The sequence below is a fragment of the Sorex araneus genome, chromosome 3 (assembly GCF_027595985.1).
Source record: "Sorex araneus isolate mSorAra2 chromosome 3, mSorAra2.pri, whole genome shotgun sequence".
NCBI lineage: Eukaryota > Metazoa > Chordata > Mammalia > Eulipotyphla > Soricidae > Sorex > Sorex araneus.
Genome location: NC_073304.1, coordinates 104,250,833 through 104,395,011, shown reverse-complemented (window position 1 = coordinate 104,395,011; position 144,179 = coordinate 104,250,833). Strand labels below are relative to the sequence as shown.

Sequence of the window (144,179 nt, the reverse complement as noted above, 5' to 3'; positions counted from 1 at the left end):
GTTCTTAAACCCAGTGTCTAATGTTAAGACAATTTTCACTGAGATCTTAGTGTAATCATGTTTTTCCAACAGTGGAATGTCTAAGATTCCCTCCTTAGCCTTCATGAAATGTTATTGACATTTTGTTCTCAAACCTAATGATGTCTACTAAATCATGGCATCATGAAACATATTTGTTAACACTAACCAAAGGCTAAATAAAATTTCATTAGAAAATAAGTCTGCAACATCATTATCTTCATCCAGATTCAAACAGAGTAGAACGTGAATAGTTCTTGTTTGAACATCTTAAGGCATGTTGGTGCTGATCAGATTAAGGTGAAGTTCCAAAGATATAGTTTAAATTTCACAAAACACTGCATATTTTGAAAAACGTCCCACTGAAAATGGGGATAAATAATCTACTCATTACATGTAACTGCTATGAAACACCTTATCATATGTTGTCCCTAAAATACATATAGGGCAAAAATACACCTATAAAAATATTTGTGTAACCACATCCTGAATTCAATTTTATGCATTTCAAAAGAATAGACTTGTCTGTCACCTTCTCACACATCATTCTCAAAGGTATACTTTATTTTTTTTTAAAGAAATATTTTATTGAATCACCGTGAAAAAGAGAAAGAAAAAAATTACAAAGCTTTCAGGTTTAAGTCATAGTCAAATACTGATTAAACCCCCATCCCTTCACCAGTGCACATGTTCCACCACCAAGATCAAAGGTATGCTTTAAAACCAAGTACAGAGGGCTGTTTCTTTCCCTAAAACTACCCTGCAGAAATGCAAGAAGAGCTGATAAGAATCCTTTGGTCTGACTCCAGACGACTTCAATCCGTCACCTTACTTCTCACAGGATCCACTGAAATCAATTACATTCTTGCACAACACTCCAAGTGGTGCTGAGCAGACAGCCTGAATGTCCCTTCACAATGCCCCCAAGATGACAGCATTCTACACTAACATGGCTTTGAAATGGGGCTTGGGGATTGACCATGTAAGTCACAAGGTTTTTGGGGCACTTCAGAGTAGAAGCTGAAAACTGGAAAAAAAATTCTAGTTAGTCTCCCCAGAAAAATTACTGATCTCGTAACTGTCAATAGTGGCTCTTGACAAATTGAAATGAGTGGTCATATTGAGAACCTAACAAAATTAATCTTCATTCTTGAAATATGGAGTGGCATAAAATTACTACTTTGATTGTATCTCATTTAGCCACTGATTCAGCCAATGACTTTCATAATGCGGCCTGCAATTCACTTGTGAAACATAGGAATTAATTTTAAAATAAGATACTGAAGATTATGTGTTCAAATGGGGGAAGATATGGGTCTTAAATCTAGCAGTAAGTTTTTGTTGTTTCTGACACACATGGCAGTGCTTCGGGGATACTCCCAGTACAGTGCTTGGAGTACCATGCAGTGCTTGGAACTGAACTCCCTCATGCAGAGCATATGCTCTTGACTATGCCCTTCTCCCTGGCCCAAGAGAGATGTCACTAATCCAAGAAGTGGATTCTCAGCAGACTAGTAAATTTATCATTACCCTGATGTGCTGTTAGTGCTGAAAAATGTCTATTATTAGTTTATTGGGTTTTAAATCTACCTTGCCTTGCGTGCAGCCCACCTGAATTCAATCCCTGGCAGTCCATATGGTCCCCAAGCACAGCCAGGAGAGATTCCTGAATGCAGAGCCAAGAATAACACCTCAGCAAATCCTGTAGTATTTCCTTAGATCTGACTAGTGAATATTTTTACTTACTTTCATCTTGATAATTTCTCCACTTACCTCCTCACATTCTCAAAGGTCTGATTCCAAGGTTAAAAAAAATATTAATGACATTTAGTTATACATGTAAGTTTTCTGATTAAGTTAACCAGACATTAAGTCTATTAAGATCTGAGTTCTTCCACATAAATTACATTTATGCTTTATTCGCTGTTTTGATACTAGAACTGATCTGATAGAAGTCTCAACAGCTATTACATTTATAAATTTTCTTCTGCATTATGAAGGTCATCAGAATATGCCACCCCAAATCAGGACACTCTGGCATTAAGGATTTAGACCTAAAATTTCAACAGGAGACATTAAAAGCCTCTGTTGCTCTTCCTCTACATGCCTAATGGCATGGTGTTTATCCACTCTGTGACATACCCAATGATCTCCCCAATGGAGGAAGAGACAAAGCTTTTCATTAGAAATGACATCAATTCCACAAGTTTCTTTTTCAGAAGCTTTGCCATTTTTGGGGTACATCTTAAATTACAGCTTTAAAGTGAATTTTAAGAGAACCTAAGCACTGTGCATGATAAGAGAATGAACCAATACTACAGGGTTCTACACTTTATTGGTAAAATATACTTAAAAAAAATCACAAAATTAAATGTTGCTTTGTTAAAAAAATGGCATCAACTTAGAGCTTTACAAATATTAAGGAAATAATTTATCATTGACTTCGTGAGTATTCATCTTGTCATGTAAACTCTAAAATTCAAAACTCTTTATCATTTTCAATAATTCTCCACAAATATACTGTCCTTTTGGAAAAAATGGTATAAAATCTTCACTATCTAAACACCTCTTTGAGGCTTTCATTTTTGGAAGACCCCTTTATAAAGGTGATACAAGCCTTGCCACAGTATTAATGTTTGTTTTTTCAGGGGGTTAGCTAATAAACATATTATAGACAAACAAAAAACCCACTTATTTACTTCATAGGTTTTGATATCTAAAAATTTCCCCACATTAACAGGGTATGCATTCTTCATAAGTTTTCTGACATTTCTAGAGGAGAGAATAGTTGATGAATGTCAAATTCACATTCAATGCACTTATTGTGCTTATTCTCTGAGTGAGTTTTCTGATGCTTTCCAAGTCTTTTCTTCCGACTAAAAGTTTTACCACACTCAGTACATATATGGGTACTTTCCACTGTGTGAATCCTCTGATGAGTTCTCAGGTATGGTAGGTAGATAAAAGCCTGACTACGTTCACTATATTCATAGGGTCTCTCACCTTTGTGAATTCTCTGATGTATTCCAAGATTTGATTTTTGGCTGAACATTTTCCCACATTCATCACATTTATAGGGCTTCTCTCCTGTGTGACTTCTCTGATGTATTCCAAGGATTGATTTCCGCGTGAAAGTTTTTCCACATTCATTACATTCATAGAGATTCTCTCCTGTGTGAAATCTCTGATGCATTCTAAGGTAGGACATGGATGTAAAAGCCATCCCACACTCATTACATTCATAAGGTCTCTCCCCTGTGTGAATTCTTTGATGTATGTTAAAGTTTGACTTTTGCCTGAAAGTTTTCCCACATTCATCACATTTATAGGGTTTCTCCTCTGCATGAGTTGTTTGATGTGTTACAATGCTTGATTTACGGCTGAAAGTTTTACCACATTTATCACATCCATAGGGTTTCTCACCTGTGTGAATTCTCTGATGATCCGTAAGGTTTAATTTCTCTCTGAAAGTTTTCCCACATTCATCACATTTATAGGGTCTCTCTCTTCTGTGAATTCTCTGATGACTTCCAAGACCTGACTTCTGGCTGAAGGCTTTGCCACATTCATTACATTTGTATGGTTTCTCCCCGGTGTGAATTCTCTGATGAATTCTCAGATTTGACTTCAGGCTGAAGGTTTTGCCACATTCATTACATTCATATGGTTTCTCCCCAGTGTGAATTCTCCGATGAGTTCCAAGGCTTGACTTGTGGCTGAAAGTTTTACCACATGCATTACATTCATAAGGTTTTTCCCCTGTGTGTATTTTCTGATGAACAATAAGGCATGACTTTCTACTGAAGGCTTTTTGACATTCACTACATTTATAATATTTTCTTCTTTTGTGAGTTCTCTGATGCACAGTAAAGGCTGACTGAGAAAGGAAAGTTTCCCTACAGGAGACATCTTGATCAGAAGACGGCTTCAGTATGTGAGTTCTGTTTTGTACGGTCATGGCTAAATAGTGGTACAGTGTTTTTCCACCCTCAAGAGATTTCACTCTGATATGAGTTCTTGGGAATTGCTGAAAATGTACATCTTGATTAAAAGTTTCACTTCCTGTTTCAATTCTCTGTAGTTCAGTAACTTCACTGAAATTGTCTCCAATTTTATTACATTCTTCTTTTTTAAATTCAGGGTGGCTTTTCTCCATAAGAATACCTAAAGAGACAGTAAGGATAGATTTACTACACAGGTAATTTCTTTAAAAAAATTTTTATTTTTTAATTGAGGTTCTTTTTTAATTTTGGGGGTCATACCTGGCAGTGTAAGTTCAGGATTTATTCCTGGCTTTTTTTTCAGGGATCAATCCTAGTTAATCTTGGGGGATGTGGTGCCACCAACTGAGCCTGGGTGAGCCTAATGCAAGGCAAGTACCCTACCCGCTGTATTTTCACTCTGGCCCTTAACTGACATTCTTTGGCTTACCCCTTAATTAAGATTCTATGGCTTACAATACTATTAATGGTTTCTTAAACACATAGATTCCAACACCACATCCATCACTAGTGTATCCATCTTTCTTCCTTCCAAGGACCCTAAGCCCCACTCCCTCTCATCCCCTGCCCCACAAACTCAATTCCAAACATGTATTTTCAAATTTCTACTGACATTTGTCAACCATAGAATTAATGAATGAACCCTTACATGGAAAATATTACCATGGAACCTGATCATCACACAGCAATCAGGTATCAATGGAAAGGGGGAAAACAAAGATACAAACCAGCATCCATATACATAAAATATACTTTTAAGTAGTTTTATAATTTTACTAAACAGTGGCACAAAATAACCAATCAAAAGGCACAGAGTAGTCAGATAAATCAGGAAACAAAAACTCAAGCATTTGCTACTTTTAAGAGAGACACTTGAGCTTCTAACATAAACACAGATTCAAAGTAAAAGTTCTGGGGGCCGGAGCGATAGCACAGCGGGTAGGGCGTTTGCCTTGCACGTGGCCGACCCGGGTTCGATCCCCGGCATCCCATATGGTCCCCCAAGCACTGCCAGGAGTAATTCCTGAGTGCAAAGCCAGGAGTAACCCCTGATCATTGCTGGGTGTGACCCAAAAAGCAAAAAAAAAAAAAAAAAAAAAAAAAGTAAAAGTTCTGGAAAAGAATATCTGGGTGTTCACATTATTATCAGAGAAAATACAGAAACTAAAAAGGAATGAAACCTATGAATTTACAGTATATAATAATAAAGGATTCAACATTAAAAGATTTAAAACATGTTAGCATCTACACAGCAAAAGAGTTTAGTAAGTATATATAGCAGCATTTAGAAATTTGCTCAACCAATAGTAGCAGGAAACTTAGAAAAATATTTTTATATTGAAGCACTGTGAGATACACAGTTTCAAAGTTGTTCTTGACCAAGTTTCAGTCATTTAGTGTCCCAACACCCATCACTTCACCAGTAGAAAACTGTAATATAACAATCCCACAAAACAAATTAATCAGTTTTAAATAATCAGCCAGAAAGATATGTTAAATACACACAGGGATATCCATCAATAGAAAGCCAACTACACATTTTTCTCCAATGAACATGGAAAATGCTCCATAGCAGACCACATGCCAGGACACAAAACTAATGTGAATAAAACCATGAACATGGAAATTGAAAAGAAAGTATCTTTTTAGACCAGAATGCCCGTAAGGGCAGAAATGAATCATAAAAAAGTTCTAAGAATCCTGAAGAATCCTAGTAAGTAAGCTGGATGAAAAATATCTGGAGATGAAACATAAATGGAAAATGCCTGGGTCAAAGAGGAAAAGAAAAATAACGAGACCCAGATGTTTTTTCAAAAGAATAAAGAGATATTTAGCTAGATTCACAAAGGAAAAAATAAGACTCTACTAATAAATTATATTGAAATGAAAAAAAAGAAGTTACAAAAGATAACACAGAAATAATATAAATGATTATAAAAGATCTATTATGAATAACTTAATGCCACCAAATTGGAGAATCTAGAATAAATAAAACATTTTCAAAATCCTCCAATCTCCTGAAAATGAATCAGGAGGAAACAGAAACCTGAATAGACAAATAACTTGTACAGAAATTCAATAGACAAATAAATAGACAAAAAACTTGTACAGAAATTCAAAATTCAAAATACTCAAAACTTTCCTCCCAAACAAAATTCTGTTCTGCTAGTGTTCTTTGAAATCTTCAAGAAGGTCCCATGCACTGCTTAATCTTGTCAAGTTTTTTTCAGTAAGAGGAGAAATAGAAATTCATTTTAACAGTTTCTGTTAGGCCAACACTACACACCCAAAGCTGACAGAGGCACTCCTATCAATAAAATAGAAAGCCACAAATCAATACACTTCAACAAAATCTTAGTGAACCAAACTCAACAGCATATTAAAAGAATTATACACCATGACCAAGTGGGATTTATCTCAAGGATAGTTCCATATATGTAAATAAATGTGTGACATCACATTAACAACAACAAAAAGACAAAAAGCTGACCACATCAATAGATGCAGAGAAAGTCTTTGACAAGATTCAGCACAATTTATAATAAAAACTTTCAACAAAATGGGGATAGAAGGAGCTTAGCTGTTAATATAGTAAAGGTAATTTCAACAAATCCACAGTTAGTGTTGCAATTAATGGTGGGAACCGCAAATGCTTGCTCTAAAATTAAGCACATGATGAGGATATCCATATTTTATATTATTCAATATGGTATTATTGGCATCCAAGGCAGTCAGGACACAGGTGTAGGAAGGGAAAGAAAACAGAACTATTACAATTTCAGATGATATTACATACAAAAAACCAGATTCCATCAAATAACTTTATTTAAATTTTAAAATGTATTTTCTATCGAAGCACTGTGAATTAAAAAGTCACAAAAACATGTGTGGTTGAGTTTCAGGCATATAATTTTCCAACGCCAATCTTTTCACCAGTGTCCACTACCCTCCACCAATGCCCCCAGTTTGCCACCCACTCCCAGCCTCTGATATCTATCATTTTTAGAATACAATAACCTATACAGTAAAGTGGTAGGTTACAAAATCAAAATACATTTTTATATAAAACTGAAGTAAAAGAGACAGAAGAGATTAGAGGGGAGTCGGTAAGACACCCCTGGCTACTCTCACTGTCACTGTCTTCTCATTGCTCATCGATTTGCTCAGCGGGCACCAGTAACATCTCCATTGTGAGACTTGTTGTTACTGTTTTTGGCATATCGAATACGCCACAGGTAGCTTGCTAGGCTCTGCCGTGCGGGCAAGATACTCTAGGTAGCTTGCCCGGCTCTCTGAGAGGGGCGGAGGAATCGAACCCGGGTCAGCCTTGTGCAAGGCAAACGCACTATCGCACTATCGCTGTGCTATTGCTCTAGCACTGGCTACTCTCACAAGAAAACAAACAAACTGATAAGTCAGATCAGAAATGAAAGGGGAGAAATTAGAACACACACTTCAGAAATGTAGGAAGTTACCTGAACAACATTGATCCAATGTTCTTCTGGAGAAACCAGAAGAAATGAAATGCTAGTCCTACAACTTCTGGAGACTGGGTTAGGAGAAAGTAGAAAGTTTGGGTAGACCTATTCTATAAAGAAAGTTGAGATATTTATCAAATATCCACTCAGGGCACTATCTCTCCAGCCCCCCTAGATTTCCTTCCCAGCACCACAAATAATGCTGGTTTCATCGATAGACTGAACGTTAGATTTTTTACATTTTTCTATCTACAAAGACTATTTGCGTGGGCTGGAGCGATAGAATAGTGGGTAGGGCATTTGCCTTGCACGCAGCTGACCCAGGTTCGATTTCTTTGTCCCTCTCGGAGAGCCTGGCAAGCTACCGAGAGTATCTCCCCCACATGGCAAAGCCTGGCAAGCTACCTGTGGTGTATTCGATATGCCAAAAACAGTTAACAACGAGTCTCACGATGGAGACATTACTGGTGTCCGCATGAGCAAAATGATGAGCAACAGGATGACAGTGATAAAGTGATCTTGCCAAGAATTAAAGTTATGGGCAAGATGGGTTCACTAATGAATTTTTCAAAATTTTTGAGAAAAACTTCATAACTATTCTTTCACATTAAAAAATAATTTGGGGCCACATTTAGCTGTGCTCAAGGAACCTGGGCTAGCCTTGTGCAAGACAAGTATCCTACCTGCTATACTCTTGTTGCCCCAGTCTTCATTTTTTATTTTTACTTTTTAAAACTGAATCATCATGAGGTAGTTACAATGGGTTTCAGTCATACAATGTTGAACACCCATCCCTCCACCACTGTACATTTCCCACTACCAAAGTCCTCAGTATTGGGGCTGGAGTGATAACACAGTGGGTAGGGCGTTTGCCTTGCACGCGGCCAACCCGAGGTTCAATTCCCAGCATCCCATATGACCCCCCCCCCCCCCAGCACCGCCGGTAATAATTCCTGAGTGCATGAGCCAGGAGTAACCCCTGTGCATTGCTGGATGTGACCCAAAAAGCAGAAAAAAAAAAGTCCTCTGTATCCCTCCTGCCACACCCTCCCTGCCTCTACAGCAGCCACCCCTCTCTCTCTACCCCCCACACCCCATTCTCTCCCTCTCCCCTCCCCTCTTTTCATCCCAGTTTTTTATCCATTCTTTTCAAATTTGTTCAGAAAGAGACAAAAAAAAAATTTCAAACAGTTTCTATGAGACCACACGTTCGCACAGGCCTCACACATGAAGGTACCTGTAGAGGAACCCATGTGTGTGTAATCCCATCAACGGCCAACATCCAGAGATTTAAAAGCTCCCAGGAGAGAGCGATGCTGAGTCTCTTGCCCGCACGCCTGGCTGTCTTCCCCAGGGCCCCCTGGAGTGGATGTGCTCCAGCTTTCCTCCCCACCCCGAGCAGAGCTTCCGGCAGCCGAAGACCACCGGAACCTAGCTACAGCCATGCTCTCGGTCCCTCTCCACACGTTTGGACAGGCCTCACCCATGAAGGTACTGGCAGAGGAACCCAGGTGTGTGTAATCCTATCAACAGCCAACATCCAGAGACTTAAAAGCAAGCTCCCAGAAACGCTTTGTGGCTGCGCGATATCTTGTAGCCTACTTCTCCCTCTGGGAGAAACTGGCAAGCTTCTGAGAGTTTCCTGCCCACATGGGACATCTTGCAAGCTTCCCATGGTGTATTCATATGCTAAAGCCAGTAACTAGTTGGATCTCATTCCCCTGACCCTGAAAGAGCCTCCAGTGTGACATCATTGGGAGGGCCGAGTCGAGAGAGACTTCTAAGATCTCAGGGAAAGGACGAATGGAGAGGTTACTGAGCCCGCTAGAGAAATCGACGATTAATGGGATTTCGTGATTCGTGATTCTATGAGACCAATATTACCTTAATTCTAAAACCTGAGAGACATACTAAAAGAGGAAACATCAGACCAAAACACCTGATGAAAACGAAGGCAAAGCTCCTCAATAAAATCCAACAATGCATTAAAAGCACTGTGCATCACTACCAAAGATTTATCCCAAGGATGTATTATAGCTCAATATATGTACAATAATTAAAGTAATACTGTAGCACTGTCCTCCTGTTGGTTCACTGATTTGCTCGAGCAGGCACCAATAACGTCTTCATTGTGAGACTTGTTGGTACTATGTTTGGCATATCGAATATGCCAAGAATAGCTTGCCAGGCTCTCTGAGACGAATGGAGGAATCGAACCTGGATTGGCTGCGTGCAAGGCAAACACCCTACCTGCTGTGCTATGGCTGCAGTCATATCAATAAAAAACAAAAGTCAGGAGTTGGAGTGACAGCACAGCGGGTAGGGCGTTTGCCTTGCACGTGGCCGACCCGGGTTCGATCCCCAGCATCCCATATGGTCCCCTGAGCACCGCCAGGAGTAATTCATGAGTACAGAGCCAGGAGTAACCCCTGTGCATCGCCAGGTGTGAGCCAAAAAGCAAAAAAAAAAAAAAAAAGTCAGAGAGACAGTTCATGGTTCTTGTCTTGCACGTGGCTGGCTAATCAAGGTTGGATCCCTGGCACTGTATCGTCCCCCTGGGCTCTAACAGGAGTGTTCCCCGAGCACAGCATGGTGTGGCCCAAAACCAAAACCAAAAGGAAAGACAAAAAGCAAATGATCCTTTGTGACTAGAAACTCTGAGTTCAACGGAACAGGAAACGGTATCCCCTTGTTTCCAGCAACTCAGCAGTCACACCCATAAGCCACCTTTGGCTGGTGCCAGATAATCTCATCATTGGCCAAGATCCAGAGTCACATGTCCTTCTTTCCCCGAAGGGAGCAGAACATGGCATACAGCATAACCATGCTGCCAGACTCTGCACAGGCTGTCTCATTGGGGGTGCCCCAGAGGGGGGCGGGTGAGACCTCTTTTTGCCCCAGGGTACCCAGCCCTAGCAGCCCAAAACCTCCAGAACTTAACTGCTGCCTTGCTGATGGCTGCTCTCCATACTCTCAGCCAAGTCTCACCCACGAGTGAACCTATTCCCCAACTGAGCGGCCGGGAGTCATACCTCACACCACCCACATGCTCCAAGAGTACCGCACCACATATGATGGAGTTTAAAGTAGGAGTCAACCATCTTAGAGGGAAATTTTTTTTTTTTTTTTACAGATATATAAGCACACAGGCTCAACCTTTAATAACATGTTAGTGATCTCTTATCACTATATCACTGTAATCCCGTTGTTCATCGATTTGCTCGAGTGGGCACCAGTAACATCTCCATGTGAGACTTGTTACTGTTTTCAGTGTATCGAATACGCCAAGGGAAGCTTGCCAGGCTCTGCTGTGCAGGCGAGATACTTTCGGTAGCTTGCCGGGCTCTCCTAGAAGGACTTAATGGCCCCCAGGTGAAATAAAACAATCTTCACACTCTTTCTTCTAAGGAAACTTTTTTCGGAGCATTTTCAGCAGTTTTTCATATCAAATAATACAAATTAAATTATCTTGGTTCTGTGGGGCTGGAGCGATAGCACAGCGGAGAGGGCGTTTGCCTTGCACACAGCCGACCCGGGTTCGATCCCCAGCATCCCATATGGTCCCCTGAGCACCGCCAGGAGTAACTCCTGAGTGCAAAGCCAGGAGTAACCCCTGTGCATCGCCCGGTGAGACCCAAAAAGCAAAAAAAAAAAAAAAAAAAAATTATCTTGGTTCTACTTTGGGGCAGGGTTTGGCGTTCAGAGATGGGAACATGTGAAATATGGTGTTGGGAAGGCATAATGTTGGTGGGATTGGTGTTGGAATATTAAATGCAATCAAATATTGTGAACTACTTTTTTTTTAAAAAAAGCAGATGATCATCTCCATAGATGCAGAGAAAGACTGACAAGATCTAACAGCAATTCATGATGAAAACTTTTAACTAAACAGGGATTAAAAGAATTTACCACGATATTGTAAAGGTTATATGTAACAAAAACAGAGTTAACATTATCTTTAATGGGAAAAATGAAGAGCTTTTTGTTTATTGTAGGCACAAGACAAGGGTGTTTACTGAGTTTACCCCTACTGTTCAACATAGCACCAGGAGGCCTTCCTATACCAAGTGGGCAAGAAAAAGAAGTCAAAGGAATTGAGATTAGTAACATATCACTACTTTCTACTACTTAATATTGTATATAGAGTTCACTAAAACAGTCACAGAAATAATAAATTTGTATGCAGCTTATTTGCATCAGGCTACAAAAACACACAGAAGTCTGTTGGAATCTTACATGCTATCAGTGATGTAAAAGAAAAGCTTTTTAAAAAAAGTCCCATTTATGACTGTGTCAAAGAAACTAAAATATCTGGAAATCAATTTAACAAAGGAGGTGAAAGACATTTAGTTAAAATTATAAATTCTCTTGGGGGCTGGAGTGATAGCACAGGGGGTAGGGCGTTTGCCTTGACCCGAGTTCGATTCCCATCACCCCACATGGTCCCCTGAGCACCACCAGGAGTAATTCCTGAGGGCATCGCCAGGAGCAACCCCCTGTGCAGTGCCAGGTGTGACCCCAAAAGCAATACACACACACACACACACACACACACACACACACAAATTCTGAAAGATATAAAAGGTGACACAGGGAAATGGAAACATATTTTGTGTTCATAGACTAACATCCATGAAAGTCATCAGCAATTAAAATGGCCATCTTACCCATTACTCAGATTGATTTATAGGAGCAATGCGGTTCCATCAAAACTTCCAGGGAACGGGGCTGGAGTGATAGTACAGTGGGTAGAGCACTTGCCTTGCATATGGTCAACCCAGAATTGTGCCCAGAGTTCCCCTGACTACTGCCAGGAGCAATTCCTGAGCACAGAGCCAGGAATAAGCCCTGAGTATCACTAGGTATGCCCCCCCAAACCAAAACCAAGAAAAAATAAACAAAACAAAAAACCCAAAACGAACAAAAACCCAGCCCAACCCAAACACAAAAAATTCCCAGGAAATGTTTTAAGGACATAGAACAAATACTTGTAAAATTTGTACATTTAAACCATAAAACTTCCAGAGTAACCAAAGCAACCCTAAGAAACAGGAAACCGAGAGGAATTGTATTCCTAGACCTTCTTCTTCTTCTTCTTTTTTTTTTGGGGGGGGTCACACCCGGCGATGCACAGGGGTTATCCTGGCTCTGCGCTCAGGAATTACTCCTGCGGTGCTCAGGGGACCATATGGGATGCTGGGAATCGAACCCATGTTGTCCGCGTGCAAGGCAAACGCCCTACCCACTGTGCTATCACTCCAGCTCCTAGACCTTACTCTTTACTGTAAATTAAATATGCATGGTATAAATACAAAGTCAGACCTTCATCAATAGAATAGAACTGAAAGTCTGGAGATAAAAGTTATCTCTTAAGAGTATCTCTTAAGTGTATACACTTAAGTGTATGGGCAGTTTATTTTCAACAAAGGTACTAGGTACAGAAAATAGAACAAGGAGAGTCTTTCAAAAAAAAAAATCAAACTGGGAAAACTGGGTAGCTAGAAGCCACAAATAATGTGAAATAGACCCCTACCTCACACTATTCACTAAGGTTAATTACAAGTGGATTTAAGGCTTAGATATCAAGCCTGTTTCTTCTTCTCCATTCTTTCTGGGGTGTGGGGGCAGGAGCACACCCAGGGCTTACTCCTGGCTGAGCTTAGGGATCATTCCTGTCTGGCTCCTAAGACAATATGGGGTACTGGGGATAAAACCTAGTCGGCTGCTTATACAGCAAACATATTACCAGTTGTACTATCACTCTGGCCCCTCAAACCTGTTTCAATAAAATACACTGAGAAAAATACAGGCATGACCCGCTAAAATATTGACCTCAGAGCAGTCTTCAATGATATAGCCCCACTGGCAAAGAAAACAAAAGAAAAACAAATGGCACTTTATCAAACTAAAAATCTTCTGCACTGTGAAAGAAACTAAGATATTCCTATGTTTGGGAGAATATATTCAAACATCAAACAGCTAATATCTAAACCATACGAAGCACTCTCAAAACTCAATTTAAAAAAAATCCCATTTAAAAAACTGGGAGAGTAACAGCTACTTAAAGATGACTTAAAAATGAGCAAGAGGCTTATGAAAAAATTGCTCATTTCCAGTGATTATTACTGAAATGCAACTCAAAATGACAATGAAGTTATTCACCTCACACCAGTGAAAACGTGGCACAAAAAGAACTGTTACCGCTGGTGGGAATGTGGATTACTTCAAGCCTCTCTGAAAAATAGAGACATTTCTAAAAATGGTGGTGGCCAGGGGCTAATCCTGCTCTGAGCTCACAAGTGGCTCCTGCCTGTGCTGACAGGGCAGTTTGTGATGCTAGGAATGGAGCCAAGGGGGAAGGGAAGGCTGCATGCCCGGCAAGCATCCTGTACTATCTCCTGATTTTGCAGTGATAAGATATTTTCTATTAACCATTATTCCTAATAATGGCAATAGTTGTTTCTAATTTTATAATAGTTACACTTATTTATACATTTTGCAAAACTCTTATTTTTCAGTGCTTAGTGATTTATATTTGGTAGCTTCCCAAACACAATCACTGATCAATTTACTACTTCCTGTCTCCCTTTTCCCAACATCAGCCTTCCTTTTTAAATGACTTTATAATCTTTTTTGGTAATAGTTGACAAATTATCTTATTTGGCAGGTAGAAATAATATACTGTTGCCTAGTTTGAAAAATAAGAAAATGAAATTACATAGGATCTCACATATTATAACTCACATATTATAACAATGTTTTATTATATCTGCTTATTTGTAAATTTGCTTCCTAAGGATGCCATTCATTGATCTCATTTTGGATTTAGTTTTCCAATTATTCACCTGGACAACTGCTGTTTAGAAATTCATCTTCCAATAACCATGGGTCTCTTCCATGTTCTAGGTTGAAGATCACTTCTGGTTTTATAAGGCAGTATCCTGTAAATGGAAAGGTCATTTAGGACATAGGATCATGCATGAAATTTGGTATCTGAATTTGGGGAAAAGTACAGCAACCCAGGAGACCCAGTAAAGATACTCAGGTTAGAGGGCTAGAGTGATAGCACAGCGGGTAGGGCATTTGCCTTGCACTCGGCCGACCCGGGTTTGAATCCCAGCGCCCTATATGGTCCCCTGAGCACCGCCAGGAGTGATTCCTGAGTGCATGAGTCAGGAATGACCTCTGCGCATTGCTGTGTGTGACCCAAAAAACAAAACAAAACAAAACAAAAAAAGATAGTTTATCTTTCAGGTGAAAAATAAAATAAAATATGTTACAATCTTAAATCTCCTGAAATTGCTAAATCACTAACCAAAACTAAACTCCAATAAAGATTCACATTTACTGGGTATAAAAAGTCTAAAGTGTATTTCTAATTAGACACAAATCCTCCCACATTAAACATCTCAACATCTTTACTTTTTTAGTTTTACACTGGCATTTTAAGAATTTAATCACCAGTAATCATTTCTAGATTATATAAAAAACTCAAAACTGGTTTGACTGCCGGCACCACATATGGTCTACTGAGCAGAGTCAGGAGAAGACCGTGAACACTGTTGGGTGTGGCATAAAACTCCCAAACCAAAAACTAAGCAAAATAGCACTGTCACTGTCATTCCATTGTTCATCGATTTGCTCGAGCAGGCACCAGTCACCAGTAACGTCTCTATTGTGAGACTTGTTACTGTTTTTGGCATACTGAATATTCCACAGTAGTTTGCCAGGCTATACCATGCGGGCGGGATACTCTTGGTGGCTTGCTGGACTCTCTAAGAGGGACGGAGGAATTGAACCCGGGTCGGCTATCCGCTGTTCTCAATTTGTAAGTATGGCAGTATTGTGTTAAATATCTGAATGAGCTTTATATATATATATATATATATACACACACACGTGTGTGTGTGTGTGTGTATGACTGTATATACATATGTATCACTGTCATCCCATTGCTCATTGATTTGTTTGAGTGGGTACCAGTAACGTCTCTCATTGAGAGACTTATTGTTACTGTTTTTGTCATATCGAATACACATGGGTAGCTTGCCAGGTTCTGCTATGTGGGATCCATACTCTTGGTAGCTTGCCGGGCTCTCCGAGAGGCAGGGAGGAATCGAACACGGTTCGGCAGCATGAAAGGCGAAAGCCGAACCGTATATGTATATATGTGTATATATATATATATATACACATATATGTGCGCTCCTTTTTCTGTAAGCCATCCCCCCAGAAACTTCTGCATATATTGATGCTGCACCATTATTTCTTTTGATCCTGGTGTCAGGCAAGCAGTAATCATAGTTTTCAAAGCAGGTGCTCAACCCTAGTGTCCCACTGAAGCCTTTGCCAGGTGAATAACCAGTGGGAAGTAACTTTTCAGCAAGCAAGACGGTGGGACTCAGCACTGCCAATACCTGCAAACACCCCAGAGGGTACAGGTGGACCCTGAAGGCCACAGATGCGTGGTTCCTCCCAAAGGTCAGACTAGCAGTGGATATGATTTTCCCAGGGAATGTCAAGTTACTTTCCTGCTCCATATTCCATTAAGATCCATTGCCTTCTACACTAAACTCTGACCAGTGCAGCCTAGCTACTCTAACCACATTAAGCCAGTAGTCCATTAGCCCCACTACAATCAACACTTCCCCCAAACCCACAAAAGTAGTGGTGAGTGCAAGAAACACCAGAACCCTAGTCAATGAGCAGCAGTAAGCTGAGGACAAAGAACCCATTACCTGAACCAGCCCAAAAAGCCCCACATAATTACTCAGAAACACCAAACTGGCGGGGGGGGGGGGGGAGGGAGGATATCCTTAACAGGGAAAGAAGAGACTGCCACCTACCAAGTAGAGTCCTCCATGATCATGAGGCGGGTGATGCTGATAGTGTATTGCAAAGAATCACCTCCAGACTACCACAGGCATCATGGGGACAAAGTGCAGAACCCCACCACAAGGGCTGGATGAAGATAGGAGCCCTGAAGCCTCAACAAGAAATAGCCACCTACATAATCTCTCTGATAAAAGAGTTCTGACACAAAACGGTGAGGATGTTTAAAGAGCTCAAACAATGGATCAGACATCCAATAAAGCACAGAAGGATATGAGAGCAGAAATAAGGAAATTACAAGCAGTAGAGTATCATTATTAAAAATTTGGCACGTCAAAGGGTAACCTCAACGGAAGCACTCACAAGTAGAGTAACAGCAGATGAAGACAGAATCAGTGAGCTCAGAGATGCAGAAAACCTTGCAATACTGGCAATACTCCAGTATTGTTGAACAATATTGTCTAGTATTGTTTGAACAACTCTAGATGTTGTTCAAAAATACACAAAATAAATGGTACACAAGAGTACCTGGGATAAATTCAAGAGGAACAATTGGATTCCCAGAGGGACTGGAAGGCACCCCAATGAAGGAAGTTACAGTCAAAGATGTCACTGCTGGAAAGTTCCCAGAGCTGTAGGAAGCACAAAGAGTAGCAGCTAAAAGAAACCCAAATAAAAAAAATTCCAAGACATATCTGAATCAGAATGATAAAAACCATAGATATAATACTGAAAGGAACAAGATGAAAGGAAAGTGCTAAAAAGGAGCATCCCTTAGATTTACAGATTTTATCAAACAAGCCTGAGGTCTGAGGTCAACAGTGGGACATAGTAAAAAACACAATGAAACAAAGGCCTCACCAAGAATACTTTATCCATCCAGGCTCATTCGGATTTGAAGGAGTGATATATAAATTCACAGATAAACCAACAGCTCAGGAACTTCACAGACTCAAAATCAATTTTACAAGAAAAACTGAAGATGCTTTTTAAAATTTTAATCGAATCACCATGAGATACAATCACAAAGCTTTCATGTTTGAGTTTCAGTCATATAATGATCGAACACCCATCCCTTCACCAGTGCACATTTTCCACCACCAATGTCCCCAGTATCTGCCCTCCCGCCCCCCATCCCAACTCTTCCCCTGCCTCTATGACAATTTCCCCCATACTCTCAACTTTTGGCCATTATGGTTTGCAATATAGATACTGAGAAGCTATCCAGTTTGGTCCTTTATCTACTTTCAGCACACATCTCTCATCCTGAATGATCCCTCTAACCGTCATTGACTTAGTGATCCCTTCTCTATCCCAGCTGCCTTTTCCCCTAGCTCATGAGGCAGGCTTCCAACCATGGAGCAATTTTTCTGGCCCTTGTCTCTACTATCCTTGGGTGTCAGTCTCATGTTATGTTATTTTATATTCCACAATGAGTGCAGTCATTATATGTCTGTCCCTCTCTTTCTGACTCATTTCACTAGCATGATACTCTCCATGACCTCTACTTATAAGCAAATTTCATGACTTCATCTTTCCTAAGAGCTGCACAGTGTTCTATTGTGTAGATGTACCAAAGTTTCCTTAACCGATCATCTGTTCTTGGGAACTTAGGCAAGATAAACTACACAAACATAACAAATTTACACAGAAAGAAGACACAAAGCCCCATGACAATAATCTCTCCCAATGATAATGGCCTAAATACACCAATTAAGAGACACAGAGTGGCAAAATAAGATTAAAAAAACTGAATCCAATATTTTGTTGCCTATAAGAAACACATTTGAATAGTCAGATCAAATAGAGACTCAAAACCAAAGTCTGGAAAATAATTCAAGCAGACAAATCTCTCACAAAGGCTGGGATGGCCATACTAGTATAAGGTGCCATTGAATTCAGGCTGAAAAAGGTTGTAAGAGACAGTGAAGATAATTTCTTTCTTCTTCTTTTTTTTTTTTTTTGCTTTTTGGGTCACACCTGGCGATGCACAGGGGTTACTCCTGGCTCTGCACTCAGGAATTACCCCTGGCCGTGCTCAGGGGACCATATGGAATGCTGGGATTTGAACCCGGGTCGGCCTCGTGCAAGGCAAACGCCCTACCCGCTGTGCTATCTCTCCAGCCCCAATAATTTCTTAATAATTAAGAGACATACACATCAGGAAGAGCTCATAATCCTGAACACATATGCACCAAATGAGGGACCAGCAAAATACATAAAATAACTGCTAATAGACTTCAAGGAGCAACACGATAGTAATCAGAGTAATCAGAGACGTCTATACCATTTTGTCACCTCCTAATAGAAGGAGACTAAAACTTAGCAGAGAAATACTGGCTTTGAAGTAGGAAATGGAAGAGTGGGAGCTAGTAGATATTTACAGGGCTTTTCATTCTCCCAAACTGATACATTCTTCTCTAATGCACACAGGACATTTTCTATGACCACATACTGGGCCACAAGACACACCTTCACAAAGTCAAGATGGGAATAGTGTGAATGATCTTTTCAGACTGTGATGCACTGAAAATAGAAGTTAAACACACACAGAAATGACAATCAAATACCTGGAAATTAAACAGGCCACTTACTGAACAAGTGGGTTCAGAGAGAAAAACAGAAAATTCCTGGAAGCAAACAAAAATGAGAACACAAACTACAAGAACTTGTGGGACCCAAAAAAGGCATCTTAAGAGCTGGTCTTTGAAAAAAATAAACAAGATCGATAAACCACCAGAAAGACTCACAGAGAGAACCCTAAAAACCCAAATCAGAAATGAAAGGGGATATCACAATAGAAACCACAAAAATTCAAAGGATCATCAGAGATAACAGATTTTTTCATGCCACAAAATGAGAGTACCTAGAAATGAATAAATTCTTGGATTTCAATAACTTCCCAAGGCTGAACAAAATCTGGATCACCTGAATAGACCTATCACTGTCAAAGAAATTGAAATGCTCCCTGCCCCTCCCCCCCCAAAGGCCAAGCCCAGATCAATTCACTACTGAATTCTTTCATACGTTTATTTATTTTTTTTTGGGGGGGGGTCACAACTGGCATTGCACAGGGGTTACTCCTGGCTCATGCACTCAGGAAATTCTCCTGGCAGTGCTCAGAGGACCACGTGGGTTGCTGGGAATAGAACCTGGTCAGCCATGTGCAAAGCAAATGCCCTACCTGCTGTGCTATCGCTCCAGACCCCTCTTAAATACCTTTAAAGAAGACCTACTGCCAACCCCCCCTCCCCTTTCTGTTTTTGCTTTTTGGGTCACACCTGGTGGTGATGTACAGGGGTTACTCCTGGCTCTGCACTCAGGAATTTCTCCTGGTGGTGCTCAGGGGACCATATGGGATGTTGGGAATAGAACCCGGGTCAGCTGCGTGCAAGGCAAACGCTCTACCCGCTGTATTATCGATTCAGCCTCTGCCAATCCCATTTAAGCTTTTCCAGGAAAGCGAAGAAAAAAACACTCCCGAACAGTTTCTATGAGGCAAACATCACCCTTATACCCAAAGCAGAGACACCCCCCCCACACACACAAAGAATTATAGACTAATTATCACTGATGAATACAGATGCAAATATCCTCAACAAAATACTAGAAATAGGATCCTACAACTCATCAAAAAGATCATACAGGGGCTGGAGTGATAGCATTTGCATTCCTGACTGCAAAGCCAGGAATAACCCTTGAGCATCACCAGGTATGACCCAAAAAGCCAAAAAAAAAGATCATACACCAAGACCAAAGAAGACTTATCCTGGGGATGGAAGGATGGTTTACACTACCAAGTCAATCAACATAATAAACCATATCATAAAAGCGAGAGGCAGGGGGAAGGAGGGAGAAAGGGAGCGAGGGAGAAGAAAAGCGCCTGCCAATAGAGGCAGTCGATAGGGGGTGGCAGGAAGAAAACTGGGGACCTTCGTGGTGAGAAATTATATACTGGTGAAGGGACAGGTGTTAGAAAATTGTATACAGACTGAAACCCAACTATTAACAGCTTTGTAACTGTATCTCATGGTGATTAAATATAAAAGATAAATTAAAAACCCTAAGACCAATGCAGTAAAAACTGGATTAGTGGTTCGTTGATAGATTATTGAGGGGGGAGAAGGGGAAGGGAGGGCCCCCACTGAGAACAGAAATGATTGCAAACAGCTACATAGAAACATCTGCCGTGAGAGAATCATTACATGCCATTATATCAACAACACACATCTTTAACCTACACACATTTCTTAAATTCCCCAAATTATGCAGTAAAAATTCATATTTTCTGTTGAATAAGTAATTTAGAAATTGCCAAAGGAGGAAATCAAAGTGTGTTCCAGAGTCACACGGTCAGGTGTGCTTACCCACAGAGACGAGGTGGCTGTAGGTTTCCAGCATCACATCTCTGTACAGCATCTTCTGAGCAGGACCTACGTACCGCCACTCATCCTGGCTGAACTCCACAGTCACATCCTTGAATGAAACCAAGGCCTGGAACAATACATTTTCTCTTTAGTCTAAAGGTTCAGAAACAAAGAACATAACTTTGCAAATTTATTGTATTTCATGTTTCCTACTATTGAGAGTATTTGTATTCACCTGTAAATCATACATATAGAGAGCCAGTTAACGCATAATGATAAAGTTGAGTGCACACCATTATAGCCTTTCTACAAAGGCTTCCTGTCTCTATTATTCTAAAATGAAACAAATTAAGATCATATAAGAGATCAAGCTGTTGATTGTCAGACTGGTAGTAGGATTGATGGGTGAACTTTTTTTGTTTGTGTTTTGGTTTAATTATTAAAAAAAAAAAAAGACTCTGCAATCTATAAAACGGAGATACTGTCCTTCTCCGGGTTGGTGATGGTATGATTCACGAGAGCCACGGTAACCTTGGTTGTAATTTGTGGTGTGTGTGTGTATGTGTGTGTGTGTGTGTGTGTGTGTGTGTAGGGGGCGACTGGACAGTTACTGTATGTGTAAAGATGATTTCTATGGGGAGGTTTCTGATAGGATCTGGGTCAGAAATTAGGATCTACATTATACATAGGCAAGAAAAGAGAATGAAGAATAAGAAACAATATAACATTTTTAAAGTAAAAAATGTTGGTTTTAATTTTGGTACAGTTATATAAAGAAACTGCATAAACAACTGATAAATGCAGATGCACAGAGAAGGAAAAGATATGTATATTTTTATTTATCTTGGATCTAGGTTCTTAGACGATCTCCCTAAACCTTGAAAAATCCTGTGGTAAGAGCATGAGGAGAACCTTGTCCTAATGAAGGAATTATGGATAAGCCCTGGATGAAGGGTGGTGAACAGAAAGAACAGAAGGTCGGAATTTTTACCTACTGCTCTAGAAGGGAAGAGCAGATGGAAATAAGACTAACTGACCAATCAACTAATGATGAAACCTCCATAAAAATCTGAAGAATGGGATTTTTTTCAGGCTGGTGATGTGCTTACCTGTTAGTGGGGTGATACCCTGCAGTTCAATGGGTATAGAAGCTTCACCACTCTGCACTCTCCAGACCTCACTGTCTCTTCTTCTTGTTATCTATATCCTTTATCACACCCTTCAACCAATAAGTAAAAGTATTTCTTCTGAGTTCTATAAACTAAGCAAAAACCCTTATATAACCCCTCTCTCTCATCCTGGGAGAGGGAGTTAGTGGAACACTTACTCTGTAACTGATTGGTTAGAGAAGCACAAGTGATAACCTGAATTTGTAGCTGTAATCTGAAATGGGGTGGGAAGCAGTCCTGTCAAACAAAATCTTGAACCTGTGGGATTCAGGTTCAGGATTTGCAGCTTCTTAATACAGATTACAGTTAGAGTTGAGTTAAATTATAAGATTCTCAGCTGGTGTTATATATCTCACACTTGTGAGTATTCCATGTGAGTGGTAAAGAAGAAACAGAGGAGCAAATATAGAGATTTTACTAACTCAGTCATAGAACTGAGATTAGAAGAAAAAAGTAGGTAATGCTCAGAGGGTCCATAGTGAGGAAGATGTACTTCCTTTGCATTCAATATACCTGTGAACATGCAGATGGATTTAAACACTGGATGACTCTGGCGATAACTAAATACTTGAGGGAGATCTTGATACAATTTAAAGCACAGAAGTAGACTGAACTTGAAACAAACTGTCAACTGGGAATACACTCATCAACAAAGATCATTTATAGCATCAAACATATAAGCTAATGCTGAAACCATCTTCCAAAGATAACCTTTATTTTTATTTATCCATTTAATGTATGGATTCTTATAAACCTCATAAATCCATACAATACAAAATGGGAAAGGAATAAAGGACTCACCTCAGAGGTGCTCATTCTATAGTTTTTGGGAGAATGGAGAGAACTTAGTTCCTTTGGGAGGCTGGAAGAACCCTGTAGAGGCAGAACCACTGTGTCACACTGGACTCAGGAATGGGAGAATGGTCGTGTGTACTAAACTGATAGATCTGCAAGCACTAAGTACAAGCTTTATGCTTAAACTAATTTAGCTGATTTTCTAAAAAAAAAGTTAACAGAAGCAACACAAGAGGGAACCAGTCACCTTGAAAAACATGATGGATAAAGCTATGTACTTTCACTAAAATGTATACATCAAGGGTCAGAAAGAGAACTGGGTTTCAGGTGCTTCCTTGCATACAGCCAACTCCGGTTCAATTCCCAGAACTGCTGAGCACCACCAGGAGTGACCCCAGAGCACAAAGCTAGGAGTATGTCCTGAGCATCACTGGATACGCTATCCCCACTCCCTGCCAAAAAGAATAACCACAAAAAATGGAGCAGAACCCAAAAAACAACAACTAATCTTTAGCACTTAACTATTTTCCTAGTATAACCTGCTTACCTCCCAAAGGAGAAAAGCTACCGAAGTACAAGTTAAGGAGTCTGGAGTGCTTGATGGCAAAACCAATTAGCTTTAATGGAGTTCATTTCTCATTCATTTTTATGATGAATTTGACGAGACCTGTAAAATGGTCTTTTCCTTGTGGCTCTAGTACCAACTGGGGGTACCCTGATCTGTCACCGAAATGCCCAATTCTAATTTTTTCCCCAGAAGTAGATAACCATGGAAATCCTCGGTGAGCCATTTTCGGGATTCTGCATCGTCACGTGGGCCAGCGCGACCCCACACCGATTTCCCAGAGTGAAATCCTGGCTCTACACCATGTCACGAATATTCCCCCGAGCGACCCCCTGGCCCTATACCCCACCTCACAAATGCTCCCACAACGGCTCTACACTCCACCTCACGGACACTTCCACCCAGGGTCGCCCGGGCTCTCCACCCTGCTCACGAACACTCTCAGTGAGCCCCTGGCTCGAATGCTCTAGCCACAGGGTGAGCCCTAGCTCTATGCCCTACCTCAGGAATGACCCCACTGGCTCCACACTCACCTCACGAGCGCTCCCACAGTGACCTGTGGCTCTACCCCACCTCACGAGGCTCCCAGTGACCCACGGGCTCTGCACCTGCCTCCTGAACGCTCCCAAAGTGACGCCCTGGCCTGACCCCGCCCGCAAGAATATCTCAGTGCCCCCCCCCCCGATTCTACACCCCACCTCACAAGCGTCCCCGAAATTGCCGCCCTGGCTCTCCCCGCCCCCAGCTCGCGAACGCTCCCCCAGCGGCCCGGCCCGGCACCCCGCGGCAAGAGCTCTCCGAGACCCCGCAGTGGGCGCCGCCAGGCGCTCCTTCCTCGGCGCCCCTTCCCCCGCCAGGGGAGAAAGGCCAGCGAGAACGTTCCGAACAGCCGCGTGTGCGGGTGAAAGTCCCGCCCCTGGGCTCCGCTGCTCGCCGCGGCGCGAGCCGTCTGCAGACGAACGCCCTACTCAGAGCATCTCAGACCTGGCAAGCAAAGCCGCTTCGGGACCGCACCGCCCTTGCGGACTCGCCCCCCGCAGGCCCTTCCCGCCCTCTCCCCGCCTCAGGAAGCAGGGCCTGCAGGGGACCGCGCCTCTTCCGTCAGTCCCCGCCCCCCCCGCAGTGCCCGGGCCGTGGGCGTGGCGCTCCCGACCCGGGCAGGCGGACACGCCCCCAGCGGTCAGACTCCGCGGCAGGCTCCTCTTCCACCGGCAAAGCCGCTTCCGCGGCTACTCACCTCTGCCCCCAGGGACGGGCTCCGGTCGGAACCCACGGAAGTCCGCACAGCGAGCCCACCCACGCCCGCCCGCGGGCGCCGTCATCGTCGACTGCGCAGACCCCCGCGCCCCTAGACCACCCGCGGCGGCAGGCGGCGGCCTGGGCCCGGCGGTCGGAAGTCCCGCCTCTCCCATCCGCCCGCGTCCTAGTGCGGGTCAATCTGGGAGTGCCGCGTCCCTCCCCGGATATAGGCCCACTCTTGACGGCGGTCCGCGAGGAACAGCGCTTCCCATCAGTTCACGTCAGCACCGGAAACAAATCTTCAGGAACCGCATCATTCGCGCTGATGTTGTGCAACCCTCTCTAAACCGCTGTTTCCAGTGCAAGGCCAGGGCGTCGCGTTATGGCGCTGAAGCGCCGCTTCCCATGGGACTGCACGGCTGCTCGGTAGGAAGAGACTACATTTCCCATAAGCCCTCAGTAAAAGACTACATTTCCCTCAGGGTCTCGGGAAGAGACCCATTTCCCATAAGGCCGCAGGAAGAGACTACATTTCCCAGAAGGCACTTCTGTTGAATATTGGGAAAATTTCCCCTATTTTAGGCGTTTGTATGAATGAATGGTTCTCATTTTTAAGTTTATAAGTAGCACAGTGGAGACGTTACTGGTGCCCGCTCCAGCAAAATCGATGAACAACGGGACTATAGTGCATATTAGCGTTTGGGATATGCTGTACTTAACCTTTTTTGCCCAGAGCTCATAGACTTCAGGTCCAGGAAGGTCACTTGAAGTCCCCAATAAGATAATATATGAAGTATCCCAAATGTCAATTCAATCTATAGATCTGATGCTTTTTCACTTAAAATATTCACATTGTCTAATGTTTTTACTGCCAACTAAATATATAGATTCCTCTACTTACAAAGCATCTGAAGGAGAATGGAGCCAACCCGGGTTTGATTCCTCCATCCCTCTCAGAGAGCCTGGCAAGCTACTGAGAGTATTCTGCTTACATGGCAGAGCCTGGCAAGGTACCCATGGTGTATTCGATATACCAAAAACAGTAACAAAAAGTCTCACAATGGAGATGTTATTGGTGCCCGCTCAAGGAAATCGATGAACAGGACGACAGTGCTACAGTGCTACACTGAAAATACTGTGTAGTAAAAAAATTACTGATTTTTGTACCAACAGTAGTATGCTTCTGTTACATTCTTTGAAAGAATGTGGTTATTACAATCTTAGAGGGAAATATTTTTACATATACATATGTACATGCACAATAGGTTCAACCTTTAACAACATGTCAGTGATCTCTTATGGGCTTAATGACCCCCGTGGGTGAAATACAACAATCTTCACACTCTTTCCTCTAAGGAAGCTGTTTTGCAGTATTTTCAGCGGCTTTTCATAGCAAACAATACAAAATAAATTATTTCAGTTCTGCTTTGCTGGAGCACAGCGGGTAAGACATTTGCCTTGCGCGCAGCCGGCCGGGTTTGATTCCTCTGTCCCTCTCAGAGAGCCCGGCAAGCTTCCGAGAGTAAGCTCACCCACACAACAGAGCCACCCGTGCCAAAAACAGTAACAAGTCTCACAATGGAGACGTTACTGGTGCCCGCTCGAGCAAATTGATGAGCAATGGGATGACAGTGACAGTGACACTGACTGCTTTGGGGTTGGGGTTCAGGATGGAAACATCCGAAATATGGTGGTGGGAAGGTGCAATGGTGGAGGGAGTGGAGTTCAAATATTAAATGTAATCGAATATTTTTAACTATTTTATACAATGAAAAACATATTCTTAAAAGAATGTGGCTATTGATGAGTTGTCAGCATACACTTCTTCCTTAGGTATCTGGTCTATGATAAGGGGAGTGAAGTGCTGCTCCCTGAAATCAATTCTAGTCTTTCCCCCCTGAAAACTGAGCATGCTAAGGAATGGCTGATTTGGTTTTCCTGAAAAAGGAATAATTTATTCTATTTGAATTAGATTCTTGGTAAGAAAACTGCAACTTTAAACTTTTTCAAGCAGATTGCATCAAATAAATGTTCTATCTTTAATCTGACTCATTACTGTTGTGGTGTTATCATTGTACTTTTATAGCATTATTGTTATTGTATATAATATTAATTATTTTTTATTGTTCAAACAACCTAAGTGCTAGAAAACAGATGACTGGATAAACTATGGTACATATACACAGTGGAATACTATGCAGATGGTAGGGAAAATGAAGTCATGGAATTTGCTTATAATGAATGGATATGGGGAGTTTCATGCACAGTAAAATGAGAGGAACTGCACTCACTTGTGACGTATAAAATAGTCTGAGACTAATACAGAAGGTCAGGTAAAACAGGGACAGGGGGACTGGTCAGGGGTTGGAATCTTTCCACAGGTGTGTTTGGGGATAAAAGGCAGTTAGGAAAGAGAAGGTACCAGCATGAAAATAATAGTTAGAAATGTTCACCCTGGACAGAACTGAGTGCCAAAAATAGGTAAAGGGATATACATGATAACCCTTCAGTATCTTTATTGGAAACCAGAATGCCCAAAAGGAGATATATATATATATATATATAACATATATATATATATATAACATATATATATATATATATATATATAGAGAGAGAGAGAGAGAGAGTGCCACCTGACACGGAGGCAGCTGTTAGGCGAGTGCAGAGAACTGGGAGACTGGGAGTGCTGGGAAATGTACACTGGTGAAAAGATGAGTGTTGGACAATTATATAACTGAAACCCAATCATGAACAACCTTGAAACTGTGTATCTCACTGTGGTTCAATTAAAAATAATAATAATTTTTATTGTTATTGTTAATATTAGGAAGTAATCATCGAGAGGGGTTCAGCAGGGTGATACCATTTCACCAAAACTCTTCAGTGCCACCCTTGAGAATGTCATGTGATGATTGGAATGGGAAGGAATGGGAGAGAAGATAGACGGTTGGCAACTACCACCTCCGCTTCACTGATGACATTGTTTTAATAACACCAAACATTAGCCAAGCAGCACAAATGCGATCTAGAGATGACCACTGGACTAGAGTTGTTACCAACTGGATTCCACGGGATGTCAAAAGACCGCGTGGCCGCCCACCTACGAGATGGTCAGACTTCTTCGTCAAAACCCTGAACGAATGGTTTGAGGCTCTTTGTGTTCCTGGAGTGAGCAGATACCATTGGGCTACACTAGCAGGCGAAAGGGATGAATGGAGATGTTAGAATGGAGTGTTACTAGTGCCCACGGAGCAAATCAAAGATCAATGGGATGACAAGTGGCACAAGTGACACAAGTGAAATATTTTATTGTGTTATTGTTATGATGCTATCATATTATTACATTGTTGTTTTATTAATGTGTTCTTATGGTGTCACTGTTATTCTGTTAGTTACATTATTGTTACATTATTGCTGTTATGAATTTTATTGTATTATGGTTGTACATTCTGTTATTGTTTTATGACTATTGTTCATAGTATTATACTGTTATTACTTTATTGTTGTGTTACTGTGTTGTTGTTACTATGTTCCTGATTCTCACTCTGTCTGCCACTAGTTACTGAATGGAACTAGGAATGTGACCAGTGTGCCTTTCCTAAATTCCTTCCTTTGAGAGGCCTGAATAGTTTTCTTTTCTTTTTTTTTTTAAATTTTATTGATTCATGGTGATAGTTACAAGCTTTCACACAATCACACAATGATCAAACACTCATCCCTCCACCAGTGCACAATCCCCATCACCGGGTATACCCCCCCTTTCCCACCCGCCCCCCTGCCTCCATGGCAGGTAATATTCCCCATAATCTCTCTCTACTTTTAGGCATTATGGCTTGCAACACAGACATTGAGAGGTCATTATGTTTGTTACTTTCGGCATGCATCTCCCATCCCAACTGGTTCCTCCAGCCATCATTTTCTTAGTGATTCCTTCTCTATTCCATCTGCCTTCTCCCCTTCGCTCATGAAGCAGTCTTCCAGCTATGGGGAAATCCTCCTGGCCCTTGTATCTACTGTACTTGGGTGTCAGCCTCATGTGATGTTATTCTCTACTCCACAAATGAGTGCTTCTATGTCTGTCCCTCTCTTTCTGATTCATTTCACTTAGCATGATACTCTGCCTGTCTATCCATTTATAAGCAAATTTCATGACTTCATCTCTTCTAACAGCTGCATAATATTCCATTGTGTAAATGTACCAAAATTTCTCTAACCAGTCATCTGTTCTAGGGCACACGGGTTGTTTCCAGATTTTGGCTATGTGAATAAACAGTGCTGCAATGAATATATACGCACAGATTTCATTTCTACTGTGCTTTTTTGCATCCTTGGGATATATTACCAGAAGTGGTATTGTGGGGTCATATGGAAGCTCAATTTCTAGTTTTTGAAGGACTGTCCATATTGTTTTTCAGAAAGGCTGGACCAGTCGACATTCCCACCAACATTGAAAGAGTGTCCCTTCTTCCCCACATCCACGCCAGCGCCAGCACTGGTTGCTCTTGTTCTTTTGAATGTGTGCCAGTTTCTGTAGTATGAGATTATATCTCATTGTTGTTTTGATTTGCATCTACCTGATGATTAGCAGTGTGGAGCATTTTTTCATGTGCCTTTTGGCCATTTGTATCTTTTATTGAGAAAATTTGTGTTCATTTCTTCTCCACAGTTTTTGATGGGGTTGAAGGTTTTTTCTTATACAATTCCACTAATGTCTTGTATATCCTGGATATGAATACCTTATCAGATGGGTATTGGGTAAATATTCTTTACCATTCTGTGGGCTCTTTCTGTATTTTGGTCACTGTTTCTCTTGAAATGCAGAAGCTTCTTAGTTTGATGTAGTCCCATTTGTTTATGTTTGCTTCCACTTGCATGGTCAGTGGTGTTTCATCCTTAAAGATGCTTTTAGCTTCAATGTCATGGAGAGTTCTGCCTACATTTTCTTCTATGAACCTTATAGATTTATGTCTGATATTGAGGTCTTTAATCCACTTTGATCTGACTTTTGTACCTGGCATTAGACAGAGGTCAGAGTTCATTTTTTTTGCAGGTAGCTATCCAGTTTTCCCAGCACCACTTGTTGAAGAGGCGTTCCTTGTTCCACTTCACATTTCTTGCTCCTTTGTCATAGATTAAGTGGCCATATATTTTGGGGTCTATGACAGGATATTGAACTCTGTTCCATTGGTCTGCAGATCTATTTTTATCCCAATACCATGCTGTTTTAATTATTACGGCTTTGTACTATAGTTTGAATTTGGGGAAGGTGACGCCATCCATCTTCTTTTTTCCAAGGATTGCTTTAGCTATTCGTGGGGGTTTTATTGTTCCATATGAATTTCAGGAGTGTCTTGTCTATTTCTTTGAAAAATGTCATGGGTATCCTGATATGGACCACATTAAATTTTTATAGTGCTTTGGGAAGTATTGCCATTTTGATCATGTTAATTCTCCCTATCCATGAGCAGGGGATGTGTCTCCATTTCCTAGTGTTCTCTTTTATTTCTTGAAGTAGCATACATCAAAAAAATGTAGGGACTATTTGTGTTGGTGGGGTTGTGCTAGCAAGAGAAACTCTCGTCCTTTGCTTTTGGGAATGCTCTCAGGTACAACCCCTGTGGAGGCAGTATAAACAGTATAAACTCAGAATTGAACTGCTCTATGACCCAGCAATTCCACTCTAGGACATCTATCCACAGGACATTGAAACACTCTCGCTAAAGGACATATGCACACCATTCTCCACTGCTGCACTCAGTACAGTAGCTAAGATATGGACTAGCCTAGGTGTCCAACGACAGATGATGGATTATTGGTATACAACATCTCACAATCTCAGGCCTAGCTAGGCTTGAACGTAAAAATTGTTTTTCTGTTACTGTTACTGTAACTGACTATGCTTCCGGTTATGTAACTGACTTTGATAGTTTCTGTTGACTAAGTTAATTTGCATATTCTGCCTATGTGGCTGAAGATCATTAAGCTAGTTAATAAAAGGGGCTGAACAGCATGCTCTGGGTCACAACACCAGAGACAGTTTGTGATCATCTATAAATTATTTCTTTTGCGTGTATATCTCAATGTCTCAGACCGCCTAACCAAACCTTACTGCAATGTATGGCGCTCAACGTGATGCTGGAAGACAAACTCTCAGTACAGAAGAAATAAACAAAGAAAGGGAGAAATAAAGAAAGAAATAAACAGAGGAAGATAGAAAGAAAGGGAATGTAAAAATATAGATAGAGAGAAAGAAAGGAAGGAAGGAAGAAGAAAAAGTAATAAAGGGAATAAAGAAATATAGAAAGGAAGAAGAAAAAGAAAGGGAGATATAAAGAAATATAGATAGAAAGGAAGGAAGAAAGAAGAAAAAGAGAAAGAAAGGGAGGAAGAAATACAGATAGAAAAAGAAAGAAAGAAAGAGAGGAGAAATATAAATAGAAGGAAAGGAAGAAGAAAAAGGGAGAAAGAAATACGATAGAAAGAAAGGAAGAAGAAAAAGAGAAAGGGGATAAAGAAAGATAGGAAGGAAGGAAGGAAGGAAAAGAAAGAAAAGAAAGAAAGAAAGAAAGAAAGAAAGAAAGAAAGAAAGAAAGAAAGGGAAAAAAAGAAGAAATAAAGGGAGAAAGAAATAAAGATAGAAAGAAAAAAGAAAGTGAGAAATAAATATAGATAGAAAGGAAGGAAGAATAAAAAAGAGAAATCAAGGGAAAAAAGAAAGGAAGAAAGAAAGGGAAAAGAAGAAAAAGAAAAAAGAAAGGGAGAAAGAAATAAAGAAATATAGATAGAAAGAAAGAAGCAAAAGAGAAAGAACGGGAATAAAGAAATATAGATAGAAAGAAAGGAAGAAGAAAAAAGGGAATAAGAAAGAAAGGAAGAAGAAAGAGAAAGAGAGGGAATAAGCACAGTTTTTAGGGCATTTGCCTTGCACACAGCCAATCTGGATTCAATTTCCAGCATCCCATATGGTCCCATGAGCACCACCAGAAATAATTCCTAAGTGCAGAGCCAGGAGTGACCCCTATGCATCACCAAATGCGACCCAAAAAGCAAAAAGGAAAAAAACTTAGAAGATTGACAAATAGAACTATCAGAAAATAAATCAATAAGAGTAAATTGTGCTCATGAATTTCACTATGTTTGTAACATTTCTTAATCTAGTAGAGGACACCCATATGTACCAGTACTGAGAGTCATACTCAATGTCACATGATGGGAAGTTTTCCTGTGCTTTAAAGGAACTATTTTAACGCTTCTTGAAAAACTGGTTTCAAGGTTATGGATTCCCTAAGCTGTTGCCAGTCCATAAAATTCTGTTTAGATTCTTAATTCTGAATGATAACCTAACTGGATAGAGTATTATTCTAGCCAGGTATAAATATTTTGAGGTTTTTTCCTTTCATATTTTTCAGGCTTGTAGAGTTTCATTTGATAGATTTGCTGGGTTTTTCTTTGTATATATGTTTCCTTTTGATGTTGCTGCATTAAATAATCCATCTCTGTCTTTGAATTTTGTCATTTTTAGCATATTGTATCTTGAAGTTTTCCTAATTGAGTCATTTTTGACTGGGACACTTTGGACCTCATGGATCTCAGTGCCTATAATCCTCAACTCTGGAAAGTTCTTATCCATGATTTATCTGACTAATCTTTCTTTAGCACATTTGTCATCCTGTTCTTCAGAATCTAATGATTCTTATATTGTTTCTCTTGAATCATCCCATAGTTCTCTGGCATGCTGTTCATTCCTTTCACACTATTTTCCACCTTCTGCTGTTTCCCAGTGATTTCCTCCTTCCCATCTTGGAGCTTCTTGATCTGTTGCTCAGCTTCTGCTATTCTGCTATCCAGAGTTTCTACTGGCTTTATTTATATCACCTACCATGTTCTTAATCTCTGTCATTTCAACTCTCATCTATTCTTGTGCTTTACTGACTACCTGTGCTATCATTTCACAGTGAGTTGTATGAAATGATAGTTTTTTCTTTCATTTCTTTTCTTTCATTTCATTTCATTTCTTTCTTCTCTTTTGAAGAACACACACTATTTCTTTCACCATTCATCTGTTATTGGCACTCGGATTGTTTAATTGGCTATTATAAATAACGCTGCAGTGTACATACATGAAGCAGAAATGTCTCATTTTCTTTGGTTGTTTTGGTTTGGGGGCCCCACCTCATGATGCTCAGGGGTTTCTTCTGACTCTGCACTCAGGAATCACTCCTGGGAGTGCTCAGGAAACCAATGGGATGCCTGGTATTGAACTCAGGTAGACTCCAGCAAGGTGAGCCCCAGGCAGGCTGTGCTATCCCTCTGTCTCCAGTATGCAAATATCTTTTGGAATAATCTTTACGTGTTTGTGCTCAGAAGTGGGATTGCAGGACCAAAGGAAATCTCTATGCTTAGTTTTTTTTATAAGTCTTCAAGCCTTCAAAGAGGCTGAGCTAAGCAACACTCCACTGGGAGGAAGAGTCCTTTCCTCCCACATTCTCACTGGTGTGAGGTGATGCCTCACTTGTCATTGCATTCTCTCATAAGCAGTGAGTGTGACCATTTTTTATGCCTCTTAACCATTTTAAGTTACTTTTAAAGAACTTTCTGTTCATCGTCTCTCCCCATTTTTTATTTTTTTATTTTTTTCTCCCCATTTTTTAAATGGGATATTTTTATACTGAACTTAGAGGGCGCTTTTACATCTTTTAAATATTAGCTTGGATATTAGCTTTGGATATGCCAAAAAACAGTAACAATAAATCTCTCAATGAGAGACGTTACTGGTGCCCGCTCGAACAAATATTAGCTGTTTGATGTGTAATATGTGAATATTTTATCCCAGTCATATGAGTGTCTTGTTTTTTCAGGTCTCATTTCTTACACAGAGCAAATGTTTTTTCAGTTTGATCTCATTCTGCTTGTTTATTTTTTCTTCTGTTTCCTTTTTGCTTTTGGGGACAAATCATTGAAGACTGCTCTGAGGACTACATATTGGAGTACTGCCTGTATTTTTCTCAGTTTATTTTATGTAAACAGGCTTGGGAGGGGCCAGAGCAATAGTGCAGCCAGTAATAGGACAGCTTTTCAGGCAGTTGACTTGGGCTCTATCCCTAGCATACCATATGGCTTCCTGAGCCCAACAGGAGTGATCCCTGAGAGCAGTGCCAGGAGGAAGTCCTGAGCACCACAGGGTGTGCCACCCAAGAGAAGGAGGAAGAGGAGAAGGAGAAAGAGGATTAAGGAAAAAATAGGTTTGATATCAAAACCTTAAATCCATTTGGAATTGACCTTTGTGAATAGTATGAGGTAGGGTCCGTTTCAATCTTGGGCTTGCAGCTACCCAGTTTCCCTATCACATTTTGGGGAGAGACTCTTCTTGTTCCTTTCCCTAGTCTCTTTGTTGTAAATAAACTGCCCATATACCTAAATGTTTATCTCTGGACTCTCAGTTCTCTTCCTTTGGTGTGAGGGTCTTTGTTTTCGTATCAAGCAAATTTAATTTACTATAGATTTGTGGTAAAGATTATAGTCTATAAATACAATGCCGGGGCTGGAGCAATAGCACGGGGGGCAGTGCATTTGCCTTGCATGTGGTCAACCCGGGTTCTGTTCCCAGCATCCCATATGGTCCCCCGAGCACTTTCCAGAGCAATTCCTGAGTAAATGAGCCAGGAGTAACCCCTGTGCATTGCAGGGTGTGACCCCCCCCAAAATAGAAATAAAATGCCGAGGGTCGCAGCGATAGTACAGTGGGGAGAGGGTTTGTTTTGTGTGCAACCACCTCAGTTTGATTGACCTGGCTTCCCACAAGGTCCCTCAGGCACCATCAGGAGTAATTCCTGAGTGCAGAGCCAGGAGTATGCCCTCAGCATCGCTGGGTATGATCCAGAAAGTAAAAAAAAAAAAAAAAAAAGAATAAGGAAATAAAAGAAAGAAGAAAATAAAAAGAAAAAAGAAAGGAAAAGAAAAAGCAGGAACAGAGCAGCAGAAAGAGAGAGACCAAAGAGAGAAGGAAAAATAGAAATACAACGCCTTCAATTTTCTTATTTTAGGATTCCTTGGTTACTCTAGAAGTTCTAGTTTCCATACAGATATTACAAATATTTATTCTATATTCTTGAAAGATTCCCGGGGAATTCTCTGATTGCTCTAATAAATCACTTTGAGTAATGGGTAAACTGGCCATTTTAATGATGGTGATTTCCCTAATCCATGAAACATGTGTTTCATTTCCTTGCGTCTTCTTTGATTTCGTTCAAAAGTGATTTATAATTTCTATCGGTATTTCAGCTCATTTTCAAAATTCATTCGCAAAGACTTTATTTTTTTGACACAATCATAAACAGGATTTTTTTGATTTTTTTTCTGCTCTACATTATTCCTTGTAAGATTGCAACAGATTCCTGTGTGTTGGTGTTGCAGCCTACTGCAACTTGACTTTTTAAATTAATTTATGCAACTGTTTCAGTAGAATATGTGTACAATATTAAGTAATAGTAAATAGTGATAGTTTGTCAATTCAAATTCCTTTGACTTCTTTTTCTTGCCCACTTGCTGTATGAACGCCTTCCAGTGATGTGTTGAACAGTGGTGTTCAATACGATAGGTGTTGGAATATGGCTCTAAATATTTTAGGCCTGACTTTGGTTTGTCCTTTCTCCCTTGCTATAAAGACTTTAGCTTTATCTGGTAATAATCTCTAAACAATTTTAGACAACATTGGTATGTCCTGGTCCCCTTGCCACAAGGAGCTTAGGTTCGTTGCTGGAGTAATAGCACAGGGGATAGGGCGTTTACCTTGCACGTGGTTGACCCGGGTTCGATTCCCAGCATCCCATATGGTCCCCTGAGCACCGCCAGGAGTAATTCCTGAGTGCAGAGCCAGGAGTAACCCCTGTGCATCGCTGGGTGTGACCCAAAAAGGAAAAAAAACTCAAAAACAAACAAGGAGCTTAGGTATATCAGGCCACGCCCATCAAGGTGCTCCTGAGTCACTTCCATTCCTTTGTCTATCTGTAACCACTTCTATGCTCTCTTCCCCAACCAGTTAATCAGCTTTTCTCCTAATCAGACTCTGTTAATTTGTAAGGTCAGACTTTTCTAGGACACTGAATTTGTATTGTAAGTTAATATTGCCTTTCTCCTCTTCTTGTGTCTTTTGAATGGTTTACTTTAAAGCAATGTCCTTTTTGTATGGACAAAGAAAGACAGTTGTTAATATGCTTTTGTAACATGGGATTTAATTGGATTTGAATACTATTAACTCCTGGGCATCTGCTTTCTCGACTTAAGCCTCAGGGCCCTTATTCCTAGCACCCCCCAAAAACAGGGTCCCGATGAGGGATGGGACGGACCCAGGGCAAGTGGTGAGTTATATGCTACCCTGGCATCGAGATGGGCCTGGCCAAAGTGCTTAATGCTTAACTATAAGTTAAGAGCTTGGTCATGGACAAATACTGTCATGATCCAAAAGCAACGACGAGACTAGGACCCTGCTAGGGATAGGAAAGACTGATCTGGCCTGAGCACTGTAGTCTGAAATCGAGATGACCGCAGGAAAGCAATTCTATAATCTTAATGTATCTCTTACTGTGTCCATACAAAATGATTGATATTATGAATGCTTATATGTTAGTTGGACAAGGAGAGGAGAAACACACCCATGGGATTCCGCTCTTGGGTGGGTGTCCTGCTGAAAGAGAATCTGTCCTAGAAAAAGCATCCCCGGAGGGAAAGAACTTTACCCCTGTTGATTGTGACCACACCTATGTGTAAGCCCCAACTCCTAATTCTTGGGGATTTAACTAGGCTGAAAGAGTGGGGTGGGGGGCCAGTGCCAGTGCCAGATCTGGAGAAGCTAGATCCGGATCCAGATCCAGAGAAGAAGGAGAATGAAGTAGCATGGGGGAGGAAGAAGCAGGAGGAGAATCAGAGGAGAATGGAGATGGGAATGGAATAAACTGCAACTGAGACCAACCAGCCTGGCCTTCGTTCCTTCCTTCCCCTGCCTCATCATCGTCATCAACCTCCCCTGGGTGGGGGAAGCAGCTGGAGACTACAAAACACTGGCGACGGAAGAGATAGAGCGCCACTGCCCTGTGCCTGGTGTGGTGCCCCCTCCCTTCCTTTTTTGTGTGTTTACACAGATTGGCATCCTTTTCTTGTACATAACCGTTGAGGAAAGGCTCTTGGCTTTTCCCATTATTATTTTTTAATTTTTTAAAAATTTATTTTATTGAATCACCATGTGGAAAGTTACAAAGTTCTCAGGCTTATGTCTCAGTTATACAATACTTGAATACCCATCCCTTCGACAGTGCCCATATTCCACCACCAAAAACCCCAATATACCTCCCATCCCTCGCCCCCCACCCCTGCCTGCGTAACTGATAAATTTCACTTCATTTTCTCTTTACCTTGATTACATTCCATATTTCAACACAAAACTCACTATTGTTGTTGGAGTCCCCCCCCCAAAAAAAAACAGCCCTACTGACAAGGAAGCATTTGATAATTAGTTTTCCATTGCTGAGAATAAAGAGATATGAAGTCCTGCTGTTCCAAGTACATAACTCTTTTTTTCCCCTCCTTCCCGCACCACCAAGTTTGTGTCTGCTTAATAATCCTCATAATATGGCTGACGTCATGCCACCCGACAAAAAAAAAAAAAACGAGAAAGAGGGATATTTCCGGTCCTTGGCTGGCGTGGGGCTATGGCTTAGTTCACAGTCTAGAGACATGACTGCAAGCAGTTTCTGGAACCAAAAGTAGTCTAGTTGGCCTCCGGATTCTGGTAGATCAGTAGTAAAGTGACCACACTTAAGTGTGTCCACCCGGGTGGAATATCGGCATTGCGTGCGCTGGTATCGGCCTCGGCCCGAGACTGCCCAAGTGTCCTGCTGTTCCAAGTACATAATTTTTCCCCTTTTCTCCCCTTTCCGCGCCACCAAGTTCATGCCTGCTTTATAGACCTCATAACATGGCTGATGCCATGCCGTGTTTCTCCCCCAAAACGGAAAAGAACCGAGAAAGAAGGATATTTCCTCTCCTTGGCCAGCGTGGGGCTATGGCTTAGTTCACAGTCTAGAGAAATGGCTGCTACTTTGATTACCTTCAATATTTCAACAAAAAACTCTATTATTGTTTGGAGTTTTCCCCCAAAGTCAGACCTGCTAAAAAGGAACCGTTTCAAATTGCTGAAAATTAAGAGATATTAGGTTTTGGATTTCTGTATAAAGTCCAGGGAAAATTCTGCCAGAAATTGCATCACTACAAGCTTTTACTTCCCTTTTGTGGTGCTCATAAGATGGAAAAGCCTGGAGAGAGAAACCCTTCCCCGCTGACGCCGCATGGGGCAGAGGCTCAGTTCACAGTCTGGAGGCATTTCTGTGAGCTGCTAGTGTCCAAAGTAGTTCAGTTGGCTTCCAGGATTGTGCTTGTGCAGCAGCAGCAGCGGAAAGCTCGGCTTTTCCCATTAAAGATAATAATATTCACTCTCTGTGTGCTATAAACTGTCCTTATAATATTGAGATAAGTTTTTTTCAATTCTCGTTTTGTTCAGGGTTTCCATCACGAATGGGTATTCGATCTTGTGAAATGCTATTTCTGCATCTGTGGACATGATCATTTGTTTTTTGTCTTTATTTTTGTTTTTGTTTGTTTGTATGATTTTCGCTAATACCCATCTGTGCTCAGGGCTTGTTCCAGGATCTGTACTCAAGGATCACTCCTGGCAGAGTTCAGGAAGCCTAATATAGTGCCAGGAATCGAAACTGGGTCAGCCGCATGTAAGACAAGTGTCTTATTCCTTGTAATCTCGCTCTTATCTTGTCTATCATTGATGTAAACATCTTTAACGACTGTGAATTCATTGAACTATACTTGCATCCCTAGGATAAATCCTTGGTTGCTACAGGTGACGCTTTTAATGCATTGTTGGTTATTACTCAAAAGGATTTTATTTTGCATCTGTTTTCATGAGGGATATTGTCTGATATTTGCTCTTTCAGTATGTATCTGTCAGCTTTTGGTATCAGAGTAAAGTTGGTCTCATAGAAACTTTTTGGTGTATTTTTGTTTTTACTAATTCTGAATGAACTTGAAAAGAATTGATAAGGGGCCAGAGTAATAGTTCAGTGGGTAGGGTGATTGCCTTGCACATTGAATTGCCAGATTCAATCCCTGGACCCCTATATGGTCCACCAAGCACCACCAGGAGTGATCCTGAGCACAGTTGGGTATGATTAAAAACCAAAGGAGAAGGAGGAGGATGAGGAGGAATTGGAGGAGAAAGAGAAGGGGGGATGGATAGGAGAAACAGAGGGAGGAAGTTTTCCTTGAAGGTTTTGAAAATTTTTCTAGTGAACTAACCTGGTCCCTGACTTTTATTCTTGGCAAATATTTGATAAATTTCTTAATTTTCTTTGTAGCAATAGGTCTATCCAAGTCTCTACTTCCACCTAATCCAGTCTCCAAATGTTCTAGGACTTGCAACCAATTCATTGCTTCCTGGTTCTCTAATTTAGTGGGTCAAATATATTCAAATAATTGCCCCTATTTCTGTAATTCTGAGGTGCTTGTTTTAATTTTTCCTCTTTGATTTCTATCTAATTTATCAAAGTTTTCTCTAATTTCTTTTGAGTATAGTCAGAGGTGTATATATCTTATCAACTCTTTCCAAAACAACAGCTTTTGGCTTATTGATCTTCTGTAGTTTTTAAAAAATTTTATATCATTTCTTTATGTTCTAGTTTTTGTTATTTCCCTTCTGTTTATGTTGGGTCCCCATTTTCTGCTCTTCTAGTGTTTCTTTTTTCTGGTTTTGGGCCACACCTGGTAGTACTCAGGGCTTATTCCTGCCTCTGTGCTCAGGATCACTCCTGCTGGTCCTCAGGGACCCATATGGGGTTCTGGGACTTGAACCCGGGTCAACATATGTAAGACCAGCACTAACTTGCCATATTATTAGTCTTTCCCCTCTTCTAGTTTCTTGAGGTGTTTGAGATGAAGTCTTTATTTGCAGCTCTTCTTTCCTGATGATTATGTGTCTCTTCTTTCCTGATGATTATGTGTACTGACATAAACTTATCTCTTTGTATAGCTTTTGCTATGTCCCATGAATTCTGATAGTTTTCATGTTCATTGTTTTTTGTATCAAGAAATCTTCTTATTTGCTATTTCCTTTTTGACACTGTTATTATTCAGCTGTGTGTTGTTCAGCTTCCAGGTGTTTGACCTTTTCAATGTTTATTCTTCCTTGTTTATGTCCAACTTTAGAACACTTTGATCAGAAAGGATTCTTGATATGATTTTATTTTTTCAGTTTTATGGAGACTACTTTTGTGATGCAACATGTAGTCTGTTCTTGAGAATAAATCATGAGCACAAGAGAAGAATGTTTTCGACATTTAGGAGATGGTAAACCCTATATATGTCCGATAAATCCATCTCTTATATTTCCTCCTTTCAGGATGCTGTCTCCTTAGTGATTCTCTGTTCATCTATGTAGTGGTAAGGGTATGGTACTAAAATATCATACTTTTGTGTTACTGTCAGTAGTTTCCTTGAAATATGCAAGTGGCTTCAAGTATTTTTCCATTTGGTGCATATATTTTAATGATTGTAAGTATTTGTTCATTATATAATGTTCATCTCTATCTTTTAACACTTTTTCAGTTAGAAACTAATTTTTTTCTGATTGAAATAAGGCTCAGCCTACTTTTTCTCATCCTGTTTGCTTGTATAATTGTTTTCCAGTCCTTAACTCTGAATAAGTGTAGGTATGTTCCTACTCTTCATTTCTCCTGGATTACAACTGCCTCCGGGGTTTGGGGGACTGGAACAGAGAGGACCTGATGCTGCTGAAAAATTCTGGCTCTTCATCACATCATCTGGGGAAGCTGAGAATGAGGGGGAGGCTGGGCCGCTGGAGCTGCCTGGCCTCCGGGCCATCTTTGGCTGGCAGCAAACTTCTAGAGAATCTGGGCATGTGTTTTCTCCTGGGCCAGGTTCGTTTTCTAGTTAAACATGTTATGGTCATTTTCTTTCAAGAAAATGGCTGAGTAGCTGCTGTCATGTTGTCTGCAGTGACTTGGATATTTACAGTCAAAACAGAAAAGGTTTCTCAACCTCTGTTCTTGAAGATTGAAGTAGCATACTTCAGAACATGAATATCTTGCATATATGTTGGGTTTACATTGGTTTTGATCTATCAAAGGTCAGTGCTATGGTTGAACCATACCTTGTGTATATAAATATGATTGTAAGATATTCTTTAGCACTAATATCAGTAACATTTGGAATAAACAAAGATTACAAGCCCTGTAAATTACCTAGTGCAGTTGAAACCAACTGAGATCATAGGAGAGGTCCAGGAAAGAAAAGGAGGCCAGTATGGGTGCTGGGGAGAAAGAGAGTGAGACAGAAGGGAGAACGCGAAATGAAGGATGACAGGGTGGAAAATCTGTTCATGGCCCCAAGTGAACAATTATCTTAGTTAACCAGGTTCTGTGCAACAAAGGAAAGGAAAAAAGAGGAAGGCATGAAATTTTCATATAAGTGTATCTACATGGAGAGTATCATGTTAAGTGAAATGAGTGAGAAAGAGAGGGACAGACATAGAAAGATTACACTCATTTGTGAAATATATAGAAATAGAATGGGAGACTTACACCCAAGAACAGTAGAGATTAATACCAGGAGGATTGCTCCATGGCTTGGAAGCTGGCTTCACAAGCAGGGGGAAAAGGCCACTCAGAAAGAGAAAGGACCACCAAGTATGGGGTGCTCAGAGGGCCCTCTTGGGATGGGAGATGTGTGCTGAAAATAGACTACAGATCGAATGATGGCAATTAAATACCTCTATTGCAAACCACAACACCCATAAGGAGAGACAGCAAAAGGAAATGCCCTGCCACAGAGGCGGGTGGGGTAGGGGGAATGGAGTGGGAGGGGTGGGAGGGATACCAATTGGTGGTGGAGAATGGGCACTGGTGAAGGGATGGGCACTTGATCATTGTATGACTGAAACATAAGCACGAAAGTTTGTTAAGTCTGTAACTATACCCCATGGTGATTCACTTAAAAAAATTTTTAAAAAAGAAGGGGGAGGCGGTCTGGCTCTTTCAGGCTTGGTCACTAACTGTTCAGCTTATGTAAATCTGTGCCTGGTAATTCCTCAGGTAGCAAAACTAAAATTAGCAAAATATTCACACTATGCTTTAGGATCTTTACGTAAGTATTTAGTTGAATACAATTTGTTTCAAAAGTTTTCTACCACTGTTTTCCTAAAATGAATGCCCTTCTCCAGTAAAAATTCTATTTTCTTACAGTCAACAATCCATGAATGTCTTAAATCTCAGAATCAAATGTAATGTCTGGAGCTCAATCTCAATAACCTCTGCCTCATTGTTTGCATATAGGAAGGCCATGGATTTTTGGGTATTGATTTTATAGCCAGCGACTTTACTGTACAAGTCTATTGTTTCTAAGAGTTTCCTAGTAGAGCTTTTAGGCTTCTATAGATATAGTATCATATCATCTGCGAATAGTGAGAGTTTGATTTCTTCCTTTCCTATCTGAATGCCCTTAATATCTTTTTCTTGCCTTACAGCTTTTGCAAGTACTTCTAGTACTATATTGAAGAGAAGTGGCGAGAGTGGTCATCCTTGTCTTGTCCCTGATCTTAGAGGAAAGGCCCTTAGTTTTTCCCCATTGAGGATAATGCTTGCCATAGGTTTGTGGTAGATGGCTTTGACTATCTTGAGGAAAGTTCCTCCAAACCCATTTTGGTGAGAGTTTTCATCATGAACAGATATTGGATCTTGTCAAATGCTTTCTCTGCATCTATTGATATGATCATATGGTTTTTATCTTTACTTTTGTTGATATGATGGATTATATTGATTGATTTCCGAATGTTAACCCATCCTTGCATCCCCGGGATGAATCCCACTTGGTCATGGTGTATGATCTTTTTGATGAGTTGTTGGATTCTATTTGCTAATATTTTGTTGAGGATCTTTGCATCGGTGTTCATTAAGGATATTGGTCTGTAATTTTCTTTGTTAGTGGTGACTTTGTTTGCTTTAGGTATTAGGGACATATGTGCCTGATAGGAACTGTTTGGGAGGGTTCCTGTTTTTTCAATTTCCTGGAAAAGATTGAGGACAAATGACAACAAGTCTTCTTTAAATGTTTGGAAGAATTCGCCTGTGAATCCTTTAGGTTCTGGGCTTTAGGTTTTGGTGAGACTTTTGATTACAGTTTCAATTTCCTTGATATTAATGGGTCTATTCAGGTATTCCAAGTCTTCTTGGTTCAGTCTTGGGAGATTGTAGGAATATCCCTACACACAAACCCGAATGTATGATCATCTAATCTTTGATAAGGGAGTAAGAGATGTGAAGTGGAGCAAGGAAAGCTTCTTTGAGAAATGGTGCTAGCATAACTGGACAACCACATGCAAAGAATGGGCTTAGACCTCGACCTGACACCACGCACAAAAATAAGATCAAAATGGATCAAAGAGCTCAACATATTTTTTAATCCCATTAATCACCGATTTCTCGGGCAGAGAGCTCAACATTTGACCACAATCCATAAGGTACATCGAAGACAAGGTCGGCAAAACCCTTCATGATATTGAAGCTAAAGATATTTTCAAAGATTACATGCAACTGACCAAGTGGAAACAGAGATAAACAAATGGGACTATATTAAACTAAGAAGCTTCTACACCGCAAAAGATACAGTGACCAGAATACAAAGGCAATCTACAGAATGGGAAAAGATATTCACCCAATACTCATCTGATAAGGGGTTGATATCAAGGGTATATAAAGCACTGGTTGAACTCTACAAGAAGAAAACATCCAACCCCATCAGAAAACGGGCCGAAGAAATGAACAGAAAATTTTCCAAGGAAGAAATACGAATGGCCAAAAGGCACATGTAAAAATGCTCTGCATCACTAATCATCAGGGAGATGCAAATCAAAACAACTATGAGATACCACCTCACACCACAGAGAATGGCAGACATCCAAAAGAACAAAAGCAACTGCTGTTGGAGAGGATGTGGGGAAAAAGGGACCCTTCTACACTGCTGGTGGGAATGCCGAGTGGTCCAGCCCCTTTGGAAAACAAAAAATTAGAAATTGAGCTCCCATTTGACCCAGCAATACCACAGCTGGGAATATATCCTGGAGAAGCAAAAAAGTATAGTCAAAATGACAACTGCACTTATATTTTCGTCGCAGCACTATTTAGCTATTAAGCCAGAATCTGGAAAAAACCCGAGTGCCTGAGAAGAGATGACTGGTTAGAGAAACTTTGGTACATCTATACAATGGAATACTATGCAGCTGATAGAAAAGATGAAGTCATGAACTTTGAATATAAGTGGATCAACATGGAAAGTATCATGCTAAGTGAAATGAGTCAGAAAGAGAGGGACAGACATAGAAAGATTGCACTCATCTGTGAAATATAAAACAACAGAGTAGGAGACTAATACCCAAGAATAGTAGTATATAATATCAGGAGGTTGGCTCCATGGCTTGGAAGCTGGCCTCACATGCTGAAGGAAGGGCAGCCCAGATAGAGAAGTGTAAAGTAAATGTGATTGGAGATCCCGCATGGGAAGGGAGATGCAAGCTGATAGTAGACTAAAGACTGAACACGATGGCCACTTGATACCCCTATTGCAAACCACAACACCCAAAAGGAGAGAGAGAACAAAATGGAAAACCCTGCCACAGGGGCGGGGTGGGGAGTGGGGAAGGGATTGGAGGTGGGAGGGATATTGGCTTCATTGGTTGTGGAGAATGGACACTGATGGACAGATGGGCTCTTGAACCGTGTATGAGGGGAACACAAGCATGAAAATGTGTAAATCTATAACTGTACCCTCACGGTGATGCACTAATTAAAAAATTAATTAATTAAAAAATAAAAATTAAAAACAATATGTGATCTAAAAAAGCACAGAATGAGACTAATTCCCAAAGACAATAAAAACAAGAGCCAGGAGGACTGGTCCAGGGCTGGAAACTTGCCTCAAGTGATAGGTTTATGGCAGGAGGACAGAGAAAGGACCACTATGAAAATGAGGGTTGTAGATGATTACTCTTGACCAGAATGAGTGATGAACTTCACTGTATCACTGTTGTCCTGTTGCTTATTGATTTGCTTGAGCGGGCACCAGTAATGTCTCGATTTGTCCCTGTCATGTTCAGGGTCAGGGGAATAAGGCCCATTATTGTTACCGTTTTTGGTATATCGATCGAATACATCACGGGTAGCTTGCTAGGCTCTGCCATGTGAGATTCTACATTATTAACATTATTATTTAGTCTACTATCAGCTTGCATCTCCCTTCCCATGCGGGACCTCCAATTATTCTACATTATTAGATTCTAGATTATTAACTTAGTAATGAATAAATAATTAAACTATAAATTCCCCAATTTTTGTACACAATATTTTGCTGTTTCCCAGTAAATAATGTCCCATCAGCCAATCTATAAAATATATTCAGCTACTTGTACATTTCCCAACAGTTCATCACATTACCACACAACCCCATCTCATAATCTACCTCTATAATGCATCACAAATATATCACAAATGTATAATCTATGAGTATATAAAATTGATTGAAAAGTCAAAAATGCCACAACTTTATAGCTTTATAATCTCAGTTAGTTTCAGATGCTGTTGTAGATTCATTAGGGAACATTAACAATATAAAATGTGTCAAAGTGAAAGACTGAAGAAGCAAATAAATCAAAGGAACCCAAGCAAAATTTCATATCTAAGCAAAAGTGTCCACATAGCCCAGAGCAGTGTGTGGGATACCAACCTACAAAATAACAGTCAGCATTTTAAAACTAGAATTATTGATGACACTTTCCGTAACCATGCCACCAGACCCTGCACCATGCTGTTTCAGTCGGGGTGCCCCTGAGCGGGGCAGGTAAGATCCCTCTCACCCCAAGGGACCCAGTTCTAGCAGCCAAAAACTTCCACAACTCAGCCGCCACCATGGTCATGGCAGCTCTCCACACGCGTGGGCCAAGCCTCACCCATGAGTGAATGCCTAGAAAAACCCTGGTATGTGGGAATTTATGACTAAGAACACTGGGCTCAATATGATGAGTATGAGGATCCTCCACCCATGCCTCCCAGTCTCCAGTAACTCAGTCATGCCCATAATGCACCTCTGGCTGGCTCCAGATAATCTCGTCATCGGCCACCATTCCACATTGCATGTCCTTCTCTCCCAGAGGGAGCATAACAGGACACTCGCCATAACCATGCCATGAACCCCCGTGCCAGGCTGTTTCAATTGGGGTGCCCCAGAGGGGGGCGGGTGAGACCCCTCCCCATCTCAAGCAGCCAAAAACCTCTGGAACCCAGCTGCTGCCATGCTCATGGCTGCTCTCCTCATGCTCCAGCCGGGCCTCACCCATGAGTGAATCTATTCCTGGACCGTGTGACCACATCTGTGGCTGCACAGTACTTCAAACCACATACTCTACCCACTCTCCAGGATTACTGCACCAAATTTGACAGGGTTCAAAGTAGGAGACAACCAATCTTAGAGGGAAACATACATTTTTTACATATATATATAAATAAAGTTTTTAACAACATGTTAGTGATCTCTTATGGAAGGGCTTAATGGCTCCTGGGCGAAATACAACAATCCTCACACTCTTTCCTCTAAGAATACTTTTTTCTAGCTTTCTCGTCAGTTTTTCATAATAATAAACAATAAAAAATATATTATTTTGGCTCTGCTTTGGGTCAGGACTTGGAATTAAGGATAGAAACATCTGAAATATGGTGGTAGGGAAGGTGTAGTGGTGGTAGGATTGGTGTTTGTATATTAAATGTAATCAAATATTGTGAACTACTTTATAAAATTTAAAAGTTTCAAAAAATAAAAATAAAGCTAAAATTATTCCTCTTCCCAAGATTTGGGTTTGTTTTTCTTTTTTTTGAGTGTATTTGGGGCAGGGGTTGTACCACAACCAAGAGTGCTCTTCTCAGGGGCTACACCTTGATCAGTGCTCACAGGTTGCTCCCGGTTGTGCTCAGGTAATTGTGCAGGATGGGAGTTGCACCCAGGCCTCCTGTGCGAGAGCATGGTCTCCTGCTGCTGAGATATGTGTCTGCTAACCCCCACAGCTTTATTTCTTAAAAACTGTAAAACTCAGAAACCCACTGTATTCTCCCTGGCTGCAATCATTCGTTCAATTCTGGATGGGGCCTTTCCCTACCTCTCAGAGGTTTTTTTTCTCTGCAAACTCTAGATTCTGAGTTACTTCAAAATACAGACTGTTACCAAAACCATGGCCTCTCACACTGTCAACTCACAGTCCTTCGAACAACATTCCTGAGAGGTTTTCCAGTCGGTCCGTCGGTCAGGTTCCTACCTCTCCAGCAGCATGAAGGCGTCAGTGCTGAGGGATGCTCCTTCTACCTATCTGCCTGTCTCTTAAATAACAAGACTCTCTACTTTCATCAGCCAGTCCCTTTTTCCCAAACCCCACTAGAGTAGCAAACTTTGCTTGTATAAATGGCATGTAGTTAATTTCTCTGTTAAAATCCTGACGTAACAGTGAGAAGCAGCCAACAAGCATGACTGTCTCACCTGTTTAGGATGTTTCCATCAAAGAAGTAACCAAAAATGCAAAACCTGCTTTCATCCCTAAAAAGGGTAAGCCAGAGTAAAGACAAGAACCACTCCAGGAACTAATAATCACAAAAGTAGAATAATTTGGGAAGTACAGCTAAAGCCAAGAACATTATTTCAGGAAGGATGTTCTGCTACTAATGACATCAGGCAGCTAAATCCAAGAACAAAGTTCTCCATCACCAATAAATATTTATTTGGTACCTTGAAATGAGAAGAAACATTTCTTTTCCCTGTATGTTTTAGCAACTCTTTTTTTTTTTTTTTTTTTATTGAATCACCAAGTGGAGGGTTACAAAGTTCTCAGGATTATGTCAGTTATACAATATTCAAATACCCCTTCCTTCACCAGTGCCCATCTTACATTCCCAACCCCCCCAGTCTATCTGCCGCCCCCTCCCACCTCCCTAGTCCCCACCCTTATACGTGATAGGTTTCACTTCATTTGCGCTAATCTCGATTACATTCCATGTTTCAACACACAACTCACTACCGTTAGCAACTCTTTTTTTTTGCTTTTTTGGGTCACACCCGGAAATGCACAGGGGTTACTCCTGGCTCTGCACTCAGGAATTACTCCTGGCGGTGCTCAGGGGACCATATGGGATGCTGGGAATCGAACCTGGGTTGGCCGCGAGCAAGGCAAACACCCTACCCGCTGTGCTATCACTCCAGCCCCAGCAACTCATTTTTGACTATCACATACCATATGTTTATTTCAGAAAATTAGGAACCTTCAAAAAGTATAAAGAAGAAAAAATGGGAAAGGGTGGATGAGCTATGCCTGACTGTGTTCAGGGATCAATCCTGCACCACACATTGTCCCTCAAGCACTGTGAGGACTGATTGCTAAGCACAGAGCCAATAGTGATCCTCAAATGGTCCCTAAATTTCCCCAAACTTACTTTTTAAACATGGGCATCAAGCATGATCTAGGCATTCCTTTTTAACTACATTTCCTCACTCAGTATTCTATATTCCACAAGTAACTGAAATGATCCTGAGTTTGTCTTTCTTCTTCTGGTTTACTTCACTCTATATAGTATCTTCCAGTTTCAACTGTATTGCAGCAAATTGCATGATTTCCTGGTTCCTTCAGGCTGTATAGTGTTACACTGTGTATCAGATCGAATCTTCATAATACATTCATCTGTCCTACCTAGTTGATCCCACACTTTAGCTATTGTACTGAGTGCATAAATGAATAACGGTGTTCATATGTCCTTTGAAAGAGTGTTACTGTTCCCACAGGGGTTGGAGCAGTCCACACTCCCACCAGCAGAGGATAAATGATCCCTTTTCACCACATCTCCACCATAGGAGGTGGTGTTCCTACTGTAGGATAACATTGGTTTGTCTTTTCTCCCTTGCTACAGGGAGCTTAGGTTTATCGGGTGTCTATCACAGTGCTCCTGAGTCACTCCCATTCTTTTGTTTATCTGTAACCTTTTCTCTATGGTCTCCTCCCCAACTGGTTAATCAGCTTTTTCTCTAATCAGATTGTGTTAACTTGTAAGGTCAGACTCCTCAGAAATCTATGATTTTATATGTGTGAGTGAAATACTCCCTTTTTTTCTCTCCTTATATATTTTGAATAGTTTACTTTAAAGCAATGTCCTTTTTGGATGGACAAAGAAAGACAGTTAATATTATGCTTTTGTAACTTGGGAGTAAATTGTCTCTGAACAATCTGCACTTAGGGGCATCTGCTTCATTGACTTAAGCCTCATTTGCCCTTAGTTCCTAACACCCCATAAGCAGAGTCCTGACGAGGGACTGAATGGATCCAAGGCAAGCTGTGAGCTATCCTGGCATTGAAATGGATCAAGCCAAAATGCCAGGATTCTCAACTATAAGTTGAAAGCATGGTAATGGACAAATGCTGTTATGACCCAAAAGTAAAAATGAGATAAGGACCCTGCTAGGGATAGGAAAGACTAAATTGGCCTGAACACTGTAGTCTGAGATGGAGATGGCCCCAGGAAAGCAACTCTATAAGCTTAATGTATCTCTTATTGTGTCCATACAAAATTATTAATATTATGATGTTTATTGTTGGAGAAGGAGAGGAGAAACACACCCATGGGATTCTGCTCTTGGGCAGGTCGTCCTGCTGAATGAGAATCTGTCCTAGAAGAAACTTCCCCTCAGGGAAAGATTTTATATCTGTTGACTGTGTGACCACACCTATGTGTAAGACCCTCATGCTTTGGAATTTAACTAGGCAGTAAGAGGGAACTGGGGAATCCATAGCCAGAAGGAGATTGAAGGGTGATTGAGAAGGAGAATGAAGTAGCATCAAGGAGGAAGAAACAGGAGGATAATCAGAGGAGAATGGAGATGCAAATGGAATAAAGTACACCTGACACCAACCAGTATGGCCCTCATTCCTTCCTTTGCCTGCCCATCGCCATCGACCTCCCCAGGGTGGGGGAAGCTGCGGAGACTACCAAACATGTGTGGTAGGAGAGAGAGCGAGCCACCGTGCGTGGCCCTTTTGTAATTTATTTTTAGTGAAAATACATCCTACTATGTTTGGTGTATATCATTCTCCCTGGTGTGAGATGGTATCTCATTGTCATCTTGATGTATTGATGTGAATTTATATGAAAAGTGATGCTGGACATTGTTTCACATACCTACTGGTCTGTCTCCCTCTGAGAAGTGTTTATTCATTTCCTCTCCCCATTTTGGACAGGGTTTTTGAATTTTCTTGGTTGATCTTTGTGAGTAGATGATATATCCTGGACATCAAACATTTATCTGATATGTTGAAGGCAAATATTCCATTCTCATTTATTAATCACCAGTGGACAATTGTGCTACTTCCATTTCTTGATTATTGGAAATAATGCTGTAGTGAAGCTTATTGTATAAAGAGCTCATCATTATCTCATTAATTTGTGCTATAAATGTTGGATTTCTAAGAGCCACAATTTAAAAATAAGCTCACCTTACTGGTGCTAGAGAGTTGGTACAGTGGTAGACCCAGAATCAAGAGTAGAGTGGCAGATCCAGAATCGATCCCCAGCACCTCATAAATTTTACAAGCCCTGCCAGTGTTGTTCCCTGAGTTCAGAGCAGAAGTAAAACCCTGATCATAGTAAACCTAGGTACAAAGCCAATAATCAAACTAGCAAACAAAGAACCTTGGAAACAACCTTTAATATGCCACCTGTTTCTAGAATGATGTAAAATTCAAATGTACTTCTGTTTTTCTTATGAACATTTGGACAACCAGATTTTGTGGACTGTCTGCAGTTGTCACTGTTACTGAGAAACAATGTGTTGGGCCATTTTCAATCTTTCTAATTTAATTGTGCAAAAAAAGTAAAATATATCTTTATAAACAGAGAAAATTATGTTTTATTTCAATGGGTTAACATCAGCTTAAAGACTTTTCTGGACTACTGTTTCCATCTACGAAGTTGTCAAATTACTTTTTTTTCTCATTATTCCTGATGTTTTGTGGGTGCTGAGGGTGGAACTTCACATTCAACTGGCTTGCACAGTGACCCTGTATGCTGTGCACTGAATCAAGCTCTATTCTATTATTCCTCTATGGCTTTCTGGCCACTGCCCTGCCATGTGAGTATTTGGCAGGTGCGAATGGGAGTGAAGGCAGGTTGCAAATTCTTCTGGTGGGGATTGTTGGCGGAGGCTGAGTTCACAGTTGGAGGTTTCGCTTCTGGTGTGGGTGGGGAAGAATCCTTGGTTGCTTGATTTGGGGTGAGGGTGTGGCCTGGCACAAACAGAAGAGGTTGAAGGTAGAGGAGCTGCCAGCCCTCAGGTGAAGGGGAATCAGCATCTGGACCTGAAATGCCTCAAAGCTAAGGGTTGGGATGTGGAGCTCAACATCGATTGAATGAACAGAGAGCTGATGTGAGTATGGATGTGAGTCAAAGAACAAACAAGGGAGTAAATGTCTGCAGATATGTCAGGGATCTGTGTGGGCACTACTGGCTCTCAGAAATAGGGCCATCTGTAAGCCACCATAATGTAATAGTAAAAGCAAAGCTTGATAGAAGTTTAAACTATCGAGTGAATGCCTGTGCTGCTACAAACTGGCAACACTGCAAACCAATCATACTGAACCACTGTCAGGGCAGGGGGCATGGCTCAGTGTGGAGGGCACTTGCCTTGCACACAGCTGACAAGGGTTTGATCCTAGCACTCCATAATGGTGCCCTGAACACAATCAGGAATGATCCCTAAGTGCAAAGGTAGGAATAACCCCCGAGCACCACTGGGTGTACCTCCCCACCTTGAATAATTCTTAGCCATTGCATTATTGGAGTTTGTGTTGCATGTTAAAATCTTTGCATGTGTTGGACTGACTTGTAAAAATGCAAGTTTTCACTTTAGCCACAATTGGTAAATGTTTTCTCACCAAACTTGTTAGAGTTGCTGAAGACCTGCTCTCTATAGGTGAATTAAATGAACATAAATGCTTGGTAATTGTTTCATCAGCCTGATGCAGTTGTGGTCTCCAATGTGTTTGCTTCTTGTGTTTTGCCAATGGGATCAGCAACTACCTTGTAAAAGACAAGAATGGTGGATCTAGACCTGATTTTACTTCAGGATTATGCATTCCAGAAAGAGAATTTGGAGAGGAGGGGGGGAGTAGGGAGAGGAATTCACAGATGAGCCCAGGGCCATTCCCAGGTCCTGGAAGACTGACCAGGGCAAGGGTTCATCATGATTATTTAATGTAAAATACATAGACACAATCTGTGGCAGAAGTGCCCAATATTCTGTGCAGATTGAACTGGCCAACTTCCACCATCAAAAGAGTTATTCATTAAATGTGCCCACATGAGTTCTGGAAAGTATGAGGTTTGATACTTGGCACCCATATTGCCTTCGAGTACCACCAAAAGTGATCCCTGAGCTCAGAACTAGGAGTAAGCCCTGAGAACTACAGCGTGTAGCCCCTCAAAAACAAAACAAAAAGCAAATTCCATAGATTTGTACATTGATATTTTAGCCTACCACCATATTGTAAAAGTTAATTGTTTATTTCCTCATGTCCTCATTTATTTCCTTAAGTAGCATTTTGTAGTTCTCATTTTTACAAGTCCTTTACCTCCTTAGTTAAGCTGAGTCCAAGGTACTTGATTTTTTGAGGCACAATTGTGAACGGGATTGCTTTTATCATGTCGCTTTCTTCTCTCTCATTATTTGCATATAGGAAAGCCATGGACTTTTGGGTATTGATTTTATAGCCTGCAACTATATCCCCTGATCATGGATTGGAAGAATTGATATTATCACAATGGCAATACTCCCCAAAGCATTGTACAAATTCAATGTGATCCCTATAAGGATACCCTTGACATTCTTCAAAGAAATGGAGCAAGCGCTCCTGAAATTCATATGGAACAATAAACCCCCACGAATAGCTAAAGCAATTCTTGGGAAAAAGAAAATGGGAGGAACCAACCTCCCCAACTTCAAACTCTACTACAACGTGGTAGTAATTAAAACAGCATGGTACTGGAACAAAGGCAGAGCCTCAGACCGATGGAACAGGGTTGAATACTCTGACACACACCCTCAAATATATTATCATCTAATTTTTGATAAGGGAGCAATAAATGTGAAGTGAAGCAGGGAAAGCGTGTTTAACAAATTGTGCTGGCAAAACTGGACAACTACATGCAAAAAATGGGCTTAGATCTCCACCTATCACCATGTACAAAAGTCAGATCAAAATGGGTTAAAGACCTCAACATCAGACCAGAATCCCTAAGGTATATTGAAGACAAGGTCTGCAAAACCCTCCACGACATAGTAGCCAATGGTATTTTCAAAGATGACATGACACTGGCCAAGCAAGTGAAAACAGAGATAAATAAATGGGACTATCTCAAACTAAAAAGCTTCTGCATCTCAAAAGAAACAGTGACCAAAATACAATGATAGCCTACAGAATGGGAAAGGATATTTACCCAATATCCATCCAGTAAAGGGTTGATATCAAGGATATACAATGCACTGGGTGAACTCCACAAGAAGAAAACTGCCTACCCGATCAAAAAATGTGGTGATGATATGAACAGAAACTTTCCCAAAGAACAAATACGAATGGCTGAGAGGCACATGAGAAAATGCTCTACATCACTAATTATCAGGGAGATGCAGATCAAAACAACAATGAGATATCATCTCACACCACAGAGACTGGCCCACATCCAAAAAAAAAACAAAAGCAACCAGTGTTGGCGCAGATGTGGGGAGAAAGGGATTCTCCTTCACTGCTGGTGGAATGCCGACTTGTTCAGCCCTTTTGGAAAACAATGTGGACGATTCTCAAAAAATTAGAAATTGAGCTCCCATTTGACCCAACAATACCACTCCTGGGAATATATCCTAGAGAGGCAAAAAGGTATAGTAGAAATGACATCTGCATTTCTATGTTCATTGCAGCACTGTTTACAATAGCCACAATCTGGAAATAACCAGAGTGCCCCAAAACAGACGACTGGTTAAAGAAACTTTGGTACATTTACACAATGGAATACTCTGCAGCTGTTAGAAAAGATGAAGTCATAAAATTTACATATAAGTGGATCAACATGGAAAATATAATGTTGAGTGAAATGAGTCAGAAAGAAAGAGACAGACATAGAAAGATTGCACTCATATGTGGAATATAAAGTAGCAAAGAGGTACGAGCTTGCAATGATGCAATTTCTGGCAGATATTTCTGTGGACTTAGTTACTTAAAAACTAAAATACAGAAATCCAAAATCTTGCGGCCTCTATTGTGGCCAAACAACCTCATATCTCTTCATTCTCAGCAATGGAAAACAAATTATCAAATGCTCCTTTTCCAGCAGGTCAGATTTTGGTGGGGGGGGACTCCAAAGAGTAATAGTGAGTTTTTGTTGAAATATTGAATGTAATCAAAGTAAAGAGAAAGTAAAGTGAAATTTATCATCTACACAGGCAGGGTGGGGGTTGGGGGTGGGGGGGAGGTTAACTGTGGTTCTTGGTGGTGGAATATCTGCACTGGTGAAGGGATGAGTGTTTGAACACTGTATAACTGAGACTTAAGCCTGAAAGCTTTGGAACTTTCCACATGGTGATTCAATTAAAAAAATAATAAAAAAGACATAAAAAAGAATCTTGGAACTGAGCAGCTCACTGCAGAGATCTCTCCAGACCTTAGTTATTAAAATGTTATTGTTTTTTCTCCCATTTTATTGATTCACCATGAGGTACAGTAGCAAAGCTTTCATGTTTGAGCTTCGATCATACAGTCATGAGACACTCATACTTTCACCAGTGCATGGTTTCCATTACCAAAATTTCCAGTATTCCACTCCCCCCCTTTTCATACCTCCCTCTGTGTGACAGACAATTTACACAATATTCTCTCCACTTTGGTTAACTTCGGTGTTTCAAGACCAGTCCCACTACCACTTATACCTGCCGATAAGACAATGCCAGACAATTTGTTTTCTATTGCTTGTTATGGATAAAGTATAATGTCATGTGGCTGCAAGAGTGGCCGCATGCTCTAGGAATTCAAAATTTTAATAATTAGGGTCTGGGGTGTTCACTGTAGCAAGTTGTTCGGGTCCGAGATTCGGGTCTCTGGATCATGGCCGTGTGGGAGCTTAAGTAGACAGTGGCCAGATGTGGCGTCATTTCAGAGTCCCATTGAGGCAGACTTCTCCCCTGTCCTGTGAAGCCTGGTGTTCGCCACTGCTGCCACCCAGTACCTGGAGCTTTCGCTGAGTTCTAGAAGATGGCGGTAGCCGGGATTTCTAGGGGGCTGGTGGAGGGCTGGCACCTACCCCCGTCTGGAGTGGCCTGGTGAAAGTGGCCTATTGCTAAGTCCAGAGCCATCTCTGCAGCAAGTTGCTCAGATCCAAGATTTGTGTGTATGTCCCTAATCATTAAAATTTGGAATTCCAGGAGTGTGCAGTTGCTCTCGGCATCATATGATATTCATAAGAAGCAATACAAAATAAATTGTCTAGCATTGCCTTTTCAGCAGGTTTGTGCGGTGGCAGGAAAATTCCAAATAATTATGGTGGAACTGGTATCGAAATATTGAATGTAATCAAAGTAGAGAGAGAGTATTGTGGAAATTGTCTGACACACAGGTAGGGAAAGGGTTGGAATGGGCAGGGGGTGGGGAGGATGCTGGGGTTTTGGGCGGTGGAAAATGTGCACTGGTGAAGGGTTGGATTTTTGATCACTATATGAATGGAACTCAAACATAAAAACTTTGTAACTGTATCTTATGGAGATTCAATTTAAAAAATTTTAGCTTAGCCAGGGGCATAAACAAGAGAGTATTTACAGTGCTATCAGTTCCCAAACTGCTTTAGATGACACTGAAATAAACACACAAGAGGATTCATAGATATTCACACAAGAAACAGGTACTCATTCAGCTCCTCAGATTAACAACTCTTTGATTCCACACTAGGGGCAGAGACCCCTAGTTTTGTATCACTAAAAGACAATTTTGAACTGAAACTAAACATTGTTAAGGTTGCAAAAAGAAGGGGCACGTGATAATACCCCTCAAGTATTCCAGTATGTGTATACACTTAATACACTCATTTCACAAACTGCTCTGTAAACAGAACTGTGTGAAAATGACCACAGTCAGAGATTCTGACATTATCAGACAAAGACATCTGGTACACAGTTTACAAAGGCAAAAATAAGGTGTGAAGGCAAGGAATGTAGTAAATTAGAGGAAACCTCATTCACTGTTTATTGGAATATCATCTCATATATCATTTGGCCTCTCTAGAAAGCAGTATGGAGATGTTTCAAATAAAGGAAGAATAGAACTCCCACTTTAGCCTGTGATGCTACTTCTTGGTATCTAACAACAACAACAACAAAACAACCAAAAATTATTCAAAACTATGCATCTCTGTGCTCATTGCAGCACTTAGTACTGTAGCCAGAACATGAAAGCAAACCAAATGTCCAACAACAGATGAATGAGGAAATCCTGGTGTACCTAGTGAAATACTATACAAATATAAGAAATGATAAAATCATTCCATCTGCAGTAACATGGATGGAACTTGAGTTTATCATGTTAGAGCAAAATAATTCAGAGACAGGACAAATAAATGATGATCTCACTCATCTGGAAAATATGTTTTTTTTGTTTGTTTTTGGGTCACACCCGGCGATGCACAGGGGTTACTCCTGGCTCTTCACTCAGGAATTACCCCTGGCGGTGCTCAGGGGACCATATGGTAGGCTGGGATTAGAACCGGGGTTGGCCGCGTGCAAGGCAAACGCCCTACCCGCTGTGCTATCGCTCCAGCCCCATCATCTGGGAAATATGGACACACAAAACAAGTGAACAGATAGTATTGAACAACAACAGACCACTGGTCTTGTACTTCAATCAAAACATAAACAAACTGGGGGTAGGAATGGGGGACTGTGACATGGGGGCACCGCGGGAGGGCACACTAGTGGTGTGGGGGTGCAGTACTTTGTATATAGACGTAAGCTCTGACAGTATTGTCTTAATCTAAAATATAGTGATAAAGGTCACTGAGGAAAGCTAATTTGTGCTTTACTCCTTTAAAAAACATGTTGGGAAGCTGGAGATATAGTAAAGCAGTTAAGGCACTTGCACATGCCTAAACTGCACTAGATCCCTTGCATCACTTGTTTTCCTAAGCATCCCCCGGAATATTCCTGAGTGCAGAAACAGAGTAATCAGGAATAACCCTCGAGCATCTCAGAGTGTGAGCCCCCAAACAAATGAACAAATATATATGTATGTATGTATACGTGTGTCATAATATTGTTAATGATTATTAATGCTATTAATAAATACTATTAAGTAAATCAGGAAGAAGCAAATTCAAATGTAAAACAAGAGTAGTGGAGATGTACATGCAGTTATATGAGTTAAAACTTGTTTGTAGAAGATGACTGAACATTCTGAGACTGACATCTCTTAGCACCTATCTAAAACTCAAAGTTTGGTAATTCTACTGATTTGTTTGATGTAATTCAATCTATTAATAAAGTGAGAACTTAAATGTTTTATGTCTCAGGTTAAAATTGAATTAGAGGCTATCGAAAAGGAATTCCTAATGCCTTTAAAAGTATCCTTAAGATTTATTTTTTAAAATTGCCCTTAAAAATAAAATAATCTTGGGTATTATGTGTATTAATACATGGTGAGTATAATATTTGTTAAATTACATAAGGAAAAAAATATCTGAGTTATCATAGTAACAACTTCAAGGAAAAGAACAAAAGTCTTTTTAAAGAACTCTGGTGATTTCTGTGCCATCTGCCATGCCGTTCTGGGTCCCCCAGACCCACGACGCACCACCCAAAGCCCTCTGGATCTCAAAACCTAGTGGACACCTTAACATTCAGTGACAACAGCTCCCCTTCCTACCCCCAATTCAAGGGTTCTTGAGTTTTATGTATCTCCTCAAGTATATCTATTTTTAACACTTCTGTACAAACAGATAGAGATTGAACTGCATGACCAGTAAAGTAACATCTTAAGTGCACATATATTGTTAGACTAATAGATTATAAGGGGTAGTACTTACTGAAAAATAACAAATTAAGTCACACCTCAGACCTCAGATACCTGCCATCTTAAACTCAAATGTTAGTACTCACAAATCTATAGGAACAATGGTGAAAGAAAAGATTTCTCCTGCTCTGTCTTACAGGGACAGAAGTCCTTGCAAAACATGGAGTTCAAATAAACACTCAAACCTCATTGACTAGGAATGCAGGTCTATGATCCAAAAATGGCCACTGAACTAAAAGAATCACTGGAAGAAAAATTGAACAAACTTAAAGAGATTGAAGGAGTTAAAAAATACAAAGCAAGTCACAACAATAGAATTCAACATCCAAAGGAACTTATCAGTGATATTAAAGACCAAATATTAGCTAGCACTAATAATAAAATGAAAAAAGACAAGTAAACAAAAGGAAGAGAATGTAAGGTTCTTGATAGATAAGAGAAATAATCTTTGAATAAGAGAATCATAGGAATGCAGGAAGGAGAAGAAAAAAGTAAAGGGAAGGAATAATTGGTCAGAAAGTAATAACTGAGAACTTTTCTGATACCTTGAGAGAGGTTCCTGCATAGATTCAAGAGGCCTAAAGAGTAACAAACAAAATAGACTCAAAAAGAGAACACCAAGACACATAGTAATCAAAACGGCCATATCAAAAGACAAAGGCAGACTACTTAAGTAACTAAGAGAGAAGAAAACCCTCAATTACAATGGAAACAACATAAGCATCACAAGAAACCTTCCAAATGATATTCTTACAAGACAGGAAACAGTGGAATTAAATATCCAAAATACTGACTTAAAATACTTCCAGAAGAGAATCCACTGTCCCACAATGCTATCATTTAGACTTGAGGAAAGGATAAGAGCCTTTTAAGACAAACAAGAGTTGGCAGCATTTGCAACTTCTAAATCAGTCCTGCAAGAATTACTGAAAAGCCATTTAAAATTTAAAATAAAAAAATTTCCAAAACAACTGGTACATAATCAAACACACATATACACAGATATGTACACACAGCAATAAAACTCTTTTCCCCAATAACATCTTGAATGCCAATGGACTAAACTCTCTTATAGAAAGATATAGAGTAGCTGAATATATCAGGAAAGAAAATCCATCATTTTATTGCCTATAAGAAATACACCTGAACTCTCAGGATAAATACAGCCTTAGAGTGAAAATATTGAAAGCAATCATACAAGCCAATGGAAGGCACATAAAACCTGGGACAGCCATAATTATGTCAGACTAAAGTCCATTCAATATAAAGAAAGTTATTAGGGACAGTATGAACACTACCAATTGGTTAAGGAACAATGGATCAGGAAGTGGTATCATCTGTGCACCAAAGTTCACAATCTTTCTGCTCACAATCCTAAAGAAAAACAGTGGTAGAAACACAATAGAATAGGAAACACAATCAGAGCACCACTTTCTCCACTAGACACATCAACAAGACAGAACATCAGTAAAGCGACAAGAGCCCTAAAAAATGAGCTAAAAGAACTAGTATTTTTGCATATATACAGGGTTCTACATCCCCCAAAAGAAGAATACACACTTGTTTTCTCTAATGCATATGAAACATTCTCTGGGGTAGATCATACATATATGTATATATATGTACATATATATAGCACAACTCAAACATATATAATTTACAAATAGAGAAATTGTAAAAGACTCTCAGACCACAATACAATGAAAGTAGAAATTAATCACAGAAAGAAAATGGGGAAATCTTCTTGAAAGCTGAAAAAAACCACTGTTAATAATTGAGGCAGAATCTTCTGACTCCAAACCAGGCAGTCTTCACTGGGGCACCCTCAGAGAGGGGGCAGGTTTAGCTTCCCTCCCCATCCCAAGCAGAACCCCAGCAGTGGAAAGCCTCCAGAACCCATCCACAGCCATGCTCAAGGCCGCTCCCCACATGTTCGCATGAGCCTCACATATGAGGGAACTGACAGAGGAGCCCAGGCATGCAGGACCCGTGACTGAGATCTCCAAGCCTGCTCAGATCAGGACTGGGCCTCCTCCACCCAGATTCCCAGTTTTCCAGTAGCTTGGCAGTCACACCCACAAACTGCCCCAGCACCATGTAATCTCATCAATGGCAAAGACCCAGAGACTATAAAATAAAGCTCCCAGAAGAGAGCAATGCAGTATTTCCTGGAGCATGCGGCCACAAAAAATCATGGCCATGCATCCTCATATACTCTAGCCCACTGATGTACCTAAAGTAGCACATATGTGTTTGGTTTTAACATACTTGCTTGTATTCTCTTATATATGGGCTTAAATGGCCCCAGAATAAAATACAACAACCTTCACACATTTCCCTCTTTTTGTGGTGGGAAGATGCTTACTGGTGGGGTGGGTGTTTGGATATTATCTGTAATGAACTATTATGAACTACTTTATGAAAATAAAATGTATAAAAATCACAAAAAAGAAAAGAAATAATAATTGATAAGAGGAAATCAAGAAAGAAATAAAAAGATTCCTTGAAACTAATGAGAATGAAGACACAAGTTGCCAATATCTATGGGATACAGCAAAAGCTATAACAAGGGGGAAATTTATAGCAAGGCAGACCTACATTAAGAAAGAAAAAAAGCCCAAATCAAAAACCTGGATACTCACCTCAAAAATCTGGAGAAGGAACAAATCACAAATCCAAAAATTAGCAGAATGAGGGAAATAAAAACTAGAGCAGGAAGCAACAACATAGAAACCAAGAAAGCAATTTAAAGAATCAACTAAACCAGAAACTGTTTCTTTGAAAAAGTAAACAAGAGAATAAACCTTTGTCTAGACTCAGAAGTGGGGGATGGGGGAGAAAAAGTTCAAAGAAATCAGTTCAGAGATGAAAGGGGAATAATTACAACAAATACTTCAGAATTCAAACTATAATGAGAAGTTACTATGAACAACTTTATGCTTTTTTTTTGCTTTTTGAGTCACACCCAGGGACGCACAAGGGACACTCCTGGCTCTGCACTCAGGAATTACCCATGGTGGTGCTTAGGGGACCATATGGGATGCCGGGAATCAAACCTGAGTTGGCTCTGTGCAAGGCAAATGCTCTCCCTACTGTGCTATCACTCCAGCCCCACAACTTTATGCTTTTAAGTTAGAAAACCTAGAAGAAATGGATAGATTCTTGGAGTTGTAATATCTCAAAGTTGTATGAGGAGGAAATAGAAAGCCTAAATAGGCCAATTACAAATAATAAATTGAAACAGTAATTGAGATTGAGATTTAACCTAAGAACAAAAGTCTCAGTTCAGATAGATTCACTGGTAAGTTCTGGTAAGGTTTAATAACCTCAAAGATTAATGGCCTTAAGCTCTTCCAAAATATTGAAGACACAGAAATTTTTCCTAACTTCTATGAATCTAACATTACATTAATAACCAAAGCAGACAAAGAGACTTTCAGAAAAATAATTTTGACAAATCTCTCTGATAAGTATCAATGCAAAAATCCTTAACAAAATCTTAGCTAAATGAATTCAATAATGTATTACAAAAATCATACACTCTGTTTAAGTGAGATTCACCCAGGGATGCAAATATGCAACGTGGAAATCAATTAACATAATTTACCACATTGTTAGAAGGAAATATGAAGATAGTATGGTCATGTAAATTGATGCAGAGGAAGCTTTTGACAAGATCCAACATCCATTCATAATACATGTCCTCCACAAAACAGGGTGGAAGGAACCTTCCTCAAGATAATAATATTGATGATTAAGCTTTGGTCATCTGTAATAAACCTACAGCCAGTATCATACTTAATAGTGAAAGACTGAAAGAATTTCCTCTGAGAACAGGTAGGAGGCAGGAATATCCACTCTCCACTTCTATCCAACATAGTATTAGAAGGCCTGGCAATTAAGCAAGAAAAAAATCGAAGATACCCAAATTGGATACATACATACTCCCTAAGGAGTCCACGTAAGAGCTTCTAGAAATAATAAACGAACACAGCAAAGTGGCTGGGTACTAAGCCAATAAATAAAAATCAACTGCATTCTTATATACAAACAGTGAAGCAGAGGAGAAAGCAATCAAAGTGTATTACTTGTATCACTTGTCATCCTGTTGCTCATCGATTTTATCGAGTGGGCGTCAATAATGTCTCCATTCATAACTGTCACGTGCTAGTGTAGCCCAATTACTGATCAGTTCAGGAACGCAAAGAGCCTCAAATCGTTTGTTCAGGGTCTTGACGAAGAAGTCTGACCATCTTGTTGGCAGGCTGCCATGCGTTCTTTTGACATACTATGGAATCCAGTCGGTAACAGCTCTAGTGCAGCAGTCATCTCCAAATCGCAATACGTGTCTGGCTCATCTGATTTTTGACGTCTTGGCAAACTAGACAGCATCCCTGACTCTCAATCGTCAATGGAGGTTGGAATTCTGGATTCCTTCTCTCACTTGAGTGAAATGTGATACTCCAAGCATAGCTCTGCTGACTCTTCTTTGGGAGACCTGAATAGCGTTCTTATCCTTTTTTCATAGGGCCCAGGTCTCTGAGGCATATGTTAGTACAGAAAGAATGGTGGCGTCGAAAAGTTGTGCCCAGAGCCAGAGGTTCTTCGTCCTCTTAACTTCTTTTACTCTCTTGAAGGCGTTTCATGCTGCTCTCTCCCTCCTGTGAAGCTCATGTGCCAGGTCATATGTCATGTTGAGTTCTCACTTAGGTACACATAACTGCTGCATTTGGAGATGTTCATTCCATTGAGAACAAATGGAACATCAGGAACTAGTCCGTTTCTCATGAACATGGTCTTCATGAGATGCAGCTATAGTCCAACATTTCCACACTCATGGTCGAAGTCAGCCAGCACTAGTGCCATTTGGATAATTTTTGGTGTTATTAAAATGATGTCATCAGCGAAGCAGAGGTGGTGTAGTTTCCAACCATCTATTTTCACTCCCATTCCTTCCCATTCCAGTTGTCGCATGACGTTCTTGAGGGTGGCACAGAAGAGTTTTGGTGAAATGGTGTCGCCCTGCCAAACCACTCTCTTTACGTCAATGATCACTTCCTTGTAGAATGGTGAGATCCTGGTGGTGAATCCGTAACACAACTCACAGAGGATCCTTATGTACTGAGTTTGAATGCTCTGTCTGGCTAAGTCTTTGATGACCACTTCAATATCAACAGGATCAAAGGTCTTCTTTAAATCTATGAATGTTAGACAGAGCAGCATTTTTTTTTTATTAAATCACCGTGAGTAGTTACAAGCTTTCATATTCTGGTTACAATCACACAATGATCAAACACACATCCCTCCACCAGTGCACATTCCCCACCACCAATATCCTCAGTATACTGCCCCCTTTCCCACCCTTCCTCTGCCTCCATGGTAGTTTGAACTCTCACGAGACCTCAATGAGCTTGGTCACTATGTGGATATGGTCGATCATGCTGAATCTTTTTCGGAACCTGGCTTGCTCACATGGCTGACCTCCATCTAGTGTTCTGCCAATCCTATTGAGGATGACTCAAGTGAACAACTTGTAGACAACGGACAACAAGCAAATTGGACGATAGTTGCCGATGTCGTGGAGGTCTCTTTTCTTGTACAACAGGATAGTCCTGCTGGTTTTCCATTGCGACAGAAGCTTGCATTCTGAAAGGTAGCATATGAAGAGCTGAGCCAGTGTACTAATGAGTACTGGCAGCAGAATCTTCAGGTGTTTGGGTCTGACTTTCTCTGGATTGGGTGCTGTATGCTTCTTTACCAACGAAATGGCGTGTCAGATTTCAAAAGAGAGAACATTGGGAACAACATATCCATCCTGCAAAATTTGGTATCTAGGCAGGTGGACATGGCTATCAAAGAGATCCAAGTAGAATTTGTGGAAAACCTTTTCCATTGCCCTTCTGGAAGATGTGATAGATCCATCAGGACGTCGGTGGACAGTCATCTTGGTCTTATAGTTGGTGAAGGACAGGTGAGCGTTGCTAATACTTTTCCCGGATTCTGCCACATGGGCCAACATTATTGCTCTTCTCTCTTTGAGGTTTTCTTTTATTGCTTCTCTACACAGCTTTGCAAGCTCAGACATTAGCTACATGAGGCATATTTGATATGCCAAAAACTAACAAAAATGGGCCTCATTCTCCTGATCCTGGAAGAGATTGGGATATGGCAGTGTTGAGAAGGAAGAGCAAACAGAGGCTCCTTGCTTGAGGCTCACACCAACCCATGTTGGAGAATGAGCTCAAGAGGTTCCAAAGACAGGTGTCTTTTTGTGGTTTTCTCTCTCTCGGCATTCCTTACACAATCATGGAGGTGCTGAACCAGTCGATCGTATTCCTCATCGATGTTGTCAATGAAGGCATCTTCCCATATTGCTACAATAGTGCAAAAGAGCTCCCAGTTGGTGGTCCTTCTGGGAGTTCTCTTCTTAAATTTTGCAGCCTTTTCTTTCTGCTCTGTGAGGTAGAATTTCACACAAAGGAGATGGTGGTCTGGTCCCATTTGGAATTTTGGGACAACAGCAACATGGTCAGGCAGAACCATCAATTGAATATGATGTGGTCAATTTCATTGTAGAACTGTCCACTGAGAAACTCCAATGTCCAACGTTTAGATTCGACCTTGTGGAACTGCGAGTTACCATGGATGGTAGTGGTCAACATGATGAACTCATACAGTCTCTCACCCTGTTTGTTCCATTCTAGGCGATGTGTAGTTCTTTGGGCGACCTTCTCGGTCCTATCTTGGAGTTAAAATCACCAAGAATGACCTTGTAGAGGTGTGGTCTTCTTTATAGAACTTCAGCTCCCTGTAGAACTTTTCAATTTCTTCTTTGTCGTAGTTGGATGTTGGTATGTAGACGATAAAAATAGAAACTGCCAGCAATGAGCCACATCTATTCAAATGTAAGCATCTGATTTGTTTTGTTAGGCATTTGAATGAACCAATGCTTATGGCCAAGTTCGTGCCAATGAGGACACTGACATCACCGATGCCTCTACTGTCGCATGTTCTGAGGAACAGTTCTCCACTGTCAAAAACGGCGTGATATGATCTATGCCTTCTCGTCTTGGTCAATCCAATGACGTCGTACTTAATCTTCTGTGCTTGCACCATCTGGTCCTTGATAGATGCTTCCAATGCCAGTTTTTGTGCGTTAAAAGTGCAGACAGTCATTTTAGGCATTCTTCATTTTGGCAGCCTTGTTTGGCCCTGAGATTTTAGTAGTCTCTGTTTGCTCTTCTTTCTCAATACTGCCATATCCCAATCTCTTCCAGGATCAGGGGAATGAGGCCCATTTTTGTTACTGTTTTTGGCATATTGAATACGCCTCATGTAGCTTGCCAGGCTTCTGCTGTGTAGGTGCCATGTAGGGAGGTGGCCCTCTTTAAAGATATACCTTAAGTATATCTTTAAGTATAACTATAAAGATATACTTGAAGATATGCTTTAAGTCTATCTCACTTAAAATAGTACCCCTAAACATCAAGTATTGAGGAGTCAACTTAACAAAAGATGTGCAAGATCTATACCATAATAACTTAAAATCATTTAAGAAAGATATAGAAGAACATATCAGAAAGTAAAAATATATCCCATGTTCAGAAATTATAAGAATCAATATTATTAAAATGACTTACCTAAACTGTTACATAGATTCAATGCACTCCCCATCATAATTTATGTGCTATTCTTCCAGTCTCTATAAAAGTCAATAATAAAGTTTGTGTGCAATCAGAAAATACTTTAAATAGCCAGAACCATACTGAAAAATAAGAAATTGGGAGTTTTACATCACCTAATTTGTAACTGTGTTATAAAGCTACAGTGATCAAAACAGCATCATACAGGAATAAAATCAGACCCTCTGATCAATGAGTCATAATCATACATCCTATTCAAAACACCATAAATATGGGAAGCTAATTTTCATAAAAGGAGCTGAGATTATGAGACAGAGTAAATATAGCATCTTCAACAAATGGTGTGGGAATATTGGATAATCACATGTCAGATACTAAAGCTGGATTCATATCTTTTTTTTTTTGCTTTTTGGGTCACACCCGGTGATGCACAGGGGTTACTCCTGGCTCTGCACTCAGGAATCACTCCTGGCGGTGCTCAGGGGACCATATGGGATGCTGGGAATCGAACCCGGGTTGGCCGCGTGCAAGGCAAACGCCCTACCCGCTGTGCTATCACTCCAGCCCCTAGATTCATATTGTATACCTCATAGAGAAGTCAATTCAAAGTGAATCACAGACCTTGAGATTTGACCAGTAACTCTAAAGTACACTGAGGAAAATATAGTAATAACACTATGTAAAATATACTAAGATTTGGATTTCATAGATATCTTCAAATATCTGAAACCACAGGCAAAGGCATCAAAATCAAAAATAAGTAAATGGGACTACATAAAGTTAAAGATCTTCTGCATAGCAAAAAATATCCACAGGCTAAAACTAAATGACAGCTAACTGAATGAGAAAAATATTTGCATTAAACACATAAGATGAAGATTTGATACTCAGAATATATAAAGTACTCTCAAAGATCAACAAAAAGAAATGTGAAAGCCTCTCCACAAAAGGGGAGAGGAAATGAATAGACACTTCTCAGAGGAAGAATGGTAGATGGCCAGCAGGCATATGAAACATGCTCAGCATCACTTATCTCTCACCAGTGAGAATGCACATATCAAAAAATTTAGAAACTCTTTCTGTCTTGACAGAGATGTGGTTAAAAAGAGGAACTCTCATTCACTGCTTGTGGGAATGTTGTCAGTTGCAACCCCTGTGGAAATCAGTATGGAGAGTTCTCAGTAAACTTATCATTGAACTGCCATATGACCCAGCAATTTCACCTTGGGGCATCTCTCCTCCAGACGTAAAAACACTCGATCAAAATGTCATATGCATAGCATTATTCACTGCTGCACTCCATACAATAACTAAGATATGAAAGCAACGTACGTGTCCAATGATAGGTGAATGAATTAGGATGGGATATATGTTCAAAATGGAATACTATGCAGCTGCAAAAAACAAGGAAATCATTCAACTTGCTCGGATGTGGTTGGAACAGGAAGGCAATTGAAGTAAGTCAAAAGAGGAAGGACACAGTGTGGCCTCACTTATCTGTGGAATATAGAATCCTGGATGAAGAAATGTAGTGTAGTAGAAGGGATGTGCTTAGATCATCCTTGACCCCAGTGTTTAAACAGGAGACATACAGAAGGAAAGAAACCAAGGGGGAGAAGAAAGCTGAAAGTGATGGGTGAACAGACACCAGGGCTTCAGTTATACCAGTGGTATGAGGGAGGGGTATAGTCAGATATCCAAAACACAGATTAAACAGAACTGAAACATGAGATCTACTTGGGAACCACTAAAACTTTACAATGTGCCTGTCGAGTTGACAGGTAGGGATGGAGTTGGGCTTGGGTTAGAGGGAATTGGGGCACACTGGTGGAGGAAAGTTGCACTGGTCGAAGGATTGCTGTTGAGTTATTGTGTGCCTAAAATGCAACTATCAGTAACTTTTTAAATCATGGTTCTTTGATGAAAAAAGAATTCTGGTAATATTTTCCTATTAGAAGTATTATTTCTGTATTCAGTTACGATGCAGTTCGGTCAAAACATGTAATTTACTTTTAAAATCTGTATCTATGAAACTTCTTGTGAGAACACACAATTAAGTGCAAAGGTGAGCTTGGAAATCCACAGACTGAATTCTATTTGTAGATCAACTTATTTTTTGTTGTACATTTTCCATAATTTCCCCTTCATTTCACCTTCTTTTTTAATGTGCTCTAATCAGTTAGCAAGAGGTTTTTTAATGTGAGACTCATATGGTAGTTGCCTTGTTTTATTGGAGACAAGACTGATGATAACAATTTTGCACTTGAAGGCATAAGAAAACAAATTCCAGAAGATCACTGAAACCTTTTTCTCTAAGATAAGGAATCCTATGATCTAAAACAATGAATCAAAAACAATTTAATTATTAAATTAGGCCTAGTATTAATTCAAGTGTTTCCTTTTGAGATCATGAAAATAATTCCTATGGTTTGTAAATCAGCATTTCTCAAAAGCAATATTTTCTATTACCTATGAGAATTATTAAAAATGCATTACTTTTTTAAAATTGGTGGAGATTTGTTAATGAGTATACCAAGAAGATGAACACATCAAACATCATATCCTCCTGTGGTGATTATTCCTATATGACATCTCAGGTTCTAGGACTCCACTTGGCCCCCATGGGAAAGCCACAGTAGGTATTCCAAACAAAAGAGTCCCATTTACTAACTATATTTCAGAAAGGGCAACCAACCTAACTGAAAATTTCAATCACAAACCAAACCAAACTAAAGTCAAAGTATAACACTAGAATAATGAAACAAACATCTGAGATAGTGACTAGGTGATGACTTGAAACCTGTGAAATGACCTATAATTTATGTTCTTATTATTTTTTAACACCTGCACAATCTGTGAAATATAACACTAATGTTTTCTGAAATTTCAAATGTCATCTATGCCATACTTAGAGGCATAAAATTTATTTTTTTAATTTTTATTTATTTATTTATTTTTGCCTTTTGGGTCACACCTGGCGATGCACAGGGGTTACTCCTGGCTCTGCACTCAGGAGTGACTCCTGGCGGTGCTCAGGGGACCATATGGGATCCTGGGAATCGAACCTGGGTCAGCCGCATGCAAGGCAAACGCCCTACCAGCTGTGCTATTGCTCCAGCCCCAGAGGCATAACATTTAAATAAAGACAAAGGTATTAAACAGCTTTAAATACAAATAATGAGCATTAGGTACAAAACATGAGCTAAAGAATTCACTAAATGGGATCAACATAGAAAGTATCATGTTAGGTGAAATGAGTCAGAAAGAGACAGGCATAGGAAGATCACACTCACTGGTGGAATATAAGATAACAGAACGGGAGACTAACACCCAAGAGTAGTAGAGATAAGGACCAGGAGGTCTGCCCCACAGCTTGGAAACTGGCTTCACATGCTGGGGGAAAGGACAGCTCAGATAGAGAAGGGAACACGAAGTAAACTGTTCGGGATGGGAGATGTGGGCTGAAAGTAGATTACAGACTGAACATGATGGCCACTTAATACCTGCATTGCAGACCCCAACACCCTAAAGGAGAGAGAGAGAGTAAAAGGGAATGTGCTTGCAACAGAGGCAGGGGGAGGGGAATGGAGTGAGGGTGGTGGGAGGGATACTGGGATTATTGGTGGAGGAGAATGGGCACTGGTGGAGGGATGGGTAAACAATCACTGTATGACTGAATTCCAAACATGAAAGTTCATTAAGTTTGTAACTAACCGTACCTCACGGTGATTCACTAATACAAAATTAAACAAAAAAAGAATTCATTCAATGGGGTTAATACTAGACAAGAACTCAATAAAGTCTGTTAACAGGAAAGGATACTAGTGAAACATACCAAACTATAGCCTCCAAAGGGTAGAGAAGAAATGGTGAAATGTCACAGCAGTGTAACAGCCCTATAGGGCTAAAGATCAAAATGATTACAAAGAGATGTAAAGAAAAAATAAGAGGAAAATGTGTAGGAATCCCATTTGAATAATTGGTAATATTGTACTTAAAATGGGAAAGAAGCTAAATGTCTAAATAAAAGAAGCTTAAGGAGTTCTACAGATAATCAGTGAAAAACTCAGAATACAAATATATTAAATGATTCAAAGTAAACATGAAAAATGCAATACTATAGCATTTGTAAAAAATAACAGAAATGGTCTGTATGATTATGCGTGTGGTTTTCCCATAGAAACCATGTTTTAAAGAAGGGTATTGTGCAAGATAGCCCCAATTAAACATTTTTTAATTGAGTATACTCTGTATTGCTAGGGTAATATCCAGCATAAAAATAATGTGACAGAGATTTGGGGAGGCGAAGCAGCAGTTAGGCCAGCCCCAGCAGTCAGGTTTAGTTTTGGCACTGTGTTCAGAAACTGTTCACCTCCTTGAGGTGCTCAGGAGACCATAATTTGTTCCATGTATTGAATCCAGGTCTGCACATACAAGGGTCTCCACAAACACATTGTCTTCTCTCTGCAGCCTCAACAATAAAGACTTTTATAGATAAAAATGAAGACCTTAATGATGATCAAACTGGTTTTACAAGGAAAAACAAAATATACTTTCTGTTTAAATATAAGAGAAGAGAGTATGGAAAAAACAAAAGAACAATGACAAAGGAGGATAATACAGAGAAATGATAATACGAACACTGGGAAACAAAACACTCAGTAAAGAATAACCAGAAACCAACTTATTAAGGATTTCTCGCTGACACATGATCTGGGTTTCAGTAAAAACACTTGCGTACATGTATCTTTGTTTTTCTAGATGTCGTAAGGGTTGGGCTACACCTCATAGGTATCCGGGCCCACTCCTGGTTCTATATCAGGGTCACTCCTTTGGGTGTTACTGGGTCAGTGCTGCAACTGATACAGTTCTACCACCTGCAAGACAAGTGCCGTAACACCTGCACTATTTCTCTGGCCCCAGATGTCCATGTCGGTCTGATGGTGAGTGAGTATAGTACTGGGAAGAGAACTGAAATGGAGAGATGGGTTTTCTACCTTCACTACTTCTATTCAATATTGTATTGGAAGTCACTGCAACTAGGCTATAAAATAGGTATTAATCTGCATTTACGTTGAAAAACAAACTCAAACTATCAATATTTGCAGATGACCTGACAGTTTACTAGGAAAACTCTAGGATGAAAAAATAACATATACTAGAAAAAGCAGATGGACTTGTATAGTGAATTGGCAGGGTGTGAAATCAAAAGTGGTACAAAACTAATCACTTGATCATCTAAAGCCATGGCTTCATGTCCGATAATAGTTTAGTGGATTATAAAATTTAAAAAATATATAAAATAAAAAAAGAAATCTGAGCTTTTAGGGGCTGGAGCAATAGCACAGCGGGTAGGGCATTTGCATAGTACGTGGCCGACCAGGGTTCAATTCCCAGTATCCCATATGGTCCCCCGAGACCCGCCAGGGATGATTTCTGAGTGCAGAGCCAGGAATAGCCTCTGCGCATCCCAGGTATGACCCAAAAAGAAAGGAAAAAAGAAATCTGAGCTTTTTCTTTTAAAAAAAATGGTTTTTATTACAAGGTAAACTAGCTTTCCAGAACAAAGGCTAGAGAAGCATTTAGGGTTTTCAAGGTAAGAGACCTCCCCTGTGGAAAACAGTCCATTGGGCAGTATTGGTAATGTCTGTGAGCACCTGGGACTCTTGGCCCAAATTGGCAGGTACTGACTGTGGGGAGAGTTTTATTTTTAATGTTTTTTAAAATTTTATTGAATCACCATGAGATAGTTACAAGCTCTCATGTTTGGGTTACAATCTCACAATGATCAAGCACCCATCCTTCCACCAGTGCACATTCCCCACCACCAATATCCCCATATACCCCCCCTTTACCACCCTCCCCCTGCTTCTAAGGCAGACAATATTCCCAATACTCTCTCTAATTTTGGGTATTATAGCTTGCAACACAGACACTGAGAGCTCATCATGTTTGGTCCATTATCTACTTTTGGCATGCATCTGCCACCCAATTGGTTCCTCCAGCCATCATTTTCTTAGTGATCCCTTTTCTATTCCATCTGCCTTCTCCCCTCCACTCATGAAGCGGTCTTCCAGCTATGGGGCAATCCTCCTGGCCCTTGTATCTATTATCCTTGGGTGTCAGCCACATGTGATGCTACCCTACACTCCACAAATGAGTGCAGTGCTCCTATGTCTGTCCCTCTCTTTCTGACTCATCTCACTTAGCATGATACTCTCCATGCTTATCCATTTATAAGCAAATTTTATTACTTCATCTCTCCTAACAGCTGCATAGTCTTCCATTGTGTAGATGTACCAAAGTTTCTTTAACCAGTCATCTGTTTTAGGTCACTCAGGTTGTTTCCATATTTTGGCTATTGTGAACAGTGCTGCAATGAATATATAAGTACAGATGTCATTTCTACTGTGCTCTTTTGCATCATCGGGATATATTCCCAGAAGTGGTATTGTGGGGTCATATGGAAGCTCAATTTCTAGTTTTTTTTTTTTTTATTGAATCACCATGTGGAGAATTACAATGCTTTCAGGCTTAAGTCTCAGTTATACAATGCTGAAACAACCATCTCTTCACCAGTGCACATATTCCACCACCAAAAAAACCCCAGTCTACCTCCCATCTCCCCCCCGCCCTCGCCTGTGTAACTGATAAATTTCACCTTACTTTCGCTATACTTTGGTTATATTCAATATTTTAACAAAAAACTCACTATTATTGTTAGGAGTTCCCCACTAGAGTCAGACCTGCTGTGAAGAGATATGAGATAAGAGGCCGCAATCATGGCCACCCGGTTTTGGATTTCTGTATTTTAGCAACTAAGTCCAGGGAAATTTCTTCCAGAAATTGGATCATTGCAAGCTTGTATCTCTCATTAGTGGTCCTTATAATATGGTGGTCTCCATGCCCTTCCCCCCCACCCCCGGCAAGGAAAGAACAAGAGAGAAAAACCTTTCCCCTCCTGGGCAGGCATGGGGCCGCAGCTTAGTTTTCAGTCTGGAGACATTCTGCAAGGAGCTGCCAGTACCAAAAGTAGTTTAGCTGGCCTCTGGAATCATGCTCATGCAGCTGTGGTGAGGCCGCACATGTGCGGCCCCCGGGATATCATCTCAGTGGAGAGCCTCAAGTTTTAGTTTTTGAAGGACTGTCCATATTGTTTTCCAGAAAGGCTGGACCAGTTGGCATTCCCACCAACAGTGAAGGAGCATTCCCTTTTCCCCACATCCACACCAGCACTGGTTGCTTTTGTTCTTTTGAATGTGTGTCAGTCTCTGTGGTGTGAGATGATATCTCATCGTTGTTTTGATTTGCATCTCCCTGATAACTAGTGATGTGGAGCATTTTTTCATGTGCCTTTTGGCCATTTGTATTTCTTTTTTGAGGAAACTTCTGTTAATTTCTTCTCCCCATTTTTTTAATGGGGTTGGAGGTTTTTTTCTTATACAATTCTACAGGTATCTTATTTATCCTGGATATTAATCCCTTATCAGATGGGTATTGGGTAAATATTCTTTCCCATTCTGTGGGCTTTTTCTGTATTTTGGTCACTGTTTCTTTTGAAGGCAGGAACTTCTTAGTTTGATGTAGTCCCATTTGTTTATGTTTGCTTCCACTTGCATGGTCAGTGCTGTTTCGTCCTTAAGGATGCTTTTAGCTTCAATGTCATGGAGAGTTCTGCCTACATTTTCTTCTATGAACCTTATAGATTTATGTCTGATATTGAGGTCTTTAATCCACTTTGATCTGACTTTTGTGCCTGGAATTAGAAAAGAAAAAGATATCAAGGGCATACAGATAGGAAAGGAAGAGATCAAGTTATCACTATTTGCAGATGACAAGATACTTTACTTGGAAACCCTAAAGACTCTACAGAAAAGCTCCTAGAGACAATAAGTTGATATAGTAAAGTGGCAGGCTACAAAATCAACACCCAAAAGTCCATGACTTTCTTGTATACAAATAATGAAAGAGAGTCTTATTAAGGATATGGGATGAATGACATTTCATGCCTATTTTCCCATTCATAGATCTTTTAATGTACTCCAGGTCTCTTACTCATTTCACTTTGGGGGCACCTGCTGTACTAGAAATTGTATTTATCTTGCGTTGAAATCACGCCCGGTGGAAATGTGAAGCCCCATTTGGTGAGGATTGAATTAGTTGTTTGTGCTCTTTAACATGACTGCAGGCTATTTTGTCCTCCAGAATCTGTCCAACACCTGATATGAAGGCCTGAGCCTCAGATATCATCATGCATCATCACACTGCCTTTACGTGCTCCTTGGCACCTTGCAGAGGCTAATGTAGGTTTACGTTTTTGCAGAGGATCCTGGCATTTGCTTTTCTGAGTTTTGAAAACAGCACACAAAAAATACCCTAATCTTGTTAAAAATATTTACTGGAGGAAGCTGCTTTTGGAAGCATTTGCTCTCAGTAGTTAGTTCCTAAGCTCCTGAGTTTCTTAACAGGATCACTTCTAGAAGAATATATTGTAAAGTTTTGGGTCAAACAAAAGTGAAGACAACCATACAAGGTAATCAAATTCATCAGTCCTTTTTGGGTTACAGAAGGTTCAACCTTCACCCAACATGAAAGTTGAATCTTCCCTCTCAGCCCACCTGCGCATCTAGGAATCAGTCAAGAGTCAACTGGACAAAGCTAAGTCCTGCTCTCACTGGAGAGGTCTGTGGTTCTTCAAACCCTTTTGGTTTTCTGGAGCTGGGACTTCTGTACTCTATATCACGTTCAAGTCCGTCATCTTTCTTTGCCTCTTTAAAGAGCCATCATCTGTTAAAATCCTGGAGCTCCTGGGTTCTAGGGTGTCCCTTTGGTCTGTTTTGCAGTCACACAGCACTTTGTGACCTAACAGGCATCCAGTAGGGTTTCTTGAGACGTGGTCATGGGGAACACAAAAAGGCAAGTGCTGTGCACTCAGGAGCACCTGTTGGGGATGGTCTCTGTGCTGATTCTCCGATATGGATTTGAGCACACCTGCAATGCCTCTGTTAAGGCATGGATCTTCTGAATGCTGGAAATTGGCATTTTAGGGAATGGTGGATCTGGACTGGTTCCTGGATATTCATTAGCCCTCTTGGGCAGATATTTAATATGGGGTTTCATCTGAAATCTCAGTTCGAGTGGCTTTAGTCTGTGTTTGAGGAGCAGCCGGCTCCTTGGCCTTGACTCTTTCCATGGTGTCTTTGGCCCTCAAAGTTCCTACCTTCATCTCCACTGTTTGTTCCCTAAGGCAAGGCACCTGTGACACCCAACTGATACTCTCCACTCTTGATCCATTCCTAGAACTTGGACTCAACTCTCTCCTTCCCTTAGTACTTGACACAGATCCACTCTGCCAGCTTCTGGCCCTGAGGCTGGCTGTGAAGGAACAGTTGGCAGCCAGTAGTGGGCCCAGACAGAGATATCCCCATGGAGCCATGGTTCTCACCAAAGGAGATCTCTACATACATCTTCTGGACATTCTCAGACACAGGAGAGGGTGCCTGTGATGGGGTGTAAAGTTGTATATTTTTTAGCTTCTCTCCTATATGGTACTGAGGAAATTCTCACTGAAACTTCACAAACTTGACTCTTGACTGGGTCCCAGGTGTCAGAGTGGGGAGAAACAAACTTCAGGCTGGGTGAAGGCTGAAGTTTTGTACCTAAAAAGGATTGATTGATGGTGTTGATTACATTGCATGGTAGTCCCACCTGTGTTGGACCCAGAACTTAACAATATGTTCTTCTAGGAGAGATCCTGTTAGGGAACTCAGGAACTTAGGAACTCAGGAATGCAGTTCTCCCAGAAGTATTCCCAGAGTTTTCTCGTTGTTTTAAGATTTGGGGATTTTTCTTTTTCATGTGTTTGCCAGGACTCCAGTCAGCATGACTGACTGCAAGCCAGAACTGAGCCACACTCACAGGGATGAGATCCTCATGGATCTTGACAAACTTCCTGCCCAGATGGTTTCTCGGGGTTTGCTTTATATTTTGATTTAAGGTCCTTAATAATGAAGGGGAAGGAGGGCAAAGAAGATGCTGATTAAAAGTAACATGGGAACCTAGATGGAAAGTCCCAAGAACCAGGATGATGCTAAGAGAGGCAACAGTTTGCACCTAAACCATCACTGTCAATCAATCAATAAGGGACAAGGCAGGGAAGCAATATTGAAACACAGGTGATGGGGGAAGAGGTGCATGGGCACTCAATGTCAGAGACATGCATTATTGTTGATATGTCATTATCAGAATCATGAACACCATTATAATTCTCTTAACTAAATTGTAATTAAATGCATTAACATTAACTGTAATAAAAAATAGAAATCATTTTATGTCTGACACATAAAACTCTTTACTAGTAGTAAACAGTGTGGAGTAGCAGAGAAGGAAAGGTTCTATATCAACATTGTCGTATTATATAGACATTAGTCATACATAGCAATGTACATTTGAAATATGTGCTCTGATATTGAAAAATTGATTTTAATTTTATTTAATCAGCTAAAATGTTACATTTAAATAGACTTGTGTTGCTAGTATTGATCATTTTATACAATGTTGCACTAGAAAAGTGACTACAAGTCATAAATTTTAATCAAGAATAAGAGTTAAAATATTTTAATTAAGTCAGGGAAATTATAGAGATAAAAATGAAGCCAAAATAGCAAAATTAGGACACTGAAGAGTTGTTACCAGGAGTAGGGTACTGACTTACAGGTTACCAACCCAGTTTCAATCCAATGTACCATATATTTTTTCCTGACCACCCCCAGGGTGATTCCTGAGCACTGCCAGGTGTGCCCATTAAAAATATCCCCCAAATATAATGAAACTGCTGGCCTAAGACCAACCATTTTATTAAATGTAAAACAACTAAAAGTGAAAGCCTTCCCTGTGAAAGTAAACATAGGAAAGAATGTCTACTTTTTTCATTGCTGTTCAGTAGACTTTTAGAAATCTTTACTACAGGAACGAGGGAAGAAAAAGAAATTAAAAGGATCCAGATTGAAGACTTTCCTCTGTCACTATCTGTAGTTGTTATAACAATGTACAGAGAGAACCCTAATGGCTCACCCTAGACATGTAGTAATAATAAATACATGTAGCAAGGTAATAGGCTACAAAGTCAACACATGCCAAACAAAACCTGCTGCATTTCCATGTGCAAATAACCGCATAGAAAGAAAATAACTCAGAAAATAGCACTGAATGTAGTTTCTAAAAACACCTCAGCAATCAACAGAGTCTGAAAGAATCATGTGCTGAAAATTCTTAAGTCACTATTGAAAGAAATAGAAGAGGACACCAGGAAATAGGTGTTCCTGGATTGGAAGAATTATCATAGTGAAAACAATCATTCTACCAAAAACCCATATAAACTCTATGCAGTCTCCTATAAATCCCAATGACATTAGTCAGGGACTTATAACAAATCCTACTAAAATTTGTGAGTAACCATAAAACTGCAAAAAGTAAAAGAAATCCTATCAAACATGATAAAAGCTATTACATTTCCTGATTTCACATTGTAGTGGAAGGTACAAAAACCAGTGGTGGTTTGTAGGATGACATTCCTTTGCCCTTTCCCTCCTTGCCACAAGTAGCTTGTCCCGGTTTTACCCAGAGTTTAGGCTTACCCCAGTCACACCCATCAAGGTGTTCCCGAATCTCTCCCATCCCTTTGTTTAGCTATAATCACTTCTCCATGCTCTCTTCCCCAAAAGAGTTAATCCTCAGCTTTCCCTTAATCTGACTCTGCTAATTTGCAAGGTCAGACCTTCCTAGGATACTGAATTTATATTATATAAGTTAATATTGCCTTTCTCCTCTTCTTGTGCCTTTTGAATAATTTACTTTAAAGCTATGACTGTTTTGTATAGACACAAGAAGAAAATATTATGTTTTTATAACTTGGGAATTAATTGGCCTCGAATATTATTCCCTCCCAGGCATCTGCTTTCTCCACTTAAGCCTCAATTGCCCTCAGTTCCTAGCACCCCAAAGCAGAGTCCCCGACGTGGGACGGGAAGGATGCAGGGCAAGCGGTGAGTTATGTGCTACCCTGGCATCGAGATGGGCCTGGCCAAAGTGCCTAATTCTTAACTATAAGTTAAGAGCTTGATCATAGACAAATGCTGTCATGATCCAATAGTAATTATGAGACTGGGACCATGCCAGGGATAGGAAAGACTGATCTGGCCTGAGCACTGTAGTCTGAGATTGAGATGGCCCCGGGAGAGCAATTCTATAAGCTTTAATGCATCTCTTATTGTGTCCATACAAAATAATTAATATTATGAATTCTTATATGTTTGCTGGCTGAGGAGAAGAGAAACACATTCATGGGACTCCGCCCTTGGGTGGATCCTCCTGCTGAAAGAGAATTAAGTCCTAGGAGAAGCATCCCCTAAGGGAAAGGACCTTACCCTATTGATGGTGACCACACCTATGTGTACACCCCAACCCCTCATGCTGTGGAGATTTAACTAGGCTGTAAGAGTGGGTTGGGGGGCCAGATCCACGGGGCCAGATCCACGAGAGCCGGGAAAGAAGCAGGGAGAGAGAATGAAATAAACAGATCGAGCAACCAGTTTGGCCTTCTTCCTTCTTCCTTCCGTCGCCTGCCTTTGACCGACAGCACACACTGCGGTTCCAGGGCACAGAACGCGGGCGGTGAGACAGAGATGCTCAGAAGTTGGGGCGCACCGAGAGGCTGGCTCCTTCTTCCCGACCCCTCAGCTCTGCCGCCCTGCACGGGTCTGAGTGCGGGGCTGGCTGTGCGGGGTCAACTCTGGTGCTGCCGGGGCCACAGTGCCCCGAGTGCCGCCCCCACCTCAATTCACCGTGCCCTCGATAACCTTCCCGAACACCACGTGCTTGCCATCGGGCCAGGCGGTCTTGACCGTCGTGATGAAGAACTGGGAGCCATTGGTGTCTGTGCCCGCGTGGGCCATGCTCACCCAGCCCGGCCCGTAGTGCTTCAGCTTGAAGTTCTCATCAGGGAAGCGTTCGCCATAGATGCTCTTACCTGGGAAGAGAGATCGGGGAGCTTGGTTCCCGGAGAAGCAACAGCTGGGGCCTCGGTCTGTGCCGTTCTCAGCCGCCAGGCGGGGCATGAGGCCCAAACAAACCTCTGTCCCCTCCGCTCTCTGGTCTGGACGCCATAGCACTCATGGACGCGGCCCTGGGCAAGGGCTCCTTGAACTTCGCCTCCGGCCATCCCTCGGTGCCCTGGAAGCTCTCACACAGCCCAGTGCATAAGGACACAAGTCAAACATCCCCGGGACCCTGGTGGAGGGAAGCGGTAGTAGGGGAGGGCCTGGTGCTCGATGCTCGTGCAAGACTCCCCCAAGAGCAGTACTGTAAATCACGGCGCGAAATAACAGTTTAAAAAAATGAAATCTCTCCTGACCGTAAATCATAAATTCATTCTGGAAGCCTGAGTTTATGAACAGCCTCTCTGATGGCAGAACTGTGATGGCTTCTACGGAAGGCTCACGTGGGTACTTGCACCTGCTGAGCCCAGTCTGAATCCCCAGCACCACACACTGTCCCTCCCCTAAGCAAAAGGAGAGCACTGGAGAGGGGCAGGGGGCAGGTTAGGGGCTGGTACGTGGGTCCCAGAAAGCCAAGTGCCTCTTTCCTAAGAGTGAACAGAAAGGAAAGGTGGAGGGCAGAAGAGACAGTCCAGCGGGGAAGGCGCTTCCTTGCGTGCAGCTGAGGCACTGTTGTCCCTGGCACAGACGGTGGGCTGGGTCTGCAGCAAGCGTCACACACCAACCCTGGGAGCCTGGAAACAGCACAGCGGGGACTCCACACCCTGGGACCCAGCTCTGGGATCTCGGCTTCTCTCCACGAGACCCTCTCTGGGCTCCTCACAAACCCGTCCAGCCCCGCCATCATCCTGGACACCCACCAGGGCTTTGGAATGTCGTTCAGGAGGACAAGCCCCTGGTCCTGTTCCCGGGTGCTCCATTTCCAGGCCCCCCGAGTCCCGCTCTTCGTTTGGGGGATGGTGGGAACTCAGAGGATCAGGTGGTGGGGGGGGGCAATCCCAGGGCCTCCTGTGGGTGCCAGTCCATTGGGCTCCACCCGAGCTCACACCTTTACCTTGCCTCTTCTTTGCCCACAAGTCCCCAGCCAGGCCGGCTCATCCCTCTCCCTGCCTCGGCCTGAGGCGTGCCCTACAGGCACCTGACCGACTCCCCCACCCCACAGCTCCGAGCACTGTCCTGGACAGTGAGTGAGCTCAGAGGACTCGCCTCAGAGGCGCTGGGTCCAGTCCTCAAGCTCCTTAGATACGGGACTTGTCCACCCTCTGCACTGGCCTAAGTGCGACCGTCCAGAGACCCCCGGGGCTTCCAAGGAGGATGAAAACCCAGCAAACAGGCTGGAGGGACAGAGCGGGGAAGGCGCTTGCCTTGGGCTCGGTTAATCCGGGTTCAGTCCCAGCACCCCACATGGTCCCCGGACTGATCTCCGAGTGCAGAGACAGGAGTAACCCCACCAGGTGGGGCCCTAAACCAAACAAATTATGAGTCTGAACCTTAAATATCTCCTTGGGGCCCATCTGAGTCTCTGGGGCTGGGAGGAAACGGATCTGCTGTGCCAGGGCCGCTGTGCCCTCAGCAGGCACCTGAGTCGGCCCGCCATGTCCAGACGGGGAGAGGGCAGCTGGGAGTCCTGAAGCTCTTGGTGGAGCGTAACTCTGCGTCCCCGCACCCCTGTCCCGAGGGTGCCAGAGCCGTGGAGTGAGATGGGGTGCTGGGACCGGGCCCAGGAGGAGAGTTCAGTGGGCGGGGCCCTTGTACTGCATGTGGTCGACTCGGGTTCGGATCCCCAGCTCCACATACGGTCCCCTGGGCCCCACCAGGAGCCATGGGTTTGCGGTGCCAGAGTGAGAGCACAGCCCGCAGGGCACGTGTCGTGCACAAGTCTGACTCAGGTATGATACCAGCACCCCATATATGCTCTCCAAAACACCGCCAGGAGTGATCCCTGAGCACCGCTGGGTGTGGACCCACACCCGTTCCCTGTCATCCCACCCCGAAAGTAAGTTCTAGGGCAGAGAGAGTACAGCTGGGGAAAGCGGTCCCCTCTGGTGCTCTGACCCTCAGTCGGCCCCGTCCCTGGAGCATCCGAGACAGGCCACCCTGGGTGCAGACCGGTCCAGCAGTCTGTGGTTAGGCGGGTAAGGCCAGAGTCGCCAACGCTGGCCGCCTGCCCCTCCGAACTGCTGCAGCTGCGGGCCGGGGGCGTCTCACCCCTCCACACGCCTGCCCTCTGCCAGCATTACCTCCAGTGCCGTCACCCCGGGGGAAGTCTCCACCCTGGATCGTGAAGTCCTTGATCACATGGTGGAACTTGCTGTTTTTGTAGCCAAATCCTTTCTAGAAAGAAAAAAGGGGGAACAAAGGGCAGGTGAGGAGGCAGCACGGGCTGGGGGACAGGCACACACACACACACCAGAGCTGCTGGGGTCCTGGAAGACCCCGGTGGCTGCTAGCTAAGCCAAGGCCCCATCCTCCCCCTTTACCCAGTGCAGAGGGCAAGGTGCGGGCCGTGCAGGCAGCACACCCAGGTTTGATCCCCACACCCACCTGGTCCCAGAGCCCGCCAGCAGTGATCCCTGAATGCAGAGCCATGAGTAAGTTCTGAGCACTGCCAAGAATGGCCCCAAGGAACAAAAAGTGAACCCCACCCCCAATGGGGCTGGAAACAGGCCAGAGAGACAGAACATGAGTAAGGCGCCTGTCTCTCAGGGCCGACCCTGGTTCACTCTCCAGTATCACAGGGGTCCCCCAAGCAATACGGGTCATTTCTGGACACAGAGCCAAGATGAGCCTAGGAGGCTCTGGGCCTCTGGCTCCCTAAGAGTCAGGTTGTGGGACTAGCCCCTGAGCAGGGCACTAGCGCTTCAGGTGGCTGACTCAGGATCAAATCCTCAGCACCTCATAGGGTCCCCCAAGCCACACCAGGCAGGATGGGTTTGTGGAGGCCAGACTGATACAGTTCAGCAGGCAGAGGACTTGCCTTGCTCGAGCTTGACCCAGGCACTCCCATATGGTCCCCTAAGACCCGACAGAAGTGCTCCTGAGAACTGGCAGGTTGGCTCAAGCACCCACCCCACCCCCATGTCAGCCCCCATAAGAATAAGTTCTTGGGCAGAGAGATATTGCAGTGGGGAAGGTGCTTGTCTTGCATGGGGCTGACCTGGGTTCAATCCCTTGCCCCACATGTGGTTCCCTGAGCTTTGCGAGGAGTGAGCCCTGAGCTCAGAGCCAGGTGGGTGATACCTGAGCCCACTGAGTGAGGCACAAAACTGAAAACCAAAAGAAAAGGAATAAGTGGTCGAGTGTGTACAGAAAGATGGTGACTGGGCAAAAGGCTTTAGCACGTGCATTACGTGTGCAAGTGTGATCTGGTACCTCATCTCTGGGTACAAACCTCAGGCAGGCAAGGAGGGCCCTGGGCCTCGAGCACCCGGGGAACCTGTGCCCTCAAAACAGAAAGTGAGCTCACACCAAGGTGTGCAGACATGTCTATCTGAGGGGGCGGAGGTGGGGTGCACATCTGGCAGTGCACAGGGCTGACTGTGGGGCTTGGAAAACCATACGGGTTGCTGGAAAGTGAACCAGGGTTGGCCACATGCAAGGCAGTGCCCTGCCTGCTGTAATAACGAGCTGCCCTACCGGCAGGCTCTAGCTTCTGTATTTTCATTTTAGTTCTGGGGCCACACTGGCAGTAATCAGGGTTTACTCCTGGTTCTGTGCTCAGGGATCAGTCGGTGGGCTCTGGAGACCATATGGGATGCCAGAGATTGAGTCAGGCTTGGGTGAATGGAAGGCAAATGCCCTCTCCACTCTGCTAGAACTCTAGCCCCAAGTGTTTTCTTTTTTTTAACTTATTAATATTTTAATTAGTGAGTCACCATGAGGGTACAGTTACAGATTTACACATTTTCGTGCTTGTGTTTCCCTCACACAATGTTTGAGAACTCATCCCTCTATCAATGTCCATTCTCCACCACCAATGAAACCAGTATCCTCCCACCCCCAATCCCTTCTCCCCCCACCACCTCGCCCCACCTCTGTGGCAGGGTACTCCCTTTTGTTCTCTCTCTCCTTTAGGGTGTTGTGGTTTACAATAGGGGTATTGAGTGGCCATCATGTTCAGTCTCTAGTTTACTTTCAGCACGCATCTCCCTTCCCGCGCGGGATCTCCAACCACATTTTACTTGGTGTATGCTTCTCTATCTGAGCTGCCTTTTCCCCCAGCATCTGAGGCCAGCTTTGAAGCCATGGAGCCAACCTCCTCTACTATACTTGGGTGTTAGTCTCCTACTCTGTTATTTTATATTCCACAGGTGAGTGCAATCTTTCTACATCTGTCTCTCTCTTTCTGACTTATTTCACTTATATGCAAAGTTCATGACTTCATCTTTACTAACAGCTGCATAGTATTTCATTGTATAGATGAACCAAAGTTTCTTTAATCAGTCATCTACTCTTGGGCACTCGGGTTTTTTTCCAGATTCTTGCTATTGTAAGCAGTGCTGCAATGAACATATAAGTGCAAATGTCATTTTGACTCTATTTTTTTGCTTCTCCGGGATATATTCCCAGAAGTGGTATTGCTGGGTCAAGTGGAAGCTCAATTTCTAATTTAAAAAAATTTTTTTTTATTGAATCACCTTGTGGAAAGTTACAAAAGTTTCAGGTTTAAGTCTCAGTTATACAATGCTCAAACACCCATCCCTCCACCAGTGCACATATTCCACCACCAAGAATCACAGTGGTGATTTCTAATTTTTTGAGAATCGTCCATATTGTTTTCCAAAGGGCTGAATCAGTCGGCATTCCCACCAGCAATGTAGAAGGGTCCCTTTCTCTCCACATCGTCTCCAACAGCGGTTACTTCTGTTCTTTTGAATGTGTGCGAGTCTCTGTGGTGTGAGGTGGTATCTCATGGTTCTGTGATCTGCATCTTCCTGATGATTAGTGATGAAGAACATTTTTTCCTGTGCTTTTTGGCCATTTGTATCTCTTTGTTGGGAAATTTTCTGTTCATTTCTTCGCCCCATATTCTGATGGGGCCCAAGTGTTTTCTTACAGGAGTGTTTATGGGGGACAGAGGACCCACATCTTTTGGTGCTCGAGGAACCCTGCAGCGATGTGATGCCCAGCATGCTGCATGCCAGGCGAGTGACAGAGCCCTGTACCATCTCTCGAGCCCTCCACAGATATCTTTCCTTTGGTCAGTACATTCTCTTAAAGATGAAAGGTGGAAGCCGAAGAGAGAGCACAGTGGTAGGCCCTTGAATTGCACCTGCCTGAGCAGGTTTTGATCCCCAGCATCCCATATGATATCCCACGCACCAGCAGGAGTAATTCCAGAGCCAGGAGTAATCCTTCAGCACCACCAAGTGTGGCCCAAAAACAAATAAAAAGAGAGAAAGAAAGAAAAAAAGAAAGGAATAAAGAAAAAAAGAAAGAAAGGAAGAAAGAAAGAAAGAAAGAAAGAAAGAAAGAAAGAAAGAAAGAAAGAAAGAAAGAAAGAAAGAAAGAAAGAAAGAGAAAGAAGAAAAGAAATGGAAAGGAAATAAAAGAGAAGAGAAGAGAAGAGAAGAAAAGAAAAGAAAAGAAAAGAGAAGAAAAGAAAAGAAAAGAAAAGAAAAGAAAAGAAAAGAAAAGAAAAGAAAAGAAAAGAAAAGAAAAGAAAAAGAAAGGCGTCGGTGAAACAGCTCTGTCGGCTCTGCACACATGGTCCAGGCCTTGGTCCAAGAGTTTCCCCCGCTTGAGCTGACCGTTGCTCATTCTGACAGTCACTTACCTCTCCCATGGTTAAAGCCACGACATTATCCACTGTCTTGGGCACAGTCTTCCTGAAGAGACCGATGGCCACCCGACCAATGTCTTCAACGCCCACGCGCAGATCGAAGTACACCTGGGGACAGGAGTGCCTAGACTGATAAGGGGTCTTGCTAGAAGGGGCTTGAGAAGGGAGAGGGACGGGGAGAAAATGGGCAGGTTGGGGCATGGAGGGCTGACGGCTCTGGGGAGGTCACCCCAGCTCAGCCCTCCTGAACGGAAAGGTGGTGACCATCTTCATGGGCACAGTACACGACTTGCTCTGAAAAATGAACCCGAAAACTAAAAAGAAAAGCTAGCAGTTTTTGTTGAACTAGCTAGTATGGAGCAACTCAAGAATACATCACCACTGAAATGAGCTTTGGGCATTGCAGCTTCCAAAACGTCGGGACACGTGTGTGTTTACCCCAAATAGGATGTCACACAACTCCCACGGGTCGTGCAAACTTACTGGCACCCACGTCCCGACTCAGTCCCAGTCCCCACCCTTCAAGGCCGGTCTCTTAGACCTGTTTTCCATGGACCTGACTGTGATGTCTGCAGCTTGCCGCCATGTGTGTGTTGTATACAGATGCACGCAGCTTAAGTACGTGCATTTTATAATATGTGCACGTACATAATATACGTGCCCTGCAGTGTTCAGGGGCTGCCCTACCCTGCCTCGGGGTTGCTCCTACAGCAGCGGGACCTTGGGGTGCAGGATGGGCCTCCTGCAGTCAGCCTTAGACTCACCCTGTTATCTCATTTTAACAGAAACCCTCAGGAAGGTCGAGACTAGTATTCCTGTGTTGCCGCACGATTTCACAGGTTCACACCCACAGTTGGTGGTGCTTTGTTGCAGGAGGCTACACGTATCTTCTATACTACAGAGCCTTTACTTTTTTCTGGGTCACACCAGGCAGTGCACAGGGGATACTCCTGGCTCTGCACTCAATAATCACTCCTGGTGGTGCTCAGGGGACCATATGGGATGCTGGGAATCGAACTCTGGTTGGCTGCGTGCAAGGAGAACGCCCTACCCGCTGTGCTATTGCTCCAGCCCCATGGTATTATTAAACATTTTTAGAACTTTTTTCCTGGTTTTGGGCCACACCCATCTGTGCTAAGGGCTTACACCTGACTCTGCATTCAGGAAACACTCCTGGCGGGGCTCGGGGGACAATATGGAATACCCGGGATCCAAAGCGGGGTCAGCCACGTGCAAGACAAGCATTGTGCCCCGTGTCCTATTGCTCCAGGTCCCATTTATCTATGATTTTTTTTGGTCAACCATATAACAGTTTATAATAAAGCTTGTAGGTCATACACAAATGACTGCATGGGTACCAAGATCAAGCAGTCTGGAATTAAACCTGGACTATGATAGACATGAGAACTTGAAGCTATTATTTCATCTTCCATATTTTCTTCCCTCATCTTTACAACAGATTGACATCTCTCAATGTGTGGTGAAAACTGAAAGATGGTGCTTGAGAACATAGGGACTTGAAATATGCTCTGAAGGAACACATTTTCCATTTGAAAAAGATTCTGCACTTAGAAAGCATGCCGCCATTCCCCACCCCCACCCCACCCCCACCAACTCTGTAAGAAAATATTTGCTCTCCTGTTAGAGAAAGCACTAATGTTAGAATTTTTAAAGAATTTGCAAAACTTAGAGGCCAGAGTGATAGTACAGTAGTAAGGCATTAGCCTTGCATGTGGCCAACCCAGTTTGGTTCCCCCACATCTCATATGTTCCCCGAGCCCAGCAGGAGTAATTCTGGAGAGAAGAAACCAGGACTAACTCTTGCACAAGTTGTGTGTGCGCCAGCCCCCCCCAACGCCAAAAATCCAAGAAAGAAAAAAGAAAAAAATTAGAAAGCAAATGAATTTGCAAAAGTGAAAAAAAAAACTTATAGAGCTAAATAGACACTTCCTCAAATCAGACATACAGGTGTTATATTACAAAGTGCTCATTTGGGGCCGAGAGAAGTCACCAAGGTTAAGGTGATTATACCCTTGATTTGATCCCCTGAGCACAGAGCCAGGAGTAGACCCTGAGCATTGCCAGGTCTGAACAACCCCACAACCCCTTCGCAAAGTGTTCTGGAGAGATGGTACAAGAATTAAGGCACTTACCTGGCATATGACTAACCCTAGTTTGCATCCTCAGCACTTATGATCCCCCAAGCACTGTCAGAAGAGGACCCTGACCACAGAGCCAGGAGTAGCACCCAAGTCTTAACAATAAAAAACAAAAGCACTTTCCACCACTTATCAGAGAAATGCAAATCCAAAGGAGAGCTGGTACCTCACACCAGTGAGAATGGGCACATCCAAGAACGGAACCAACCAGTGCTACGGGGAGGTGGTGAGACAGGAACCACCCAGACAGGTGGGCATCATCTGACTCTGCCCCAGTGAGAGACACTACAGCAGAGCCTTTCTCAAAGGTTAAAATTAGACTTCCAGGGCTGGACACGCAGTTTAAAGAAGCACAACGTGGTCTCCTGTGCACAACTGCCAGACAGTCTGAGAGACGAGCAGCCCCGCACCAGAATATGGCCCCAAACAAAAAGAGTGGCTGAAACATGACCCAGCTCTTTCATTCCTTGGCATCTACCCGCAAAGCCCAAAAACACTAATGTGAAAAGACATTTGGACTTGAGTTCTTCTGCAGCACTGTTCAGAATAGTCACAATCTGGAAACACCCGACTGTCGAAGAACAGGTGACTGAATAAAGAAACTGTGGCCCATACATATACACACAATGGAATTCTATTTATCTATTGGGCAAGAGGCAATCTTGCACTTCACGGCAACTTAGATGGAACTGCATGTTATCATGGTAAGCAAAGTGACTCAAAGAAAGAACTAAGACGAATGATCGCTCCTATGTGGAGTATTGGGCAACCAACCACAAGACTGCTTACAGCACAGAGCGTCTGAGCAGCACTGAGTTGACTACGGGCAGCGGGGGCAGGTGGGTGAGAGAGGGGAGCTGGAGACCTGTGGGGAGGGAGGCTGATTCTCGGTGCGTGGGTGTGGGGTGGCAACTATACATTCCTGAAATAGTGATATCATAAGATTGCAAATCATGGTGCCAAGTTAAGAGAAAGAAAAAGCCTCCCCACCCAATTTAAATCACTTTTTGTTTTGGGGTCTCTCCTGGCACTGCACTCAGGGATCACTCCTGGCAGGACTTGTGGGTCTGATTCCAGGATTGAACCTGGGTCGGCCATAAGCAAGGCCCGTGTCATAACCTGTCTACCACTTCTCTGGTCCCACACTCTAACTGTTTATTAGTTTTTGTCATGCCACTAGAAGTATAATGTTCTCTCCTACTGATTACTCATCTATTATTAGATTTAAATGAAATGATAGTGTCTTAATCCCATCTTTTTTTCTTAACTTGCTTTTGTTGTTATGTTTGTTCGTTTTCTTTTGTGTTTGGGTCAGCCTGGCAGTACTCAGGGTTTATTCCTGGCCTGTGCTCAGGGAGCACTCCTGATGGGACTCTGAGGACCCTATACTTACCCAATTTCCCTTTTTTATAAGAACACAGTCCTTTTGGATATGATGCCCTCTAAATTTTAACGTTACCTGACGTGTGGGCATCAGGATATAAACACTTATGGGTAGGGACAGAGAGATTTACGGTGGTTAAGTGCGTGCCTTGTGGTGTCAGTGAACCTGGATTCGATCCCAAGCACCCCATGTGTAATGCTCCAATCCCCATCAGGAAGGATGCCTGAGTACAGAGACATGAGTAATCTGGAAGGACAGACAGGTGTAGCCCCAGTACAATAAACAGGAGTAAGTGGGTTCAACGAGTAAGTGGACTATTGTATATATAAACTAGAATTGTTTTAAAAGTATGTTTTGTGTTTGACCCCAAAAGAGGTTAAAAGCAAACTTACTCAAATGAAACTACCTCAAACTTGAAACCAGGTGTGTAGAATGAGCATCCCTCTACTAATGAGAAGACAAATTAAGAAAGAGTATTTTAAGTTAATTGATCTGATAAGGATTAGCATCCAATATATAAACTCTCTCTTTTTTTTTTTTTTTTTTGCTATTTGGGTCATACCCAGCGATGCACAGGGATTACTCCTGGCTCTGCACTTCTGCACTCAGGAATTACCCCTGGTGGTGCTTGGGGGACCATATGGAATGCTGGGATTTGAACCCGGGTTGGCCGCGTGCAAGGCAAATGCCCTACCCGCTGTGCTATCGCTCCAGCCCCCTCATTTATATCCTTTAATAGCAAGCAAAAAATAACAAAACTGGCAGTGTATTTTTTGAACTGGAGAGAGTACCGCAGATAGGGTGCTTGCAAGTGACCTGATTTCAATCACTGGCATTCCACATGGGTCTCTGACACCACCAGGGCTCATTCTGGCGTGCAGAGCCAGGACTAGCCCCTAAAAATCCTTGAGTATGGTCCAACTTCCCTCCACCCCATAAATTGCCAGTGGATTTTAATGAAAAAGTAAAGAATATATAGAAATGGTGAATAAGTAAAGGATTTTTTGAAGCTTACTAATCTCCTGAGAAATGCAAAGAGAAAACTGACAATATAATAAAGACTTACTGCTCAGTGAGAGCAAACCCTTAGCACAGCTGGTTGGAAACACCTGAAAAAATAACAATAAAATAAGCAGCAATAAAATAAGCACACACTACCGGCAGTGTGGCCCCCAAACCGAAAGCCAACAAACTGAAACTCAGTAAATAAAACACAGTGATCGGCACAGATGCCTCAGGGTTCCACCGGGGGCCTTAGAGGGGTGCCAGCACCTGGAGAAAATGCCCTTAGGATGTGGATTCTTCCGGTTTGTCTGCTTGGGGGTCACAGCTGGCAATGCTCAGGGATTACTCCAGGCTCTGGACTCAGGAATCACCCCTGGCAGTGCACAGAGAACCACACAGGATGCCGGGATGAAACCCAGGTGAGTCTGGTGCAAGGCAAGTGCGCTGCCCGCCGTTCTGGCACCGGGCCCATTGTCACATTTTCTGAAGCAGGCGCTCATGCTCCAGGGTCCTGCTAGGTAGGGTCCCTGCAGGTGCAGGCAGATCTGGTGTGGCAGCATTTGGAGCTATGCCTTGTTAGAGTATGTCGTTGAACTGGTTTTGGGTTCCCCGAAAACCCAAAAAGGGTCACATTTTGGGAGGAAAGCTTTCCAGAGGGAAATCTTGTCATGGTAACCAGGGAGGCGGTCTCCTTAAGACATTGCCCTAGTAGCAATATTCTTTTTTTTTTTATTTATTTTTAAATTAATTCACTATGAGGTAGAGTAACAAAAATGTTATGTTTGAACATTGATCATATGGTCATCAAACACCCATCCCTTCACCAGTGCACATTTTCCACCACCAAAATTCCCAGTATCACCCCCAACCCATTCCACTGCATTTCTAGCATTAGAAACCTAATGCTTTACTTAATTTCACATAGGAAATGTCTTATTTTCTTTTTGTTTTGGGGAGGCACACCCAGCAGTGCTCAGGTTCACTATTGGCTTTGTGTTCAGGAATAACTCCTGAAGGATTGGGGATACATATAGATGCTAGACCTGTGCAAGGCAAGCACTTTGCCCACTGTATTATCTATCTGGCCCTGTCTATCCATCACAATCACAATCACAATATCCCGTTAATCACCGATTTCTCGGGCGGGCTCAGTAACATCTCATTTCGTCCTTTCCCTGAGATCTTAGAAGTCCATCTCGACTCGGCCCTCCTAATGATGTTGCACTGAGGGCTCTTCAGGGTCAGGGGAATGAGATCCAGCTTGTTACTGGATTTTGCATATGAATACACCATGGGAAACTTGCAAGGCTCTCCCATGTGGGCAGGAAACTCTCAGAGGATTGCCAGTTTCTCCCAGGGGGAGAAGTAGGAAAAAGATATCTTGTATCTTCTGAGAGTTTGCTTTTAAATCTCTTTCTGGATGTTGGCCGTTGATGGGATTACACACACCTGGGTTCCTCTGCTGGTACCTTCATGCATGAGGCCTGTCCGAACGTGTGGAGAGGGGCCTCCAACATGGCTGCATCTAGGTTCCGGTGGTCTTCGGCTGCCGGGAGCTCTGCTCGGGGTGGGGAGGGAAGCTGGAGCCCATCCCCTCCAAGGAGACCCGGGGAAGACAGCCAGGCGTGCAGGCAAGAGACTCTCTGCCTGTCTATCCATATTGTGCCAAATCTTTCTAAGAGCATGACAATATGGTTCCATGATGAGTTTATATGCTGGACTATCTAAGAAACTTTTTCATAAACTTATCAAAAACTTGTTAAAATAATTGCAGATACAATTTAAAGACCTCCTTGTAACAATCCTGTCGGACTGTACAGTTTCTTTCCACAAATACAATCCTCAAATCTTTGATACATTTCTTTACATTCATTGTGTCTTCAGTTTTCCTTCATTCTATGTCCATAGTCATTTTGAGATAGAGTACAGAGAAAATAGGTTATCAAATAGTAAGATAAATCTCTCTGCTGAATTCCACTGCTATTACCGGGTATAATTACTGAATACTATTCTTGAGTCATAATTTAAAAAGAAAAGGAAAGTCACCCGTTACATCTACGCTGGGAATAAAATTAATTATATTTATGCTATAAACCCATGTTTAAATGCTTAGACATGACATGCTTGGATTTATTTCCTAATGTGAACAGATCTTTTGCTGTTGTTGTCACTCACACCTGGTGGTACTAGCGTTTTTGCCTGGCTCTGTATTCAGGAATAACTCCTGGCTGGCTTGGGGACCACACGAGGTGCTACAGATCTAAACAAGGTCAGCCCCGTGGAAGGGGAGCATTCTACCCACTCTAACACCTCTCCCCTAGTTCCTTTTAGAGTCAGCTAGAGGAGAGTTCTCCTTCACAGGGTTTTTCTCCTCTGTGATTTTTCTCATGCTTATGAGGCTTGACTTCGATGAGAATATTTTTCTACATTCTTTACAGTCACAGGCTTTTCTACATGGATTCTCATGCTGACTGAGGTTTGATTTCCATGAGAAAGTTTCCTTACATTCTTGACATTTATAGGGCCTCTCTCCTTGTGGATTCTCCTGTGCTGTGAGGCTTAGCTTCTCTGAGAATGTTTTGTTACATTCGTAGGGCTTCCCTCTATGAATTCTCTCATGTTGGAAGAGAAGGGACTTCCAAGAGAAAGTTTTGTGCCTTTTTTTTACATCCATACGGCCTCTCTCCAGGAGTCATAAAGCAGTTCTTACATGCATCATACTTATCAAACATGACAAAAGAATAGTCTCCTCCATTATGAAACTTCACTTCTGAAACCTGGGTAGAGTTCACACATTTAAAGTAATTTTGAAATCCTGTCTCTCTTTGTTGCTCCCAGCTTGCTGAAATTGTCTATAAGGACTTCTCTCTTTCCTTCTTTTACTTTTTTTGGGCCATACCCAGCAGTACTCAGGGCTTACTCCTGGTTCTGTACTCAGGAGTCACCCTGGTATGCAGGGATCCATATGGGATGCTGCGGATTGAGCCTGGGTCGATCATCTGCTGACTATATCGCTCCATTTCCTGTCTACAGGGATGTCTCTGGATATGCTCAATCAAGTCATACTAAGACTGAGTATGTAAAATTAGAAAAAATGTATAAAGAAATAAGATGAGATAGATATATTCACAATGATAAGCCTACCTAAGCATGTTTTGTGGGATTATATATTATAAAGAAGGTTCTTCCAAACACAGAGGGACCAAGAATTTCTTTAAAGATGTATTTAGTTTTGCTTTTTGTACCACACTTGGTGGTGCTCAGGATTACACCTGGCTTTGTACTTGGGGATCATTCCTAGAAGTGCTTGGGGGACAATATAGGGTACTGGAGATTGAACCTATCTTGGTTGCATTCATGACTAAAGCTTTACCTGAAGTGCTGTCTCTCTGACCCTAAAGGTGTATTCATTTTAAAAGCATTATTCTTATCACTTGCGAATTAAGGCAACGAATAATATTAAAGGACTAGTGTCAAACTGTCCTTATCATTTTCTTTCTCAATCATGAGAAGATTCATAGACACGTTATTAATTTTATCTGAGAATTACAGCAGAGATTTTAACCTACCATTTTATTTTGTATGTTTTTTCTATACTTTAATAATATCTAAGAATTTCTTATTACCATTTATATTCAAAAATGGCAGTATTTTTTGGATCACTATATATATAATGGGTGCAGAGGATCCCTATCTATTTGTCACTAAAGAGATGCTGACATAAAGGCGCGGGCATTTAAAATCTACGTTAATTTTATTATGTTACTTCCTTATAGTGCTTGGCTAGAGTATCTAGGGTTTACACAATGGCCCAGTATCTTTTTCTTCATGTTAAGCAAAGTCATCTTTCTTCAGATCCCTTATTAACTGTCACACCACTGACTTTATTTTAGGGGACTGGAGAGAAAGTACGGTGGATAAGGCTCTTTCCTGACATGTACTAATACAGTCTGCTCCTTTTGTTTGCTTTGGTTTTGGTTTTGGTCACACTCGGTGATACCCGGGTTTACTCCTGGCTAAGCATTGAGGAATTACTCCTGCAGATGCTGAGGGACCATAGAGAATGCCATGCACTAAACCTGGGTTGGCTGCATGCAAGGCAAGCGCCCTACCCACTGCACTATCTCCCCACCCCGAACATAGCCCTCTTATGGCAAATAAGAACTACTAGAGGTACATATGGTCCCCTGAGCCCTGCCAGGAGGGGTCCCTAAACGCAGAGCCAGAAATAAGCCTTGAACACTGGGTATGCCGATATGTACCAGACCACACTAAGACAAATGATAAAGCAGGTCCAAGGCTGTAGAAAGTACTGGTGGAGCGTGTCAAGTAGACCTGGAAATGCTCTCAGAGCTTGGGCTGGCATTTGGAGGCTGAAGGAGTTAGAAGGAGCCTTAGACCAGGTACCTGAAAGCCACATGGTACTGGGAATGGCTCTTGAGCTTTCAATTTTGTTTCCTTGGAGCAAGCACCCTAGAGATGGGAAGAGCCTGTCTGAGTCCTCCTCTTCCAGTCCTTCCCAAATTCTAGGTGAGTGAAGGAGTCACAGAAAATTGCTCAGAGGAAAACGGCTTTGGCTGGAAAAGCGCCAATGAGCAGACTGCAAATCAAGAATTCCAAGGCCTCTTTCCAGTTATGAGCCAACAGACTTGTTGCTGAAAGGCTCGGACCCTCCCCTTGTCCTGACTCCGTTGACCAATGCTTGCTTGAGCAGGCCCTGATCCCAGATGCCTAGAGATGCTCTCTTCAGTAAAGCATGGGTCACTCCAGTCGTGGACCACGTTCCTTGCTCGTGAGCCTCCTACTCCTCCTTATAGGAACCTACGGAGAAAGGGCCACAGGGGAGGACTCTGGGGTCGCGGGACCTCCCTCCTGTGTTCTCTGGGCACCAACACCTGGTGCCGAGGGAAAGTTCCAGGGACAGTTAGAGGGGGTAGGACTCCTGTGATCACCACCCTTGGGACCAAGCCTTTAGCTAGTCATTCCCAGGCCCCTCTTCCCACACACACTCCCAGGGCAAACCCAAGTACAGGGCCTAACTCCTGATTTCTCCTCCCCTAGGAACCCTGCCTAGGCTATTATGGGTGGTGGCAACAACCAATGGGAGAAGAGCAGTGCTGAGTGCACACAAGACAGTGGCAAGAGTCTATGAGAGACCAGCAGTGCTGAGTGTAGATAATATCGGCATAGCCAATGAGAGAAGAGCTGTGCTGAATGCAGACAATAGACAGCGGCAGTAGCCAATGAGAAAAGAGCGGCGCTGAAAGCAGACGATAGACAGTGGCAATAACCAATGAGAGAAGAGCGATGCTGAAAGCAGACGATAGACAGTGGCAATAACCAAGGACAGAAGAGCAGTGCTGAAGCAGCCAATTAACAGTGGCAATAGGCAATGAGAGAAGAGTGTGCTGCGTGTAGACGATAGACAGCGGCATAGCCAATGAGGGAAGAGCGGTGCTGAAAGCAGACGATAGACAGTGGCAATAGCCAATGAGAGAAGAGCGATGCTGAAAGCAGACGATAGACAGTGGCTTAGCCAATGAGAGAAGAGCCGTGATGTGTGCAGATGATAGAGAGGCAATAGCCAATAAGAGAATAGCAGTGCTTAATACAGACAATAGACAGAGGCAATAGCTTGGTCGCATTGCAGCCCAGATCTCAAGGATCTGGGTCCTTGAGAAAGTCTGGGGAGTGTTTCTTATGACACACCTTGCCCTCTGTTGGCCCTGCTCCCCAGGTCCCGGAGTGCCATCACTGAGGTCCGTTAAGTCTTCCTGGGGGCGTTGAAGCAGAAGCTTGTGCATGGTACTTCTGGATTTTCTCTAACTGCAGTTGCTTTGGGCGGTTGAGTACAGGATTCTGAAGAGTCCAAAGGCTGAGATGCCTGTTGCCCCAGCCTCTCCTCCTTGCTCCTAGTAATTATCTCCATCAGAATTGACTGAATTACAATGTGTGGTACCCCCAGCTTGTTGCTCTTTTGGCCATATCCCACCCAACCCGTTTTTTTGCTGTTGTTTTTTTCCTCTCCTAACAGTGGGAGATCTTGAATACTAAAAAGAGGACAGAAATTTGTTTGTCAATTTCTTGTTAAATTGCTTTAAAAGTTTGTCCTTCTCTAGAATTTAAATTAGGCTATTTCAAGTTAAAATTTCACTTGGGGGCTTATGGGGAGACAGTGTTTTGGGCGCTGCTTTGCTCTTGACCTGCTGGGTCTGATCACTAGCACTCCCAGTGGTCGCCCGAGCCTGCCAGGAGTGATTCCTACGCACAGGCAGGAGTAGGCACTGAACACTACAGGGTGTGTCCCCAAAGGAAACAAAAAAACTTGGGAGTAGTCCTTGAGCAGAGATCCAGCCTGGGCACAGTCAGGAATGCCCGTTCCAGGACCTCAAATATTTAAATTGGGCTGTCTCAATTTGAGGGAAAGGTGTACATCTCAGTTTATCTCAAATTAAGCGTATGGGGCTGGTGCAATAATGCAGCAGATAGGGTGTTTACCTTGCACACTGCCTAGCCAGGTTAAATTCCTGGCATCACCTACGGTCCCCTGAGCACCACCATGAGTGATTTCTGAGTGTACATCCAGGAGTAACCCCTGAGCAATGGCCTGCTGGGCTCAAAAAGACACAGAAAAAGATTTGGTTGGGCAGCTTTAATCTCTGATACTTCAACTGCCACAAATAAGGAATTAACAGCTTAGATTTATCTGGATACTTAATGTTTGAATTTTAAATCATTTGTGAACTTAGTCACACATCAGGGAGAGAGCTTCAAGGGCAGGCAAGAGACCCCAACTCACATTCCAGGTTCAGCTTGACCCGCCTCTCCTTTCGGCATTGCTGGGGAGGCCCTCGGTCTCAGCAGTGCCACACATGGCCCTGTGCCCCCAGCACTGAAGAGCTCAGGGCTCAGGGTGAGAAGAAAACCTTTGGGTCTACAGCTTGGGTGGAGGTCGGGGAGAGCGGACCCCTGCAGGGGCTCCGATGGGAGCTCCTCCCCCCTAGCAAACTGATAAAAATAAAATCTTGTTACAAAAGAGGTGCAGTGGAGAAGACTTATTTCTTCTCTCATCAGGTTTTATGTACGTGGGACTGTGCTCATGGAAGCAGTTCACTGTCCATTTCCCTCCCAAGGAACCGTAGTCTACACTGACGGATACACACGCGGAAGAGGCAGGGAAGGGAACAACACTAGAACGTTCTGCGGGTTTTGGTCAGCAGCGTGCACTCTCCATCTTAGGTGAGTGATAGAAGTAGATCTCCCGGGTACCAGATGGTTTAAGTGACTCTGATTTGGGGTTGGAGTAGGGGGTGAGGAGGAGGTGACTTCTATGCATTATCAAATAAAGAGCTGCTTTCATGGGAAAGAATGATGAGAATTAAAAAGAGGTAATGTAAAGCTATCCCTTTACCTTTGGGTTTTAAAATAAATTAAAAACCCTTTGTCTCCTGGTTGCAGGACTTTTTTTTTACTTTGGCTCTTGAAGCTGAAAATGGATGTCAAAGAGGATAGCCAACTGTCTCTTCTCCTAGGTGAAGGGACTGCAGTGTCTATTTGTTTATTTCTGATTATCTTCTATCCCTATGCTGAGAGGCAATGTGAGGTGTCTCTGGTCTGGATTCAGGTTATTGTGTTTAGTGTTTTTGATGAAAGAAATTGCTTTCAGCTTCAGTATAAATAAATATCTCTTAGTGTGAAGAATAAAATTTACACTAAAGAGTGGTCTGAAATCTCCTATCATTCCCACATACTTTCAATATTTTCAACACAAAAACCAGAGCTAAGTAGGTGTCCATTCTATACAACTGGGTTTTTTATTTGAGATTCAAGAAAAAATGAAGCTCTGGGCAGTCTAGAAAGGCTGATATGGAGAGAGGAGGACTCGAGTCAGTTACTTTTAGTTTTCTTCATCAGTGGTGTTTGAGAACTCTTCAGTTTCGGGGTAAAATCCCGCACTCAATCCTGTGACAAATCCCGCGGTTTATTTGTAACTGCATGAATTTACTGACATTTTGTTATTTTACACTTAATAGACTTGGATGTAAATATGGTCATAAACTTGAATTAATCCTGGGGCCATTAAATATAAACTAATTTGAAAAAAGCTATTATTTTTAACATAAGGATTTCAGAAGTAATACAGATTTAATTAGTGTTTTTCTCTGTGCCCAGCACTATGGAAACAACACGTATTAGCTTGTTTCAATCTTCTGGAGTCATATGGGGTTAGTCTACTATTATCCCCAATTGTGCCTGAGGTGGGCAGACTTCTAGTCATTTGTCCAAGTTATGAAGTAAAGGCATTAAAGCAAAGAGTCTGCATCCCGGTCTACACATGGAATTTTTTACTCTCTAAAATTGACTTCCATCGTTATATATTTTAAAAATGTAAACATTGTGATTTAAAAAGTTGTTTGTAATACAGTTGTTTCAGGAATCCAATTTTCCAACATCAATCCCACCACCAGTATGACTTTCCTCCACCAGTCCCCATTTTCCATCCAGCACCAAGCCTTAGCAGGCATAAATAATCTTACTTGATAGTGCTGGTTGCAGAAAAATGGCAAACGCAATTACCAGAAAATAGATCAATAAAAGTCGATTTATGATCACTGTTGTATCTGACTATGGTGTTCCTAATGTCCTGGTCTGAGAATTTACTGAGCTGATCAGTGCTGGTTGAGGTTTGTCTTGTTGCTTTTGCACATGGAGCTTAGTATGCTCTATGCAAATTTCCCATCAAAGTTGCTGTGTTCCTGCCAGGCTGTCAGTACTGTGAAATTTGAGGTGTCATCATCACTATACTGGTGGTCTCTAGTTCTAGGAATTGTGAAGCTCAGTTGGAAGATGCTGGGGGTGGGAGGAAGCTGCTGGTCCCACCCCCGGGGAGGGGAACTCAGTCCCATACCATTCCCAGAAGGGCAGAGTTTTGAGCCTAGTGTTTGATCTACTAGAGAGGAGTTGAAGCTTGGTGACTTCATCAAAAATCAATTTTTTTTTTAAAAAGAAAGTCTTCTTTCTTCTGTGGACTAAACGGATCCTCAGACTTTTTGCTGAGACGCCACCCTGAACTCATCAACTAAATTTTAAAAATAAGAAAAATAAGTATGTGGCTGGAGTGGTAACACACCAGGTAGGGTTTTTGCCTTGTACACGGCTGACCAGGGTTTGATCTCCGGCATCTCATATGGTCCCCCAGCACCGCCAGGAGTCATTCCTGAGTGCAGAGCCAGAAGTAATCCCTGAGCATTGCCAGGTGTGACCCAAAAAGCAAAAAAAATTAAAATAAAATAAAGGAAAAAAGAAAAGAAAAAGAAGAAAAAAGAAAAGCAAGTATTTAAAAGATAATAAAAAGTATAAAAAACTTCAGTCTTTTAGACATAAATTTATAATAAATTGTACTTATATTTATAAGAGAGTCTCTTGCCCACATGCCTGGCTGTCTTCCCCAGGGTCCCTCGGAGGGGATGGGTTCCAGCTTCCCTCCCTGCCCTGAGCATAGCTCCCAGCAGATGAAGACCACCAGAACCTAGCCACAGCGATGCACAAGGCCCCTCTCCACACATTTGGACAACCCTCACGCATGAAGGTACCAGCAGAGGAACCCAGATCTGTGTAATCCCATCAATGGCCAACATCCAGAGACTCAGAAGCAAGCTCCCAGAAGCGATATTTTATAACCTACTTCTCCCTCTGGGAGAAACTAGCAAGCTACTGAGAGTTTCCTGCCCACATGGGAGAGCCTGGAAGCTTCCCATGCCGTATTCATATGCTAAAGCCAGTGACAGGCTGGATGTCATTCCCCTGACCCTTAAAGAGCCTCCAGTGCAGCATCATTGGGAAGACTGAGTGGAGAGAGGCTTCTGAAATCTCAGGGACAGGACGAATGGAGAGATTACTGAGCCCGCTTGAGAAATCGACGATCAACGGGATTTCGTGATTCGTGATATTTATATGAATATAACTGTATTTATAAACTTACACTTATTTATACCTTTATTTGTTTACATTTTTATTGTATTGAATTTGTTTTTCAATAAACACATTATTAAATTTCTATAATATAAATTTATATGCATGTATGACAGATCTATTCACAAATATAATGTGTAATAAGTACAGGAACCAAAAAGCTACTGGTTTGATATAGAAATGATGGAGAAATCCAAAGTCAGCACATGCAAATGGAATAAGATGGTTAAAAAGATAAAGAGAATGAAATAGTGTGTTTTGTAACTGTGCATTTTACACAGCCTCTGATACTCGTCTGTCAGCAAAACACTTGGAGATGGCAGGGACCTCTTGCGTGAAAGACACAAGGAAGAGGCCCGGGAGCAGTAGCATGGTGGTAGACTGTTTGCTTTGCATATGGCTACTGACCTGGTTTGGATCCCTGGCATCCCATATGGTTCCCAGAGCACAGCCAGGAGTGATTCTTGAGTGCAGAACCAGGAGTAACCGTGATATTTGCAGGGTGTGACCGCAAATGCAAAAGGGGAAAAAATGCATGTAAAAAAATAAAAGACACGTAAGTAAAGAAAAAGGGGAAAAAGACAGTGAGTCTCTAGGGCACTGGGGAGTTCAGTCCAGACTCATGCTCCTGACCACTCAGGGACTAACGGAGCCTGGGTGTGAAGGCTGCCGGGCCGGCACGTGAAAAAGAGCAACAGACCCAAAGATAGTTGATTCATTTCACATCTAATAAAACTCATGTATAATAAATTTGTTGTATGTTCATAGTTAGATTCATATATACATCTATAACTTTGCATTTATATCTAGCATAAATTTAAATTATAGAAATATATATTAATAAATTAGTATTTATTATAAAGTATTGTTAGATTCCTATTATAATTTATATTGCTGTATAATAGAATATCATAAAATTCGTGCATAGCTGAAAAGAAAAACAGACTCGATGGACCAGAAGATCAAGATGGCCAAAGTCAGCATGTTTCAAAAGGTTCAGACAAAAACACACATAGACTCACACATAGACACACATATAGACACAGATAGATACATACACACAAACACAGAGTGCCTAAACATGTGCGTTTTATGCAATGACGAGAACTGGCTGTCAGGAAAAAACCAAACCAATCAATGGCCTCTGTATGGACACGTGGAACAGACCTAAACCCAGTGGAGAAGGAAAGAAAGTCCCTGGATGAACAGACCCTTGGAACTGAAGAGAAGCAGGACCTGAGCCTCCGCGCGGGCGCCCCCTGGCGGCCGTCTGCAGGGGGCGCGCGGGTCAGGAAAGGACCAAACTCGGTGAGGACGTGAGTGATGCAGAGGCCGGAGCGGGAGGGAGGGGAGGGCGCTGGCTCCCAGGGTTCGATCCCCGGCATCCCGCACGGTCCCCCGGCACCGCCACGGGAGATTCCCGAGTGCAGAGCCAGGAGGAACCCTTCAGTGCTGAAGCCGCCGCCGCCTTTCTGCAGCGCCTCCCGGCCCGACCGGGGCGAGCTAGCGGGGCTGTGGGGAGTTCCTGTGGGGTCTCCTCTGTGCGACCCACCGGGAGGGAAAGGCGCAGGGGCAAAGGCGTCGGGGCGCCTGGGTGCATCCAGGGGAATGCACGTTTACAGTTTAGGGTCTCTTAGATGCAGAGGGCAACACAGGCAATACATAGAAAAGGAAGTTGTCACGTGACTCTCCTGTATGAGTGATTGACTGGCTGTGTGAAATACGCCAACCTCTGGTCTTCCGTACACCTCTTAAATGTTCACATGCTCACTCCATGTCCTTCGTGTCTCTGCCAACTTAAACAACAGCTCACATGTTGGGACGATACTGAATCAAATAAACAATATACAAGAGCCCGTCAGCCCACTGACAGTTGCTCAGGAACACTAAAACAAGGACAGTGCTTGTGTGTGAATTTGTTTATCTCATTCTCTGTGACCAGCCCTCTGATTCTAGGTGGGCAAGATACACCACAATCTGTAGCCTGAGTTTATGCTTCCAGAATCAGTAAGCCAGTTCCTTTCCACTTGCATTCGGCCTTCCCACCCCACCTCCCAAATGGCCCCACTCCAATTTGGTAAGCCATATCTCCAACTCTAATGATGGAAGTTTTGCTGAAGACTTTGACATATTTACATATTTAAATTTTAATTTTAGCTAGCTGTCTCTGTCCAGAAGTTTTCTATACATATGTATATATTCCTATATATTTTTTTACATAAATATTTTAAGTGAAAATTCTACACCAAACTGAACAAATGGTCTGATAACAATGGAATGGCAGTGCTTAAGTTAGATTACCCCTAAAACAGTTCAATAATAAACTTTTGTCTGAATTATATTGAGGTGAAATTTAAAAAAAAGTAACAAAAATTAATCATACCAGTCTAAATGCATGCTGTAATCTTATGAATTATAAGCTAAATCTGGGGCTCTACTACTCTCTAGGGCCACAGCACAAAAAAAAATAGGGGAGAGCAACATCACCTTCATTTCAGTGGGCATTTAAGAAAGTAACAGCCGTTCATTAAAAATTTTTTATTTTCAATGACTCACTGTGAGATAGTTGCAGATTCACAAATTTGCATGATTACGTTTCAGTCATACAATGCTTGAGTACCATTGTGTTATTAAATATTTTGAAATTCTAGACAACTTGTATGTTCTTTATATTCATAAAGTTTTTCTTCTGTGTGAATTCTCTCAGGCTTATAAAATTTCTAAATATTTTTCCTACATTCTTAATATTCAGAGGGCTTCTTTTCTGAGTGAATTCTCTCATGTCTGGTGACGAGTGACTTCACTGAGAAAGTTGGCCTACATTATTTAGATTCATAGGGTTTCACTCCTGAGTGAAGTCTCTCATATTGATTTAGAGACAAAATGCTTAAGAAACGTTTTGCACATTCCTTACATTTATAAGGTTTAATTTCTGTGTGAAATCCCTCATGTCTTCTGAGACCTGTATTCATTCAGAAAGTTTACAACACTTTTTAGATTCAAAGGGTTTCACTCCTGTGTGAATTCTCTCATGTCCAGTCAGTTGTGACTTTATTGGGAAACTTTTTGTACATTCTTTACATTCACAGGGATTGACTCCTTTGTTCAAAAAGCAAAATTTAAAAAGAGTATAAAAACGGATTGGAGTTTACCTTGCAAAGAGCCGAACCAGGTTTCACTCCCAGCATCTATATGGTCCCCTGAGCACCTCCAGGAGTAATTCCTGAGTGCAGAACCAGGAGTAACCCCGGAGCATCGCCATAGGTGACCCAAAAAGCAAAAAAAAAAAAGGGGGGGTTGACTCCTGTTAAGTCTCTCATATGCTGAGTTCTGACATTCTCAAGAAACTTTACCTTCATTCGTTGCATTCACAGGGTGTTACTCCTGTTTGTATTCTCTCATGATTAGTAAGGATTGCCTTCATCGACAAAGTTTTGTTTTATTCTTTACATTGATAGTGTTTCAATGCTCTGTGAATTCTCTCATGTGTAGTGAGGTTTGTCTCCGTTGAAGATTTCTTACATTCCTTACATTCATAGGGTTTCAGTCCTGTGTGAATTCTCTCATGTGCTATGAGTTGTGACTTTGTTGAGTAACTTTTTGTGCATTCTTTACATTAATAGGGCTTGTCTCCTGTGTGAATTCTCTCATGTGCCGTGAGGTTTGTCTTTCTTGAGAAACTTTTCGTACATTCTTTACATTCATAGGGTTTAATTCCTGTATGAATTCTCACATGTGTAGTGAGGCCTGTCTTTGTTGAGAAACTTTTCGTACATTCTTTACATTCATAGGGTTTGACTCCTGTGTGAATTCTTTCATGTGTAATGAGGTTTGTCTTCGCTGAGAAAGTTTTTCTACATTCTTTACATTCATAAGGTTTGACTCCTGTGTGAAGTCTCTCATGTCTAGTGAGGCCTGTCTTCATTGAGAAAGTTTTCCTACATTCTTTACATTCATAGGGTTTGACTCCTGTGTGAATTCTCTCATGTGCTATGAGATATGACTTTGTTGCAAAACTTTTCATACATTCTTTACATTCATAGGGTTTGACTCCTGTGTGAATTCTCTCATGTGTATTGAGGTTTGTCTTCGTTGAGAAAGTTTTCCTACATTCTTTACATTCATAGGGTTTCACTCCTGTGTGAATTCTCTCATGTGTAGTGAGGTTTGTCTTCGATGAGAAAGATTTCCTACATTCTTTACATTCATAGGGTTTGACTCCTGTGTGAATTCTCTCATGTTCTATAAGATATGCCTTTGTTGTGAAACTTTTCCTACATTCTTTACATTCAAAGGGTTTGACTCCTGTGTGAAGTCTCTCATGTACAGTGAGGTTTCTCTTGGTTGAGAAACTTTTCATACATTCTTTACATTCAAAGAGTTTCAGTCCCGTGTGAATTCTCTCATGTCTAGTAAGGACTGCCTTCACTGAGAAAGTTTTCCTACATTCTTTACATTCATAGGGTTTGACTCCTGTGTGAATTCTCTCATGTTCTATGAGATATGCCTTTGTAATAAAACTTTTCCTACATTCTTTACATTCATAGGGTTTGACTCCTGTGTGAAATCTCACATGTCTAGTGAGGTATGCCTTCACTGAGAAACTTTTCCTACATTCTTGACATTCATAGGGTTTCAGTCCTGTGTGAATTCTCTCATGTGCTATGAGATATGAGCTTGTTGAGAAACTTTTTCTACATTGCTTACATTCATAGGGTTTCTCTCCTGTGTGAATTCTCTCATGTGTAGTGAGGTTTGTCTTCGATGAGAAAGCTTTCCCACATTCTTTACATTCATAGGGTTTGACTCCTGTGTGAATTCTCTCATGTTCTACGAGATATGCCTTTCTAATGAACCTTTTCCTACATTCTTTACATTCATAGGGTTTGACTCCTGTGTGAAGTCTCTGATGTCTAGTGAGGTATGCCTTCATTGAGAAACTTTTCGAACATTCTTTACATTCAAAGACTTTCTTCCTTGCGTGAATTGTCGTATGGTGAGTGAAGTATAAATCCTGTGAGAAAGCTGTCCTATAGTCTTCATAGTTATAGAATTTTTCTCCTTTGCAAAGTCTTTGGTGCTGAATGAGGCTTAGATTCCCTGAAAAAGGTTTTTGACATTCTTGACATTCATAGGATTCCTCTCCTGTGGAAACTGTCTGATGTTCAATGAGTCTTTGTTGTTTGAATAAAGTTTTGCCATATTGCTTACAGGCATAATTTTTCGCTGAAAGGTATGTGCTTTCATATTTATGGAATTCTGAAAGCTGCCTGTCTGCTTGAAATTCATGATGTATTCCACTGGCACACATTTCTGGATGTTTAGTGATATTAGCTATTTTACAGAGATTGTTGTGGTCCTCAAGTATCTGTACAGGGTATACCTCATCGTGTTCAACAGTCAGAGGTATATTCTTATTACCATGAATCTTCTCAGACAGCTGGGTAGAATAGATTCCCTTACTAATCACTGCCTTTGAGATGGAGGTACTGCTGAAATTAGAAGTGTTTTTGACGTCCACTCTCTGCTTTGTTGTTTCTCTGCTCTTGGTCTTTACACCTTGCAAATAATATTTACTCTTATCTTTCCAATTATGTTCAATCAAGTCATCCTCTGGCTGAATATCTAAAAGTAGAGAAATGTTCTTATTATAAAGACTATCTAAGCATATATTCTGGATTGATAGAGGAGTATAAAGAAGTTACTTCCAATATCAAGGTATGCTTAGAAGAGTATTCATTTTTAAAACATGGTTTTTATTTCTCAGGAATTAAAATGTTTAATAGTCTCATGAGGAAGGGGGGGTCACTACAACCCACCAATGCCAGGGATTACGCCTGGGATATGCACTCAGGTGACGCTTGGGATACTGAGAATTGCACCCAAGTCAATCAGGTGCAAGGCAAGAGCTCTACCTGCTGTTGCTCTGGCTCCAAAGTGTTTCATAGTCTAATGTAAAATTCCCAGACAGCAGAGACTAGCAAGCTCCCCGTGGTGTATTCATATGCCAAAAATAGTAACAGTGATGGGTCTCATTCCCCGAACCCTGAGAGCTTCCAATGTGGCACTGTTGGGAAGGATGACGAAGAGAGGGAAGAGAGGCTGCTAAAAATTCAGTGTAGAGCTAAACACAAAACTCAGTGCAGAGCTAAGCCCTTTATTAACAAGGTTTGATGGAACAGGGCAAGGGATATTATATTTAAGGCTCTGAAGCGAAGCAAGAAAATTAGAGACTTTGCAAAGAGTCATCCTTAGCTGCCAAATGGCAACATAGAATTCAAATCCCAATCTGTAGCTGCGGGAGAGCTACAAAATGGGCCCTGGAAGGAATAACTTTGGAAGAAAATAAGGAATAAAACTGAGGCCTCTCTATGTGAGTATGACCTAGACCAGGAAAGCCTGGAGAGGGATAAATGGAAAATGAAAAGATTTTTGCAGCTGAGGACTTAGAAGCGACTGTGCCTCTTCCCAATTCCTAAGAAACTTCAAAGAGATGTCTCCCAGTCATAACTAAGTCTCGTGCAAAGTCTGATGGGGAAGAAAAAAAAGTGATGCTCACAACTGGCTTAGAGCCTGAGAAAACCTGCCTCAGGTCGTCACAAGTCCTCTCTGTCACCTGATCTGGCAGATAACGTCTGACGTCCTGCTGAGACAAATTTGTTCACGTCAGACTCAGATTCAGACTCTCCCTCGAAGGAGCTTCTGACGGCCAAGGAAACTCCTGCTAGGAAAATGCAGCTGCATCCCTTGCGGGCCCGTCAGTGCCCTCTCCCACTGTATCCCAGGGGCTGTCACCAGGCTGGGCCACTGATTACATCTCCTACTCAGGACAGAAGTGCTGCCTGCCTGTTAGGGCCCATGGTTTGATCGGAAAATGTTAGTTCTAGGGGCCGGAGTGACGGTACAGGGGGTAGTTATTTGCCTTGCACACAGCAGACCCACGTTGCTCCTCAACATTCCATATGGTCGGCCAAGCACCGCCAAGAGTAACTCCTGAGTGCAGAGCCAGGAAAACCCTTGAACATCGTTGGTATGACCAAAATAGCCCCTAAAACCAAAACTTTTTAAAAAAATAAAGAAGAAAGAAAATATTACATTTCTACTATAGAGTAAGGAAAAATGAATACGGTAACATCTCACTTAGGTTTCCAGTGCTTTGACCCTGATTTTACTTGCCAGTATAATCCCAGCAGAGCTCTTGATCTCTTTCCCTGAGAAACAGACCAGGAGCAGCAGCGTCTGAGGGTCAGTGAACACTGACAGGGTTTAACTCGCCCTGGACACAGCCTGTCTCTTGACCCTCCTCTGCTGCCATCCTGTCACCCTTAGGGATAGGAGTCAGAAAAACAGCAAACTGATGACTCGGGCATGTGTGAATGGTGTATGTGTGGTGAACTATTTTGTTGAGCTCAGGCAAAATGATTCCTACCACCTTTGGACTGTCCAATGCCATCAACCAAGATGCAGAACAGGGGCCTACACCCTCTTACTTTAGGTGCAGGAAGGAGTTATTGATTAGAATAAAGCCAGTCTTCCCTATGACTTAGAATTCTGCCTCTTTGACCACATATAGTCCACCACAGCACAGGACAATACCCACCAAAGGATATTTAATTTTATCACTGCTAAAGGCACATTATTAAATCTTCCTCAAAAACATCAATGAGGTTTTAGAAAGAATAAACCCCAAAAGAACATTTAATGACAATGTCCAAAAGTATAGTAACAGAGAATCTAGAGGCAGTAAATCCATAAAAACATTTCACGAAACCAAAGACAAAGATTCCATTTGAAAGTAATTATCCATTTGGAAAAAAGGGCTTAAAACTCCAATAAGTTCTGGAGACCAGTACCATATGAAGACTAATTGCTATTAAGGTTTGAACAGGGGGAAAAACTCGTGGCAAACTGCTCAGCACAACAAACTCTGTAGTTTCCCCCTTTTCCAGCTTCCCTGCCAATACGTACGGACTGACCTGAGAGGATCTGCACTGGAGGACTGACCATCCATGGCTTTGCTCTCTCCTCCAACTTGATGATCAGTTCAGGTCTGGTGACTGAATGTCCTGTTGAAGGAAATGAAGGAGGAATGTTGTTTATTTTGTCAAACTACTTAAAGTCCTTGAAGATTTATACTGGTGGAATCTTTAAGGGTTGTACACTAATGAGTGAACAATAAATATATGAAAAAGTGCCTGGATTTACTTCTTTGGCCTGTGTGTGCCTGAGATGGGTACTCTCTAACTTGAGCTTACGGGTCCCCATTCTGGGGAATGACCCACACATCCACACTTGGATACGCACTTGTGCTTTTATCCACTCTGGGAAGTCTGTGTTCTCCCTTGAGCACCTGTCTCTTGCTGGAGTCCTTGCTGCCACAGTTCCCAAATCATTTTTACTGTGACCCTCGGGTAATGTCCCAGACCCCAGCTTATGGGACAGACTGGCACCAAGGATCTGGCAATCCCTGGAGATTAGTATAGACTGATGAGTGATGGCTGGGGCTTGCCTCGTGGGACTCTGACACCTATGCTATATATAAGACATACAGCTTTGTCTCAGGTTTAGGCCAGAGAGACTCTATACCACTGCTTTCAACATAGCCACAAATCTGACCTCTCTTACCCCCTTATCACCTGCCCTCTCGTGCTACAAGTTCCACACATACTGCATTCCTTCTGTTCAATATGATCATTGTTCATCCTGAATAAACTTTTGTCAATGGAAGGCTACATTCTCTTTCTCTCATCTCCCTTTGGTTTCCACATAACTTGCTTCACTTCCAGGAAAAGAAAAATAAAGTGTTCAATATCAACTATATATATTATTTGGGAAATGCAAGAAAAGCAACCATGAGATATCAATCCACACCAGTGAGACTTGCATATTATTATTTTTATGTCTGATACAACTCTGATACTGGAGTAGATCATGTAAAGAGAGAACCATCATTCACTGTTGGTGTGAATGTCATCTGGTCAGTGTCTATGGAAAACGGTACGGTGATCCTCAACAGGTAAAAACAGAACTTCCTTTCTGAACCAGTGATGCCACTCTTGGTATACACACAAAAAGTAAATTACTTTGAAAAATATTACTTATGCACACCTCTGTTAAGTGCATAAGACAGAGCCAAAGACCAAGAAAAGCATGATCTCACTCTGCAATACAGAGATCAAACATCAGAATCATCTGTGCTGAACAATTACAACCCCTCAGCCTTGGATTATACAATTTACTAAGAAAGGGTGGTGGGGCTGGAACCATAGCACAGTGGGTAGGGCGTCTGCCTTACATGCAACTGACTGCAGGCTTACTTTAGATGCAGGGAGGGATTATTGGTTAGAATAAAGCCAGTCTTCCCTGACTGGAATTGCTCCCCCTTTTTGTCACCTGAGTAATACAATGCATCACTCGAGTCCAAGAAAGCACTGGAGTGTTCCTGATACTAGTACTTGTGAATCCTTAGGATTCTGCCTCTTTGACCACGTATAGTCCACACAGCGCAGGACTCCCACTTGAAATACTCTACCGGCCTGCTTCAGCTATAAAACAAAAAAGGGGGAGATGGAGTTCCTGCGGGCAAAGTTCTGAAACCAACTGGACCGGTCGAGCTGTGAGAATGTTCCCAGGACCCGGACAGGGCTGATGGAGTGGCACCTGGGGAAACGGCATTTCCTGGAGACTAGTATATATTACTGCGTGGCAATTCCTGGTGTCCAGGTTTGGAATGTGGGACATTCACCCCGATGAATCTAGACAAATAACTGATGGGCAAATGTGGAATAACGAATGTTGACCCCTATGGAATCTAGATGAATGATGTTGTTTCTGCTAATACTAATCTTCCCCACATAAACATTAATCTACCCTTTCACCTCCCACTTAGCCCCTGCCCTTGTCCCGTCTCTGTTGCACTCCGTCGGCCCCTACAGAATCACTGCTTGCCCTCAGCAAAAGTGTCTTCAGGGGCATCAGCCTGTCGTCCATGTGTACTGACCGTCAGCCATAGACTGCACTGCAACTAACTCCGTCTACACAGGTCCCCGGACACTGTCCAACAATATCCACCAAAGGATATTTTACTACTGCTAAATGCACATTATCAAAGCTTCCTCAAAAACATCAATGAGGTTTTAAAAAGAATAAATCCCAAAGAACATTCAATGAGAATGTCCAAAAGTACAGTAACCAATAAAAATATTTCATGGAACCACACACTAGGATCTCTTTTGATAGTAACTATCCATTGGGAAAGAAGGGCTTATAAATAGTAAGTTCTGGAGACCAATAACATAGGATGGCTAACTGCTATAAGGTTTGAACAGGGAAAAAAAACTCGTGGCAAACTGCTCAACACAACAAACTCTGTGGTTTCTTCCATTACCAGCTTCCCTGCCAGTATGTACGGACTGACCTGAGAGGCTCAGCACTGGGGGACTGACCATCCATGGCTCTGCTCTCTCCTCCAACTTGATGATCAGTTCCGGTTTGATGACTGAATGTCCTGTTGAGGAAAATGAAGGAGGAATATTGTCAAACTAATTAATGTTCATTTTGTCAAAATTATTGAGAGGCTTTGAAGAATTATACTGGGAAAACCTTTAAGAGTTCTACAGTAATAAGTAAACAATAAATATATGAAAAAGTGCCTGGATTTGCTTCTTTGGCCTATGTCTGCCTGAGACGGGTACTCTCTAATTTGAGCTTATGGTTCCCCTTTCTGGGGAAATGACCCACACATCCACACTTGGATACGCACTTGTGCTTTTATCCACTCTGGGGAAGTCTGTGTTAACCCTTGGGCACCTGTCTCTTGGAGTCCTTGCTGCCACAGCTCCCAAATCATATCACTGTGACCTTCTGGGAACGTCCCGGATCACAGCTATGGGGACAGACTGGCACCAGGGATCTGGCATTCCCCAGAGATTAGTACAGATATAGATACTCCACAATTACTGATGGCTGGGACTTGTAACATGGGATGCTGACACCTATGCTATAAGACAGCTTTGTCTCAGGTTTAGCCCAGAGAGACTCTATACCATTCTTTCCCACAGAGCCACAAATCTGACTTATCTTACCCCCTTATCATCTACCCTCTCTTCCTACAAGTTCTGCACACACTGCATTCCTTCTGCTCAATATGATTATTGTCCATCCTGAATGAACTTAATCAATGGAAAGCTACATTCTCTTTCTCTCTCTCCTCTCCCTTTGGTTTCCAAATAACTTGCTTCACTTCCAAGAAAAGAAATAATAAAGTGTTCAATGTCAATTATATGTATTATTTGGGAAATGCACGCAAAACAACCATAAGATATCAACTCACACCAGTGAGACTTGCATATTATTATTTTCAAGTCTAATACAACTCTGATACTGGAGTAGATCATGTAAAGATATAATCATCATTCACTGTTGGTGTGAATGTCATGTGGTGTCTATGGAAAATCATATGGTGATTCCTCAAAAAGGTAAAAACAGAACTCCCCCTCTGAATCAGTGATGCCACTCCTTGGTATACACTAAAAAAAAAATTGCTTTGAAAAATATTACTTATGCACATCACTGTTAAGTGCATAAAAGTATGATCTCACTCTGCAATACAGAGATCAAACAAGAGAATCATCTGTGCTGAACAATTACAACCCCTCAGCCTTGAATTATACCATTTATTAAGAAAGAGTGGCGGAGCTGCAGCAATAGACTTCAGGTGCAGGGAGGGATTCTTGATTAGAATAAAGCCAGTCTTCCCTATGACTAGAATAGCTCCGCTATTTGTGCCACCCGAGTAATACAATGTGTCACTCAAGTCGCAGAAAGCACTGGAGTGTTCCTGATACTAGTACTTGTGTTGTTATCCTTAGGATTCTGCCTCTTTGACCACGTATAGTTCACACAGCACAGGACTCCCACTTGAAAAACTCTATCGGCCTGTTTCAGCCACAAAACAAAAAAGGGGGAGATGGAGTTCCTGCGAGCAAAGTTGTGAAACCAACTGGACCAGTCGAAATGTGAGAATATTCCCAACCCGGACATGGCTTATGGAGTGGCACCTGAAGAAATGACATTTCCCAGATACCAGTATATATTAATACATGGCAATTCCTGGTGAACAGGTTTGGAATGTGGGACATTCATCCCGATGAGTCTAGACAAATAACTGATGAGCAATAGTGGAATATGGAATTTGACCCCTATGGAATCTAGATGAATGACATTGTTTCCGCTAATACTAATCTTACCAACACAAACATTAATCTACCCTTTCACCACCCACTTAGCCCCTGCCCTTGTCCCGTCTCTGTTGCACTCTGTCTGCCCCTACAGAATCACTGTTTGCCCTCAGCAAAAGTGTCTTCAGGGGAATCAGCCTGTTGTCCATGTGTACTGACCGTCGGCCGTAGACTGCACTGCAACTAACTCCGTCTACACAGGTCACCGGACACTGTCCAACAATATCCACCATAGGATATTTATTTTCAGTACTGCTGAACCCACATTATCAAAACTTCCTCCCAAAAAACATCAATGAGGTTTTAGAAAGAATAAATCCCAAAAGAACATTCAATGAGAATATAAAAGTACAATAACTGAGATTCTAGAGACAGTAAGTCCATAAAAACATTTCACAGAACCATACACTAGGATCTCATTTTAAAGTAACTATCCATTTGGAAAGGGCTTGTAACTCCAGTAAGTTCTGGAGACCAATAACACAGGAAGGCTAACTGCTATTAAGGTTTGAACAGGGGGGAAAAAACTCGTGGCAAACTGCTCAGCACAACACACCCTGTAGTTTCCCCCTTTTCCAGCTTCCCTGCCAATACGTACGGACTGACCTGAGAGGCTCTGCACTGGGGGACTGACCATCCATGGCTCTTCTCTCTCCTCCAACTTGATGATCAGTTCAGGTTTGGTGACTGAATGTCCTGTTGAAGGAAATGAAGGAGGAATGCTGTTCATTTTGTCAAACTACTTAAAGTCCTTGAAGATTTATACTGGTGAAATCTTTAAGGGTTGTACAGTAATGAGTGAACAATAAATATATGAAAAAGCGTCTGGATTTGCTTCTTTGGCCTGTGTGTGCCTGAGATGGGTACTCTCTAACTTGAGCTTACGGTTCCCCATTCTGGGGAATGACCCACACATCCACACTTGGATACGCACTTGTGCTTTTATCCACTCTGGGAAGTCTGTGTTCTCCCTTGAGCACCTGTCTCTTGTTGGAGTCCTTGCTGCCACAGCTCCCAAATCATTTTTTTCTGTGACCCTCTGGGAACGTCCCAGATCCCAGCGCTTATAGGGACAGACTGGCACCAGGGATCTCGCATTCTCGGGAAATTAGTATAGATTGATGATTGATGGTTGGGGCTTGCAACTCATGACTCTGACATATAGCTTTGTCTCAGATTTGTGTAAAAACACAAAAAAGGAGGGGGGCACATTGGGCACAGGCCAGCGGTACTCTATCTCTCCCGCTGCCCGCGTTTGGTAGTCTCATGCCTCCTTCCCCACCGAGGGGAGGTTGATGGCGATGAAGAGGCAGGAGAAGGAAGGAACAAGGGCCAGGCTGGTTGGTCTCAGTTGCAGTTTATTCCATTCCCATCTCCATTCTCTGATTCTCCTGCTTCTTCCTCCCCCATGCTACTTCATTCTCCTTCTCGCTCTGGATCTGGATCTCGATCTGGCTTCTCCAGATCTGGCACTGGGACTGGCCCCTAGCCCACTCTTTCAGCATAGTTAAATCCACCAGCATGAGGTGTTGGGGCTTACACACAGGTGTGGTCACAATCAATAGGGGTAAAGTTCTTTCCCTCAGGGGATGCTTCTTCTATGACAGAATCTCTTTCAGTAGGACGACCCACCCAAAGCAGAATCCCATGGGTGTGTTTCTCCTATCCTTGTCCAACTAACATATACACTTTCATAACATCAGTCATTTTGTATGGGCACAGCAAGAGATGCAGTAAACTTATAGAATTGCTCTCCTGGAGTCATCTCGATCTCAGACTACAGTGCTCAGGCCAGATTAGTCTTTCCTATCCCTAGCAGGGTCCTAGTCTCATCGTTACCTTTGGACCATGACAGCATTTGTCCATAACCAAGCTCTTAACTTATAGTTAAGCATTAGGCACTTTGGCCAGGCCCATCTCGATGCCAGGGTAGCACATAACTCACCGCTTGCCCTCGGTCCGTCCCGTCCCTTGCCGGGACCCGGCTTTTGGGGTAAGAGGAAGTAAGGGCAGCTGAGACTTAAGTCGAGAAAGCAGATGCCCGGAAGTGAATAATATTCGAAGCCAATTAAATCCCATGTTACAAAAGCATATTAACAACTGTCTTTCTTTGTCCATACAAAAAGGACATTGCTTTAAAGTAAACTATTTAAAAGACATAGGGAGAGGAGAAAGGCAATATTATTATTATTTTTTTAATTTTATTTATTTATTTTTAATTCGTGAATCACCATGAGGGCACATTTACAGATTTATACACTTTTGTGCTCATGTTTCCCTCATACAAAGTTCGGGAACCCATCCCTTCACCAGTGCCCATTCTCCACCACCAGTAAATCCAGCATCCCTCCCACCCTCCCCGATCCCATCTCCCCCCGCCCCGCCCTGCCACCGTGGCAGGGCATTCCCTTCTGTTCTCTCTCTCTAATTAGCTGTTGTGGTTTGCAGTAAAGGTGTTGAGTGGCCACTGTGCTCAGTCTCTAGCCCTCATTCAGCCCGCAACTCCCTTCCCCCACATGGCCTTCGACTACATTATAGTTGGTGATCCCTTCTCTGAGTTGCCCTTTCCCCAGAATGTGAGGTCAGCCTCCAAGCCATGGAGTCAACCTCCTAGTACTTATTTCTATAATTCTTGGGTGTTAGTCTCCCACTCTTTTATTCTATATACCACAGATGAGTGCAATCTTTCTATGTCTGTCTCTCTCTTTCTGACTCATTTCACTCAGCATGAAACTTTTCATGCCCATCCAGAGAAAGGCAATATTAACTTTTAATACAAGTTCAGTGTCCTAGAAAGGTCTGACCTTACGAATTAACAGAGTCTGATTAGGGGGAAAAGTTGATTAACTGGTTGGGGAAGAGAGCATACAGAAGTGGTTACAGATAGACAAAGGAATGGGAGTGACTCAGGAGCACTTTGTTGGGTGTGACCCGATATACCTACGCTCCTTGTGGCAAGGAGAGCAGGACATACCAATGGTGACTTAAAATGTTTAGAGATTATTACCAGATAAAGCCAAACTCTTTGTGACAAGGGAGAAAGGACAAACAATTGATATCCTATAGGTTTAGGCCAGAGAGACTCTGTACCATTTCTTCCCATATAGCCACAAATCTGTCCTCTCTTACCCCCTTATCACCTGCCCTCTCTTCCTACAAGTTCTGCACAGACTGCATTCCTTCTGCTCAATATGATCATTGTTCATCCTGAATAAACTTTGTCAATGGAAGGCTACATTCTCTTTCTCTCTCTCCTCTCCCTTTGGTTTCCAAATAACTTGCTTCACTTCCAAGACGAAAAAAATAAAGCGTTCAATGTCAATTATATGTATTATTTGGGAAATGCATGCAAAACAACTGTGAGATATCAACTCACACCAGTGAGACTGGTAAATTTTTTTCTTCTTTTTGGAGTAACCCAGTGATGCACAGGGCTTACTCCTGGCTCTGCACTCAGGATTTAACCCTAGCAGAGGGGACCATATGGGATGCTAGAATGGAACCCGAGACGGCCGCGTGCAAGGCAAATGCCCTACCCGCTGTGCTAACCCTCCAGCACCAAATTATTTTTTTAAGTCCTGGTACAACTCTGATACTGGAGTAGATCATGTTAAAATGGAACCATCATTCACTGTTGGTGTGAAGGTCATCTGGTCGGTCTCTATGGAAAACAATATGGTGATTCCTCAAAAAGGTAATAACAGAACTCCCCCTCTGAACCAGTGATGCCAATCTTAGTATACACTCACAAAAAACACACAAAAAAATCTCAATCTCACATTGGAAGTATTACTTATGTACACCTCTGTTTAGTGCATAAGCCAGAGGCGAAGACCAATAGAACATAGGATCTCACTCTGCAATACAGAGATCAAACAACGGAATCATCTGTGCTGAAGAATTACAAGCCCTTGGCCTTAGACTGTACAATTTATTAAGAAAGAGTGGGACCTGGGGGAGCGAATGTAGACCAGATCGGAGTCACAAAAAAAGTTTGTGATCTCTCTTATCTCTAGGACCTAAAGACACACAGCAAGTACAAACAAAGGTCCAAAGGCAACAAATGGGAGAACTGATCCATAGCTGAGTTGGCGGTGGTTGTTTGAGAGGGAGAGGTGTTGGGGTCCGCGGGAGAGGGAGTTGAGTACACCTATGGTGGGTGTGGTGCTTCAACTGTGTGCATGAGAAGCCATTATTAGTAGTATTGTAAACCACAGTATCTCAATGACTAAAAGCTTTTTTTTAAAGGATAGTGTTGCACATCAAAAAGAACGACCAGTGCTGCCATGGATTCAAGAGAAAGAGAGTCTCACTCATTGTTGGTGGGTATGCAACTGGTCCAACTGTTTTGATAAACGATATAAACATTCCTAGAAAACCAGAAATAAAACAATAGAAATGAGGACCAGGAGGACTGGTCTGTCGGGGACTAACTTAACAGGGGTAAAAAACAGTACAGGTAACCCCTCCAAAGGAGCAGATGAAGAAAAGAGACCTGAAGCCGCTTCAGGAAATTCCCACAAATAGAATCTCTAAGACAAAGAATTCAGACATGAAATGTTGAGGATGTTCAACGAACCAAAGAAACGGAGGAATAGACATCCAGTAAATTAGAGGAGGACATGACAGAAACAGTGGAATGGACAGCCAACAAAATAAAGCAAGAAATGAGAGCAGAAAAAACAAAGCTACAAACAGAAGTATTATGAATAAAGGGTTCAATAGATGAAATTTAAAAATTGAGTGGGTGCCCTCAACAATATATTGACTACAGCCGAAGACAGAATCAGTGAGCTTGAAGGTGAGCTGCAGGAAGCTTCCAGGCAACAACAATCAATGGGGAAAGACCCCAGAAGAGCTCTAGGGTGAAACAGAGACCTAGAGGATGATTCCAATGAGGAACAACATTAGAATCATTTGAATACCAGAAGGGCAGGGAGGCAACCTCAATGAAAAAGCCACAATTAAAGAAATCATTGCTGAAAAGTTCTCAGAGCTGGAGAATGCACGCATCCAGATTCAAAGAGTCCAAAGGGTGCCAGCTAAAAGAAACCCTAATGAAAAGATTCCAAGACATATCATAATCAGAATGGATGCCATGGATAGAGATACAATACTGCAAGCAGCAAGGTCAAAGAAGGAAATCACATGCAAAGGAGCACCTCTTAGATTTACAGCAGACCTATCAGTGGAAACCTTCTAAGTTGGAAGACAATGGTGGGATATAGTGAAAAAAGTCAATGAACGACTCACCAAGAATACTTAATCCGGCTAAACTCTCAAACTTGAAGGAATGATACACGATTTCATGGATTAACAACAACTCAGAAACTTCAAAGACTAAAAACCAAACTTAAAAGAAGGACTAAAGGGGCTACTCTAAGACGAGAAAAACCCCTACAATCACAACAAACCCCTACAGAAAGATGGCACACGCCATGATAATAATGTGTCTCAATGTCAATGGTCTAAATGCACCAATGAAGAGACATCTCTTGTATTACTTGTCATCCTGTTGATCTTCCATTTGCTTGAGTGGGTGCCAGTAACGTGTCCATTTGTCCTTATTGCGTGCTAGTGTGGTACAATGGTATCTGCTTGCTCCACATGAACAGGAAGAGGCTCAAACCGTTCATGCAGGGTTTTAATGAAAAAGTCTGACCATCTCGTAGGTGGGCAGAATGTAGTCCAGTAGTATCTACTCTCCCCAGGAATAGGAAGAGCCTCAAACCTCAAAATTCACCCTCAAGCCTCAAAATTCAGGGTTTTGACAAAGAAGTCTGACTATCTCACAGGTGGGCGGCCACGTGGTCTTGACGTTCCATGGAATCCAGTCGGTAACAACTATAGTTCAGCAGCCATTTCTGAATCACATTACGTGTCCGGCCATCTGATTTTTGACACCTTGGCAAATGAGACAGTGTCCCTGCTTCTTGACTGTTGATGGAGGTTGGAATTCTGGTTCTTTCACATGAGTGAAACATGATACTCCAAGCATATCTCTTTTGATTCCTCCTTGGGATACACGAATAGTGTTTTCATAAGCCCAGGTCTCTGAGGCATGTTACTGTAGGAAGAACAGTGGAGTCAGGATGTGCCTGGAGCCAGAGGTTCTTTGTTCTTTTAACCACATCTTCGATGCTACTGAAGGCATTCCACGCAACTCTCCTTCTCCTACACAGTTCTGGTGCCAAGTCATTCCTCATGTTGAGTTCTCGACCCAGGTACACATAGTTGCTGCATTCAATTTCGTTCCATTGAGAGCAAAGGGAATGTCAGGGACTAGATCGTTTTTCATGAACATTTTTTTACTGAGATTCACCTGCAGTCTGACTTTTCCACACTCAAGGTCGAAGCTGGCCAGCATTTGTGCCGTGTGGCTAATGCTTGGTGTCATTAGAACGATGTCATCAGCGAAGTGGAGGTGGTGTAGCTGCCAACTGTCTATCTTCACTCCCATTCCTTCCCATTCCAGTTGTCGCATGATGTTCTCGAGGGTGGCACTGAAGAGCTTTGGTGAAATGGTATCATCCTGCCGAACCACTATCCTTACATCAATGATCACTTTCTTGTAGAATGGTGCGTTCCTGGTGGTGAATCCGTAATCCAGTTTGAGAAGGATCTTGATGTACTGAATTTGAATGCCCTGTTTGGCTAGGGATTCGATGACCACTACACTCTCAACAGAATCGAAGGTCTTCTTTAAATCAAAAAATGTTAGACAGAGCGGCATCTTGAACTCTCGCGAAACTTCAATGAGCTTATTCACCCTGTGGATATGGTCGATTATGCTTAAGCCTTTTTGAAACCCGGCTTGCTCGCATGCTTGTCCTTCATCTAGTGTTCTGCCTATTCTATTCAGGATAACTCGAGTGAACAACAGGCAGACTGGGTGAAAGTTGCTGATGTCGTGGATGTCTCCCTTCTTGTACAACGGAACGTTCCTGCTGGTTTTTCATTGGGATGGAACCTTGCATTCAGACAGGTAGTGTTTGAAGAGCTAAGCCAGGGTACTGATGAGTACTGGCAGGAGATTCTTCAGGTGTTTGGGTCTGACCTTGTCTGGACCAGGTGTTGTACGCCTTTACCGATGAAATGAGGTGTTGGATTTAAGAAGGGAGGACGTTGGGAATGACATATCCATCCTGTGGAAATTTGGTATGTGGGCAGGTGGATGTGGCTGTCAAAGAGATTTGAGTAGAAATCGTGAATTATCCTCTCCATTGCCCTTCTGGAAGATGTGATAGATCCATCAGGACGTTGGAGGGCAATCATGTTGGTGTAGTTGGTGAAGAACAGGCAAGTGTTGCGAATACTTTTTGCCCGCTTTTGCCACATCAGCCAACACTGCTGTACTTCTCTCTGAGACCTTCCTTTATCGTTTCTCTGCACAGCTTTTCGAGCGTGGATGTTCTTTTTTTTTTTTTTTTTTAATTGAGTCACCATGTGGAAAGGTACAAAGTTTTCAGGTTTAAATCTCAGTTATACAATGCTCGGATACCCATCCCTTCACCAGTGCTCATATTCCACCACCAAGAATCCCAGTGTAGCTCCACCCCGCCCCCCCACCTCTAACCCCCCCACGCTCCTAGCCCCCCCACCCTTAGCCCCCCTGCCCCCCGCCTGTGTAACTAATAAATTTCACTTTACTTTCACTTTGATTGCATACAATATTTCAACAAAACTCACTATTATTGTTTGGAGAGTCTCTCCCCTAAAGTCAGACCTGCTGAAAAGGAAGTATTAGATAATTTGTTTTCCATTGCTGAGGATGAAGAGGTATGAGGTCGAGTGACCACACTTAGCGGCCTCTCAGTTTTGGGTTTCTGTAATTTAGTATTTTAGTAACTAAGTCCAGAGAGATATCTGCCAGAAGTTGCATCATTGCAAGCTCGTACCTCTTTGCTACTTTATATTCCACATATGAGTGCAATCTTTCTATGTCTGTCTCTTTCTTTCTGACTCATTTCACTCAAAATGATACTTTCCATGTTGATCCATTTATATGCAAATTTCATGACTTCATGTTTTCTGACAGCTACATAGTATTCCATTGTGTAGATGTACCAGAGTTTCTTTAACTAGTCATCTGTTTTGGGGCACTCTGTTTTTTTCCAGATTCTGGCTATTGTAAACAGTGACGAGCGTGGATGTTCTACTTGGCCTGGCATCCAACTCCCAGAGACTGGGTCCCTGTAAAAAACTTTACGTCTCTGACTAATTTTATCTAAATCATTTTTAATTCTATTAGAATTTATTTCTTCTGAGCTATCCTGAATTTCTCAATGTTTTTCCGCAGATGTCACTTCATCAGAGCAATTCAAAAAATTCAAGGTGAACAGTGCCCTGAATATCTGCTGTCTGGGAGAATCTGTATATATTCCCCTCATTTGTCTAAGTAACATATCTTTAAGCAAGCGATTTGCTTGTTCAATAATGGCTTGTCCTATGCTACTATAAGGAATTCCCGTAATATGATTGATACCATAAGCAGAGAAAAAAATCACACAGAGGTATAAGCAAGCGCATTATCAGTTTTCATTGTCTTAGGAACGCCCATAACAGCAAATGCTTCTGACAAATGAGTAATCACAGCTCCTGCCTTTTCTGAAGATAACGCAGAAGCCCATCAAAAATGTAGACAGGTATCAATTGATCGATGAACATATTATTGTTTACCAAAAGCTAGGACAAGAGTTCCATCCCTTTGCCAAATTTCATTTGTCTTTATACCTCGAGGATTAGCTCCCAAAGGCATATGAGGTATATTGATTGCCTGATAAGTAGGAGGATATTGCTAATAATGTCTTTAGCTTGCCACCAAGTAAGGGCATATTTGGTTTTCAACGCACGAGCATTTTGATAACGTAAATCATGAGATTTTTTCTGCAGTTATTACGAAAGCAACCAACTTATCAGCTCATTCATTGCCTTGAACTAATGGACCAGGAAGACCCGTATGAGGTCACATATGAATAATGTATAATGGATGTTTACGGTCTCTCAAACTTGCTGCAAATTTTTAAATAAAGAAATAAGCTCATTGGGGCTGGAGCGATAGGACAGCAGGTAGGGCGTTTGGCTTGCATGCAAGCCGACCCGGGTTCGATTCCCAGCATCCCATATGGTCCCCTGAGCACCTCCAGGGGTGATTCCTGTGTGCAGAGCCAGGAGTAACCCCTATGTGTGGCTGGGTGTGACCCAAAAAGAAAAAAGAAAAAAAAAAAAAGAAAGAAGCTCAGAGTCACTGAAAGGCAAAGCAACAGTAAATATATGATTGACAGTCCAAGCTGCATAATGAGACTCCATCACAATGTTTACTGGTTCAGAATAATTTTGTAAAAGATAAATGACTGCAGACAATTCATTCTTCTGAACTGACTTTTATTGAGTCTGTAAAACCTTATCATTTTGCATATCAGTATAAGCAGCTTTTCCTTCTTTGCTAGCATCTGTGAAGAACGTTAACATCGGATTCAATAGGTTCCGCTTGGTAGGAGAATGTGGATTTGCAACACTATCAGATTTAAACTTTCTGAAGAATCAATTCTCTCCAGCTGAGCCATATTAACAATTTCCTCAATTATTTCTAATTCTTTTTCAGCAGCTGTTCTAAGGCTAAGTTGCCTTGGACAATTTAAAGAGGGATGACCTTCCAATGTTTGAAACAAACTTTGTAGGGCATAGGTTGAAATACTCAGAGAAGGCCATAGCCAATTTGTATTTACTAATAGTTTTTGAAAGTCATTCAAAGTTTTTAATTTATCTCTCCGAATTTGAAACTCTTGAGGTGTAATTTTACTCTCCCATATTATTTGTCCAAAAACTCCCAAGGAACCCGACGTTGAATTTTGTCTTATGCAATTTTTAAACCTCATGACTCTAGTTCATAAGTTATAGCTTCATAAACCTTCTGCAAATTTATTTAAGGTGGAGCAGTGATTAGAATATCATCCATATTGTGAATAATTTTAACTTCAGGGTACTGAGCCCTAATAATGGTTGATTAACAAAATACTGACACAACGTGGGACAATTGATCATCCCCTGAGGCAAAACAGTCCAGTGATATCTTTTAGCAGGAGTTTCACTTACTAAGGAATGCACAGTAAAAGCAAATTTTTCTCTATCCTCTTCTCTCAAAGGGATGGCATAGAAATAATCCTTTAGATCAATTATAGTAATATTCCACTGTTCTGGAAGAATGGCCAAATTAGGTAGGCCCATTTGCAAAGGGCCCATTGGCTCCATGCAGTCACTAACTTATCTTAGATCACTCAACAATCGCCATTCACCAGGCTTTTTCTTTTCCTTTTAGCTTTTTTTTTTTTTCTTTGGCCTTTTGGGTCACACGCGGCGATGCACAGGGGTTATTCCTGGCTCTGCACTCAGAAATTACCCCGGCGGTGCACAGGGGACCATATGGGATGCTGGGAATCGAACCCGGGTCGGCTGCGTGCAAGGCATACGCCCTACCCGCTGTGCTATCGCTCCAGCCCCCACCAGTCTTTTTCTTGATAACAAATACAGGTGAATTCCAGGGACTAGAGCTGAAAATAATATGTCCCAATTCAAACTGTTCTGTAACTAATTCATGTAAAGCCTAAGTTTTTCTTTTCTGAAGGACCACTGCTCAACACAAACAGGCTGAACCTTTCTCCAGACTATGGGGAGAGCTGTTCTTCGAGCAGCGGCCCAAATTTAAAAGGCGACTGCTGAGACACCCCTTTCTCTTTAGTATATTTCACACCAAGTTTTTGCAACAAATCTCATCCCTATAGGGTGATAAGCTATTGGAGCAATATATGGCCGGAGGACTGCTGTGTCTCCATCAGGATCACTACAATGAAGACGTTACACACTCTGTTGAACATCAGTGACCACTCCCATACCAGGAAAAGTAACGTCCACACAACGCTTTTGCCAAACCACAGGCCAATGATGAGAGGGGACGACAGTAACATCAGCACCTGAATCTAACATACCCTCCAGTTTTGTCCCATCCTCAACGGTCATAACTAAAGTAGGCTTATCATCAGTAATCTTTTTTGCCCCAAATATTTCTGCATTAGTGCTTCCAAAAATCACCTTTTCTTTTCATGCCTGTATTTTGTCCCAGTACGCACAAAAGCAGTTGAGCAATATGTTCCCCTTTCAATATTCTGATATCCGTTTGAACAGTGACTAGAATTGAAATTTCATTCCCAAAAATCACTGTCAATGAGTCCCACTTTTACGTTAACACCTCACAAAGTCATCCTGCTTCTCCCTAGGATCAATCCTGCTGTTCCTTTTGTAAGGGGGCCATAAACATTTGTTGGGATTTTATAAATTTCATTAGGAGTCAGAAACAATTCCTGTAAAACTGAAATATCAGCGGCTACACTTCCCTCCGTTGCTCTCACAAGGTCAATAAGACAGTTTTTTGTCAATGTTCTTGGGTTTAATAATTATTATCATCGTAGAAGATGGAAGACTCTTGAATTTAACTTGAGGTTTTACTGACAATTTCCCGTATTGTTGAAGGGGCCCTGGGTCGAGCCCCGACTCCCATTTCCCGATGGCTCATTGACTTTTCTAAATTTTTCTATTTTGTAAAGACATTCATTAGCCCAATGCTTCCCCTTCCCACATCATCTACAGATGCCTGCTTCTTTCCTTATCCCAGATTTAACACGAGTACAATCTCGTCTGAAATGTCCAAATGTTCCTCCGCTGTAACACTTTGCCTGGTTCACTCTTTAAAAAGCAGCGGCTATGATTTGGGCCTGATGGGTTGGTGTTCCCACTTCCCTACAGACATTAATAAAATCATCCAGAAGGTCACTCTCACCACTTCTGTTCAGTATAGTACGGGAAGTACTTGCAATAGCTGGTAGGCAAGAAAAAGATATAAAGGGCATCCAGATAGTAAAGGAATAATTCAAACTCTCACTATTCACAGGTGATATGATACTATATTTAGAGAAGCCTAAAGCCTCTACTAAGAAACTCTTAGAAACAATAGATTTGTACAGTAAAGTCGCAGGCTATAAAATCAATACCCAAAAATCCATGGCCTTCCTATATGCAAACAACGAGACAGAGGAAAGGGACATGAAAAAAAGCAATCCCATTCACAATTGTGCCCCAGAAAATCAAGTACCTCGGAACCAGATTAACGGAGGAAGTAAAGGACCTCTACAAAGAAAACTGTAAGACGCTACTCCATGAAATAAAAGAGGACATGAGAAAATGGAAACATATCCCCTGCTCATGGATAGGGAGAATCAACATTGTCAAAATGGCAATACTCCCCGAAGTATTACACAGATTCAACGCGATAACTATAAGAATACACATGAAATTCTTCTAAGAAATGGGTCAAGCAATCCTGAAATTCATATGGAACAACAAACGCCCACGGATAGCTAAAACAATACTTGGGAAAAAGATGAAGGGAGGCATCACCCTCCCCAACCTTAAACTTTACTACAAAGTGGTAACAATTAAAACAGCATGTTACTGGAACAAAGGCAGAGCCGCAGACCAATGGAACAGGGGGGAATATCCCCACACACATCCCCAAATGTATGATCACCTAATCTTTGAAAAGGGAGCAAGAAATGTGAAGTGGAACAAGGAAAGCCTCTTTAACAAATGGTGCTGGCATAACTGGACAACCACATGCAAAAGAATGGGCCTAGACCTCGACCTGACACCATGCACAAAAATCAGATCAAAATGGATTAAAGACCTCAACATCAGACCACAATCCACAAGGTACATCGAAGACAAGGTCGGCAAAACCCTCCACGATACTGAAGCTGGAGGTACCTTCAAAGATGACACGCAACTGATCAACCAAATGGAAACAGAGATCAACAAATGGGACTATATTAAACTAAGAAGCTTCTGCAACAGAAAAGATACAGTGACCAGAATACAAAGACAATCTACACAATGGGAAAGGATATTCCCCCAATACCCATCCGATAAGGCGTTGATATCAAGGGTATATAAGGCACTGGTTGAACTCTACAAGAAGAAATCATCCAACCCCATCGGAAAATGGGGCGAAGAAATGAAGAGAAACTTTCCCAAGGAAGAGATACAAATGGCCAAAAAGCACAGGAAAAAATGCTCTTCATCACTAATCATCAGGGAGATACAGATCAAAAGAACCATGAGAAAAAAAAAAAAAAAGAACCATGAGATACCAGCTCACACCACAGAGACTGGCACACATCCAAAAGAACAAAAGCAACCACTGTTGGAGAGGATGTGGGGAGAAAGGGACCCTTCTACACTGCTGGTGGGAATGCCGACTGGTTCAGCCCTTCTGCAAAACAATATGGACGCTTCTCAAAAAATTAGAAATTGAGCTCCCATTTGACCCAGCAATACCACTGCTGGGAATATATCCCGGAGAAGCAAAAAAGTAGAGTCGAAATGACATCTGCACTTATATGTTCATCGCAGCACTGTTTACAATAGCCAGAATCTGGAAAAAACCCAAGTGCCTGAGAACAGATGACTGGTTAAAGAAACTTTGGTACATCTATACAATAGAATACTATGCAGCTGTTAGAAAAGATGAAGTCATGAACTTTGCATTTAAGTGGATCAACATGGAAAGTTTCACCCTAAGTAAATGAGTCAGAAGGAGAGAGACAGACATAGAAAGATTGCACTCATCTGTGGAATATCAAATAACAGAGTCGGAGACTAACACCCAAGAATAGTAGAAATAAGTACTAGGAGGTTGGCTCCATGGCTCGGAAGCTGGCCTCAGAGCATGCTGGGGGAAAAGACAGCTCAGATACAAAAGGATACACCAAGTAAAATGTGGTTGGAAATCCCGCGTGGGAAGGGAGATGCATGCTGAAAGTAGACTAGAGACTGACCACGATGGCCACTCAATACCCGTACTGCAAACCAAAACACCCAAAAGGAGAGAGAAAACAAAAGGGAATACCCTGCCACAGAGGCGGGGCAGGGGGAATGGGATGGATGGGTGTGGGTGGGGTGGGTGGGATGGATACTGAGTTCATTGATAGTGGAGTTTGGACACTGGTGGAGGGCTGGGTTCTCGGACACTGTGTGAGGGAGACACAAGCACGAAAATGTGTAAATCTGTAACTGTACCCTCACGGTGATTCACTAATTAAAAATAAATATATTAAATTTAAAAAATAAATTAAAAAAAATCATCCAGCGAGTGTTTACCCATTAATTTAGCACTTTGAATTGCCGTTTGGCAATCTGCTGTAGCATTTTCCACCACTAAAGATAGCATAAGCATTTCACGAAGGCCTTCATCAGGCATAGCCTTTTCAAGAGATTCCTGGAGTCTGGCAATAAAATCTGTGTAAAGTTCATTTACCTCCTGAAAGATTTTTGTGAATGACATAGTACATTTTGCAGAGGTCTCAAGATGTTTGCCTCCAAACGGACTTGTTCTTCCACTAAAGCCCACTTGCCAGTGCCTAAAATCTGTTTCACAGTGATGTCAACATGTTTTGGTGTTTTAATTCTAGCAAATTTCTCAGCCTCTCCTTTCCACCAAGATTTAAATTGTACATATTGAGAACTTTCTAACACTGCCTTCACAAGAGTTTGCCAATCAAGCGGAATTAGAGTATTAGCTTCTGCAAAATTTTCCAGAAGGGCTAGCACATAGTTAGAAGTAACACCCTAGGTGGTCACAGCTTGCTTAAGCGAGGAAAGAAACTTAAAAGGAACAGGCTCATATTCCCCTGCCTGTCTTTTTCTTTGCACATCAGGATTGCAAACGACTGGAAAAGCTATAAACTGAGCAGGCTGTTGGCTCAGTTTTGCCTGATATAAAGGAGCTTCAGGAGTAAGTTTAGAATGGCAACACAGAGATTCCTCTTCCTTATTCTTATATAAGCGAGGAGAAAGAACTGCCAAAGGGTCAGGATCAGTGATACCCTCTAAAGCAGACATTATCCTTCTTTCAGAAGGGTGGTGCACCTCAAGGTACTTCATTGGTCTAATTTATCTAATATTTTATTAACTTTTCTCAATTCTTGGGAGTTTACAAGCTCTTTTAAAACCAAATTCTCTATGTCTGACTCGAAGCTGTCAGACTCAGACCGGCAAGTGAACCACCAATTTGATATGAATCACCAAATAATATAGATGCTGTTGACATAACACAAAATTTAGGCTGAATCAACGGTTCTTCCTACTCTTCTCCTCTAACACAGGAATGTCTCTGTAATTTGCTTTAAAATTTGACGAATCAGTCGAGAGAGCCATATGAGAAGACAAAAGAGAAGGCTCCTCAGACTCAAAGTCAAACTGTGAAAAATTCAGGGGAGCAGCAACACAAATGCACGCGCTCCATTCATTTGCTGAGATCAATTCTCTACTTTTTTGTTCAAGACGCGATTCTTTCCCTACTTTTGTCCAGAGTTCCAAATTAAGTTGTTCTCTACTTTTTTGGCTTAAACCAATGACAATATCTTTGTACCCTCTCAAGGAGGCATTGCATTATCTGTTCCTTCAGAGGCAGACCAGCTGCTTTTGTTAGAGTTCAGGGTGTCAATATAGGCATCCTGCTGCGAAGTTACAGAATTACCCATCGCCTCTTTTCGTTTTTATTCCTTTTTTTCTTTCTCTTTTTCTTCTCTTCCCTTTCTCTCTATTTATCTATATTTTTTCTTTCTCCCTTTCTTTTTCTTCCTTTCCCTTTTTCTAGCTTTCTTTTTTTCTTCTCCCTTTCTTTCTCCCTCTTTCTGAAAGAAGTCTTTTCTTTTTTCTTTTCTTTTCCTGTCTCTTCTTCTCCCTTTCTCTTTCTTTTTATCTTTATTTCTTTATCCCTTTCTTCTTCTTTCTTTCTTTCTTTCTCTTTTTCTTCTTCACCCTTTCTTTCTTTTCTTCTTTTCCTTCTCTCTATATTTTTCTCCCTTTCTTTCTCGTTTTCTTCATCTCCCTTTCTTTCTTCCTATCATTTTCTCTGCTTTTTTCTTTTTCTTCTTTCTTTCTTCCTTTCTTTCTTTCTCCTTTTCCCTCTTTCTATATTTCTTTCTCCCTCTCTCTTTTTCTTCATCTCCCTTTCTTTATTCCTATCATTATTTTCTCCACTTTTTTCTTTTTCCTTTCTTTCTTTCTTTTTCTTGCTTTCTTTCCTTTCTTCCTGTCTTTCTTTCTTGTTTCCTTTCTCTTTTCTCGTTTCCCTCTCTTTTTTTTCTTCTCCCTTTCTTTCTATTTATCTTTCTTTCTTCCTTTCTATTTTTTCTTCCCTCCCTCCCTCCCTCCCTCCCTCCCTCCCTCCCTCCCTCCCTCCCTCCCTCCCTCCCTCCCTCCCTCCCTCCCTTCCTTCCTTCCTTCCTTCCTTCCTGTCTTTCTGTCTTTCTTTCTGTCTTTCTCTTTTTCTTCTCCCTTTTTTTATTTCTTCTCACGTTGGGACCAGGTGTTGCGCTAAGGTTTGGTTAGGCGGTCTGAGGCACTGAGCTAGGCACGCGAAAGAAATAATTTATGGAGGATCCCAAAGTATCTCTGGTGTTGTGACCCAGAGCAGCCTGTTCAGCCCCTTTTATTAACTAGTTTATCATCCTAACCAATAATATTCAGCCACATACGCAGAATATGCAAATTAACTTAGCCAACAGAAACAGAATCAAACTCAGTTACCTAAACGGAAAAACATAGTTACAGTAACAGAAAAACAATTTTTACATCCAAGCCTAGCTAGGCCTGAGATATGTGAGCTGTTGTACACCAGCAAAAACTGTCTATACTAAGCTTTCTTGAACACGTTAAATTGACACTCCATATCAATCTGTACAGAAAAATAAATTACATGGCATAATTTGCCTATTACAAGACTTTGAGGAAGCTTTAAATACCGTTACTGACTCAGAGCACGCAGCTGGGACTGTGAAACGTGACTACAGCTGCCCTGCCTCATGCAGAGTGAGTTAACAGGACTATTCAAAACATTACAGGATCTTCTACGTCCTAGAATTCATCCTCTGTCTATTACCCAGATACGGGCACATTCTAACTTGCCGGGGCCTATGGCCCATATGGGAATGATGTGGCTGATAAATCAATAGCCACAGGTATCAAGGTTAAAAATTCTCATAAGATACATCATCAGAATGCTAAAGCCTTAAAACAAGGGAAATGGTGCAACAATGCCCTACATGCCAGGCCATCAGTACCCCTCATATGCCACTCGGGACTAACCCATGTGGATTAAAGCTCAATCAACTATGGCAGATGGGGGTAATTACCGTATCAGCATTTGGAAAACAGAAGTACGTCCATCAATCCACAGGTACTTTTCCCCAGTATCAATGGGCAACAGCACTAGCCTCTGAGCATGCAGACTCAGTAATAACACACCTCCTAGAAGCCTTCGCCACATGGGTGTCCCTCAAACAATTAAAACTGATAATGCATCGCTCATACCTCCTCAAAAGCATCATCGGTTTTTAAGGTATATAATACCATTCATATCACTGGCATTCCATACAACAGCATGGGGCAAGCAATATTGAAAGAGCTAATAAGACATTAACGGACATGCTTTTCAAACAAAAAGGGGAATATATACTGGTAACCCCTGACAACAATAACTAGGGCCTTATTTACTTTGAATTTTTAAAAATTTAATTGACAATCAAACTGCGGCTGAGATGCACTGAGATAAGGACCAAAAACAGCATACGGAGGAACATTCCCAAGTGAAGGAAAGCCCCTCCGATAATTGACAAATGGCACAATAAAAGGATCCCGTAACTAATGCATGGGTCCTCGTAAATATCAAGCGATGGGGAAGAGGATTTGCTTTTTTTTCCACAGATAAAGACAAGTTTTGGTGCCCCTCAAAAAGGCTCAAATTAATAAATGTCACTCCAACAGAGCACTTAGAGAAGGGAATGAAAAGACTACGCCTTGATGAACAGGGCAGAACACCTCGAACTCGTGAAGCAAAGTTCCCCACTCGGGGACAACTGAAGGCACTGACATCTCCAGCAGACGGACTGCTGGAATCGACCCAGGCCCGAGAACACCAGCGGCACTCTTCCTGGCTGTGTCACCACTGGTCACAGTACAGGTAAGTCCATCGACAATTAACATGACATACTGGGCCTACATTCCTAACCTGCCTTTATCAAGGGGAACATCACGGCAGGACGCTCCTGTGCCTACACACACTAATGAACCGTCCTGGCTGCCTGGCCCGCATGATGACACAGGCCAATCAAACCCGAAGAAGGCACAACCTTCCTGAATATATTTCGGGCTGGAAGGGATGCCTATCTGCATGGGTAACGGGAGTCACTGTTTGAAAATACACATAGAAAACCGGTTGGCTGAATATCAAGATTCTACTGAATCTCATAAAAAGCCATCATTACTGCTCCCAGCAAATGGATTTTCAGATATGGGAAGTGAAGCAATGACTCCCTACCGTCTTTGCTTCTATGTGAACTCCCTAAATTTACTGAACTAAGACTGGATATATTGGAAATACTGCAGAAGAAAAAAAGCCAGAGTGTATATTGATTCCCCTTATGGGAAAATTATTGATTGGAGTCCTGCGGACTCAGACTGGGAAAAGGGAACAAACAAGGCCCTGAGCTGGGGACTAATAGAAAGCCCCGGCACTTACCGAATCATAATTCACTTGAATAATGGTATAGTGTGGCGTGGAGGTGGCTTTGCGCCTCCTACACCCTTCCTTCCTGGGCATCAGGAACAAAATCATCTATGGAAATAGGGAATGCTCTTGGATTCATGACCGCCTGTAACTATCTTGGTGCAAAACATTCTTGATATTTTGATAGAAAGCTTACCCGCTATAAACAGGCTTGCGTTCCATTGCCATATGTTATGCGTAAAGGAAAAATGAACGGGGACAGAGTAAAAGGGGTAATGCGCTGCACTGACTGTTCCATGTTCACTCCATCACCAACTCTGTGAGTCTTAAAGCAGAGGAAAGCATCTATTTCCTTAGAGCTCGTGCGGGTGTTTGGATGGCCCTGCGGCTGAACCGTTTATGGGAAGACAGTCTGGCTACCAACATTCTTCGTTGGCTGATTGCTCACCTGTCACAGGAAAAGATTAGTGGGCCTCCTGATTGCCCCTGTTGTGGGACTCATTGCCATCGCTGCTACCACGGCAACGACGGGAATCACAAAGCGGCAAGTGTCAGACTGCTGAATTCATCAAGAAATGCCTCGAGAACCCTGAAAGACCGTGGACTGCTCAAAGGCAAACTGATGCAGAATTACAAGAAGAACTGGCAATGGGACACAAACTGTTACCCTGCTTGATGACCAGCTTTCAGCTTAAAAAGGCAGTTGGCTATAAAATGTGACTGGAAAACCACATGCTTTAGCCAAAGCATGTGACATGTAACAAATCTGAATTTCCATGGGTAAAGGTTACAATGAATTTGTTAAGCCATCACAATGTGACCGACAAAATTATACAGCTGCAAAAAAAAAAAACCATTCATTCTACATTTCAGAATCACTTGCAAACCTTGGGGTCTGATAGCATATGGGCCGGACTGTCTGATGGAATTTCTCAATTAAACCCTGTAAATCATATGCGAGGTCTTATGGGAAGCTCTACTGGCATGTTTATTCTCAAGATCCCGTTGTTGCTTTTATTTTGTGTAGCCCGTAGAAAGTTCCGAGAACAAAGTGGAATAGCCCAACAACAGGCTGCTAACATCGCCATGATGGCTAAACTTGCTGCAGAACAGAAAGGGGAGATGTCGGAGCCTGACCGGAGTCATTAAGAAGTTCCAAAGACGCGGCCCTGCAAGCAAGGCCGGGTCATAGCTGCAACCAGCTAGGAACTCTGTTTGAACTGGGCCGGGGTCAGCATGTCACAATGCAGCCACTCTCTGTTATAGACGGCCTGTGCTGTGCTACGCTTAGATGAGGTTAAACAAATCCTAATAGGTTACTGTGTAAGCCTGTCTAAATCTAGATAGATTGAGAAAGAGGATGTGGAATGTATGGGAGTGGGATGTAACGATTACGAGGTGGTCTGGCTTGCTTCATCAGGAGCTTTGTGCATCATTAGGTTACAAGATAACATGTACTCCGATGTGTTGGATCCTCTGTACTTTGATTGACTCTGAGGAATGCTAGATATTCTGATCATTAACCCATAAAAGGAGGTTGCAGTTATGGATCAATGCCGAATGGTCTGAGAGCTCGGCCCTCCGTGCTTAAACATTCCACACACCTTACTTATCTCTGCGCCCCCAACTGATTGATCAATCCAACTAACCCTGGACCATGGTAGGAAGCTTGGCATTAAGTGGGGGTAGGGAGTACTGTTATGAGAGAAGGAACTACTATGAGAATAACTGGAAATGATAACTCTGGAGAAGACATGAGGAAGGGAGGGAGGGGTGGGGTGAGTGGGACAGTTTGCTACAGAGGTTAGGTTGGGGAGGGGCAGAAAGAAACTGTGGATTGGTGGTGGGAAACGTACACTTGTGAAGGGAGGGTGGCGGAACATTGTATGACTGCAACCCAATTACGAAGAACTTGAGAACTAATGTGTATCTCATGGTGATTCAATATTTTAAAAAGGGCAGTGGTGGAGCTTCATGGGCATTTTAGTGATGGAGTAATGTAATAAATTTATAGTAAAACCTCAACACCATAAACTAAACAACACTGTAACTTTATGACCCCAAGTAATTTTGCTTCTGTTTGTTTGGGGCCACACCCAGCTGTTCTCAGGACTTACTCCTGGCTCTGCACTCAGGAATTACTCCTCGAGGTGCTCAGACCCATATGGAACGCTGGGGAGAGACCCAGAGAGTGCAACCCTACTGGATGGACTATCTCTCCAGCACACAGGGGAATTATTGTCATGTAACAAGAAGAAACAAATACTGAAAACAAGGGAAAGGTAGAGGGTCACATAAATCTTTGATTAGAGGGTGAATGGTCATATGACTTTTGTTTTGTTTTTCTAAAATAGCATTTCTTTACTCACTTGTAAGAGGGCCTTAAAATAAACTTGTACAAACCCTTCAAGGTTAAATCCCTAAGTAGTAGTATATTCATTTACTAAGAAAAGCTGAGCAGGCAGTGACTGGGAGCTTCACTCACCCACTGACTCCAGGTGATTGTAGGTTTCCAGCATCACATCCCTGTACAGGCTCCTCTGCTCCCAGTCCAGGTGCTGCCACTCTTCCCAGGTGAAGTCCACGGCCACTTCCTCAAACAGAACCATGGCCTGTAGCGGTGTATTTCTCTCAGTCAGCGGCAGACTATTCTAACCCTGGGGCCGGAACAATAGCAGAGTGTGCCGGTCATGTGCCTTGCATGTGGCCAACCCGGGTTTAGTCCCACATCCCAGATAATCTCCCAACCCAACAGGAGTGATCCCTTGCTAGGTCACAGTTCCAAGCATTTTAGGTTCCACATTGGGTTTTCCCTTCTCCTCCCTAAGAGAGCTTAGGTTGACCGAACCACACCCACCACAGTGCTCCTGAGGCACACCCTACCTCATCAGGCCACTCCCAATCCTCTGTGTTTATCTTTACTCTCTCCTTTGTGCTCTGCTCCCCCTATCTGTTAGTCACAAGTGTCTCCATCAGAAGGATAACTTGTAAAGTCAAACCTTCTGAAGGCTCTGGATTTTGTACATGCCAGTGAAATACAGCTCTTCTCTTTCCTTTATGTCCTCTGCATACTTTGATTCTAGAGCAATGGCCTTTTGGTATCGACACAGGAAGACAGTTACGCTTTTGGGATAACATGGGAGTTAATTGACTCTGAATAATATTTACTCCTGGGCATTCATCCAGTTCACTTGATTTAAGGCTTAGTTGCCCTTAGATTGACCGCAGTGCCATACACCCAAAAGGCGGGTCCCAGAAGGGTCTTGGATGGACCCATGGCAAGCTGTAAGCTACCCTAGTTCAACACGGGACACCTCAGTGCCATAAGAAATATCATAAGTTAAGAGCATATTCACGGGACAAACTCTGACAAGACCCAAAAGCAGTAACTGAATAAGACCCTGCTGAAGTGAGGAAAAACTCACCTGGCCTGAGGACTGCAGTCTGGAAATATCGGGAGATGTCCGCAGGAAAAGACACCCTTTCCTATGAGTTCGAGAGATGATTCGAAGCTTAATCTAGGGTACAAATAAAAGTCCCTGACTCTTACTGTGTTTATCAGAAATGACTAGAAATATTAGTAAGAAGCACATTGAATAGGATTGTTTATGGGGATTACCAAAAAAGAAAGGAAAAAAATCACTATGGCCTTGGAATTCTGCACTTGGGCTGATCTCCCAGAAGGAATCTGGAGTGCTGGAGCCCCAGGATGAAATTCAGTCCTGAGACGGGTCTCGCAGAAGCACTCCCCCTGAAGAAGCAGCTTTACATCCGTTCACTGTTAATGTTCATGTTCAACCACACCTGTGTGTAGTGCTGCCCCAACCCTCACGGTTTCTCTATAATGCCGACTTAAAGAAAGGGCCACTGATTACTAGCCGCCATGCGCCCCCAACCCCTTCCTTCATCCATCGGCTGGGGGCATGGTCATCAGCCCCGAAAGCACCAGTGGACCCAGGTCATCGAGGGACGGTGACAACAAAAATCCCTGAGTGCAACGTCAGGAGCAAGCCCTGGGCACTGCCAGGTATGGCCCCAAAGCAAAAACAAAAAGAAACATACAAACCTCTTTATTATGACTTCATAAAAATAGCGCCACAGTATCCCATATTAATAACACACATATTGCCATGAATAAAAGTGTTAATAAAATTCTCCATAAAGAAGCTTATTGTTGGGAAACCTAAGTATAAATATAGAACTGAATGAATCTCCCAGAATACCAATTCTCGAAACAGGGTTACTCTTATCTGGAGCAAAAATGCAAAACCAGTCATTTGTCCTGACACATTACATGTCACCGGAGACCCAAAGATGAGGACCCAAACCCCATTAGTTCTTTCACGTGAACCATATATTTTAATGAATTCAAAGCAATAACGGGACGTCACTCGGTGCCTTGGACTCCTGCATTCAGACCATGCAGTCCAGCCCACTCAGCGATCTTGCCATCCCAGGAGGCAATTTTCAAAGAAGCCTTAACTGAGGTACCTCTCCTATAATTGGCTATGACCTCGTAAAAGGACAAAGACATGTCATCTTCCTCCCTCTTGCGACACACGAACTCAGAAGGAAAGATTCAGCTGTAAATCAGGAACACATCTGAACTGGAAGGCAACTTGATACTGACTTTCCAGTCTGTAGAATTTTAAGAATGAAAAATTTGTTTAACCCACAGAGTTCAGTCGAAGGTATAGAAGTACTATCTAACACGCAGGAATGGACACAACCAGGTAGCGAAGGCCATGGATGGAGATGGCTCACGGGCCCGAGTGCAAGCCTTGTAGGAATGAACCCTGGGTCTATCACTTGTACTGAGTGGTCGTTAGCAATGTGAGACCAGTGCCTAGTAGCATACCCTGAGTAGCCCCTGAGAGCACTGTCTGTGACCCCAATACTAAAATAGAGTTCAATTATGGGACGCTACTAAACAGAGTAATACTTGGGCTGGAGAAATAGTGCAGCAGGGGCAGCACTTGTCTTTCACATGCCCGACAAAGGTTCGATCCCCGCCATCCCATATGGTCCCCGAGCACTGCCAGGAAGGATTCCAAAGTGCAAAGCCAGGAGTAAGCCCTCAGCACCGCTGGGTAGAACTCCAAAGCTGAAAAATGTGGCACGTGGAAAAACATTCAGCTTTTCCAACCGTTTAGAAATGAAGACCGAATCCACAGGACATACTACTCCCAGGTAATGGGAAAAGGGTGAGAAAAGCCCGCTTGTCTCTGGGACTTATTCTAGTCCACCTTGTCCAATTCTTTGGTTGCTGCGACATACAGCACAGCAGTCCCAGATCTCCATACAGGGGAGGAAAAAAATTAAGGAAAAAAATAAAAATAAGAAATAATGATTATACAAGGTTGTGAACCACTACACTTCGATAAAAAGTGAAACAGAACCAGAGTGACACGACACACATCAGGTAGGGCGCTTGCCTTGCATGCAAGAGACCTGGGTTCAATTCCCAGCCTTGCAGGATGGATCCCTGAGCACAGAGTCAGAGTAAGCCCCGAGCACTGCCGGGAGTGGCCCCAAACAAGTAATAAAGAAATTACAAAGGTTTTTTTTTTTTTTTAAACTTAAAAAATCCTCCAGAATGGAGTTTTCAGAAGAAACAGATTCATGGGCCACGGAGTGCTTACGATTCACATAGGAGCCCTGGGTCTGATCGCCAGCAACCCTGGGGCACCGCCCTGGGCATAAAGAAAACAAGGGAAAACAGAAAAATAAATAAATTACACTGTCACTACAAGTGACATTGAGATACTGTATGAAAATAATGGATCTCTGATTGGAATCCAAGCACTGGGGGTGGGACAGAATACAAAACCAAACAAAACAAATCCTGGGAAAAGGCTAAGACGCTATTTTTTTTTTTTTTCTTTTTGGGTCATACCTGGCGATGCACAGGGGTTACTCCTGGCTCTGCACTCAGGAATTACCCCTGGCCGTGCTCAGGGGACCATATGGGATGCTGGGATTTGAACCCGGGTCGGCCGCGTGCAAGGCAAACGCCCTACCCGCTGTGCTAAGTCTCCAGCCCCTAAGACGCTATTTTTTTTTTTTGCTTTTTGGGGCACACCTGGCGATGCACAGGGGTTACTCCTGGTTCTACACTCAGGAATTACTCCTGGCGGTGCTCAGGGGACCATATGGGATGCTGGGATTCGAACCCGGGTCGGCCGCGTGCAAGGCAAACGCCCTACCCGCTGTGCTATCGCTCCAGCCCCAGCCTAAGACGCTATTTTTAAAACATCATCAAAGCAGTTGTTTAAATAGTTGTGATAGCTGGGGAGGTGGGGGGAAGGGGGGAGGTATATCGAGATTCTTGGTGGTGGAATATGTGCACTGGGGAAGGGATGGGTGTTTGAGCATTGTATAACTAAGACTTTAACCTAAAGCTTTGTAACTTTCCACATGGTGAATCAATAAAAGAATTAAAAAAAAAAAAAGATTGGAATACAGAAAGGGGAATAAAAGCATTCAAAGAACACACACAAAAAATAAAGAGTAAAAAAAAAAAAATAAAATAAATAGTTGTGATAGATAGTTCAGAGCAACAGTCTGGACAAGGTTCTAGAACACTCAATAAAATGGAGAAACCAACCAGTACTAACAGACTGTCTGGCAGTAAGGCTACACAGGTGCTAACTAACGGCTGTGAGAAAATGTGACCAATCTGAGGCCCCCTTCAAGATCTTCCCTTTTAGGGTGTCTGTTCAGTGCGGCCTGATGGGTTAAATCAAGCAAGGACACAGGGGAATATGAGTTTGCAGATCCCCTGCGCAGATGAACCCGGTGCATCGCTTAGAACAACCTTGCAAGCCAGTTAACTGCTCAGTGTGCAGACCCAACTGGATATAAAACTTGACTATTTTCTGATTTCGTGTTTCTCTCTGACTTGCATTCAGTAAACCCACCGGTATGCCCACATACAGTTGTTATGGCAACCCCTAGAAACACCAGAGATGGTTAAAATCTTAGCGTCCAGATATCCCCACCCATTGGGGGGGTAGAAGGGGAAGGGGATGAGGAAATAAAAAGCGTAGAGGAGAGAGAGAGAAACAGCGGCAGCGGCAGCCAGCGGGTTCCCTTCGGACTCTCATTCCCATTCTTGCAGGAGTGCCTCTGCTACGTTTTCTTTTCCTAAAATAAATGCTTCCCTGCGATCCTAACAAGAAGAAAGAAAAAGGACTTGAGAAAACAGTGTGCATGACTTACACTTAGAGTTCCAGAAAGAAAGGGAAAGTACAGAACAGAATGTGAACGTTTTCTTTCTTTCCTTTGATTGGGCCACAGATGGCTGTGCCCAAGGCTTACTACTCCAGGCTCTGTGCTCATAGACAACCCCTGAATCAGTGCTGTAGTTTAGTGGGTAGGTTTTTGCCTTGCAATGAAAAAAGATAATTTTTTATTCTGTATACTTTGAGACTGAAGTTCTTCCATTGGGAGTAAATAGAGGCTGCTAAAATCTCTGAGCTAGGATGAATGGAGACGTTACTGCTGTGCCCGCTCGAGCAAATCAATGAGCAACAGGATGACAGTGACCAGTGACAAAACAAGAAACAATGACTATTTCTGAGCATGGTGCCAACAGTAAGCCCTGAGTACGACTGAATGTTGTCAAAAAAGAAAAAAAACACAACAACCTGAGAGATAGGGCAGGGATTGGTGCTGCTCCCTTGCACACGGCCAACTCAGATTTAGTCCCCGACAATGCCTATGATCCCCTGAGCATCATCTGGAGTGATCTCTGAGAGAACAATCAGGAGCAATCCTTGAGCAGAGCTGGGTATGCCCAAACACAAAAGGAAGGAAAGAAGGAAGGGAGAGAGGAAGGGAGGGAGGGAGGGAGGAAGAGGGGAAGAGAGGGAGGGAGAGAGGGAGAGAAAGAGTAAGACTAGCAGGAAGGGTGGAAGGAAGGAAATACATAAAATCAGTGAGTAAAACCATGGCTTTGGTGAAAGGTGTGAGCAGTGAGAATGTTACTCCAGATACCTCAGTAACTACAAGATGCAAAGAAGGAGATCTTTACGGCAGCAGGGAAAGGAGGGAACACCGGCACCAGTACATAAGAGTGAAGAATAGTTTCTCATCAGAACAACAGAAAAACGTCATTAAACCAAAGAAAGGAGAGCTCTGATGTCACTGCACACACACTCAAGGGAAACCCACGGTTGCACGCGCAGTGAAAAGCAGATACTCATATTCAGAAGGCAAACAGGCCACGTTCAAAGATATTCCTCAGGGCTCAGAGCGATACACAGCAGGTCGGTCCCCTGACCCCCAGGGGTGAGCCCTGAGTGCTGAGCCAGGGGAAAGCGCTAAGAACCACCAGGTGTGGCCCCCAAACAAACAAGAGCCAATTATTCAGTACTTAAATGTGATTTCACCTGACGGAAAGACAAGAGAGGGTCCACCACATGCTTGCTACCTGAAAGCCCACCTGAAAGAAGGATGAAACCGATGATTCCAGCTGCACTACAGCCCACTGTCACTGTCACTGTCATCCCTTTGCTCATCCATTTGTTCGAGCGGGCACCAGTAACGTCTCGCATTGTGAGACTTATTGTTACTGTTTTGGCATATCGAATACGCCACGGGTAGCTTGCCAGGCTCTGCCGTGCGGGCGCGATAGCTTGCCGGTAGCTTGCCGGCTTCTCCAAGAGGGGCGGAGGAATCGAACCCGGGTCAGCCGCGTGAAAGGCAAACGCCCTACCCGCTGTGCTATCGCTCCAGCCCACAAATGGCAAAAAACTCGGAAAGAAAATGTCAGGGGTCGCTGCTGATAATGGTTGAGGATGAGAGAAAAGAACAGAGAAGTCATGTCAGTGAAGTGCCTGGATAAGTGACTACAAAGCAGACACACCGGTAAGTCACTGCAGGGCCAGGAGCTCTGACACACACCGGGACACAGGGCACCCGAGAGAGTCACACTGCGGAACGGTACGGAAGGCAGCGCGTGTGGGGAGGGAATTAAACTGGGATTCATTCTAAATCAGCATACCAAATGGCAGGAGTCCTGTAGGAAGTATCATACATTGACAGTTTTTATACTTTCTACATGTACATCCAAGAGGGGGAACTGAGTACATACTTTAGTGAATTCTAAACTGATTGGTTTTTGTTTTTGTTTTGGGGCCATACCCAGCAATGCTCAGGGCTTACTCCTGGCTCTACGCTCACGGTTTACTCCTGGTGGTGTTCAGAAGACCATACGTAATGCCAAGTATCAAACCTGAGTCAGCTAAGCTCAAGACTATTGCTCCGGCCCCATAAACTGAATTATTTTGGGGGAGCATAAAATATTAAAAAAAATAATAATAAAAAAAATAAAAAATAAAAATAAACTGGGATTCAGGCAGTCCTGCTCAGCTGGGCGGACCCTGAGATAGGGCTGGGGCTCAGGGTCCCCGGAAGCACCCAAGCCCGTCCCCCCCGCCCCCGAGAGAGCAGATGCCCAGGGCGGGGCGGACGGGGCAGCGGGCGGAGCTCCGGCCGCGCGGCCCCCGGAATCCAAGCCCCAGGGTCCGCCCCGTCCCGGGACCCTGCAGGAAGGACCCCGAGCAGGGCGGGGAGCCCTCTCCCTCCTCCCTCCCCCTCCCAGCCCCCGCAGACCTTCTGTTGTGACCCCCGCCCGTCTACCCAGCATCCTGCACGCCGAGACGGGACCCCGACCCGGGTGCGGGTCCCGCGGCGGGCCGGGAGGGGGGACCGTGTCCCGCCCGCCAACCGCGGGCACTCGGGGTCCAGCCTGCCCCGGCCCTTCCCCGTGCGGCCCCGCCGGCCCGCGCCGCTGCGGAGACCCAGCGGCCAGGCAGGAGGGGCCGCGCGCTCCCAAGGGGGGCTCCCTCCCGCCTCTGCCCACCTCCCCCTGCTCGCCCACTCCTCAGCTCCTGCATCTGTCCGCACCCGGCGTCCCCCAGCCTCGCAGCGGCACCCGGGCCATCACGCACCTCTCGGCCTCTGCAGAAGAGTCCCCGGCTCGGGAGATCCGCCTCGGGTCCCGGGAGTCTCGGTCCACGTGGACCAGAGCGGAAGGACCAGCCCAGGGGCGGTTCCCTCCAGCGGAAGTGGGCGGAGCGCGTCGCAAAGCCCCCTGGGAACTGTCGTTTGGGGGGACTACACTTCCCACAGGCCTCTGCGCCCGTCCGGAGGCCCCTTTGTAGTTGAGGGCGGCTGTACTTTGCTAACCTGAGAGCGGGGACAAAAACAGAGTGGGGATAAAGAAGGGCGTGCATTTATTGGGCGACGGTCACTGCAACTCTTATTTTACTCACTGAAAACTACGTGGATGAGCTGAGAAACTTAAATGTGAGAAGAAAATTTATGATATCAAAAGTCAGGCTGGAGTAATAATACAGCGGGGAGGGCGCTTGCCTTGCTCCCAGTTGACCCGGTTTAATTATGGAGCCCCAAAGGGTCCCCCGAGCACGCCCAGGAGTGAGCCCTGAGCACTGCTGGGTGTGACTCAACACTCCTCCCATCAAATTAATCATAAAATACTGTGTTGGATGTTCCCCTGGTCTTTTCTGCACGAAGTGAAATGATCGGGTAGCTTTGAATTTTTATTGTGTTTATTTCGTGTCTGGACGTTAATGTGACTTGACCTGTCTGAGATTATTCCTCCTGCTCATGGTTTATAATTCTCTTTCATGTTCTTCGAATCCACTTGCTAGTACTTTGTTCAATTGTGTGCCCCTATCAATATGTATTCTTAATTGTAAATGACAAGCAATTTTATGAGTATATTAATAAAAGGTTTTAATTTGATTCTGCCTTCAGACGTTCTGATGAAATGCAGTTTTGTGTGTGTGTGTGTGTGTGTGTGTGTGTGTGTGTGTGTGTGTGTGTGTGTACAATTCCAGGATGTCCTAGCTGGGCCTGCTCTTCTTTCAGTTCTCTGATCTTCCACAGGTGGACTGTGTCTGTATCTTACTGAGTTCTCAGTGCCCACAAATCATAGCTTATTCAGGCTCCCGAGCTCTTAAACGTAAACAGCTCATGTGTGGTCATTTCCCTCATCTTTCCCCCTCTGGAATTATTTTTCTCAGATGTACAACTATGTCCATTTATCTTTATTTTCTTAGGTCCTGTACACAAGTGTCTGTATGTCTGTAAGTGTGTGTGTGTGTGTGTGTGTGTGTGTGTGTGTGTGTGTGTGTGTCCTTAAGGCGGTGGCTTTAGTTTCCTTTCTGATGACCCCAGGTTGTCTTCTTTGGGAAGTAAGGACTCCAGAGACTCCAAGCTGACTCCTGATGCCTTTGAGGAAGGTGGAAACCAGTGAGATGCTGTGGAGATGCTGGCAGTGATGCAATGAGCCCAGAGGGCCTCCCACCCCTACAAGGTCCCTGTACTCCACATCCACAGCCCCCACGCTCTGGACCGGATTTTACCACTTCTTTCCCAGGAGATACTCAGGCCCCGTTGGAGGTTCCCATAAGGTGACCCCAGGACCCCTGCTCCATAACCAGTGTCAGAGCCATCCCCTGAAAAGGGGGTGCATGGAGCCAGCTGTATCTTGCCTGCTGTCCCTCCTCCTGCTGTCCCTCCTCCGAGTCCACATTCGGACTCTCCTATGGGGAAGCTCCTCCGGGAGAAGGTCAGTGTGTCCACGCAGGTGAAGTTCTCAGCGGCAGCAGCAGTGCCCACACTGCGGCATCAGAAGAGGTTTCCACAAAGCACACGCAGTGCGTCTGATTGTCATGGGAAGCCCCGAACATGAGGCCTGGGCTGGGGATCTGTGCACAGCCCAAACCAGGCTTCAGGATTCTCCAGCCAGGATGCCAGAATGAGGTCTACAAGTATCAGAGATGTAATATCTGTACTAAGGTCTGTGGTACAGTTGTATAAGCCACTTTTCTGTCTTTATTTGTTAATAAACCATATGGGTGTTCTTACCTTCTGACTCCAGTGAATAGAGTTATCATGAATATGATCTTCAGTATGCAGGAATATTTACAATTTGATGTGGAGGGGGGTCACTGTCACTGTCATTGTCATCCCATTGCTCATCGATTTGCTCGAGCGGGCACCAGTAACATCTCCATTGTGAGATTTGTTTGTTACTGTTTTGGGCATATCGAATATGCAACAGGTACCTTGCCAGGCTCTGCCATTCGGGCAAGATACTCTCGGTACCTTCTGGGCTCTCCGAGAGGGGCTGAGGAATCGAACCCAGGTTAGCTGCATGCAAGGCAAATGCAAAAATACTGCTGTGGTATCGCTCCAGCCCATGGAAGGGGGTATGTTCTTTATATGTTCCTTCCTTCTTAAATGGGAAATACATGTTTGATGTTTTCAGTACCACCAAACTGTTTTCCACAGTTCTGGACCATTACAGCTTATACAAGCTTTTATAAGTTGTTCTATAAATCTGTTAGCACTATAGTCTTGTAAGTTCTTTATCACTGTCACTGTCATCCCATTGCTCATCAATTTGCTCGAGTGGGCACCTGTAACATCTCCATTTTGATTTTTTTGTTTTGTTTTGTTTTTTGGGTCACACCCAGCGATGCTCAGGGGTCATTCCTGGGTCTGCACTCGGGAATCACTCCTGGCGGTGCTCAGGGGACCATATGGGATGCCGAGGATCGAAGCCGGGTCGGCCATGTGCAAAGTAAGCGCCTTCCCCGCTGTGCTATCACTCCGGCCCCAACATCTCCATTTTGAGACTGTTGTTACTGTATTTGGCATATTTAATACACCACGGACAGCTTCCCAGGCTCTGCCATGCGGGCAAGATACTCTTGATAGCTTGTCAGGCTTTCTGAGAGGGGCAGAGGAATCAGAACGGGGGTGGGGGGTGGGAGACTTGTGCAAGGCAAATGCCCTACTGCTGTGCTATCACTCCAGCCCAAATTCTTTATAAGAATTGCAATTTTCATTTTCTCTCTTTCTAATGTTCACATAACTATTATAACTTGAATTGCTCTCATCTCTGACATATAATGTTGATCGTCTCTTCATGTGTTGCTCATTTATATATCTTTTCACAATTTCCTTCCTAGTGCCTTTTGGGGGGGGTGGGGATTTGGTTTTACTCCTGGTTCTGCACTTATGAATTAATTCTGGAAAAGATTAGGGGACCATATGTGATGCTGGGGATGAAAACCATGTGAGCCACATGTAAGGCAAACACCCCACCTGCTGTACTGGTCCCGTCAAGTGCTTTATATAACTGGATTATTTGTTGTTTTATTATTGAGCTTGGGCCAAGAATGACAGCAAAGGGGGTATGTAGTTGCCTTTCATGCAGTAGATCCTGATTCAGTTCACAGCACTGTATTATGTTCTTTCGAGCCCTGTTAGGAATGACCCCTAAGCCTGAAACAGGAGCAAGCCCTCAACACTGCCATATGTGACTTCAGATCAACAGCAAAATTTATTGTTGATATTTAGGATGCTTTGCATGGGCAGGAGAGATAATAACGTGGGTAAGGCAATTCTCTTGCATGCAGCCATCCTGGGTTCCATCCCCAGCACCACATATGGTCCCCCAAGCACTGGTAGGAGGATCCCTGGGCACAGAGCCAAAACAAAGCCTTGAACACAGCCAGGTGTAGACCAAATCTCCTCCTCTTACCCCAGACAAAAGTACTTTATTTTTCTCAATTTGTTGCCTATTGCACATTTATCCTGTTATGATTTTTATGGAAATTGGCTTTTATTGGGGCTGGAGCGATAGCACAGTGGGTAGGGCGTTTGCCTTGCACTCGGCCGACCCGGGTTCGAATCCCAGCATCCCATATGGTCCCCTGAGCATGGCCAGGGGTGATTCCTGAGTGCAGAGCCAGGAGTAACCCCTGTGCATCGCCAGGTGTGACCCAAAAAGCAAAAAAATAAAAATAAAAAAAAGTTGTTAAAAAAAAGAAAAGAAATTGGCCTTTATTATAAAGAGAAATATAATATCCTTTCTATAAACATTTGATTTTTTCTGTTTTCTGGTCTATGTTAGGTGTTAATTTCAGTTGTAAATTTGAGGTAACTTTTTCTAAGTATTACTATTTATCACCATGAAATTCCTTTGTACTAGTTTTATTGTACACCATAGTTTTTATATGTTTGGTGCTGGGATAGTGAACAAACGTATGGGCTTGTGAAAGAATCTGCTAAGAGCAGCTGGAGTGATAGAACAGAAGGTAGGGTGATTGCGTCTCACACAGCTAGCCATCTTCAATCCCCAGTACTCAATGTGGTACCCCAGTACCCCAAGTACAGCCAGGAATGATCCTGGAGTGCAGAGGCAGGAGTAATCCCTGAGCACAAAAGAAAGCAGGAAAGAGAGAAGGAAAGAAGGAAGGAAAGGAGGAAGATAAGGAAGGAAGGAAGGAAGGAAGGAAGGAAGGAAGGAAGGAAGGAAGGAAGGAAGGAAGGAAGGAAGGAAGGAAGGAAGGAAGGAAGGAAGGGAGGGAGAGAGGGAGGAAGGACCCTCGGCTGACCCCGGTTCAAGTCCCAGTATCCCATATGATCCACCAAGCACTGCCAGGAGTGATTGCTGAATGCAGGAGCCGGAAGTAACCCCTGTGAATCACTGGGTATGACCCAAAAAGAAAAAAAAAATGAAAAGAAAAGCTTAGTAGAGAAATAGGATGTTTGCCAAG

At 42.6% G+C, this 144,179-nt stretch overlaps 2 protein-coding genes across 6 annotated transcripts; both read right to left on the bottom strand.

Annotated features, from left to right (window-relative positions):
- Positions 1 to 557: 557 nt before the first annotated feature.
- On the bottom strand, positions 558 to 24,320 carry ZNF782 (zinc finger protein 782). Its single transcript, XM_055130423.1, has 5 exons — positions 24,211 to 24,320; positions 22,668 to 22,739; positions 20,698 to 20,824; positions 14,344 to 14,439; positions 558 to 4,182 (listed from the first exon to the last, which is right to left on the bottom strand). The coding sequence occupies exons 2-5, from the start codon at positions 22,680 to 22,682 to the stop codon at positions 2,771 to 2,773; spliced, it is 1,650 nt and encodes a 549-aa protein (XP_054986398.1). The 5' UTR covers positions 22,683 to 22,739; positions 24,211 to 24,320; the 3' UTR covers positions 558 to 2,770.
- Positions 24,321 to 72,018: 47,698 nt separating this feature from the next.
- Positions 72,019 to 139,627, bottom strand: LOC101544126 (peptidyl-prolyl cis-trans isomerase B-like). Of its 5 annotated transcripts, XM_055132615.1 has the most exons (9): positions 139,533 to 139,590; positions 133,002 to 133,062; positions 132,062 to 132,233; positions 111,564 to 111,653; positions 109,136 to 109,225; positions 99,127 to 99,181; positions 84,193 to 84,306; positions 80,657 to 80,750; positions 75,524 to 78,388 (listed from the first exon to the last, which is right to left on the bottom strand). In XM_055132615.1, exons 4-9 carry the CDS (start codon positions 111,596 to 111,598, stop codon positions 78,195 to 78,197), a joined length of 582 nt encoding a protein of 193 aa, XP_054988590.1. In that variant the 5' UTR covers positions 111,599 to 111,653; positions 132,062 to 132,233; positions 133,002 to 133,062; positions 139,533 to 139,590; the 3' UTR covers positions 75,524 to 78,194. The 5 variants fall into 5 exon arrangements, with proteins under 5 accessions (XP_054988591.1, XP_054988590.1, XP_054988588.1 ...); XM_055132613.1 differs by lacking the exons at positions 75,524 to 78,388; positions 80,657 to 80,750; positions 84,193 to 84,306 and adding an exon at positions 106,695 to 106,784 and having other exon boundaries at positions 98,767 to 99,181; positions 133,002 to 133,094; positions 139,533 to 139,627; XM_055132612.1 differs by lacking the exons at positions 75,524 to 78,388; positions 80,657 to 80,750; positions 84,193 to 84,306; positions 99,127 to 99,181 and adding exons at positions 99,281 to 104,343; positions 106,695 to 106,784 and having other exon boundaries at positions 133,002 to 133,094; positions 139,533 to 139,627.
- Positions 139,628 to 144,179: the final 4,552 nt, after the last annotated feature.

Bases quoted from the DNA above. Each gene is read 5' to 3' on its own strand.
- ZNF782 (XM_055130423.1), bottom strand. The intron at 14,440-20,697 runs GTAAGCACACCT...TTCCATTTACAG, and splicing joins CAGCCACCTCGTCTCTGTGG to GATACTGCCTTATAAAACCA. The intron at 4,183-14,343 runs GTGAATAATTGG...CTGTCTCTTTAG, and splicing joins TCTAAACAGCAGTTGTCCAG to GTATTCTTATGGAGAAAAGC.
- LOC101544126 (XM_055132612.1), bottom strand. From the start codon at position 132,185: ATGGTTCTGTTTGAGGAAGTGGCCGTGGACTTCACCTGGGAAGAGTGG. The intron at 111,654-132,061 runs GTGAGTGAAGCT...TTCCTTCAACAG, and splicing joins CAATCACCTGGAGTCAGTGG to GACATTCAGTCACCAAACCT. The intron at 106,785-109,135 runs GTCAGTCCGTAC...TTCCTTCAACAG, and splicing joins CCCAGTGCTGAGCCTCTCAG to GACATTCAGTCACCAGACCT.